The sequence below is a fragment of the Sminthopsis crassicaudata genome, chromosome 2 (assembly GCF_048593235.1).
Source record: "Sminthopsis crassicaudata isolate SCR6 chromosome 2, ASM4859323v1, whole genome shotgun sequence".
In the NCBI taxonomy this organism is placed as follows: Eukaryota; Metazoa; Chordata; class Mammalia; order Dasyuromorphia; family Dasyuridae; genus Sminthopsis; species Sminthopsis crassicaudata.
In genome coordinates this window covers 226,613,877-226,758,055 of record NC_133618.1, presented here as the reverse complement: position 1 = coordinate 226,758,055, position 144,179 = coordinate 226,613,877, and the positions used below count along the sequence as shown (strand labels likewise).

The window sequence follows — 144,179 nt, the reverse complement described above, 5'->3', positions numbered from 1 at the left end:
CATAATGCCATATTGTTCTCCAGAATGATTGGATCAGTTCACAACTAACTTGGGGGCTCTTTTACTCACATTTATGAAAATCTACATAAGACATACTTTATATTTTTAAATTTCCAAAACTTGGGTGAAGACAAAATGAGCCAAGGAATACTTATGAAGGGCATCCTTCAAGATCAAGCTCAGTCTGTTCAAATGCAATGTCTTTGGTACCAGACCACAAGTTGTGCATCCAAAATTAAGAACAGCTCCACAAGGTATAATAGTCTCTGTATAACTAAGCACTGTCATTACTTTCCTTCAATGAACTATGAGCTTTCCCTTAGCTTTCCTAATCCACTTCAAAAAGAGACTAGAATGAATATTTTGAACTGAAGCAGACCAAAAGTGAGAAAAATAATTCTTATATCCATATTTCAATATAATATACTCTGTCCTCAGACCAGGTTCAGTTCACAACTTAAAAGGGAAGCAATAATATTGTAATATGTTTTCCTTGTGCCTAGTCAAGAGCCATTAATCCTTTGAAAGATAAAAATTGTATTTAAGGTACTCCAAGCACTTCCTGTCTACTTATTATCTTAGTCATCCTCTTCCTAAGAGATAGGACTAAGATGTCACTATGACACTCTATAAGTTCATCATCCTATGGTCTTTTTAACCCTAAAGCATCCTCCAATAGTTTCATGGGTAAAAAGAAATACAGTTCAGGGAGATGTCTTGTCAAAGGTTATATGGTAAACCAAATATATATCTCAAAGCAGAATTTGGGAGAATTAATTCTCAAACTAGAGATTTATGTTCTGGAATCTCTCTCCTTGAATTGAACACTGCCCACATTAGCTTCCTTGGCTGAAGAGCATCCATCTTTATTCTTAGAGCCAGTAGATTACCTGAGAAATCTTGGACCTGGTGCAAAATTCCCTGGCACTGCCACATTGGGAGTAGCAGTAGAAGTAGTAGATCCTGTCTGTGTTACCTTGAACAAGTCATTGAACAGCTCTGAGCCTCAGTTTTCTCATCTGTGAAATGAAAAGTTTGTTGTCCCTTCTAGTTTAATAGCTTCGATCCTCTGGTCCTTCGACCTAAACTAGAAAGTTAAGCATCATCTGTATGCTCTTGTCAAAGCATTAACAGCAAAATGTCTTAGTTTCGGCTTCTAGATCAGAATAGTCTTCTTGGACTTGTTAAGAAGTCAAAAGGAATGGAGACTCTCCATTCCTCCTAAACTCACTGTGACTAGTATAACTATTTGGGTTTTTTTTTTTTTAAGCCATCACCCCTCTGGTCGGGAAGATAACAAACATTATATGCACATCCTGATGCTGACCCAGCATGCACAGAGTGGCATCCTTCTGGCTAGAGCCTGGATTCCAACACCTAGAGAGTGCCCAGGTGTGTGAAATCCCCATCCTCTCTCTGAGAGAGACCAGGAGGTAAGGGATCTGCCTGTCATGTGACAGAGGGCTAGGGCAGGTGGTAGAATTCGGTGGGCATGGAATATCACCCATATGTTCTGCATTCACCCACCAGGAGGCTGCAGCCCTGGGCTTTGCCCACGCACAGCCTGACAGCCAAAAGAGACGGAGCACAGAACTTAACCCTTTAGTAGCTACCAGAAGGAATGAGTTTAAGAAAAGTACTGGTCTATAAAGTGTTAACTTTGTCCTCCAATAAAGAGATCAAACCCCATAGATACCACCTGCATTGTGATACCATGTTCATAATGTTCCCTGTCAAAGGACAAGAAGGAACAAGGGGCTGGAGGCTACGGGGGTGGAAGATTGGGGGGGGGGGAGCGGAAGGAGAGAGAGAATAGAGCTAGAAGTCTTTTTAAGAAAATCTGAGGGATGAGAGGGAGAGAGAAAGAAACATTGATGTTTAAAGAAGCAGGTGAGATGGAACTGAGACTGAGTCCTGAAAGCCCCTGACTGGGTTTAATCACCTCTCAAACCAAACTTCTAACGACCCATGGGGGTCCCTGAACCTTTATCTATATATAGACTTTTTTTCTCCTTCCAAATGTGTCAAGTGGACCAAAAAGATATCCAGCGCCACAATCTCAACTCACATCCCAAAATAGGTTCACCTTTCCTTTGACGAACACACCTCAGGCACACCCAGACACATACTCACACAGACACTTTCCTTCTCTCCCCCTCCTCCCCCCCACCCCCGCTCCGCCCCCCCCCCCTCCCAGAGACACACACCCAGTACCTTTCAGTTCTGAATTCCTAATCCTCCTCCTCCTAGGAACTCCCAGTTCCTCTGCCCTATACCCCCTCTCCAGCCTCAACCAGGTAACCAGAGCCACAGGCCAGACCATTCATTCCACTGAGGCAAAGCCAACAACTTTCCTCAAACCGCTGCCCCCTCCCACCCCCACCCTCACTCTCACCCACTGGAATTGAGAGAGGGGAAACTCACGTGAAAGACTTTAGTGGTGAAGTGGTTCTTCTCAGGGGCCTCTCCTAAAGTGGAGTTGCTAAGGTGGGGGATGCTAGCAGGACAGGTAAGGGGCTAAGCAGTTAGTGGCTTTACCCGGTAGCTGCCTGTGCAGAGTGAGAGGAGGGCTGACAGGTTTTCCCCTCTTTCCTCCTCTGAGTTGCTAACCACACCCCTGCTGCTCTGCTACCCACTTCCTTAAAGGGTTGGGTGTGTTGTATGTGTTTGTGTGTGTGTGTGAGTGTGTGCCTGCACCAGCCACTTACCATAAACTCTGAAATAGAAGCTGCTGTAGAATCCCAGAGTTGCTAACGGCGACCTGAAGGGAAATTCTGCCATTGCCACTCGTTCCAAAGGAACTCTGAAGTTTTCCATCTTTCTGCAGAGGGTCCCCTAGTTCTCACCATGCTATCCTCCGTTCCTCTGCACCACACTTCCGACCTCAGGGAAACCCCTTTCCCAAATTAGGTTCAGGCTACAGCCAAGCTTTACATTTCAAATCAGGGGTCTGGGATGCAGGACTCCTGGGTTCTAAGCTCTCCCACTCCCATTCAGTGATCTGTACCATAGTTTCTCCCTACGAGCATAGAATTAGAGCTGGAAAGAACTTCAGAGACCATCTAGTTCCGACTTTCAAATAATGAAACTAAAACAGAATGGTTAAATGAATGTCCAGCACATGTTCATACTGGTAAGAAATATCCAGATTTGCACTTAGGACCTCTGGCTCTCTCCCAATCCAGTGTTCTCTAGAAACTTTTATAGGGCCAGTTTCCCTTGTTCCTTCACTAGGCAGGAAAAATTCTGCCCCTCTTCAAGCCCCCCTCCCCTTTTTTTTCACACCATCATGATAGAGTGGAAAGAATGAAGAATTAGGAGACAGAAATGCTGGGGTCCAGTTCCAGCTCAGACCCTGATGACTAGCCGTGTTATCTTGGCCAGTCTCTGGGACCCAGCTTCCTCATCTGCAACATGAATACATTACACTTAGATGTTGATCTTTGGCACTCCCTTCAGCTCCAACATTTTACTCTATTCTATCAGTTGCTTAGTGAGAGAGAGAGGGTGGGTTTTGGCAGGGACAAGGCAAGGGGACAAGTTGGAAAGTAACTGTTCCTATTTATGACATCTCTCCCCCAAGTGCCTGGAAACCTCAGTTCAGGTTTCTTCTTTATTGAAGAGATCTTCCAGAATTCCAGATCTGCCACCCCACTTAGATGTGAGTGTTCAGTTCTCCCAGGAGATTGAGATATTTAAAGCTTAGGTGGGTGGGAGGGAGGGAAAAGCTTTTTCTAATGGAATGAGGTGCTGATAACATCCTTTAACATGCTTGAAGCGCATGTTCCTTAGCCAGTCCCTCCCCCAAACAAATGCAACTCAAATGGCCCTATCAAGGAGGCAGGATCAGGATGGCAGCCACCCTCCCTGCCACCAAAGTAACTCCCCCTCCCCAATCAATCAATCCACAAGCATTTATTAAGTGTCTACTAGGTGCCAAGTACTATTCTAGGAACTGTGACTAAAAATACAAATAGAATAATTCCATCTTTCAAAGCCTGACCTCCAAAAACCTTAAACCCTGCAGTCCCTATGCCCATGTCTTATTGCCATTACTGCCCACAGAGCAGGAGTGGTTGTGGAGATATTTAGTGCTGATGGTGTGGAGGAGAACCATTCATTCGTTCATTCATTCATTCAAAGAAATATTTACACAGTAAGAATTAAGTGACTTGCCCAGGGTCACATAAGTAGTAAATTGCAGTTAGGATTTAAACACCAGTCTGCTAATTCCAGATCCAATGCTCTTTCCTTTATATCATGTTGCCCATTCTTCACACTTCTGTCAAAATAACCTGTCTGGTGTAAAGATCTAATAATGCACTCACTAGCTAATTTTCACTGGCTCCCCATTAGCTACAGTGTAAATCACAAACTCCTCATCTTGACATACAAGGCTCTCAGCAATCTGGCTCCAAACTGCCTTAGTCCCCTTCACACAAACTACATTTTATCTTTACTAAATGACTACCTGTGCTCCCATATCCATTCTGCCTTCTGCCATCTTAAAGCATTCACTCAGACTGTCTCCCTTGACCAGAATGGATTCCATCTACATTTCCACGTGCTGAAATCCTTTTCTTCCTTCAAGTCTCAGTTCAAATGCCAACCACCTTTTCCCTAAAGTCTTCCTTGATCCTGCTCCTCTACCTAAAATCTATCAATTCCTCTCTTCCTCCTCAATCTTTCAGTCCTAGAATCTCTCATATGCATTTATAACATTCTACCCATGTCCCTATCACTTAATAGCTATAAATTACCTGACATGTCTAGGCCCCAGATTTCTTATCTATAAAATAAGGTAATTGGAGTAAGTGGCCTCTGAGGTCCCTTCCACCCTATGAAGCCCAAGATGCTGAATTCCTTGAGGAATGTGTTAAGTTTCTTTTGTGGCCACAAGGTGGCACCCTGGGTGGCAATATCAGTAGATGCTCAACTATTCTCTTCATTTATCTGAAGCTGAAACTACTGACCAAGTTTTCCAGGCGATCAGTTGTATTTGTTCCCATCCAGTCACACTTTCTCATCATCAGCTCCATCTAATGATCGACATATCCATCCATATGATGAGCAAGACAAATAAATGGGGAAGCCCAGTTAGAACTAGACCTATAGCCATCAGTCATAAATTTAGAACTGAAAGCAGCCTCAGAGTTCATCTAATCCAACTCCATCTTTGTATTCAAGGAAACTGGGTTTTGGCAGGTTAAGTGTCTTGCTCAAGGTTATACAAGCAAATGATAAAGGTATAATATGAATTCAGGTCCCTGTACTACGCTACAGTTGGATACCTACTTCATAAGTAATATAATGCTCACTATAATGTAAATAAATGGTTGAGGCAATTAGAAATGTTTAATTTGGAGGAGACATAGAGGAGGCCAAGATAGTTCTTTAAATATTTGAAGTGTTTTGATTCTATTAGGCTTGCTTTAGATTGCTTTATTTAAGAGTTGGGAGATGAAAGAGATGTGGAACTAACAAACAAGCAAACTTTTATAACTTTTCCCTCACCCATTCCCCTCAAAAATCTGTTAATAATTTCTGAAATATTAATCCCATCCTTCCCTGCTCCTAAATGCTCCAAAGACAGAGAACACAATATACCAACTAACTGACTTCAAAAGAATTTGTTGGGTTCCTCATCTCTATTCTCTCACCTCCTCTGCCCAAAGATGGGCTTAGCCTTTTAGCTTGAATGCATGGTTGAGCCCAGAGTGTTAACAGGGAGAGGGGAAAATGCAATTACTAGCAATAATGTTTGTTAATAATAGTATATATAATCTTATTAATATTTAATAATAGTTTATGTTATGTGCCACATTATTAATATAAATAATGATTAATAACTGACATATTCATAGTTCTTTTGAGTCTTCAAAAAGCATTATATGTATTGTAGCCAGAGGTGTGCTAGTAAATGTTTAACAAGTGCCTCTCTGAACAAAAATGCATATTCAACATACTTTTAATTTTGATCTTTATTATCAATATTTTCTCCATCAGTTTCTTTTTTTATTTTTCCAAACTTTTCATTTAATTTTTCCAAATACATGTAGAGATTTATTTCCAATTTTTTTTCTCCCTCCCTAAAATATGTGTCCCTAATCAAGAAAGCAAGCAATCTAATATAGGTTAAAAATGTAGAATCTTTCTAAACATGTTTCCATATTTGTAATATTGTGTAAGAAAAAATTAGACCAAAAGGGAAAAATACCACAAGAAAGAAAGAAAGAAATCAAACAAACAAAAAAATTTAAAAGGTAAAAATACTGTGCTTTGATCCACATTCAGTCTCCATAGTTCTCATCAGGTTGCAGATGATATTTCCTATCAAATCTATTGGAACTGCTTGGATCACTGATTTGCTGAGAAGAGCTAAATCTATTGTAGCTAATCAATGATCACATAATGTTGCTGTTACTGTGTGCAATGTTCTCTTGGTTCTGTTTATTTCACTCAGCATCAATTCATATAGATCTTTCCAGGTTTTTCTGAAATCAGCTTACTCATCATATTTTATAGAACAATAATATTATATTACATTTATATACCATAACTTATTCAACCATTCCCCAATTGATGGATATCCACTCAACTTCCAATTCCTTGTCACTTACAAAAAGAGCTACATTTTGTATATGTGAGTCCTTTTCCCTTTTTTATGATCTCTTTGGAATATAAACCAAATAGTGAAGCTACTGGACCAGAGAGTATGCATAATATGCCCTTTGGGCATAGCTCCAAATTGCTCTCTAGAATGGTTGGAATATTTTACAATTCTACCAGTAATGCATTAGTGTCCCAGTTTTCCCATATCCCCTCCAATTTTTATCATTATCTTTTCCTGTCATTTTATTCAATGAGATAAGTGTGAAGTGTTAACTTGGAGTTGTCTTAATTTGCATTTCTCCAATCTATAATGATTTAGAGCATTTTTTCATATGACTATAAATGGCTTTAATTTCTTCATCTGAAAATTGTTCATATCCTTTGACCATTTGTCAATTCTCTCCATTACTTTCTTAAGTCTAAACAATCAACAACATAATAAGCCAACTCCTGCTTTGGTTCCATAAACTCTCACATTGAAATTTTAACAATGAGCTCTGGTTAGAGTTGTCTCTAACCTACCTCCATTATACTCACACTAATCACAGTTTTGAAAGTGCTTAGTATATGCTATTGTGGCACTAAGTTTAAAAGTCAGGATATAAAGACAAAGGTGAAACAGTTCCTGCCCTTAAGGAGCTTACATTTTAGCCACAGAAACAATTTGTAATACACACATGCCTGCACAACATATGTAATATCTGGGGCCTACCAGCCATTTAATATTGACTGGCCCATATAATATATTTAGAGTACTATGGTGGATGAAAGGTAAAATAACTGAGAAAACAAAGGTTCTACATTCTGAGCATATCAATTTATTTAGCAATGCATGGCAATGGCCAAAAAAAAAGTAGAACTAGGTCCTTTCCTCAGCTTAGAACTGGACTCCAAATATAGGGGGAGATGGATTTTTATACATTAAAAAATAGTTCTTCAAATAAGGCCAATCAATTAAAAGGAAACAATTGACCAGGATACATTAGGTAATCTGATTTTGAATTAGATGAATTGGATCTAATTGGATGAAAGATTGGGAACTTTCCAAGTTAGGAGAGGGAGCAAATAGATGAAATTCCCTGAATTCAGAAAAAGAGATGTCCCACTCAGCCCAAATGTTTGCAAATAATTAAAAATACTTGCAAACAGCAACAGACTAATCAGTACAAGGCTAGATTTCAGATAAGATATATGGATTACTTGAGATTTACAACTGTGAGAAAACTCCTAGCATTAATCTTTTTAATCTGATTGGGCTTTTAAGTCAGCATAACCCAGGTTCTTGGTTAAGGAGAGACAGTCCAGTTTCCCAGCCACAAAGTACTAGGTTCAAATAATGCAATAAAGTTTTCTCCCAATTTCCAAAACTGAATAAAGTTTTCTCACAGTGTAGAATATGGACTAGGCCCATAATTGATTAGAAAGGGAACTGAGCTAGCTCCTGAATTGAGTAACAAGATGGTGTCAGTGTGGTTCACTCAATTCCCATAATTATCTACTACTAACTATTATATTTCCCTCATTTCTCTCAATATATACAAAATGAATACAAGGTAGCTTGGGGAGAGAAGGCACTAGTGCAGCTAGTTAGGGTTGAAGGTTGGGGTGAAAGGTAGGGTAGAACTGGAAAGATTCTGAGTAGAAGGTTGAATCAGAAGACACATGGTCCTATATTAAGAGCTAAAATCTTTAAAAAAATCCAAAGACAGAGGTGGGAAAATGAAAGGAAAAATAGCATTTAAGCATTTGCTATGTACCTGGTGCCACATTAAGAGCTAGATATACAGATACAAGCAAGATAGTCCCTGTGATAAGATTTGTATCCCTTCAGTTCCTGGTGGTGATGAGGTTAGTGGCAATAAGACAGTTGTTAAAAATCCCCCTTTTGGTTGCCCACAGGTTTAAAGTGAAAGAATTCACTTATTCCTGAATTAATTTCAAAATGAAAGTTTATTATTGTATAGAAACTAGTTAGCTAAAAGACTGGTGGCAAAGACCTATTAGGGAAATGGAATTTTGCACTGAGAAGGGAATGCCTCCTCAGCAGGCAAAGGGTCCTAACAATTTGCTTGGGCCTTTTGCAAGGAATGAGTTTAAGGGAACCTATTATATCGGTATCTTGGTGGGAGCTAGGACAGCCTGAGCTGATCAGACCAGAATTTCTCAATTGAATGAGAATTTAGAATTTCAAAAAGATCAGTGGGAGTTGATTTGCTCTTGAATAGTGTTGCTTCTCTCATCCTGGGAAAATGGGCCCTCTCTCTAGACTCACTAGAACCTAGGAGATCCTGATCTCTCAGATCAAAAAGGGGACACAATTTAATTTTAAAGGGAACATAGTTCAGTGATAATCTTAAAGGGAACACAGCTTCAGTAAAGGGAGCAGTTTCCCTCCTACTTCACTTGCTCTCAAAGGGATATTCTAACTGGGAAAGACAACACTTATAAGGGAGCAATAGTCAAAAAAAAAAAAAAAAAAAAAAAAAACACAAAAAAACACAAAAAAACAGGGCATGGTAGAGGTTCAAAGAAATGGTATGATGAGCCCAGGACTAGAGTAAAGTAAAGCAAAAATTCACCTATCTGAGCTTAGGTCCCAAGAGTACGAATTCAATTCCTCGAGAATGAAAAGAGGTTGAATAAGGGGCTAAAGTACAGGTGCCATAAAAGTAGTGCATTTAAGACATGGGGTACAAAGATGAGGAGGTAGGAAGTAGTATCTTTTGTGCAAAATGGAAAGCAGGCCAGTATAGCTGGCAAGCAGCATGAGTGAAAGGGGAATAATATATAAGAAAACTGGAAAGATAGGAAGGAGGTAGGATTATAAATGCCAAAAATTTTATTCTAGAGTTAATGATGTGGAGTCACTGATGTTTATAGGGTGAGAGAGGGAAAGTATCACATTGACAGACTTACACTATATCTGTTTTAAGGATTATAAAGTTGCACAGCAATTTTATATAAGGCAAGTAGTTCATTCTCATTTTATTGATGAAAAAATAAGATTCAAAGAAATTTTGACAGAGCCTGTATTTAAAGCTAGATCCTTTGTCTCAAATACAGTCCATTCTACTGAATCATGATTCTGATTTTGTAATCTAACCAATTAAGCTATACTGACTTCTTGACCCTGGGCCTGCCTTCTAATTCAATTCAGATTTTAGAATTTTAAAATGCCAGAATTAAAGGGAGCTCTAGGATTATGAGGTCACTCATTCATCTAATATTTATTGAATATATAAAATGGAAATGTACTATGTGAGCTGCTGGAGGGAGTTACAAAGAAAAATCAAAATGTAATCCACAATCTCGAGTAGTTTAGTAGGGGTGATGAATCATGGGTGTAGGTAACTGGATTGGATTAGAATCCACTCCAGAAGTACTTTCAGGGAAACACATAGCTTATCAGTGAAAGAGTTTGTTGCTCTGGGACAAGGCAGGAAATCCTGGGTCTTCCCTCTGTCACTTCATGACCATTGAAGGGAGGTGGAATCAGCTTGCTTTAGGGGGCTTTGACATCTTGGTCAAAGCCATGTCAGAGTCATTGGCCACTAAGTCAATTAGCAAATCAGTGGATCTTAAAAAGTGAGTTCCAAATCTATAAAATAGTGAGCACAGGTTCAGTTCCCAATAGGGCTTCACCATTTGCTTGGCTAGCTAGCTCCTTGATGCTGTTGGTCACTAAGAAAGTGTGACTTTGCCCTCTTTTTTCCTGTCTTCCAACTGAGTCAGTTCTATTGAAGCCTCTCTTAAGACCTCTTCCCCCACCATATTAATAAAGTAACTTCTCCTATATGGAAATTGAAACAGCAATTCAACTAGACAACTTTTATTCTGGAGCTTGGACTGTCTCTTCTGTTTCTTTACATGCCTAATTCTAGATGACTAAATGCTGAATTTGATTGGGGCCTTCTGGGTAGTGACTACCTTAGGTTCTTTACCTGGTGCTAGCTAAACTCCTCTGGGAGGAGACAACTTTCCTAGGGCTTCTTGGTGAGAAAATGAACTCAACATCTGGTCTGATTTACTGGAAGATGTATGCTTTGAGGAAGTAAGCGCAATGCAGTTTAAATGAAATGTGAAATATTTATTTGGCAGTCCCACAAAATGCTTCAGACAAAGAACCAGAAAAGTATAGTGGTAGTTACAGGTTATTACTTATATTCACATTTTTCTAATAATGAATACTTGTTTTAAGTATTTTTGATTTACATTGTACATTGATTATATTTCTACTCCCTCCCACTTTGGGAACCAAAATATATCTGTTGTCCTAAAGACTAGTAATATGAAACTTTCTCCTAGTTGGTGGAGATCAGTGCCCTACATGTGTGTAAGGGGCAGGGCAGAATAGTGAGAGCAGAACTCCAGTCTCTTCAGTCTTCTTCAAGTTCCCTTTTAGTCATTGAGTGTCCTAGGACTTTAGGCACATCAGGTGTCTATCTTTGAAAGGAAAGATGGAAGATGTTAACTCCACTTCAGATTGCTAAAGGAACAGACTCTGGGAAGAAGCCAACATAAGAAAAACTGACAGTCTTTATATTACTATCTCCAGCTTGCTGCATTAGAAATCAGGGAACTTCCCCTTGGGTGAGATCCAAGACTCCTTCTCTTGCTTGACTCTCCCAATAGGAAAGTTCCTTCACTCTGTATTGTTTGCTCTATATTCTTAGATGTAGACTTTCTCTGATTTCTGTTTTACTACAAATTTAGATAAATGTGTTTCTTAGCTAGGTGAATGCTGTGTGTATTCATTGTAGTACTAGTATTTGGTGGGAAAGGAGTCAATCTTTGGATATGAAGCTTGGGATTCTGCTTCTTTCTAATATTGGGGGGACAGAGAACATGCTGATCTTTTATTTCTTATACATAGCCCTTCATCTCCTGCCTCTATATCCTTTCACTGGCTATCCCCCATTCCTGAAATGTATTTTCTCCTCACCTCCATCTCTTAGAATTCCTCATTTCATCAGTGTTCAAGTCAAACACTACTTCTACATGAAGCCTTTCTTGTTCTTCCAAGTTGCTAGAATCTTCCCTATGAAAAGTTTTGTATATAACTGTACATGTACCTAGGCAGATAGATGGTGTAATAGATAGAGCAGTAAGTATGCAGACCTGAGTTCAAATCCAGCCTCATATTTATGGACTTTGATAATCATATCATTCAACCCCATTTGCTATAGTTTCCTCATCTGAAACATGAGCTGGAGAAGGAAATTAAAAACCACTCATTATCTCTGCCAAGAAAATGCCAAATGTTACACCATGAAGAGTCAGACATGATTGAAAGGACTGAATAACAAACAACATCTCAAGGTCATTGTGAGACTTTCAAATAAGATAATATTCAGTAAGTCCTTAGCACAAAGCCTGATACATGATAAGCATTGTATAAATACTTCCTTCATTCCTTTCTCCTCTTTTTTCTTTCCTTCCTTTCTTCTTTCTTCAGTGGGTAGAGGAGAGATGGGCATATATTTAAAATTAATGTTATAGAAAAACAAAATGTATCAATAAAAGAAAGATTTTTTTTTAAGTTAGAGAATGTTCCTGTCCTTCTGCCCAGCTTCTCATTAAACTGGTCTTTCCATTCCTCAGGCACATAGGCATCAAGATCAAATTTCTCCAGGTCCAGTTCTAAATTGGAAGAACTAGTGCTCTTTAAATGTTCTCTGCCACAATCTGTTCCCATTTTCCCAGAATCATCTGTTCAGGCTGCTTGAATGATTAAATTGTATAGGTATCAAGTTCCAGTCTTTTACTTTCAATATCTAGCTAATACCTTGAATAGATTGGAATTGCTTCCAGTCAATGCTTATACTCCAGAGATAACTGCTAGCTCTGTAAACCAAAATCATAATGTCATCTTCTTATTGATAATGTCTGTTGCAAACTTCATGCTTATTCTATCTTAAATATGCATAATTATTGTCACTACAACGCTGGAGTCCAAACCCTCTCAGAGGCTATAAAAATATTTTCCTCCATGTTTCCTTTAAAAATGACCGGCATACTATTATGGTCACTTGAGATCTACTCAAGTATAGAAGTACATTGTATTTTTTTTTTATTTCTACTCTCACTGCTGCATTTAATATCAATGTACTCTTAAGCAATTGATGAAATCAGATTAACTGTTTTGGAAGATCAGGGTAACTTTCATTTGTCTTACTCTCTTTCCCAAACCTGTTATCTGGGATGCTTCCGACACATTAACTCTGCATTCTTCTCTCAAGTCCATCCATTATTCATATGTCCATACAGACCAAAGCAGTAGCAAAAGATGCTTTTTGCTTCTGCTGATAGTGTTTTAAAACAGCATATTGAGTCCTCTGCTGCCCCAATCTTTTATTTTTCAAGTGACATGGTTAGTCCCAGGTGTTATCTCTTAATAAGTTTTGTTTTATTTTTTATTGCTCTTGAATCAGTGTGACCAGTAAATATAATAATAACTATGATATAATAATATGCATATTATAATATATAATAATAATAACTATAATATAATATAATAATAACAATAACTATTCCTATTAACACTTATATAGTTCTTGCCATGTGCCAACAATTATTATTGGAGGTAAGTGCTATTATCACCTCTACTTCAGAGATAAAGAAACTTTGGGAAACAGAAGTTAAATGACTTGCCCAGAATCACACAGCTAATGAGTGTCTGATGTCACATTTGAATTCAAATCTTCCTGACTCCAGACTTTGTGATTTATCTGCTATGCCATCTGGCTGCAAGAAAGCAAGTTCTTTGTTTTGTTCCAATGGCCCACACAGGAAGTATATTTGGTCTTGGTGGAAAGTGAATCTTCCTCAGTTAATTCACCCTGAGTACTCTCAATGCATTCCTTGATTATTTTTGCTCTTCCTAGCAATCACTCACAATAATTATTTTAGGTTGTGTTTGGCCACATTAGTTCCCCAGTACCTAGACTGTCTCCTTCCCAGGCAGCACTTCTAAGAAGGTAAGACAGAAAGAGATAAGGAACCATGACATACATTTTATTACATTCATATATGAGAAATGGGGATAATAATAGCATTTAACCTTATAGGATGACTATGAGAACCAAATGAGATAAAATAACTAAGTGCTTTGCAAATCTTAATGCATGATACAAAATGCAAACTATCATCATTATCATTGTTGCCATTATTATTTCAAAGTGAACTCTTTGACTTTACTCCATTCATTTCACTTGCACTTCATTCCTTCCTGTCTCCTGAGGAAGAGTCAGGGGGCTGTATGCCAGCAAATCGAGCCACCACCACCACCTTGATCATTGCCTCTCAGACACTGATGGAAACAGTGTAAGACCCTAAGCCAAGAGACTTATATCAACAGACTTATCTACAGTCCTGATGGCTATCACTGAATGAGAAATCATTATGAACAAAGAACTCACTTTCTTCATCACTATTGTTCACCAACAGCCATCAACAGGCAGATGAGCATAAGAAGAGAAGCATAATTTCCCCAAGACCTCCAGCCCAGCCCTCAAACCCCTATCACAACTCTTGTGGAGAAGAGGTCATCCATCCCCACCAACTGCCAACCAACTGTCACTCCCAGGGCAAACAAGGACCCTAAGAGAGGAAAGGGAAGCAGCATATGCCAGGCAAGTCAACCCATTACCATCACCTTGACAACCATCTCTCCTCAGACTCTGTTAGATGCATCCAATCAATTGCCCACAGAATTCATGCTAGGAAATAATGTGTGTGAAGATGGAGCCTGATAACAACTCCTAAAGGTGCTACAAACTAAAGTTATTTAAGACTTAGGGGAAAAAAAAAAGTTTTCATCTTCAAAGCCCTTGGAATTGTAAGTGCTTCCATACCATAAACTGACATGATTTTATCAGTGGAAATGTCATTAAAGAAGAGGCACTGCCACTTGCTTCACTCCTGCACCTAAAGGACTATGGGTCTTTTCCCTTTACATTGCACTGCAATCTTGCACATATGTCTCCCTTAGTAGAATATGAGCTCTGTTTGTATACACAGTGCTTAGTACAATACTTTCTTTGAACCTAGTAAGCACTTAATAAATCCTTCATTCATCCTCCTCTAGACCTTAATCCACTGATCATTCTCTCTCCCTTTCCCCTATCTCCTTTCATTCTGGCTATAAACATGCTCAGGTTTTTGCTATCATTCAGAAAGAAATCCTTAAAGTCCAACACTGAATTCACCTTACTGCTAAATTTTCAGAAAAAGTTTGCATTCATAGCTTCTACTTCATCACCCAGCCATTCTTTCATTTCTTACAATGTGACTCCCAACCCACCTATCAAAAATATTCTCTCAAAAGTTACCAGTGATCTCTTACTTGCTACTTTCAATGATTTTTTTTCCTTGATTCTATCATCCTTGGCCTTTCTAAAGCAACTCAAGCTGTTGATTATCATCTCCTTCTTGACACTTTGCTTCTTTAATACTGGTTATTCTTCCTTTAATTGTCTGATCAGTCCTTCTCTGTCTCTTTCATTAACTCATTTTTCATGGCTCACCTTATATCTCCCACCTGCTAAGTGTTTCCCAAGGCTCTGTCTTTGGTCCTCTTCTATATTCTTTTCTTTTCCAATTTCATCCCCTTATATAGCTTCAATTATCATCTTTATTCTGGAAGGGATAGTAGAGAGTATTGAGCTTGAATTCAGGAAGAATGATTTCGAGTCCTGCCTCAGTCCCTTACTAGTACAAGGACTAGTTATGAGCACATCCCATAAATTCTAGTCTCAATTTTGTCAAAAAGAGATAATCAATAAGCATTAATTGTACACCTACTATGTATAAGACATTGGCAACACAAAGAAAAGAATGAAACAACTTGATTTTTAAGTCTTATAATCTTACAATTTAATATGGGAGATAAGTAATATGATAAAATATATATAATTTATACATATAAAGTATATGATATAACATAAATATAAAATAGATCAACTGAATAAATATAAAAAGAATGAAGACAAATACATATGAAATCATTAAAGGAGGGGTTTCTCTAATGTTAACCCTTCATAGGTTGAATGGGGGATGAGTGATGGGGTGTGACTATGCAAGGTTCAATGTATTTTGTGGGTTTAAACTCCTAAAATTATAGCTCCCAAGGCCCTACTGACATGGTTATCTTCAACAATCAAGCAGAAGACACAATTAGCTCAAAAAAAAAGTGTATTTATTGATGTAGTAATGTCCAATTAATAAATGGTCAGAGTATATGAAAAGCATTTTTTCTTTTTTTAATTAAAGCTTTTTGTTTTCAAAACATATACACAGATAATTTTCAACTTCTACCCTTGAAAAACATTGTATTTCAATTTTTTCTCCCTTCCCACTCACCCCTTCTTCTAGACAGCAAGTAATCCATATATGTTAAACATGTACAATTCTTCTATACGTATTTCTACAATTACCATGCTGTACAAGAAAAATCAGATCAAAAAGGAAAAAAATGAGACAGAAAACAGAATGCAAGCAAACTACAACAAAAACATGAAAATGCTATGTTGTGATCCACACTCAGTTCTCACAGTCTTTCTCTGGGTGCAGATTGCTCTCTCCATCACAAGATCATTGGATGTGGTCTGAATCACCTTGCTATTGAAAAAAGCATGTCCATCAGAATTTATCCCCATGCAAAGTTGTGGTTGCTGTGTATAATGTTTTCTTGGTTCTTTTTAAATTTTATTACAGCTTTTTATTTTCAAAACATATGCTTGTTTTCATTGGGACAACATTGGGGCAGCTAGGTGGCGCAGTGGATAGAGCACCAGCCCTGAAGTCAGGAGGACTTGAGTTCAATCTGGTCACTTAACACTTCCTAGCTGTGTGACCCTGGGCAACTCACTTAACCCTAATTGCCTCAATCAAAAAAATTAATTTTCAACCTTGACCTTTGCAAAACCTTGTGCTCCAAATTTCTTCCCTTTTCTCTTCCCCTAGTCCTCTAGATGGCAAATAATCGAATTTATCTTAAACATGTTTAAAAAATAAATAAATAAATATATATATATATGTTAAATCCAATATATATATATATTATACCATTTATATATAATATATACTGTATAATATTGTATAAAATAATATATAATACATATTTATACAATTATCATGCTGTACAAGAAAAATCAGATCAAAAAAGAAAAAAATGAGAAAGAAAACAAAATTCAAGCAAACAACAAAAAAAGTGAAAATTCCATGTTGTGATCCACATTCTGTTCCCACAGAACTCTGGGTATAGATGGCTCTCTTCAACACAAAATCATTGGAACTGGACTCAATCACCTCATTGTTGAAAAGAACCACGTCCATCAGAATTGATCTTCAAATAATCTTGTTGTTAAAGGCATTTTTTTCCCAAAGAAAGAAATCCAGTCTATCAACCATATTTTTAAAAAATGCTACAAATCACTAATAATTAGACAAATTTAAATTAAGGTGACTAAGATGCTCATCATCCCATGTTCATTAAATTGGTAAAGTTGGCAAAAAAAATTAAGAAAACTAGAGGGCCTGCAGGAAAATAGATACATTAAAAAACTGTGAAAAGGTAGAGCTGTGAATTGGTCAACCCCTTCTGGAAAACAATTTATAACTCTGCCCCAAAAATTTGTAAATTACATATCTTTTGATCCCACAATACCACTACTAGGTCTATGTCCCCAAAGAGATAAAAGAAAAAAACAAAAGAAAATATATTTGCATATATGCACATATTGTGCATGCATGCATGCATATGTGTATATACATATATGCGTGTATATACGCATATATATGTAGATAGAGAAATATAGATATATCTCACAGCTCGCTGGGAGCCCATCAATTAGGGGACAGGTACATAAATTATGGTATCTGACAGTAATGAAATACCACTGTGCTGCAAGAAATTATAAAAGGGAAAGTTTTAGAGAATCCTTAAAAGACTTATATGAATTGAAATAAAGTAACTGAACACAAGAACATTTTAAATAACAAGTCAATAAATCAGTCAAAAAATATTAAGTATTTACTTCGTGCTTAGATACACTGCTAAGTAACATTGTAAAGACAAACTGTGAAAGACTCCTATAAACTATGATTAAAAACAATGACCAATCCCCTCATTTCAAGGAGCAATGACCTTATGTTACAAGGGTTTTGTTTTTGTTCTTTTCATTGGAAGAGGAGATGAATGAAAAAGAAAATTGATTTTTTTTTAATGACAAATAAAACTTAAAAAAAAAAAAAAGAAAGAACATAATGGAAAACCATCGACAAAGCATCTCATCTATATACTTGGGATGTTATTTCCTGTATAGTTACACAGAAACACAAAAATTTCACATGTGGAGAGGCAAACACTAAGAGAACAATTTTGGCCAAAGCATCTTATTCCAGTACAACCACATCCTCCCCTCCATCTCCAATATTCTCATCATATCTTCAAGATGCTTCTCATCAGCAGCAGTATCTCTAATAAACAAGTCATTGTGTCCCTAATTGTGGGTTAGGCATGTCTACTATGCTTGGTCAAGATCTCCATCACCTCCAATTTCAGGCTGAGATTAAATCCTCACTTAGGGTACTGCTAGGATCTTTTTACAAAGGAGCCAGAATCTCTATCCTAAGATCAGCAAAAGTTGACACTACGGCTGCCATCTTCCAAGGAGGATCTCAGCTCCAATTCTTAGTTTCTCAAATTGATTTGATTTGACTTCACTGTGCAAATGATCTTCCTCCATATGTTTCTGCTACATACCACTGCCAATGGGAATGGGGTGAAAATGGTTGGAGGTGTGAAGAGAATATAAATCCTTACTGCTGCCCTCCTCCATACCCAATTGCTGTATTCTCCAAAGGGCATAAGGTAAAAAGAGAAGGAAAAGCTTAAGAGCTGTGCTTTTCCTCCATAGCTGGTTCTCTTCTCAACTCTGTCCTCAGAACTGCCTGACTTAGAAATGGGCCACCTTGCTTTTCATCTGGGTATGGCTGATTTTCCCTCTGGGGATCCATACTCCATCTCTCCAAAGCAAGCTTCCAGCCATTTACCTAATGATTCATTTTTCAGACTATGCCCAGATTTTATGCCCCATACAAGCCCTTTTTATGAAAGTAGCTAAAGGCATGAAGGTTGCTTTGGTTGCTAATTTTACTTGGGTGCTTCTCACCAAATTCTACTCCTCCTTGGGGGTCTCTTTCCTTGCCAGAACACCCCACCCTCTCCAATCTCCTTTGTTCTCCAAGGGATTAGAACAAGCCCTACCAAGTCACAGTTTTCCATTCCCACCCCCTACCTTCACAGACCAAAGTTTACTTTGGTTGCCATAGCAACCAGTACCTTCAAACATTCATTCCTGCAACTCAGGTCAATTATCACTGAATAAGCTTCTTTCTACATATTGCCAGCAAAACAGTTTTAGAATTTTAAGAACTGACTCCTAGCACTCTGCTTTGAAATTATGTGGGTTTTCCCTACTCCTTACCACTTCTGAACCTTTTAAATATTTTTCATGTAACACAACAGAAATTTACACAGAATTTCTTTACAAGAATGTGACATGATGACATAGCAGTAGTTTAGGATAATTATTCAATAAAAGACAGTGTAGTGCCATCAGTTAGAGGTAATAGTTAGAGTTAATAGAGATAATAGGTTCATGACTCATGTTTGACATATTACCTGTATTACCATAGCAAACCCTTCACCTCTTGGAATCTTCAGTCTTCTCTTCTGTAAAATGGGTGGGCTGAACTTAGATAATTTACTGTCTCTTCCACATTTAAATCTATGATCCTATAATCTGCAGAATTCTAATAAACATAGGGGCCAACCTGGTGGAGATGGTGTACTCCCTTCGTAGAAAGGCAAACTTCTCCCTCAATATTAGTCCTCCTCCCCACAAAAAGAAAAAAAAAATCTCTAAAGAGAGACAATGAAAACATCTCCTCTCCTGGGGTGACTATCTCATCTCTATGCTACACCCCTTCAGCTCTGCCTACAAAAAATATTTCTAGTCAGTTCTGGGTCAATTTGATAGTAATAATACAGGATTCCCTAGATAAAGGAGGAAAAGGACAGCTTCTAGGAAGATCGGAAATAGGAGCCCAAATTAGGCAATGAGAGTATAGAGGAAATTATTGATATTTTAAAAGAAGACATGAGCTTTGATCAACAGAGCTGTTACATAGAATACCTATGTAAGATCTCCTCTGGAATCCTTCCTTAAATTATTGAAAGTGGATTTTTATGAGAATATAAATGATTTTATTTTGAATAATATTTACTGTTATCACATTTCTTTTTTTCTATATGATGCTGAAATATTGAATGTCTCAGCAGCTCTCTTCCTCCAATTACTTTATGATTACAAAAGATAATTTATAGGACTTTGAATAGTTCTAGTAACTCACTCATTGCTTTTATTCTATCTAATAAAGCACTTTGTAGGAGCTTAATTAGCAAATTGACTGATACTATTTTCATTGGTGTTCTCTAAGTAGCTATACTAAGGCTTTTTAACAGTTTAGATATTCTTTTGTTAAAAATTTAGTTTTTCCTGCCTACCTGTCCTACCTAATCTTACCTAAAATCTGACTTATTTAGTGAGGAGGAAAGACTACACACACACACACACACACACACACACACACACACACAGTACACACGCAGTACACACGCATGCACTCATATGCATATGTATGTGTATATATGTATATAAACCAATATATATCATTTGTGGAATTGTAAGGCACACATTTTCATCACCTCCTGATATAATATGTCACATTCTTGAGTAGATAACAGAACTACAATGGTTTTATCTCCATGTAACCTTTGCTGACTTATTTATGCAGTAGCTAGCAAGCACCTTGGAAATTCCTGTAACAGCACTTATACTCAAAGATTAAGTCTCCAGAATATGGCTGCTATCTCAGGTTTTAGGGGTAACCTCATGGGTCCATCATTTTAACAATAATATTGCTCAGAAGCTTTCATCCATGAGCTTCCCATTAACAATCATTCAGTAGATCTATTAGCTTTTAGCAAAGGAATTCACTAAGAGGTATTGTATATGTGATTGATATATTACTTCTTTGGGTCTTTTAATAGAGGTTTGATGGCTTTTCCTAAGACCCTACCCCATGCCACTTAGACTAGTTTTAACTTAAAAGGCATTAAAGCTGTGCTCAAAACTTGACAGGTTCAGGGAAACAATGTTCAAACCGATCAGATAGCTTTCTGATCACCTTAGCAAAACAACAATAACAACAATTCATAAACAAAAAACCCACAGAGGAGTCTTCAACTCCTTTTATGTAAGGCTTTTGTTGGGTGGAATACCATCATGACCAAAACTGGGATACTGTGCTTAGCTGAATTTTTATTGTATCCTTCCCAATATAGCTAAGTAAATCTTTGTTAACTTGTTAACTTGTCAGCTTTAATCATTCCAATTTCAAATTCAGGATACTAGACAGCCTGAACCAGTCTGGCTTATACAGTATAGATATTTATTAAGGCAACTCAGTTATTCTTAGGTATAGGATACTATACCCAAGGTGCGCTGCTCAACTGGATTCTCGGGATCTATTATTAACTCAATTCTCTTCTATACTGCCAAGTAATAAACTCCTTGAAGTTACTTTCTCCCTTCAGTGACAGTCTCTATGTAACTAGATTATGTATCTGTGCTACACATTGAATGTAGTATTGGCTATTGGGCCAGGAGTTTCCCTTCAAAGTTACATGGCAAATGTAAAGACAGGAGGTAAAAGAAAATGCCTCCTTGCTCCCTGACAGAACTTCTTCCACAGTAAACTCTCAGTTTTTAATCTCTCCCTTCAAAGTTACATGGCAAATGTAAAGACAGGAGGTAAAATAAAATGCCTCCTTACTCCCTGACAGAACTTCTTCCACAGTAAACTCTCAGTTTTTAATCTCTCCCACTCACCAACTTGAAATTCATTAAGAGCTTAGCTATTCAAAGTTCCAAGAAGCATGGCTAATCTGTTTTCTTAGCCAGTTAAGTTTATCTTTTTTTTCACTTAATCATAAAGGTGTTCCCACCTTATAACAGATCATAGGGTGTTAGATCTTGTTAACACATTACAAACTCAGCAGGTATTCCTTAATTCTGTGACTCCAACAACTGAAATAGACAGGTTTAAAGATTAAAAATCTCCCCTTCCTACACTTTTCTTCCAGTTAAATATTTGTTGACCTTAAGAAATTAATCAAAGTATTTTATGACAAAGTATATTTGGAAACAACTACACAAAAAAGTGGTTAACGACCACTCTTCAACAAGGATACAGATCTGCAATAGACTAGAGGTCACATTCACTAAATTCAAGGTAACACAATTTTAACAAGCAAGTAACATTTTATAAAATTCTCATAAGTTACCACTTGTCTTGGTACTTTGCAAATGTATCCCCCAATCCAAAGACAGTAACAAAAAGAAGCATCCTCTCTCATAGAAAAAGTATGGCTCTACAGAAAACATATGGAGCTCTCTCCCTATTGGAATTAAGAAGCTGAAGTTGACTACTAATCTCCTCACCATTCAGGTGAAAAAATAAATTATTTTGTCTTGATTCTTGTATAATCAAATAGACAAACAGATACACAGATACCTGTTGGTCCCAGGGAAGGAAAGGAGAGTGAATACTTGCTCTCTCTCATTAAGAAATAACTTTAAAAAAAAAAAAAGAAAGAACAGATCAATGAATTAGGCATATAACTAAAAAAATAAAAACACCATTAATTAAACACCAAAATAGAAAGTCTAAGAATCAAAGGAGAGATTAACAAATTTGAAGGTAAAAAAAAAAAAAGAATACATGAAAATAAGAATTATTTTTAAAGAAACAAGAAAATAGATAAGACATTAGATAATTTGACTTTAAAAGGGGGAAAACTAAATTACCAGAATCAAAAATGTGCAATCAATGAAGAAATAAAAGCCATTTCACTGAACTGTATGCTAATAAAACTGGCAATCTAAATTAAATGGATGGATATTTACAAAAATATAAATTACCTATATTAAAAGAAGAGGAAATAGAATATCTCAATAACCTAATCTTATTTTTAAAATTGTACAAGCCATACATAAACTTCCAAAGTGGAAAAAAGATGGATTTACAAGTAAATTCTACCAAGCATTTAAGAAGAATTATTTCCAATAATATATAGATTATTTTGTTAATAAGTAAAGAACATATTCTATCAAATTAATCACATAACAAAAATATAATCTGGATACTTAAACTAGGGAGCATGGAGAAAAAAGAGAAAAAGAGAGAGAAAGAGAAAGAGAGAGAGAATACTATAGATCATTTTATGTCATATTGATACAAAAATGTTAATTTAAATATTAGCAAGGAAATTACTGCAGTATGTCTCAAGGATCATACAAAAGGCTGATTAAATGTCTGAAAAACAATCTAATTGACTATATTAATGATTAAACCAACAAAAATTATTTGATTATTTCAATAGAAGTAAAAATCTTTTTGGCAAAACATAAAATCTATTCCTGTTTAAAACACTAGAAATTATAGAAATAAATGGAGATTTTCTTTAAAAAACTGTTTATATCTATCTAAAACCAAAAAAAAATCATTATCTATAAAAGACATAAGCTAAAAGCTTTTCCAGTGATGAGGGGGGGAGTAAGCTGGAGGGAGGAACAAAAATGTTCATTGCCTTCACTATTATTCAATATTGTACTAGCAATGCTAGCTATAACAAGAAAAGAAAAAGGAATTTAAAGAATAAGTATAGGTGGGGGCAGCTAGGTGGTGCAGTGGATAGAGCACCAGCCCTGAAGTCAGGAAGACCTCAGTTCAAATGTGGCCTTAGATACTTAACACTTCCTAGCTGTGTGGCCCTGGGCAAGTCATTTAACTCCAATTGCCTCAGCAAAATAAATAAATAAATAAATAAATGAGTATAGGCAAAGAGGAAATAAAACTTTTTGCTGTTATATAATGACTTACTTATAGAACCATAGAGAGTTTATGAAAAAATTAAAATTAATTTCAGTGAAGTTGCAGGATACAAAATAAGCCCACACAAATCATCAACATTTCTTATATTACTAATAAGATTTAGTTGGAAGGGATAGAAAAAGAAATTCCATTTTAAATGACTAAAGACAGTAAACTAATATAAAAAGGATTTTAAGAGACTATCTGCCAAGACACACAGGAAGTATGTAAATGCAACTACAAAATAGTCCTCATACAAATAAAAACATTTCTAAATAAATAGGAAAATATTAATTGTTCATGGATAGATTAATCCAATATGATAAAAATAATGATTCTACCTAAATTAACTTACTTATTCAGTGTCATACTGAACAAAATAATGATTCACTTTATAGAGCTAAAAAAAATAACAAAATTCATCTGAAGTCACAAAAGTTCCAATAATTCTGGGGAGCAATCTGAAACTATGCCCAAGTTGCTGTAAAACTGTAGATAACTTTTGACCCAGAGTGCCACTACTGGATTGCTGTGGCACCATTTAAAGGCCCCTTACAACCTCTTCGGCTTATTATCTCGAGTATGACTTTGATGAATGGGTTGAACACTTGGGCCACTGTTGAGCCTGGTTCTTATGTCATACTTCTGTTTACTGATGCTGCTTTGTACCTCCTTGGGCATAACACTCTGTCATCTCATGATCAAGTGAACTATAGCTGGTTGCTAAAAGTTTAGCTTGGTGAGATGTGCGGTTCCCACAAAACAAGAGAAAGGGAATTGTAAGGGGCCTTTAAATGGGCGCCACAGCAAATCGGGAGATTGAGGCCCGGAAGTAATTTCTGTGGATATTAGGACTGCCCTTGGGTGGGATCCTGGCCATATTGAGATAGCTTCGTAATGGGTGACTCTCTCTCTGATTGGCTGTGTGTGTGACCTCACAGGTCCTTTATAAGCCCACTGCAGGCAGCAGTCGCTCTCTTTAACCTGTCGCTCTTCACCCTGGCTTCCTAGCCTGGGTGGCCAAGCCAAGATGGGTAGCCAAAAGAGGTAAGGATTTTGGTAGTGAACACGTGGGTCTTCTGACCAGGTGTTCACTCGGGAACCAACACATCAGGGCATCAGTCAGGGCATTATGTGAGTAGGTATAATAAAGGCTTTTAAGATTATATGTGGCTGTTCTTGAGCTACCGGTTATTAAGCTATAGATTCAAGAGATCGTGGCCAGAGACCTTTGAAGGCCTCAGAGGAGGCGAGCTGGGTAGAGTTCACACTGCAAAGGTCAGTGGTCAAAGGTACTCTGTTGGGCCTAGGGCAAACTAGTAATTGTAACTACCAGGAGGGCACGTTACAGGCATTAGATAATTTGGTATTAGGTAATAAAGACAAAAGTTGATCAGTGAAACAGACTAGGTATATACTATAGTTCAAAAGCAAAAGATGAGCATAGAAAAGTTGCTAAACTCAAAGATCTTAATTATTAAGCAAAAACTCACTATTGACAAAAAAAAAAAAAAAAAAACTATGAGAAAACTGGCAAAAGGTATAGATCAATATATCACACAATAAAATAAGACAAGCTCCAAATAGGTATGGGATTTAAACTCAAAGTGTGATAATTAGAGGAGCAAGAAAGAAATCACTCATCATACCTATTCATAGAGGAAGAGTCCATTATCAAACATGAAAAAGAGAAGTTCACAGGATGTAAAATGGATAATTTTTATTACATAAAATTAAAAAGGTTTTACACAAACAAAACCAATTTATCCTAAATTAGAATAAAAGCTGTCAACTGGGGGAGAAATAAGAGGAACCTCTGCAGTAAATTTTTCTGATAATGGTCTTATTTCTAAGATGTCTGGGGAACTGAGTCACATTTATAAGAAAAAGAGCTATTCTTTAATTGATAAATGGCCAAAGGATATAAAGAGGCAATTTTCAGAGGGAAAAAAAAACTAAGACATCAATAGTCATGAAAAAAAAATGCCCTAAATCATTAATCATGTAAATTAAAACAACTTTGATGTACCACATTAAATCCATAAGATTGGCTAAGGTGGCAAAAAAGAAAAATGACATGATGAAGAAAACAAGTATATTAATACAGTGTTGGTAGGGATATGAACTAGTTCAGCCAATCTGGAAAGCAATTTGGAACTATACTTTAGTATAAAAAAGCTTTAAAATCCTGCATACCCTTGGTCTAGCCACACTAAAACTAGGTCTATACCTAAGAAATTAAAGAAAGTGGAAAAAGACCTATGTACACAAAAAATATTTATAGCATCTCTTTTTGTGATGGCAAAGAATTAGAAACTATGAGGAAGCCCATCAATTGGAGAATAGATCAATAAATTATGATATATGGTTGTGATAAAATACTATTGTGCTATAAGAAGCATGGTTTCAGAAAAATCTAACAATACTTGTATAAATTAGTGCAAAGTGAAGTGAACAGAACCATCAAAACAATACAATAATATCAATATCATAATGATAATCAATTTTGAAAGACCATCAATATAATAACCTACCATAGTTTTAAAAGGCTCATGATGAAACATGTCATTCACTGCTGGATAGAAAGTTGATGGACTTTGTGTAGGCTGAAGCATATTTTCTTCTCTCTTCCCCTCTCTTTTAACATGACTAATGCAGGAATTTGTTTTGCATGACTATACATATTTGTTTTTCTTGCCTTCTCAGTGGGAGAGGAAGGGAGATAATTCATAACTGAAAATAAAATAAAATTGAATTCAAGAAAATTTCAAGTACAGTTACATTCTGTGACTACATTAACTGAGGGTGAACTTGGGAGGGGGTGAAGAGAAATCACATCTCATCTTCTTTACAAAAATCTTATACAGGATTTTAAAAACCTTCTTCACAAATACAGGATGTTGGGAACATGGTTAGATAATAGGTTTCTTTTTGTTTTTAGTATGTGGGAGTTTTAATGGACCTCAAGCCCAATAAATCAGCAATGTAATTTAGCAGTCAAAAAATGAATGCAATCTTGAGACATATGAAGAGAGCTATAGCTATCATCTAGAGTATTGTATTCAATTCTGCCTAGAAAGCATCCAGAGGAAGATTACCAGGATGGTAAAGGACTTTGAGTTCATATCATGTGAGGAATCCCTTGAAGGAACAAGGGATGTTTAGTCTGGAAAAGACAGACTCATAGAGAAACAAAATAGAATTCAAATATTTGAACATCTGTTAAGTGGAAGAGAGATTAGTCTTATTTTACTAGAGCCCTAAAAGAGCATAACAAAGAGCAATAGTTGAAAACCAATAAATTTAGATGTGGTGTAAGAAAAAATTTCCTATTAGACCAGTGCATAAGTAGAATTGCTTCCCTCGTAGGCTACTAGATTTCTCCTCATTAGAGGTCATTAAGTTCTATGGTTACAAAGACAAAAATGAAATAGTCCTTGACCTCAGAGAGTTTATTATCCATATAAATGCTATTTCTAGGAAATCTCATTTATAGGGAGTGAAGTGATAGGTTTGAATTTGTTGATTTTGAGTTCATAATGGAACATCTAAACAGAGACTATGACATGAGTTAATGTACCAGACCCCAGACAATGTTTTTATTCATTTGCTCCTAACAAAAACTCACAAGTCCCTTTTTAAGTGATCCCCCTGTAGGTATGAAAAAAATATCAGGGGTAAAATAGTAGATAAAGAATTTCTTTTTCCCATAAAAAAAATTTCCCCCAGACTCTGGCTTTTTCTTTCATTCTCTAGCAAGAGAGCATCTTAGGGCATGAGCCATACACAGTGAAGTCCCATCATTGCTAGTTCACATTGTTTGGGCAGCTTACTTCGGTTTTACAGACATTTGAATAGTCTGCTAACCATACAGATGTTGGCTCAGAATCCTGAGTGCTCCCAGATATAGCTTTTTTTCTCTTCCTTTAATCTACAATCTAGTCTTAAATGGAGAGAACTTTTTTGGCCCCCTTCTGATTGAACTAGGATTTCCATTTTGATTGTCAGATGCACTTCCTCTGATGAACTCATATACAAAGTAAAATGTTTTGGGGTGTTTTTCCCCCGTGATTTCAAGTGTGCAGGGAACTTCCAATATGGAATTTTCCTCCACTGATCGGACAGAGGCAGGGACTATGATGTCATTTGTCAGGATTGAACCTGGACATTCCCTTTCATTATCAAGCTGCCTTTCTAACTGTTTTTAGAGAGGTACAAACAACAAACATTTCATCCAGTCCAAACCCATGCCATGCTTTCTCTATATCTATATCATCTCCACCTCCTCCCCAGTTGGACCTCTTAGCTGCTCCGGTTTCATTGTACTGTATTCGCATTTTCTCTGCAAAAGGAGAGTAGCAGGAGGTGACGGGCACAAAAACGTCCTGAAAAGCAGAAACAAAGTAAAGGGCAGGTTTTGCATTCTCCACCGACAGAGGGAGTCCCCTGCTTCTGATGAATTAAGAATAGATTCAGAATCAAGACAGCTGTTCTTAACTCTGGCATCTCAGACCCAGGCCCGTACTGCTCTGGGGACGGAGATGGAGTGAGGAGAGGGGGTCTCCGGACACTCACTGGATGAGCCCAGGTGGGAAACTGGATTACCGTGATGCAGAGAGATTTTTCCACAAGAGGTGGGGAGAATCTCTGCGTTTCAGCTCGACTAGCCGGGGCTTCTTACAGGTTTTCCACTCGGGATCCCTTTTCACCTGACAAATGTTTACATATCGATATATAAAACAGGCACACAAATCAAACCTTTACTAATAATCATAGTGCCTCCACGTTCAGTTAGGAGAACCCTATGAGGTCTCCACCCACAGTTTAAGAAGCTGGGAGCTGAACAGCTTTGAACGGGTAGGGGTGAGGGTAGAGGGTACTACAGGAATGGAGGCGCCAAGCCCTACCCATCCCCCTTAAGACACCTTTCAGCCCCGCCTAGAAAGCAGTAGCTTTAAGAGAAGCGGGGCTGACGGAAAATGGGCAAACCGTCCCCGCAGTGGTTGGCCAGGGACGGTGTCACTCAGAGCAGTACGTGGGGCGGTGTGGGGTGGGGCAGGCCCACGCCTGAGTCACCCGTTGGGAGGGGCCACGGACACTTTGTAAAGTTTGGGAGCCTAGGGCCGCGCGTCAGAGCCGGGCAGCGGCATGGAGCCGGGAGCGGGCCAGTCCGCCGGGCTATCGCCCTCCTTCAAGGAGGAGCTGCTCTGCGCCATCTGCTACGACCCGTTCCGCGATGCGGTGACTCTGCGCTGCGGCCACAACTTCTGCCGGGGCTGCGTGGGCCGCTGTTGGGAGCTGCAGGACGCGCCCGCCTGCCCCGTGTGCAAGGAGCGGGCGTCCCCGGCGGGGCTGCGCACCAACCACACGCTCAACAACCTGGTGGAGAAGCTGCTGCGCGAGGAGGCCTGCCCCGCCCGCCAGCGGGGCCCCCATTTCTGCCGCCTGCACCACGGCCAGCTCAGCCTTTTCTGCTTGGACGACAAGGAGCTGCTGTGCGGCTCGTGCCAGGGCGACCCGCGGCACCAGGGCCACCGCGTGCAGCCCGTGCAGGGCACGGCCCGCGACTACCGGGTGAGGGAGCAGTCCGCCGGCTACCCGCAGGGACTTCGGCCGCGTGGGTGGAGGACTGGAGTGGGCGCACCCGGGGAGGCCGCTCCGCGCGCTTAAACCCCGCGCCTGGGCTGTCCTAGCCTGGCCTGGGCTGTCCCAGCCTGGCCTGGGCTGGCCTGGGCTGGCCTGGGCTGTCCTGGGCTGTCCTAGCCTGGCCTTGGCCCCCTGCTGCTGCTGCTGCTGCTACTGCTACTCGCAAATCCGGAGTTCCCCTGAGCTAGAGCTTGGCCCGGCCCAGCTTGGCCCCACCCCCTGCCTAACTCTATTCCCGCTCTCCTGACCGCATCCCTTCCTACCCTCCCAGGCCGAAAGCGCACAAGGGACGGACCTGGAAATCTCGTGGTTTTTAGGGACCCTCAGGAAACCTTCCCGCCCGCCCAGTCTTTCGTTAGAAAAGGGACAGGATTCGGTGTCCGAAGGCTCCTCTGCTTAACACTGTCTTTCCAATTTGGGCTAATCTCTTTCTGCTTTGCCCCTTAGTTTCCTAATCTGTACAATGAGAGAGATGGATTAGAAAACTTCTATGTCTCTCCCTTCTAACCCCCAAATCATAGATTTTTCTGTAATTGGAGAAGAAAGAGAAGGAAAGAATTGCTTATAAGATTTTATTTAAATCCCTTGGTTGGGCGAGAGATGTGATGTCAACTTCTGCCATTTTTTGGTACTCACCATCTCTAAACCCAGATAGAACTCACAAATTATGAAAGATGCTGAACAAAGGGCCTGCAGCAAACCACCCTAGGCTACCCAAATCTGTCGTCATTTCAGGAGCGGGCCTGATGATCAGGCAGAAACAGTCCTGTCTCAGGAGGCAGACAACATGCAAACAAACTATGTCTATACAAGATGAATACAAGATATCTAGACGCTAGAACATTTTCAGCAGTAGTGATCTGGGGAAGAATGGTTAGAATGTCCTAGGGGTTATGGAGTCACCCTAGAAAAATCACTTGAGACATTCTAGAAGCAATGGTAGTGATTTGCTTACTGTTGCCAAAATCAGAGGAGAAAACCTTGGTGAGAAGCCAGTCATAGGGAATTAAGTGTTAGGCAGTCAAATGGGATGTGAAGCACAATGAAGGGTCTGGGATCAAGAAGATACAGTGGATCATGTGCAGCCATACTGACTGATTTGTCAACTGGGGCATTACAGATGCAGGGTCATTGTTCTAAAACTGAGTTACATTACCCAAGGCATGGTCTCGGGAAGGAATGTTTTCTTCATTTTCCTTGGAGGAGAACAAGTTGCAGAAAAATTCAGTGTGTGGCACATTGGATCTGGCATGAAAGGACTTAGGTTCAAAATCTTTCTCTGCCATCTGTGAACTAGATGGTGCCTAAGTACTTTCCAGCTCCAAAGCTATACTCTTACATAAAGAATGAATCCCTGGAGCAGCTAGGTGGCGCAGTGGATAGAGCACCAGCTCTGAATTCAGGAGGACCTGAGATCAAATCTGGTCTCAGACACTTAACACTTCCTAGCTGTGTGACCCTGGGCAAGTCACTTAATCCCAGCCTCAGGGGGGGGGGAAAAAAGAATGAATCCCCCAGCATCCATGTAGTCAACTATGGTTTCTTCTATAAATAAGGGAATTAATACTGATATTAAGAAGTATAGGTGTGTCCACTAACCTAGGTATGTAAAATAAATCTTTCCTGCAATAATCCGTGAGTCAGTGGAGTTTTGGAGGTTCTTTATCACTGATCAGTTCTGTAGACAAAGTGGCTCAGTTTTCTTAGAGCTTGGAAGAGAACAATCTGCTGTTCATACATGGATGACTAGAACTTCCTTGTTAAGGTATTCTAAAAGAATGGGAGCCTTTTATGTTTTTCTGAAGCACAGATATTATGGCAAAAGCTTACCAACCAAGGATATTTCTACAATCTTCACTTCCTCAGCAGCTAACAAGTCTTCAAAGATTTCCGATATGACAAATTAGGACTATTTTAGAAACAAAAGAAAGAAACTGCCTATTAAACTCTTTGTGCTTGACAATGAGCTAAGCCAGATTTACTAATAAATGAAAGTAAGACACACCCTACCCTCAGGATAATTACATTCTAATAGGCTAGACTACACACAAATGGGAGTTAGAAGGAGATGATAGGAAGTGGTACTCAAATCATGACTAGAAAGTGAAGGCCAGATAATTATCTTTCAGAGTCCCTGGTAGTCTCATGCTAAGAGTCCAAGGTTCACTTGGGAGGGGGATGAGGCTAATGATGGCTGCATTGAAGGAGATGTGATTCAGCAAAGTCAATAATGTGTAGGTCTAGGTGACTTCTAATGTTTCATGTAGCTCCGAATCTATGAACCCAGTAAATTGACCCACAAATGCATGTCTCTTACACGTAAATCATATATAGAGCTAGAGAACCATGGAAACTATCTAGTCCAGTCCCCTTATTTTACAGATGAGAGAACTAAGGCCCAGAGAAGTTAAGCAGTTTGTCCACAGTCACACAGCTGAGCCTAGATTGAGAACCTAGTTCCTCTGATTCCAAATCCAGAGCTCTTGCTGCCTCTTTACTCCTAGGTCTGTGCAATACTAGCGCTTGGGATTTACCTCATCCATTTCATCTAGTAACATCAAGGACCTGGAAACTAAGTCTCTGCTCATTTTTAACCCTTTCCTTTGAGAGAATCTCAGATATTCAAGTATAGAAGGGGAGCTGGTTGTGGCTCTGACTTGGAGAACCTGGGCTTAACTTCTACTTCTGTGGCTTAGTACCTGTGGGGTTTTGGATAGCAAGGCCTTTCACCTCTCCTGGTCTCAGTTTTCTCAATGTAAAATGAAAGGGGGTAAATTAGATGCATTCTAAGTTAGCTTCCAGCTCTAAATCTGTGCTCTTGCATATTGGCTGAATCCCCCAGCATCCACATAGTCAATATTACTTCAATCCAATGAGCCATATGCTAAATGTTTACTAAGTGCTGGGAATACAAGAAAAAAAAACAAATCAGCTTTTGCCTTCAGGAAGCTTATATTCCATTTTAGATGGGGAGTGGAGATGAAGATATTCAGAAAAGCAGTTTGTGTAGAACCCAGCCAATATAGTAGATTGATAGGAACAGAAGGAGATATTAGAGGGTAACCTCCATGACAGAAAGTTATCTTCAAATACTGTGCTGTATAGAGACCTTTCCTGATCCTCCTTAATAGTACTGCCTTCCCTTAGTTGAATATCTGGTCCTGTATATAGTTTGTCTGTATGGGTTATTTGCATGTTATCTCCCCCATTGTATGTGAGCTCCTTAGAGGCAGGGACTATCTCTTTCCTTTCTTTGTCTCCCCAGTACTTATTACAAGCCCTGGCATGTAATAAACACTGACTAAAAGCTTATTGGAGACATCTAGGCAGTAAAATGAATAGAGAGCTTGAAGTCAAGAAGACTATTCCTGAGCTCAAATTTAGCCTCAGACACTTACTAGTTGTGTGACCCTGGACAAATCACTTAATCCCATTTACTTCAGTTTCCTCATGTGTCTGATGAGATGGGGAAGGAAATGGCAAAATCACTCCAATATCTTTGCCAATAAAACCTGAAATAGCTTTAGGGAGAATCAGACATGACTGAACAATAATGACAGCTTGTGCTTGACCAAAAGGGCAATGGAGAGACACATGGTAGGCAAGAGCATAGTGCTTGGTAGTGATGCTTAATAAATGTTATTGACTGACTACTGATTGCTATGTCTAAAGAGTTCAGGATCTGAATGAGCTAGAAGAGGTCTTTAATATAGCTCTATCATTTTACAGAAGAGGAAGACGACTGGTTAAATGACTAGCCCAAGATCACACAACTAGTAAATGACAGGAGCGGGACTGAAACTCAGGTTCTATGACTATAAATCAATGCATTTCCCACTATTCCATGCTTCCTCTTATTCAAGAGCTTGTGCCCTAGGTATTATTTATCAATAGATGCAAACTACTTCCTGAGAGAATCTCAGGACTAGAAAGGAATTATGTAAGAGGATATGTAGGTGAGAATGAAAACTTTGGAGGGGAATGGCAGTGGCTAAATAAGGAAAGGAGAAGAGTCTCACCCAGAATTCAGTAAAATACAGCAGACAAGGTCAGGAATAGCCAAGATAATTATATATACAAATGTCAGGAACTCAGAAAAATAGTGGACCAGCCTAGAAATGGCAATAAAATGTCTTAAGGAAGGAAGTTTAAATAATAGAGCAGTCTGGGAAAAGCTCATCTAAGAAGACTGAGAAGAAAATTTCATGCATGGAAATGGTAGAAATGAAAAATCTGTGAAGGAAAAGTAAATTCTACAATTATGACTTCCTAGGATAGAAAAAAAAAAAAAGGCTACTCTACCTATTTTAGCAATAGGATCCTAGAATGTTAGTGCTTGAAGGAACCTTAGGATTGAAGGAATAAATCACTATGAAAAGTCCTCAAGATACAAAAATAAAAATGCTGTATAACTTTTCCTCAAGGAGTTCACATTCTATTAGGGGAAGTCAGTAATGTACATAATGTACATATATTCATTAATATTTAAATATATCAATATTCAGTCATGTCTAACTCATCATGTCTCCATATGGGGTTTTCTTGGGAGAGATACTGAAGTGGTTTGCCATTTCCTTCTCAAGCTCATATTACAGATGAGGAAACTGAGGCAGGGAGGGTTAAGTGACTTCCCCAGCTAATTTTGCTAAGTCTTACTAGACTTACAACTACTAAGTGTCTGAAACTGGATTTGAACTCAGTAACATGACTCTTCCTGACTCCAGGCCCAGCACTTTTATTTACTTCACCACCTAGCCACCCCTTAAGAAATAAAGATAATTTTGCAGAGTCTGTGAAGGCCGGGAAAGCTTCATTTAGAAAGTAGTATTTGGATTGAACTTTGAATAGGGCTAAAGATGCTATGAAATGTGGTCCTTCTTTCCCCAGACACTGCCATTACTGGTACGGACCCTTATCACCTCATTCTTGTATTATAGTAATGATCTCCTAGGGCTTAAGTCTGTCTCCACCCAGTCCATCTTCCACTCCTCAGTTAAATTAATCTTCTTAAAGTAAGTTTGACCATGTCACCCTGTACTCAGAAAATTCCAGTAACTCACTATCATCTCTAGGATCAAATGTAAACTCCTCTGTTTGGCATTCAAAAACCTTCAAAACCTAGCCCCACAACCTACCCCTTCCAGTCTTCTCATACCTTACATACTTCCCGCCCCCATGAACTCTTTGATCCAGTAACACTGACCTTTTTATTCCTCCAAAAAGCCACTTTGTTTCTCTGTTCTAGCAATTTTCCCTGGTTGTCTTCCATGCCTGAAATGTTCTTCCTCCTCATCCCTGCCTATTTCCTTCAAGTCCCAGCTAAAATCCCACCTTCTCCAGGAAGCCTTTCCAATCCCTTTTAATTCTAGTGCCTTCCTTCTGTTAATTTTTCCCATTCATCATGTATATAGCTTGTTTCTATATAGTTTGCACCTTGTCTCCTTCATTAGAATGTGACTTCCTTGATAGGTCTTTTGCCTTTCTTTGGAACCCTAATGCTTGGTACATAGTAGGTGCTTAATTATTGCTTATTGATTGACTAAGCTTGGAAAGGTAGGGTGGATGATTAAGGGCATCATAAAAGCCAAACAGGAGAGTTTGTATTTGGTCCAAGAGAAGTGCCATAATCAAACTTGAGCCTTAGAACTATTACTTTGGTAGCTGTGTAGGGTATGGACCAGAGTGAGAAAAAACTAAAGATAGAGAAAGCAGAGATTTTGGAGACTGCACAATCCAGATCATCTTACATGAGAACAAAGGCCCAAACAGCCTGAAGAATTGGCCCAATATCTGACAATTAAGAAGTGGCAGAGCCAGACTGAGCCCAGACCTGGCCAGTGCCATCCCTCCTTTTGTGTAGTGCTGTCTGCCCTTCACCATGAAGGAGATCATCCAATTCAATCTTTGTTTTTCAGCAAAAGAAAAATTGAGACCCCCCCCCCCCAAAAGGCTCACTGATTTGTTCAGGGTTATTCACTAACTGGCAATATGGCTTTGTATGAGTCACTTCCTGCTTGGGGCTAGTTTCTTTAGTCTTAAAACTAGGGGTATTTAGACTTTGAAGTCATATCTCTAAGGACCTTTTTGGCTCTGTGGCTGATGGTATTGTCTGACTCAACTTAGCACAACTCACAACCACGTCTAAAAAAAAAAAAAAAAAGCATGACTTAATGATGATAGGTCAGCTTGATAGAAAAAAGACATATTTGATGCTAAAATCACAATAGCAGAATATGATGTGAAAAATCACTGTGGGCAAATGATATAAAAGAAAATTATGGGAGAATTAATTCTCTGGGCATGAGAAGAATAAAAGAAAATGTTGGCTCTTAGAGGAGGTTGGAAACATCCTTCCAGGGGACATGGAAAAAGGCTGAGACTTTTATTATTTTCTTCTGTTGTTTTTTTTTTTTTTTTAACTTTGATCTTTAAATTTTTAGAGAGCTACCATGTGACTATGAATTAGGAATTAGTATTTAAATCCCAATTGTTAAAGTCTAGATCATTTAAAGAACTGTGCAAAGTCACATAGGAACTCATAGAAGGATAATCTGGAAAAGTGAAAAACAAGGATGGGAGGTAGTGTTGAGCTGTGGTTAGAGCACCACACTTAGAGTTAGGAAGACCTGGCTTCAAATCCTGCCTTAGACACTTATTAGCTGGATGACCTTGGACAAGCAAGTTTACCTCCTACAATGGGAATAACCATAGTACCTACCAGTTACAGTAGTGAATCTTGTTTTTTATGGGAGAAAAAGGCCAATATCTGCAGGAAGGAGTAACCACAGTTGAAGAGATAACATACATGAATGAGTTCTGTTGGAGAACTTGATGATTGAGCTATTGTCATCATTGAAACATTTCATTAAATAAATTGTTTTCAAGAACTTAACGATGATAGGGTCTTGGGGTGTGTATGTGTGTTTATATAAATATATATATATATATATACATATATGTATGTGTGTATATATACATACACACATACATATACAGAGAGTATATATAAAGAGAGAAAGAAAGAAGGAGAGACAGAGAATGAGAGGAAGGGAGGAAAGGAGGGTGGGTTGTTATCCTGTTACTTTTCAGTCATGTTCAATTCTTTGTGATCCCATTTAGAGTTTTCTTAGCAGAGATACCGGAGTGATTTTGCCATTTCCTTCTCCAGATGTGGAAACTGAGGCAGATAGGGTTAAATGACTTGCCCAGGGTCACCCAGCTAGTAGTATCTGAGTCCAGATTTTAACTCATGAAGATGAATCTTCCTGACTCCAGGCCCCACACTCTGTGCACTATGGTACCACCTAACTGCCCCTATAACATAAATATATAGTTTAGGGGGAAATCATTATTGTTTGTCACTTAGGTCAGCTAGCTATATACCATGAAGAGGATCAGGGTTTAGAGACTATAGAAAAAATGATGTCCAAACTAGTCTAGAGAAAGACCTTAGAAATCAGGGCCCTGGTCTCATCAAAAGATTTTTGGAAGCAGAGGACCATGTAGGTCCATTATGGAAAACATTGGACATAGAACTGATATATCCTAGACTACTCTAGGACAGCTTCATGGAGCCAGCTCTTATGGGTTGACTTCAGAAACCAAACTCATTTACAAGGTTGAGAGTCCTAGGTGATCTTAGCTTGGGACCCTCCTATCCTAGTCAAGGTATATAACAAAACAATGTCTTATTTCCATGTACCCCGTGTGATCTACAAAGCACCAGATAGGCATTGAAATAGTAGGATCCCATCTTACCAAATTAATTCTCAATAACACGAATATATCCACATTCTAGCTGATGGTCCATATTAATGCTATTTTGGAAGTGTAAATGAATGACCCACTGCTTATTAATTTTTGTTGTTCAGTCATTTCACTTGTGTTCAACTCTTCATTATTCCATTTGGATTTTCTTGGCAAAGATACCGGAATGGTTTGCCATTTCCTTCTCATGATCATTTTACAAATAAGGAAATGGAGGTAAACAGGGTTAAGTGATAATAAATGTCTGAAGCTAGATTTAGTCAGCTCTTCCTGAATGAAGGCTTGGCACTGTATCCATTGCGCCACCTAGCTGTCCTTCCATACCTAAATGCTATTAAAAGAAAAATCTTATGTGTTACATATGTTCAAGGGAACAGCCCTGACCATTTACAATCCATTTATTTAAGGCTGATGTCCTTTGGTGTTGTATTTTTATGTATTACACTGTAAATAATCTTAACCTTTGAAATACATTTCTCAACTCAGGGAATCATTAGTTTAAGCTCTTGTCTGATGCAAGAATCCTGTCTACTTCATCCTTGGCAGGCCGTCAGCTAGTCTGTACTTCTCTGAAAGGTTCTCATGAGCAACTTTTTCATATACTTTGCTGAAATCCAGGTATACTTTTGCCTTCAGCATTCAATCAATCATTCACTAAGGATTTATGAAAAACCTACTATGTGCCAAGTTCTGGGCATTTATTTTAGTATTTTTAAAATGAGTCCATGGTCATGATGCAGATTTTCCCTTCAGGGGCCCCAATTTATCCATTCTTTTATCTTTTATGATTCTTATCTATGTCCTTCTCAGGGGAGCTGCTCAGTGTGCCAGAAATCTTCCCATAAGCCTTTTAATACTCAGCATTATCAGTGAAGTGCTCAGGGCTGTTCCCATGTTATCTTCTCTCATTACATGACAGATGCCCTTCCTGTCCTGATCATGCATGAAGTATTTACACTTCTTGTACACTAATCATCATTGGTAATACATTATCAACTCCTTAATCCTCCCATGTCCCCTGGGCATTTTGATTCACTGCATCTTTGAGTCTAGTAACTAGTATAACACATTTTTTTAAAAAATTAAAGCTTTTTATTTTCAAAATATATACATGGATAATTTTCAACATTCACCCTTCCAAAACCTTGCATCCTAATTTTTCTCTTCCTTCTTCCCATTCCTTTTCCTAGAAGGCAAATGATCCAATATATATTAAATATGTGCAATTCTTCTATACATATTTCCATAAATATGCTGCACAAGAAAAATCAGATCATAAAGGGAAAAAAATGAGAAAGAAAACAAAATGCAAATAACAAAGAGTGAAAATACTATGTTCTGGTCTACATTCAGTTCCCACTGTCCTCTCTCTGAGTGCAGATGATTTCCTTCATCACAAGGCAAACGAAACTGGCCTGAATCATCTCATGTCTATCACAATTGATCATTCTATAATTTTGCCGTTGCCGATAACACAGTTTTTTTGAGAGTGGATCTCCCTATTTTGCCTAGGCTGGCAGTGCAACAGCCATTCAAGGGGGTAATGCCAATTTGATAAGTACAGAGGCTTAACCTACTTTGTTTTTCTGACCTAAATCAGTTGACTCTTTCTTAAGCAGTCCAGTAACCCTTGCTCCTGGGGGTTTACCATATTGGAGTTGGATTGAGTGTTAACTGATTAGCTTTAGCCTTACTGGAAATCGGAACTCCCAGACTCCAGGAGTCCATCAGTCTTAGTCTTTTCTGATAGCTCACCTTACAATAATATGCTGCCACGATCAGCCTCAGACCCATTTTTTACAAGGCATGTACATATAATATTATATGGGATCCAGAGCTCTGAGAATTGAAAATCACAGAACTTGGACGTGACCACCAAAACTTAACAGAAGTAAGATATTTTTATCTAGTCAATTTTAAAGATATAGCATATTATACTACAAAGTTTAACACCACATGTGTACTATACAAATATGAAATGAGAAAATGAAAAGGCAGATGAAGACAGATAGTAATTTAAGTAGCCAATGAGACCTGAATGTCTGAATTTTCATTAAATAGAAAATATCTAGAATAAAAGACCCAATTTTCTTATTTTAAAAAAAAGTTCTTTTGTTTTATAGCACCCATATTTCCCATTATGTCCTTCTACACTCCCCTTCTAAGGATCATCCTTTATAAAAAAAAAAACATTTTTAAAGAGGAAGAAAAAAGTTCAGAAAGACTAACCAAGTATTTCCTCCACTTCAATCTATCTACTCAGCTGTCAAAGCAATCTTCTGAAAACAGGCTATGACCCTATCACTCACCTCGTGGCTCCCTGTTATCTTCAGGATCAAATATAAAATCCTCCATTGAGGTTTTAAAGCTCTTCATAATCTAGCCTCTTACTATCTTTCTAGATTTCATACACCTTCCTGCCCTCTACATACTCTGTAATCTAGTGACAATAGCCCCTTACTGCTAGAATAAACAGTTTTCTGACTTGGAACATTTTCACTAGTTCTCATCCCTAGAATATTCTCCCTCTTCATTTTTTCTTCCTAGCTCCCCCAGCTTCCTATAAGCCTGAGTTAAAGTTTTAACTTCTGCCAGAAAACTTTCAGTCCCAATACCTTACTTCTGAAACTTGCCCAAATTTATTTTCTATGTCACATATCTTATTTGTATAGAGTTGTTTGACATCAATAGGTTGTAAGTAGCTAGTTGTTGAAATAACTAGCTTTGAAAAACGTGCTCATGACACAGTTTTAATTTGAATGACATTATTAACATTTTCTCTATCACTTTCTTAAGTCCAGATAATCAACAAAATAATAAATCAAGCCCTGATTTGCTGAATTAAGATATATAAATGCCCACTTTGAAAAATTTAACAGGTGACACAGGTCCAAATTTGCTCTAGCACATTCTGATTGTTCTCCTCACTAGATTATATATATATATATATATATATATATATATATATATATATATATATATATATAATCCCAAGTTCTTAGCTCAGTGCCCATTATATAGTAGATGCATGATAAATTCTTTGGCTGGCTGACATTAAAAAAAATTATCTTACAGTTATCACCCCCTGCATCTTCAAAAATGAGGCAACAGTTTTATTTATATCTCTTCTTCAGGGCCACCAATTTTCTAAGTTTTAAGATAAATTAATCTTTCATTCTGTTTTCAAATGCACTTACAGCAAAAGGTATAAATATACTCAATGAAACATTTAGCTCATTATGTGTAGAAGCTTTCACTTGTTCCTTATTGATTAACAGGATCCAGAGATTCCATATCCAAAGAACTCTAGGAATCATCCTTTACAAAAGCTATTATTATTGTCTCTAAGTAACACATTCAACAAATATGTCTGATGGATCAAATGACTATAATACAATACAATAATAATAGTGTATATACAATAATAATTTCAATATAATAATGTGTGTAATGTTGCATAGCTATAATAAAATATTGTTATTATATATAAGTGGCAAACAAATATTTTTTACTTAAAATTACACAGTGAAATGTATTCCCTCTCCACTACTTGGTGCAATGGATTTTCATTTTAATGATCAAAACAGGATAACAATTTTGATGATTTCTTGTTATGGGACCAAAGATGTCAAGCTGAATGGGAAGTCAGAGACAACCTCATTTAACCCCCTCATGTTACAGTGAAGGAAAGGAAAGTGCCTTGTCCAAGGGCACATAGGTAGTAAGAGTTACTGCATATTTGTTGAATCCATGACATAATAGAATTCTGAATGAAGAAGCAAAAGACTTTGATTCTAGATCTAGATCTGTCATGACCTAGTTATGAGACCTTGGACAAGTCACCTTACCTCTTAAAGGTTCAGCTTTCTCATTGGTAAAATTAAGACATTGGGCTAGATGATTTCTGAGACACTTTGCAATTCTCAAATTCTATGATTCAAAAACTTTAAAATGGTTTTCTAGATGTAAATGTTATTATGTGGTAATGTAGTAAGGTGGCAGGATGGGAAAAGAGAACATGCATTTATTAAGTGACTACTATATGCTAGGCATTGTGCTAAGATCTTTCAGTTGATCCTCAGCAATCCTGTGAGGTAGGTGCCATTTTACAGTTGAGGAATATGAGGAAGAAAAAGGTTAAGTGACTTCCTCAGAATCCCTGGTAGAAAGAATACTGGGCTTGGATTCAAAAGATGTGAATTTTAATCCTGATTCTGACTCCTAACCATTCTCTCCAACGTCATTGTATATTATTTCCCCTCCCCTATGGAGAATAGATATTATTCTACCATTAGTCCAAAAGATCTTTTCTTTATTCTTTGAACACATGACATTCAAAATCTCCTAACTCTATATTTATGTATTGGCTGTGTCCCATGCCTGGAATACACTACCTTCTCACTTCTGCCTCATGGAATCACTCTCTGACTTTAAGATATAGGCCAAGTACCACCACCTTCTACTTGAAAGCCTTCCTGATCTCCCCAATTGTTAATGCTCTCCCTCCCTTGTCTATGTTGTGCATATTGGTATTTTTATATATTTATATATCAGCCTTATATATATTGATTTTTATTTTTATATCTATTCTGTGTACATATATATACTATATATCATATATATGCATACATATATTTATATATATATATATATATATATAAAATTGCCTCCCTGCCCCCTCCACTAGAACCTATGAGATAAGGAATAGTTTCCTTCTTTGTATATGTATTCCTAGCCTGGAACATAGTAGGTACTTCATAAATGCTTGTTGATTGATTAGCATTTACCATCTGTATTAGGCTATATTATTCTAGATATGTCACTTAATTCTCTATTCCTCAGTTTCCATCTTGGTCAGATGAGAAAAGTAACATTTATACTGCTTGCTTCACAAAATTGTTGTGAGGAGACCACTTTGTAAACTTTAAGATAATAGATCAAGGTAAGTTATTAGTTTGTTAATTATAAGGGATGATAGAAATATTGCTTCTAGGCTAATTGCTTGTCATGAGGACCCAAGAGAATGAAAGATTGGCAAAGGTGAACAAATTTAACTTTTGTCTTTCTTTTTTCCTGTCTTCCTTATCATTCAGGCAAAGTGCAGGAATATGGAGCACTGTCTTCGGGAGAAGGTCAAAGCTTTCCGAGCCATGCGTCGTTCTTATGAGGCCATTGTCAAGCATAATCAGGTGAGTATCCCATTTGGAAAGCTTCTTAGGACAAAAGACAAAAGGGAGAGCAGGATGGTAGGTACAGGAGGTGGGTATGCACTAAACATGGAACCATACATTTGCCTGGCCTTAACATAGTGTGGTTTTTTGTTTTGTTTTGTTTTTTGTTTTGTTTGTTTTTACAGGGACCTCATATCTTCTCCCTCTGCATCGTTCTGTTTTAAAAGTCCTAAGTCTCAATAGTCTCTGCCAGAGCTAGAAGAACAGAATGAGAGGAAGGAAGGAGAATACTTGTTGAATGAAATGAATGAATGATGGAATTTGGTACATCAGGACTATGACTTTGGGCTATTTCTTTTCAACTATTGATTTAACCATCCTTGTTCAGATGCTCATCTCTTTTCTTCTAGTTTATTGCTATAGTCTTCTAACTGCTCTTCCTGCTTCTTGTCTTCCCTCTATAATTCTCCTTAATTTGGCTACTCAAAGAATCTTCCTAATGCATTATACTCACTTCATTTTGCATCAGTTCATGTAAGTCTTTCCAGGTTTTTTTGAAATGTGTCTGCTGAAAGGACTTTTTTATGGTTTTGTATACTCAAACATTTTAGCATAGTGCCTTGCACAAACTAGTTGTTTTATAAATACTTATTATTACATTACCTTGAATTATTTTCTGGAAGGTTTCCTTAGTTGGTGTTAAAGATTTATATGAGTTGGCCCATTATCTTCAGATTTCTTATCTTATATTTTTCGTGATCTAGCTATAAATCAGTAGGGACTAGATTGAAGCTAAGTTGGCCGAAGCACTGGATGAACAGGTATGGGATGTAGAATGTGTTCTGTCCCTGCAATGAATTTCAGAAGGTTGCTAACACTTTCCCTAACTACCTGACCGAGATTTTCTAATTTCTTCTGTCTAACTTTTATAAAATATTGCAGGGTAGGCCCTTTTTGATATTTGATTACCCAATTCAGAGCTGGACCTGTTTGCTATCTGTGTGCCACACTCTGGGCCACCAGGTTGTGACTAATGAAAAAGCCAGTTTGAACTTTTTTTCAAAATCTTTGTTTCAGTTTTGTTCAAAATATTCTGTTCTGTCTTAAGTTGAGGGATACAGGCGCTTTAAGAACAGTTTCTTTTTTATTTTATTTTTTCTCAATTATATATAAAGATAATTTTTAACATTTGTTTTTTAAATTTTGAGTTCCAAATTCTCTTCCTCTCTCCCCTTCCCCTTCCTTGAGAAGTCAAGTAATTTGCTATAGATTATACATATGTAATTATGTAAATGTGTTACATATTTCCATATTGGCCACGTTGCAAAAGAAAATAGTCCAATCCCCTCATAAAGAAAATTAAAAATAGTATGCTTCAATCTGCATTCAGAATTCCACCAGTTCTTTTTTCTGAAACGAATTAGCATTTTTTAATCATAAGCCCTTTGGAATTATAACAACATTTTCTATTAAAATTTTTTTCTGGCTACCTTGTACCAGAATTTCAAGTCCTTATAAGTAACAATTATTTGTGATTGTGGTTGTTATATCTAGGTGATAGTAGCTATGTGATTCTGGACAAATCACTTAACCTGTTTGCCTCAGTTTCCTTATTTGTAAAATGGGAAGAAAAATAATAGCACCTATATCCCAAGGTGGTTGCAAAGATCAAATGAAATAATATTTGTAAGGCACTTAGCATAGTGTCTATACTTACTAAGTGCTACTTAAATATTTACTATTATGTTGTAGATGATGATGATGATGAAGAGTACATTCTAGACCTTCCTTTGCTTAAAAAAAAAAAAAGCCAGCTCCTTCTTAATTGTTATGCATCAAAATATTACCATTTCTCCACAATCCATTATCAGAAAATCAACAAAGCCTCTTACGGTTGCACTTATGCTCTAATATACTCAAAGCATCTTTATTTAGCACAACGATTTGCTCTATGCAGGGATCGCCATCTTTAAGAAGTTCTAGTCATGCTCATATCACTCTCATTTAACTAATTCTTTGGTCTTCTCCATCTCTTTACCTTGGGTATTCTGCCCTTTCCTTTTTTAGCATATGTTGTCTTCTCCTATTTGAGTCACTTAGCACAGTACTTGGCACAAAATAAACACAACAAATACTCTATCACTCACTCCTCTTTAGCCCATCAGAGGAGCTTCTTTGCTGCCCTGTCAGCCTGTTTTTGTCTTGTAGCAAGAGCTAGTTGTGAGGAGGAGGCAGGGTTTCAGTGCTACTGGACCAGCAGCATTTCAAGAACTCCTTGTTAGTGATCTTGTCAGATCATTCGTGGCAAATATAGCTTATGAGTGATGTTAATGAAATTGCCAAAGATCTTGGACAGAATGTCTTGGTAGGTACAACTATTGTTTTAGTGAGAAGAGCTCCATCCCTTGAGGATACTTCTCACAGGACAAGCTTAATTGACCTCCCTTGTTAAGAACCTCAAACTGAATTCAGGTTTCTTTAGACAGGTTTCAGCTTCATGCAAATGGGCAATTCATTTCTATCTCATCCTTAAAATAATTTTTCTTTTTCATGTAAGATATGAATCCCTACCCCTACTCCAGCTGTCTGGTGAAGTCTAAATAACCCTTCTCAGAAAACTATTTTAAAATAAATAAGATAAAACACATAGGGTTTATAAGTGAAAATAAAAGTGTAAGTTTTCGTTTTTGTTTTTTTCCGATCCATCTCTGAAATCTGTGGATCCCAGGTTAAGAACTCTGGTTGTAAGGAACTGCCTGAAACTATGAGAGATTAAGTAATTTTGTCCATAGTCACACAACTAGAACATATCAGAATTTTAATCTAGATCTTCCTGCTTCCAGACTGGCCTTCTATCAGCTATGCAACATTGTCTTTCAGTTTATGATACTGGGTAGCCAATCAAAATTACTTTGTATTTATTTGGCATAGTCTTTTTAATTTGGTTTTGTTTAATAGTGAGCATCTAGGACAGCCAGGTAATATACTGGATACAGCACTAGGATTGTAATGAGAAATTCATCATCATGAGTTCAAATTTAGCCTCAGACACTTGCTAGCTATATGACTCTGGCAAGTCACTTCACCCTGTTTGTTGCAGTTTCCTTGTCTGTAAAATGAGTGGGAAAAGGAAATGGCAAAGATACTTCATATTCACTTATATGTATATGTGTTATTATACGCAATGAGATGTAAGATTCTAGAAGACAGGAATTTTAGCTTTTGTCTTCATATCTTCCAAGCTTTTGCACAATGCCTGGCCCATAATAGCCTCTTAATACTTGTTAATTGATTAATAATAATAGCTGACTGAGTAATCGAGTAGAACTAGGAAAACTTTGTACATAATAACAACAACATTATGCTGTGATCAACTATGATTCTCTTAGCTCTTCTCAGCAATATAGTGATCTAAAATAATTCCAAAAGACTCGTAATAGAAAATTCTGGCCAGGAGCCTGAATGCAGATTGAAGAATACTATTTTCACTTTTTTGTCTTTTTTTCTTTCTCATGGTTTTTCTCTTTTGTTCCATGTCTTCTTTTACAACATGAATAATGTGGAAATATGTTTTTTATATATATATACATATATATATATAAAACATATAATAAAATAATACATAATATAAACAAGATTACACATGTATAACCTATATAGGATTACTTGCTGTTTTGGACAAGGGAGTGAGAAAGAAGGGAGGGAGAGAGAATTTGGAGCTCAAAATCTTACAAAGATGAATGTTAAGAACTATCTTTATATGTTATTGGGAAAAATAAAATACTATTTAACTAAAAAAAGGAAAAAATAATACTAGCTCACATTTACATAGCCCTTTGAGAATTACAAAGATTTTCATATATTATCTCATTTTATCCACATTATCATTATTTTGCATTAGAAGAAACTGAGTCCTGGCAATTTTAGTTGCTGTGCCAAGGGTCACATAGCTGAAGTAGGGTTTGAACCCTTCAAATCTTGACTTGAAGCCCACTGCCTTCTCTGCTCTACCATGCTACTTAATTAGGTTGGATAGCCATTCTGAAACTGCCTGAGCACAGCCCTGTGATTACAACAGTGACTAACAGTGAGGTGCCATAACAACCAAAGCTGATGAGGTCAGGAGCAGCCTGGAAACACTTGGGCATTTCATCAGCTGTCAAAACCATATCCCCGTTTCCTCCCTGAAAAGATCAGGATCCATTGGGTGCTGAGGCTTAATTGTAATGCTGCCTGACCCTGTCAGCTATGGTGTCTCCCTGAAAGGCTGCAACAAAAGCCAGGTCCCTATATCCTAGCATGCTTTGTCAGGCTTCATCCTCAATGGTGACAGTGCTATTAAGAAATTCTAGAAGTCAGTGCTGTCTCCCTGATTTCCCCTTCTCCGTGATGAGGGTAGACCTTGCCACAGCCAGCCAAGAGACTGTAGAGTCTTTTCACAGTTGTGTACTGCCTGACATTTCTGAAGAATTTACACACACACACACACACACACACACCCAAACTGAGTGGGAAAACACGAAATAATAACTGACATCTGGATAGCAGAATAAAGATACAGGTGCTAAATAAATGCTTGAATAATAAATGTTTAAAACACTTGATATATTTGATCTCATTTGAATCTCAAGATGGAAAAAAAAATACAGGGAAAAGAGGATTAGATATGGAACCTGGATTGAAGTCTCACTTCTGCCACTCCTTATTTATCTCTGTGACTTTGGGCAGCTAGGTGACTCAGTGGATAGAGCAGTATACTTGGAAGTGGAAGATTCATCTTCCTGAGTTCAGATGTGGTCTCAGATACATATTAACTGTTTGACCCTGGGCAAATCACTTAGCCCTGTTTGCCTCAGTTTTTTCATCTGTCAAATGAGCTGAGAAGGAAATGGCAAACCTCTCTAGTATATCTACCAAGAAAAACTAAAGTGGAATCACAAAGAGTTAGACACAACTAAAAACATTTTAACAACAACAACCTTGGTAAGTCATTGGATCACTTTGGGGGCCTCTATTTTTTCATCTATAAAATGAAGGGGTTGGATTAGGTGATCTCTAAGATCTCTTTCAGCTCTATAAATTATGATCCTATTAACCCTGTAAGTAGGAACTCGACATAAAATTATCCATTTTCAGAGGAGAAAACTGAACAAGAGGGTACTTGCCCAACACCATTTTAGGTACTGACCAACAAATACTCTTTCTGAAAGTTATTTCCTGCTCTAGGATTTTAGAATTACTATAGGCTATGATAATAGTGCTCCCAGCACTTAGCACAGTGTCTGACATATAGTAGGTATTTAATAAATGTTTATTGATTGATTGATCGCAAGTCTCTATAAGGTTGCTTGCTCAGAGTCACACAGGTAGCAAAGATCAGAGACTAGTTTTTTCCAATAGTTTTTTTCCCCACTTTTCTAACACATGCAAAGATAGTTTTCAAATTCACCTTTGCAAAATCTGGTGTTCCAATTTTTTCTCCTTCCTTCCTCCCTGCCCCCCCCCCCAAGACAGCAAGCAATCTGATATAGGTTAAACATGTACAATTCTTCTAAATATATTTCCATATTCATGGTGCTGCTCAAGAAAAATCAGATCAAAAGGGGAAAAAAAACACAAGAAAGAAAATAAAAACAAAACAATAGCAAAAAGGTGAAAATACTATCCTTTGATTCAGTCTCCATAGTTCAGAGGCTAGTTTTCCATTTGACCCTCCCTGAATATCTTTGAGAAGAGACTGGATGACCACTTGTCAGGGATGCTGTAGGGTAGGGTCTCATACCCCTTAGAGGTATGTTGTCTAATTCTGAGTTTCTTCAGCAAATACCCATCTCTCTGTCTCTCTTTGTCTCTCTTGTCTTCTCTGTTTCTTTCTCTCTCCCTTTGTCTCTCGCTCCCTATCCCTCTCCATCTCCCTTTCTTTCACCCTCTTTCTCCCCACCTCCTTCTTCCTCTCCCTTTCTCTCTTATCTCTCCCCCTGACCCAGTCTCTGTCTCTTTTGTGTGTGTGTGTGTGTGTGTGTGTGTGTGTGTGTGTGTGTGTGTGGCTGGCTGACTGGCTGGTTTTACAAGTTTCAATGTTGGAAAATTAAGCAGGAGTCTTGCCTCAGAACTCTAAAGTTCTGACATTATTCAACTTGACAGAATGGTTGTATTTGCTTTCTAATTCAATCAATATGTCACTCAATAGGATGCAGACAAAAGCCTCTTTTATCTGGGTCAAAGGGTACCAGTCAAACTTTGATCTTCTTGACTGCTATCCTAGATGTCATCTATTAACAAGGCCAGAGAGCCAAGCAACATCTTGGGGAAATACTCAATAACATTTTATGTTATTAAGTATACCCCTACATAAACTACTCTTATATGAAGTATAAATTTCAGCAGATTTACTTGTTTTGAAATCTTTGACTTCAATGTATATATTGATATAAGGTAGTAAATATAGAGATGAAAGAGACCTCACAGATTAACCAGTATTGCCAATGGTTTTTGTTCTTCAAACCTCTTTTAATAAGAAAAAAATTGAACTCTCAGGGTAATTTAATGCACTGCTCATTATTTATTTTTTTAAAAGGCATTATTTACTGTTTAAGCCACAATTAATGAATTTGTAAGGTGAACTCCTTGATTGTTACCATGAAATGAAGAAATTGAGTCTGAGAAAGGATATGGCATTAGTCACATAGCTAAAAATTGGAATAACTGAAATTTGAACTCAGATCAGTGATACCAACTTCAGCAAACATTTACAGTCTAGCATTTGTTTCAACTAACTTCCTACTTCCTCTTCTCTTAGTCCTTGGTTAAAGTTTGTTGCCTCATTGTGGTGTATTTACCAAGAATGTAGCTACGTAATGTGGTGGGTAGTACACTAGATCTGAAGTCAGGAAGACCTTAGCTAAAAATCAGTCTTAGCCACCAGGAGTAATATAAATGTGCCCTTACTCAGCATGCCTGCCTCACAGGGTTGTTGTGAGGCTCAAATGAGATAATAGATCTAAAACTCTGAAAGACATAAAGTATTGTATAAATATTAGCTGTTGCTCTTACCACTTCCTATAGTTTTGAAAAATTAATCCATTTATTTGCCAAGTCATCCTTCTCAATTTCTAAACACAGAACTTCACCTGAGACTGGAATTCCTCAGCCTTGACAAACCTTCTCTCTGTTCCCACTCCTTTTCTAACTCCAGCCTAACTTTCTCCTTGTCTCCAAATTCCTTACTCTGTACCTTCTTCCAGACTCTTCTCACTTCTCTGAGTTCACATTCTCTCCTGTCTACCTTAGGTGGAAGCTACCTGGCTGCAAGGCAGGATCCGGCAGGAGTTTGAGAAACTCCGAGAATTCTTGAGAGTAGAAGAGCGGGCAGCTCTGAATGCTGTGACTGAAGAGGCTGGGCAGAAACTGAGGCAGGTGGAAGAAAAAATGAAACAGTTGGCAGAAGAGACGGAGGCCTTGACTCATGAGATCGCAAGACTACAGATGGAGATGAAGGAAGATGATATCTCCTTTCTTATGGTAAGGGGCTCAGCCTTGAGGCTGGAAGGTGGAAAGAATTCTATGGGACTGGGTTAGGATGAACATGAAGTCTTTTGTATGAAGAGTGTCTAGGAGACTAGGAGCACTGGATGATCCCAATCCTCGGTGTCCCACTTTCAGTGCCAACCAGCAGATATTCTTGCTGAAAAAGTTCCCTGCTTCAGATTAGGCTTGCTTAATCTATTGACAAAATTGCCCCCACGAGTGTCTACATTTTCCAAAAGTTTTGCAATGAATCCGATATCCTTAGCACAACTTGTGTGTGCTTCTTCCCTCTCCTCCTCCCTTGTCATAGAAAAACTGGCAGCTCCTTTGGGTAATGTTTGATGCCAGGAACCAGAGAGATTTAACTGGAAGCATAAAAAGTTCTGTGAGGCTAGGAACCTTTTATACTCCATTCATATCTGGGTTCTATAGTCTAAACAGAGGTTTGGCTCAGCTGGGCAGAGTTCATAAAAGAATAGCAGAAATTAGCAGAAATTAAAAAAAAATAAAAATAAAAAAAGGTTATAGGAATTGAGTTTATTGGCAAAAAAGAATAGATAGAATATGACAGAGTGAATAAAGAACTGACCTTGGAGTCAGGGATACCTGATTTCAAGGCCTTCCTATGACATATACTAGTTGTGTAAACATTTTTTAAGCATTCAGTCATAGATTTTTATTGCTAAAGGGAGTTTCTCCACTACATTCCCCACAATGATGATGGCATAGGTCCAGATCCTCAAAATTCAAAGGACAGACCAGCTGGTTAGAAACCTATTTAAAAAAATAGGGGGAAGAAGATTAATGTTGAAAATTCATTTAAGGAAGATATAAAAACTCACTGAATATGAGGCAAAACTAGGTTGTTCGGAACATATAGTTTACAACAGAGGTATTAAGGATATGGCTGCTAAAATATAATTGGGGAATATTTCACAAAATAAATAAAAATACAATACAACATAAATAATGTTGTGGTTTTCTAAGTCAATATGTGGCAGATTTATGGTTTGCTTTTTTGAAAAGATTTTTAAAATTAGAATAAATATTAATCCACCTGAGATGATTTAAGTGTAGACTAGAACAGAAGCAGAGATGAAACAGATAATCACAACTCAAATTTCTATAGTACTTTCAAAGTCACAAAACACTTTCTTATATAAGAAAGATATGAAAAAAAAGAAAAATGTGGAAGCACAAATATTATTACTTCCATTCTTATGGGAAAAGAAATAAAGGCCCAAGAAAAGTCAAGCACCTTACTAAATTAAATGGCATTTCTTTGAGTCCATGTGAATGGAAAATTAAGGGAGTACTAGTGACTTCCACACATGACTCAATATAGCAGAGCCTTTTGTTCATTTGTCCAACTGGGTCACTGGCTGCTCAGTAAACCAATAAGTCTTGGCTGACTCCCTACCTGTAACTCCCATTTTCTTTTTCCTTAACTTCATCCTCTTTTCCTTGGCCCTCCTTTAATCCTTCCTTTTTCCTTCTGATCTTTCCCTCTCTTCCACCAAACTCAATCCAACTTCCTCCCTGCCCCATCTTCTGAATGCCCTACCAATCTGCCTATCCTATCTTGCCCTGAGCTACAAAACATTTGGTTTAGGAAGATTGGCATTCCAGAAGATGAGGACTGAGGAAGAAGGTAGTCCCAGGGAGGGAAGTGGGGGCTTTAATGCTTTCTGATAATGGTTGTAAATTTTTCAAATTTTTTATATTACTTATATGTGGACTTTAAAAAAATCACTTTAAGTCAATGTCTATTGTGTCAAACATTTTATAAACCACAACAAATTCAAGGTCCTGAGTTTGTTGGTTTGGGTTTGGGCTTTTATTGATTAGGTTGTTTTATGTGTATGACTTAATTTATAGTGAAAGAAATAATTTCATTTCTAGTCATTTCTAGCCATTTAATGAGACTTGTGAGAAAGGAAGTTCAGAATCTTGTCTAGAAATGCTTTAAAGTGTTAGTAATCACCTCAATTAACATTTTAAAGTTAACATAATTTGAATATGGAATGAAATTAGAATATAGAAATAGAATATTAGAACATAATAGATTTAGAATATTCTGTAGGCATGGAATTTTACTAGCTGACCTTGTCATTCAAGAGGTGGGAAATCTAGCCTGTGAGGCAGTCACCAAGAGAATTTGGCTTATACTTTTAAAAGGGCAATATTGGTCTGAAAGTCTGGAGCAACAGTATTGGAAAAGACCACAAGGTTCATTCCAATGGATTTGTGATGGAGAGAGTTATCTGCACTTGGAGAGAGGACTGTGGGAATTGAGTGTGGATCAAAACATAGTATTTTTACTTTTTTGTTGTTGTTTACTTGCTTTTTGTTTTCTTTCTCTTTTTTTCCTTTTTTATCTGATATTTTCTTATGCAGCATGATAAATATGGAAATATGTTTAACATATATTAGATGTTTAACTGTTTAACATATATTAGATTATTTGCCACCTAAGAGAAGGGAATTGGGGGAAAGGAGGGGAAAAAAAATTGGAGCGCAAGGTTTTGCAAGGATGAATGTTGAAAATTATCTATGCATATATTTTGAAAATAAAAAACTTTAAATAAAGAAAAAGAAAAGGCCATATGTTAGAGAGATACTACTCCCTTATATCTTTATTGTGCACATTTTTCTCCTTTTGAATTGTGTCTTCCCTCTTAATTTCTTCCTTATTTTCTCCTACCTGTGTTATGTTCTAGAATGGAGATGTTTGTCATATTTAATAAATAGGGTTGGTATTCTTCACTTTTCATTTTAAAAGTTGATGAAAGGAATGAACAGTTTGTAATTCAACTAAAATGTTCTATTTGCTATTCCCTGAACATGTTATTCCATCTCTTCCTGTCTCAGTGCTTTTCTTCAGCCCTGTTCTGCAGGCCTGAAATTTACCTCCTTCTCACTCCAGCCTCTTAGAATCCCTAACTTTCTTCAAGGAAAGAAGAAAAAATTAAGCATTTGTTTTTTTCTCTTATTTTTTAATTATTAATTTTATAATTATAACATTTTTTGACAGTACATATGTATAGGTAATTTTTTTACAGCATTATCCCTTGTATTCTCTTCTGTTCCGAATTTTCCCCTCCTTCCCTCAACCCCCTCCCCTAGATGGCAGGCATTCCCATACATATTAAATATCTTATAGTATATCCTAGATACAATATGTATGTGCAGAACTGAATTTTTGTTGTTGTTGTTGCTGTTGCAAAGGAAGAATTGGATTCAGAAGGTAAAAATAACCTGGGAAGAAAAACAAAAAATGCAAACAGTTTACACTCATTTCCCAGTGTTCCTTCTCTGGGTGTAGCTGATTCTGTCCATCATTGATCAATTGGAACTGGATTAGATCTTCTCTTTGTTGAAGATATTCACTTCCATCAGAATACACCCTCATACAGTATCATTGTTGAAGTGTATAATGATCTCCTAGTTCTGCTCATTTCACTCAGTATCAGTTGATGTAACTCTCCAAGCCTCTCTGTATTCCTCCTGCTGGTCATTTCTTACAGAACAATATTATTCCATAACATTCATATACCATAATTTACCCAACCAATTGATGGGTGTCCATTCATTTTCCAGTTTCTAGCCACTATGAAAAGGGCTGCCACAAACATTTTGTCACATACAGGTCCCTTTCCCCTCTTTAGTATTTCCTTGGGATGTAAGCCCAGTAGTAGCACTGCTGGGTCAAAGGGTATGCACAGTTTGGTAACTTTTTGGGCATAATTCCAGATTGCTCTCCAGAGTGGTTGGATTCTTTCACAACTCCACCAACAACGTATCAGTGTCCCAGTTGTCCCACATCCCCTCCAACATTCATCGTTATTTGTTTCTGTCATCTTAGCCAATCTGACAAGTGTGTAGTGGTATCTCAGAGTTGTCTTAATTTGCAAAATTAAGCATTTGTTAACCACGTACTATGTGTCAGGCACTATGCTAAGTGCTTTACAATTATCTCATTTTATTCTCACAGAAACCCTGGGAGGGTAAGTACCATCATTGTCCCCATTTTAGAGTGAAAGAAACTGAGACAGACCAAGATTAAGTGATTTGCCCAAAGTTACACAGTTAGTAAGTGTCTTGAGGATGGATTTGAACTAGGAGAGGGTCTTTCTGATTCCCGTCCCAATACTCTAACCACTGTACCACCCAACTGCTTCAAGGCCCAACTCATGTGCCACATCCTCCATGAAGCCTTTCCTGATTCTTCTTAATGGCTAGTTTCTATTCTATTCCCTTCCCCAAACTATTTTAGATTTTGTTGTTGCTATTGTTCAATTCATGTCTGACTTTTCATGTCCTCATTTGGGTTTTTCTTGGCAAAGATACTGGAATGATTTCCCATTTCTTTTTCTAGCTCATGTTACAGATGAAGAAACTAAGACAAACAGGGTTAGGTGGCTGGCCTAGGATCATAGGGCTAGTAAACATTTGAAACCAGATTTGAACTTTTTTATTTAGTTACTATATATATATTTTATATTCACTAATCTTGGTGCTTTTTGTTTCCTTCTAATATAATATAAATTCTTTGAGGGCAGAGGTGATTTTATTTTGCTTTGGCAGCCACAGTGCTTAGTACTTCGTAGGTATTTATAAATGTTGAATTTTATATTTTTTCCTTTAAAAATAAACAATTTCATACTGGCTCTTTGATTTAATTAGGCTCCTTGATTTTTTTTTCCCTTTTAATTATTGGTTTTTAATTAAAAAAAAAAAGTTCTCTACCTCTGATTTAAAATGACCTGTGATTTTAGTCTTTATGCATGACCTTCTTTGCACATATGACTGTATATATGAGTGAACAAGTCAGTTTAAGCTAAAAACCAAAAGGCTAACAACAAGTAATAGATCTATGACACCCTTACTTTCCAAGACTTGGAAACTGGGTGAAATTTTGGGGGGACCTCAGTAAGATTCATACCCATGTATCAGATACATATTGGCCTTTATTGAGTCTAGATGTTTATATTTTTACTGCGTGTTCTTTTTTTTCTTTCAGAAACACAAGAACCGTAAACGTAGGTAAGTTCCTAGAAGTAGCAGGGGAAGAACTTACTTATTAAGCACCTATTATGTTATGGGATTGATGTTGGCACTCCAAATGATGAGCCTGAAAAGAGCAATTTGCACAAAATTATGAGATTGATGTAGGCATAAAATGTTTGGGTTTGGTCACATGACAAATTCATAATGGCCTTTCTTTTGCCAAAAGTAAGTAAAGTGGGGTTTCCCAAGACTTCCACAGGGGTGGGACTGTAAAGTTGAGCTGATCACCATCAGTGCTTTTCCCTGATTGCCTCTGGGAGTATTATAATCTTATTAGTACTTCTAGCTTTCTTTGCCAATTTTCCCAGGACCTCCTATGTGTCAGACATGCTAAACACTTACAAACATTAATCATTTGTGATCCTCACAACAGCCCTATTCAGGAAACACTCAGGTCTTCAGGCCCTCTACCCTATCTAATGCAACCTTTAGTTGCCCTTCAGCTTCCTCATCTATGAAATGAGAGAATTGGAGAATTGGACACAATGACCTCTAATTTGATGGTGCTTTGGTCTCTGATCCTATAAAGCCCCTTCTCCCTCAGAGCCTGAGGGAGATTATAACTAGATTAAATGGTATTGAATTTAAATGCAGAGAGTTTCTATTTAGTAGCAATAGATTTATTCTATTTTTAATATACTCCAGAGGGCATAACTAGGACCAGTGGGTAAAAGTCATAGGTAGATAATATTGTCGTTCAATATAAGGAAAAGCTTTCAAATAATTTCAGCAGGGGATGGTCTGGCTTACCAGGTATTCTGTGCTGGCCCTTACGTGGACTAGTCCCTTAAGTTTGATAGTATAAAAGAATGAGACACTCAGAGGTCATTCAATGTTTAATAGATTTTTTTTTATCACAGTAGGATGTTGACATAGGATCTGAGCATCTCAGATCAGTTCAGCTGAGTGGAGCTCTCTTGCCTTAGCTGCCCATGGTAATCTCTCAGCAAAGCATTTGAGAGAGAGCCTAGAGCTTCTTGTAGCATAAAAATTTTCACAAAATAAACCCAATATGAGTTAGCAATATGGAAACCAAAAAGATAATGCAGGCTCAAGCTTCATTTAGAGAGGCCTAACATATGGGACAAAGGAGGTGATGATAATTCTCTTATCCTCCGCCCTCGTCAAATTACATGTGGAGTATAAGATTCAATCCTGAGCACCTTTTAGGTTAAACACTGACAAATTAAACAAATTGCTACTAGGGAAAGGCTACCAATAAGTTAAAGGATCTCAAGTCTATGCCATAGGAGGAATGGTTGAAGGAACTGGCAATTTTTAACCTGAAAAAGATGAATACTTAGGGAGACATGATAATTGTCTTCAGATATTGGAAGGGCAATTGCATTGAAGAGGAAATAGACATGTTTTGTCCCCAAGAACCAAGCAGAGCTGGAAGCTAGGGCTGAAGTGGCAAAGAGACAAAAGAGATGCTTTACGGGCTTAATATAAGGAAGAATCTGCCTGAGGACACTGAGGGAGTTTCCTCTCTCTGTTAGTGAGTAGTTTCAGTCAATTTGACTCAGTGACCTGTTTGGGATTTTCTTAGCAAAAATACTGGTTTGCCATTTCCTTCTCCAGCTCATTTTACAGATGGGGAAACTGAGGCAAACAGGGCTAAGTAACAGTAACACAGCTAGGAGGTATCTGAGGCTAGATAAGAGCTGAGGAAGATGCGTCTTCCTTACTCCAGGACACTGCCATCTAGCTGTCCCCTTCCCCACTGAAAGTCTTAGAAAAAATCTGGACTAATATACATTATAGGGAGATTTTTTTTTTTGTTTAGATTTAAAGTGTAAGTAGATAGACCCTGAAGGTCCCTTCTAGTTCTATGATTCTGATGCTTTAAAGGTGTCAGAGAAGCCCAAATAACAAGAGAAATAGAAGGAATCTCATTTCTTTCTTTTTACCCTCACTAGTGCCCTTGTCTCATTTACCCCTTATTTCCTTACCTAGGCATTCTTGCACAACTGAACCAGAGCCCATCCAACCAGGAATGCTTATTGATGTCAGCAAGTACCTGGATTCCTTGCAATACCGTGCCTGGAAAAAGATGCTGAGCAGTATTGAAGCTGGTGAGTGGGGAGGGTCTTTGGGCTCTCAAGCAGGGAGGGAAGGGGCAGGGGCAGGGGAAAAGGGAGAGGAAGTACATGATGAAAAACACATTGAAATAGAAGTCTACCTCTCAGATCTGCCTCTGCTCTTAACTAGTGGCTTTACATTGGGCAGGCTACTTCCCTAACTTTGAGCTTCAGTTTCTTCAACTATAAAATGAGAAAATTAGACTAGATGTCCTGAGGCTTCTTCCAAACTTCAACTTATATAGATTGCTAGTGAATACCATGACACACAAATGTGTACCCTGACCCCACTCTGCTTTGTTAGGTTGACAAACACTTTGATTCTGAGGTACATGTTTAGATTTCCTGGAGGGAAAGAGATAGAGAATGGAAATCCTCTAAAACAGGTTATTATGAAAATCCAGAAAACAGAACCTATGAAGGCAAGGGAAATGAAATGGGCATTATGCAGCAGAAAGCTGAGAGGATTCTCAATCATTACCTGCTGAATATTGTTGGCATGAGCTGAGCATGAATGAAATCTGTTGGTTTGAACCTCACACGATTTTGCTCTATCTGCTTGTGTGAGCTGCGGTTTCCATGAGGGCTCCCAGTCCACTCCTAATTCTAATCTTATTCCTCCCCCCAGTTCGGACTCAGCCACTGCTGCTGTGGCTCAGCTTTATTACATAGCTGCTGGTGAGCCCTGGGGACTCTGCCAGGTCTTCTCCTACCCAAAATATTGAAGCAGCTTCTTTGACAATGACCAACTAAAAGGTGCTAAGAGGAAAAAGGGGTGTGTGAGAGAAGCAGTGAACAATATAGGTTTCTAGAATAAAGAAGGGTCAAGGCAGGGGAAAACAGTTCTCCCCATCTCCCCTTCCTCATATCAGATCCTAAAAGAAGCCTGTAGCAGCAAATTTATCCTGATAAGATGTAAATGCCTTACATTACATTCTTGCTAGGGTTTATCTTAATGAATTTTGTCTGACATTTTAATCCATTGAGATGTTCTTGGTTGCTTGGTTGGCAGACCTATTTTTTGTTTTTCCTCTTTGTGTCTCAAGCTCCTAGTGTGGTACCTTGAATATAATGAGTACTTTTTGTATTAAATTAATATTAAGGATACTGATATTATTAATATTCATAATAATAATAATATTAGCAAGTGCTTTATGGATTAAAAGCTGGTTAAATGCTCTCTCTGGAAGCAGGAGATCCCCATTTTGCCTAGCCCCCTATTTGTCATCCACATGACCCCTACTTTTAAATCCACCTATACTTCTTCCTGTACCTTACTCTTCAGCTGGCTCCATTCTGACAAAGTATTGAAAGGTAGTGAACACTACCCTTTAAATCAAAACAACCCTCCCCCCTTCTTGTGGCTTTAACTTCCCCCCTTTGCTATTATTGAGCTGAAGTCTCTCCACTTAAGTTCTAGCAGCTAGATTCCAATGTATCTATCATCCCTACTCTCTCACAAATCTTCAGTCTAATTTCCAATCTTTGGCTGCTTCCTTAGTGCCTGGATCTATTCTCTCCTCAGGAAACCTTCATTGATTCATCCATCCCTGCTAGCTCTCCCCCTATATGTTATCTTTTCCCCTTTTCTGGCTCGCTTCCATGAATAGACCACCTAAAACAGGTACTACTACTTCCTGTCCCCTCACACTTTTCCTAAATACTGTTTGGCTCCAGACCTTTGTGTTCAATTGAAATTATCCTCTCTAAAGTTACCAGTGATCTCTTAATCACCAAATTGAATGGCTTTTTCTTTGTCCTCGTCCTTCTTGTCCTCTCTGCAGCCTTTGATTCTGCTGATCTCTTTCTTCTGCTTGCTACTCCCCTCTCTGTAGGTTTTCGGACACTGCTCTTTCCTGGTTCTCCTACCTGTCTGACCACTTCTTATTCTCCTTTGCTGGATCTTCATCCAGATCATGCCCCCTAACCGTGAGTGTTCCCCAAGGCTCTGACCTTTTTCCTTTTGCCTCTATACTGTTTCACTTGATGATTTCATCCTGTGGGTTCAATTATTTCTCTGAAGAATACTTTCAGACTTATTTGTCCAGCTCTAAGCACTCTGCTGAACTCCAGATTCATATATCTGTTTATTGAACATATTGAAGTAAATATTCCTTCGATTCCACGTGTCCCAAATTGAACTAATCATCTTTGTCTATTCCCGCTCTTTCTCCCACCTCTGTTCTAAACATCCCTATTACTATCAAGAGTACTACTGTCCTCCAAATCGCTCAGCCTCACAATTTAGTGTCATCCTTGAATCTTCTCTCTCTCTCTCATCCCCTCATAATTCAATCTTTTCTTTGTTGTTCTGTCATTTGCAGTCATGTCCAACTCTTTGTGATCCCATTTGGGGATTTTTTGGCATTTCCTTTCCCAGCTTATTTCACAGATGCGGCAAGCAGGGTAAAGTGACTCACCCAGAGTCCCAAAGTTAGTAAGTGTCTGAGGCAGGATTTGAACACAGGAAGAGGAGCCTTCCTGATTCCAGGCCCGGCACTCTAACCATAATGCCATCTAGCTGCCCCAAGTCAATTGTTAAGCCCTATAAATTCTTTCTTTGCCATATTTCTTGTATATGTCCATTTCTCTGCTCCAATACTCTTGCCACCCTGATATAGACTCCTCATCATCTCATACCTGGACTATTGTAACAAACTGCTGGTCTCTCTGCTCTACTTCTTCCCACTCCGGTACATTCTCCACGCAGCCACCAGAGTGATTTTCCTAAAGCATAGGTTCAATCATGTCCTTTCCCTCCTCAATAAACTCCAGTAGCTCCTTATTGCACCCAGGATGGAATGTAAAATCCTCTCTTTGACTCTGAAAACCCTTCATAAGTTGACCTCTTCCTACCTTTCAAGTCTTTGGACCTTATTTTTCTCCATCTTCTCTGTGGTCCAAGGACACTGGCCTTCTCATTCTTCTTACAAGAAACTCAGTCTCTCAACTGAATGCAACTGAATGTGGCTTTTCCACATGGCAGGAATGCCCTCCTGCCTCATCTCTGCCTAGATCCCCTGACTCCTCAAGTTCCAGCAAAAATCCCACCTTTATTAAGAAGCCTTTTCCTGCAATGCTAAATTCTCTCTGAAATGACCTCTACTTTACCCATATTTATCTGTGCAGACATAGCTGTTTGCATGTTGCCTCCTGTGAGCTACTTGAGGGCTGGAACTTTTTTACTTCTTTGTCCCCAGAGCTTCATGCAGTGCCTGGCACATAATGAGGACTTAATAAATGCTTGTTGTTGGCTTGCTCGATGCTGGGTGCGTGAAGACAAAGAATGAACCAATCCCTATTCTGGAGGAGCTTTTGTTCTAATGGGGGAGATAACAAGTACACATATACCCGCCTGATTCATCCTTTCCCCATTACTGGGAGGATTACCCACTAACTTTCCCCACAGTTGATTCAGTGACCCCCCTAACATCCCTCTACATTCAACTCACCTCTCCTAGAACACTGCTCTCCCCCCCAATCATCCAACCTCTGTCATCCCTAGTTTCCTGCATCCTTAGCCTTGAACCCTCTGTTTTTCCTCTCTTTCACCATGCTCTGCTTATCCCACATATCCAAGCTCAGAGTCTGCCTGGTGGGAAGTTTAACAAAGAGGTGCAGCTGGCACATATGGCAGCTAAGGCTTAACTTAAAGCCCACTCTAGCCTGGGATCTGTGAGTGAGCAAGAATGCCCGCCCATGCAAATGTAAGACTATCCACCAGATGGCAGCAACAGCAGCCTTTCATGGGAAAAAATTCTGAGATGCTCCATTCAGATCACCATTTTCAGGTAATAGACCCCTTAGTCAATCCGGTAAAGACTATGGATCTCTTCTTAGAATCGTGTTTTTAAATGCATCAAATAAAAAAATACACGGGATTACAAAGGAAACCAATTTTGTTGAAATTCACTCTTTTGAATACTTAAAAAAAAAGGCAGGATTACATGTATTTAATTGATTGTTATCTGGGGGAGATGGGAAAGGAGGGGAAAAAATTTGGAACATAAGGTTTTGCTGGGGTGAGTGTTGAAAACTATCTTTGCATGTATTTTGAAAAATAAAAAGCTTTTATTGTTTTAAAAAATAATAAAATCAAAGGATTCCTCTCCCTCCAAAAAATACATTAATCTGAATGATCAAGATTTTAGGGATCTTTGTGGAATAAGAGAATGTTAGAGCTAGAGATCATCTCATCCAATAGCTGAAGTACCAGGTGGGCTGACCTCCACAAAGTGGTTCTAATAGGCAGGCAGGAAATCAGCATTTATCAAACAATTACTATGTGCCAGGCACTGCACTGAATGCTGGGAATGAAAATACAAGTGAAAGAAAAGTAGTCCCTGCCCTCACAGAACTTATATTCTAGCAGAGGAAGATAACACAAAAGGGAAAGGGCACTTGCTCCAGGGAAATACTCCTGGCTAGAAGGCATAGTCCCCTACAGTATTTGTTGGCTTTCAGAGCAATATCTTTTTACCTATCCATCCATCTATCTGTCTGTCTCTCTATTTATCCATCTGTCTGTCTATCCATCTATATATATCTTTTCCTCCCAGTTCTTCTTATTCTCTGAATTTCAATACTGTGTGCTGTGTATAAAGACAGATGCACACACACACACACACACACACACACACACATTCTATCTATATATGCACCCAGACACATATATATTCATATATATACATATATCTCACTCTAAAGACCAACTCTATCTGTGTGTGTAATTTTGATATATAGTTGTTGCTAGAAGATGTGACCAATAATAAAGGATGACCTCCAGCTTCTGCTGCGGTCTTCTACAATCTCTAGCAGTGCCCACTAGAGTCAGCTTCTCATAGTACTTAGGGAGGAAGCAGGATGCCAGTTCTGCCAGTAGTAGGCAGACAATAAGTGAGGCAATAGTAACTGCTAACACTTAGCCCTTGACCCAGAAATCTTGACATGTCCTCTATATTTGGTGTACCTCAGGGAGTGTAGTTTCCTTCAATTCAGCTGAATTTAGTCACCTATTATATTCCAAGCACTGTGCAAGGCACTGGGGATAGAAAGAGAAATATTAAATCCTCTCTGTCCACAAGACACTCAATATTCTCTTTGGGAATAGCAACATAGATGGGGAACTTTGTATCCTACAAGTAAATACCATGTTTAGAAGGATTGCATATATTTAACCTATATCAGATTGCTTGCTCTCTTGGGTAAAGGGGAGATGACAGAGGGAGGGAAAAAAATTTTGGAACATAAAATCTTGCAAAAGTGAATGTTGAAAACTATCTTTACATGTATTTGGAAAAATAAAATACTATTGAGCAAAAAAAAATTAATATCAAAAAAATACATGTAAATACAAAGAAAGTAATGAAGAAAAAAATCTAAAGGCCTTGGAAGGAGGTAACCATTAGAATGAGCTAAAGGGTCCAAAAAGAGGAGGTAAAGGAGGAAAGCATTTCTGGGCATGCAATAGAGCCTATGCAAATACATAGTGGATGAAATGGAATATGTATGGGGAACAGCACACAAGTTCCAGTTTGGGGTGAAACTTGGAGTATACATTGAAAAGTAATATGAAATTAGTGTAGAAAGCTACATTGGAGCCAACTTGTTTGGGGCTTCAGTTTCTATAACAACCAGATCCCTACCTCAGGGGAAGGCATCTGCTGAAGGAAAGAACATGAGAAGGGCTTGTGGTGATTGTTCAGTCATTTCCAGCTCTTTGTGAGCCTGTGGAACCTCTGCCTGTGGAATTTTCTTGGCAAAAATACTGGAGTGGCTTGCCATTCCCTTCTCCAGGGTCATGTGGTATCTGAGACTATATTTGAATTCAGGTATTCCTAATTCTAGGCCAGCACTCTATCCACTAAGCCACCTAGCTGCCTCCCAAGAAAAATTTAGGTAACAGAATATAACCCAGTCAAGAAGCAACCCTCATTAAACCTAAGCTCCTTTGTATCATCCATGTCACTAATCTTTAGCTTCCTGTAAACTTTACCTACCAAGGTGCTTAGTCTCAATGCAGGGGGTATGGAATCTCTCTTCCCAAGGCCTGGCTATTATATGCCCTATTGCTCTAGCCCAAGAAGTACCCCTCCATTAGCCAGATTGTCTATACCACTGGGGACAGGTGGGCTATGGGATGCCTTTAGTAACAGCCTTGAAGTTGGAGCCTATTTTCAGACCTTTGAGGCTGCTTTCACAGGGCAGATTTGAGGTGGGACATACACCAGGAATCATAGATATAATCATAGAAAAGTACATTCTAATTCTAGGCTGTTTAGTCCAGCCTTGTTTTATAGCTAAAGAAACTGAGGCCCAGAGAAGTAAAATGGCTTTCCCAAAGTGATATAAGTATCAACAACTACTAGCTTCAAGTGCTAATCCAAATTCAGGTTCATTGTATTATGCTACCTGAGCATCCCAAAGTCATTTTTGATAACTTCTGGCAAACTTAGGCCATGTTACAGTTCCAAAGGATCAGGTTCCCTACCCATGAGTTTTCAGAGTTTCTAAGAGAGCAAAAAGATGGATAAAAGTAAATGGTATCCCTTATAAGGGGCAGCTAGGTGGCTCATTGGATGACTCATTATCCTGCTGTCAAGAGGACCTGAGCTAAAATCTAATCTTCAGAAACATACTGTCTGTATTAACCTGAGCTAGTCATTTAATTTTGTTGTCTCAGTTTCCTTATCTGTAAAATGAGCTGAAGAAGGAAATGGCAAACCACTCCAGCCTCTGCCAAGATAACAACCCAAATGGGGTCATAGAGAGTCAGAGAGAACTGATTAATTAAACCAAAGCTTCTTAAACTATGGTTTGCGGCTTCATATAACTGAATGTGGATTTCATAAAATTATGAAGTATTATTAGTAAATGTTTGATTTGTATACCTATATACCTAGGATCCCATAAAATTTCTCAGGTGAAAAGGGGTCACAAATGGAAAAAGTGTAAGAAGCCCTGAACTAAACAACAACAAATGCTTTCTAACCTTCCTCCCTCAGGTTTGACATATCAGGACCTCCTAGCAATAGAATGAAATCTTTCTCTGAGTTCCCAAACTGACCTATTAGCTTCAAGGCCTTGACCCTCTTTCCACTGGCTGTATCCCCCCAGAAATGGCCATTGATACCTCAGGGGCATCTTAGAGTTCAGTGAACCCTCCAGAGCCTGGACCTTGTATCAAACCACATTGAATGATGTGACAGTGTTCCTCAGTAATCAGGACCATAACTTGTAAAGGCAACATTTTAACTCTCCTTCAGTGACTACAAGAATCGTGAGGCAGGTCCAGCTCCTCTGGAGCTAACTTCTATTGTATCATAGACCCCGTGGCAGTCCAATAAAACCTATGGATCCCTTTCCAAAATAATGAATTTAAATGCATTAAATAAAATACACAGGAAAGCCAATTATGCTGAAAGTTATTCAAATATATTTTCAAAAAATATTTTAAAAACCAAGTTTGTAGATCCTGGGTTAAAAACTGTTGCAGAGCCTCTTAGGATAGGAACAATACTAGTTGTTGTAATGGTTGACTCTGTAATCCAAAGGGGGCTGACCAGGTATTTTCCACTTCCAAGAAATCCAGGAGAGCCTGCATGGTAATAGTTGTATGGCTTGCTTCAGACTAAGGCAGCTCCAGTTCAAACCCCGTCTCACATTAGCTGTGTGATTGCTTAAGTTCTTGCTGTCCAGGCAACTGTCTCCGACTGTAAGTTATAGAGAGGGTGCCAGTCTCCACTGGTAAAGAGGATTTCCTCATCAGGAGTGCCCTATGCCTGTGAAATGTGGGGAACACCATCAGAAGGGACCGAGGGGACAGAGATGAGCTGGGTGGAGAGGAATTTGTGCTGAAACCTCTCTTCTTCTCTCCTAGTGCCCTTCAGCTTTGACCCCAACACAGCCGCCGGCTGGCTCTCCGTCTCTGATGACCTCACCAGGGTCACCAACCACGGCTATCGGGTGCAAGTGGAGAACCCCGAGCGCTTCTCGTCCTCGCCCTGCTTGCTGGGCTCCCGCGCCTTCTCCCACGGCTCCCACACCTGGGAGGTGGATCTGGGCGGGCTGCTTAACTGGCGGGTGGGTGTAGCTCGGACTCGTCCTGAGTCTGGTGGGGACGGGCACTCGCACAGCTGTTACCATGATGCCCGCTCGGGCTTCTGGTACATCTGCCGCACCCGGGGAGTGGATGGGGACCACTGCGTGGCATCCGACCCTTCTGCTTCACCCCTGGGTCTGGCGTTGCCTCAGCGCCTGCGTGTAGAACTAGAATGTGAGGAAGGCGAGCTCTCTTTTTATGATGCTGAACGCCAATCCCACCTCTACACTTTCCATGGTCGCTTTGGGGAGGTGCGGCCCTATTTCTATATAGGAGGTACCCGGGCAGACTCTCCCCCTGAGCCCCTGCGCCTCTGTCCACTCCATATTCAGGTCAAGGAAGAGTTCTAATGCCAGGGACTTTGGAGTTAACTGGTGTCCCTCCTTCCCAGTCTTCCCATTGCCCTTTCCCTGGTATTCCTGTTCCTTCTCTATATTTATCCATACCTGCCACTGTCTTCTCCCCATTGTGGTAAAGGGGAATGAACACTGGTTTTAAGTCACAGGGCCTGTGTTCAAATCCCAGCTCCACTACTTAATATTTGTGTGACCTTGGGAAAGTGAATATCCCTCTCCTGGTCTTTTGTTCCTTCATTTTTATTTTATTTTATTTTTCAGAGACTAAGTCTCTCACTCAGGCTGCAAGTGTGATAGCCACATCAGGACCCACACCAAGGCTGATGGGTACAAAAACTTTAATGCTCCATTTTTCCAACCTGGATCGGTTTCCCCCTCTTTAAACAGCCTGGTTTCTCCCCCTCGTTCTCAGGGGCTTCCCATAGTGATGTTAGACAGCATAGTCATTTAGCAAAGCTCCATTGCTTAAGTGACTGACTTCTGGAGAGGATATAAAGCAGAGAGCAGCTAAGCTACAAGAAGCCCAAGTGCCTGATTTATGCTCAGCTGCTGCTGACTCAGCAGGCATGTTTTACCTGGCTCACCTTAAATGGCCTTCCATGCTTCTTCTCTGGTCCTTTTTTTTTTCTTAAATTAAAGTTTATTTCCACAAAGATTTGCCTCCTCTCCCTTTCCTCCTTTTCCCTTCCCCTAAGAAAAGTAAAATGCTTGTTAAAAACATGCACAGTCAAGCAAAGCAGATTCCCACAGTGGCCATGTGCCAAAAATAGGTCTGTTTTCACTCTTGAATCCATCACCTCTGTCAGGAGGTGAGTAGCACTTTTCATCATGAGTTCTCTCGCATTCTGGTTGGCTGTTGTGTTGACCTAATTGGACTGTTCCTTCTCATCCTCCCTTCCCCAGTACCTAAAGAAAGTTGCCACAGCCCAGTTCCCAGCCTCTCTCTGCACTTTCTCCTTGCTCATAACCTTAGCTTATCAATGAGCAGGGCCCAATACACAGCATAACACATTGCCCAAAACCGTGCCATAAAGAGAATTGTGGAAACATCACCCGTGTCTATATCAGAATGACATCCTGACTGTAGGGTATTATTCACCATAGGCTTAGAAGCAGACAAATCATAGAAATAACCAGCAGAATATCTTATGAGATAAAACCTACACAAATCTCTAATCTAAATTCTCTAAAATGGGTATAGGTGTTTTGTACACATTGATTAAAGCACCCCAAGGTACCATAAAGTGTAAATGCTGCATGTAAAGATAAAATTACTATATCATAGTTTGGACCTATGATACAATGAAAATAAATATTGGACATTTAATTACCCATGCTGCTTGTCACTTTGGAATTTGGGATAGCTATCTAAGGTAGATTCATCTTCCTGACTTGAGATGGGACCTCATACTTCCTAGCAATGTGACTCTGAGCAAGTTACTTAGACATGATTGCCTCAGTTTGCTCATCTGTAAAATGAACCGGAGAAGGAAATGCTAAACCCTTACAATATCTTTGTCAGATATGACTTAATAGCAAAATCTAGGGAAACCTGATCTAATGCTTTGTTTTTCCTTTCAGTAATTTCCCAGATGTATAGTTGTGAATCATGGAATAACTAGTCTTAGAAAAATTGAAGTTGATGTGCAGTCATAGAATAATGGGGAGGCACATGGTAGTTATAAGCAAGCTGCAACATATTTTTTAATTTTTGTTAAATAATAGCAAAAATATATGCAAAAATAGTTTTCAACATTCATCCTTGCAAAACCTTGTGTTCCAAATTTTTCTCCCTCCCTTTCCTCTACCCCTTCTCCTAGACAGCAGACAATCCAATATATATTAAACATGTGCAATTTTTCTATATATATTTCCACAATTATCATGGAGCACAAGAAAAATCAGATCAAAAGGGAAAATGAGAAAAGACAAAAAGTAGGCAAACAACAAAAATGGTGAAAATACTGTGTTGTGATCCTCATTCAATCCTGACAGTCCTTTTCTGGATGCAGATGACTCTCTCCAAGACAAGTCTATTGGAACTGGCCAGAATCACCTCATTGTTTAAAAAAAAAAAAAAAAGCCACATCCATTAGAATTGATCGTTGCATAATCATCTTGTTGTGTATAATGTTTTCTTGGTTCTTCTCATTTCACTTATTCAGCCATTCCCCAACTGATAGGCATCCACTCAATTTTCAGTACCTTACTACTACAGAAAAGAGCTGTTATAAACATTTTGCTGCAACACATTTTAAACAAAGAATTATGTGAGAAAAAAAATAAATCCAGAAATCTAGGTACAAGTGGTAGCTAGATCTCTAGTACAGAGCCCACAACCTTTCCTAAGTGCTGCAAGAACCACTTTAAATATGTAATTGTTAAATATTTAATAAAATAAATACAAAAATAATAAGAACATAGATAATACTACATTATAAAACTATGTCAATATGTTATCCACAGAAATCCTTCTATATGAATTAATAGCTCCTGATTTTATGTGAGTTTGACATCACTGCTCTTATACTATCAGTATAGGGCTATATTTCAAATATTTTATGAATGAAATAGGGTTTGGAGGCCTGTCCTGAGATCTAACCATCATGTAGCTCATAGTTCTATGGGGAAATGGCTTCTAAATTTTACAGTCATTTCAGGAAGATTCTTTGGGAGTAAAAAGAAAAAAAATTAGTATTTCATTTTTCCATGTAAAGCCATTCCTAACATTCACTTTTTAAAATTTTGAGTTCCAAATTCTCTTTCTTTCTCCATGCCCATTGAGAAAGAAATCTGTGTAATAGAGATTAGACATGTAGTCATGTAAAATATTTCCATAATAGTCATGTTACGACAGAAAACAGACTAAAACAAAAACCCAAACTCAAAAATAAAGTAAAAGTATATTTCAACCTATATTCAGATATTATCAGTTCTTTCTTTGGGTGTGAATAGTATTTTTCATCATAAGTCCTTCAGAGTTGTTTTGGATTATTGTATTGCTGGCAATAGCCAAGTCATTAATAGCTAATTATCTTACAAATTTGATGTTATTTTGTACACAGTATATTTCACTCTGCATAAGCTCATGAAAGTCTTTCCAGGTTTTTCTGAGAGCATCCTGCTCATCACTTCTTATAGCACAATAGTATTTCACCATAATCACATACCATAATTTGTTCAGCTACTCCCCAGTTAAAGAGCAATGCTCTCAATTTCTAATTTTCCCACAGAAAATAATTGCTACAAATATGTTTGTATACAATACATCTTTTTTTTGCTTTTAGTTTTTTTCTCTCTTTTGGGATACAAACCTAATAGTGGTATTGTTAGGTAATCGGATATGCATGCCTTTTATAGCCCTATATAGATAGGGTTCCAAATTGCTCTACATAATAACTGAATCAGTTTACAACTCCACTAGTAATGCATTAATGTCTCGTTTTCACCACATCCTTTCTACTATTTATCATTTTTTTTTCTGTTAGCTGTTCTATTATGTATGAGTTAGTACGTCAGAATTGTTTTAATTTGCATTTTTCTGAACTGAGTTAAAACATTTTTCATATGGCTATTGATTACTTTGATTACTTCATCTTCTGATCGTTTTTATCAATTGCAGAATAACTTAGAACAAACTATTTAAAGTAAGAGGCTGCCTGTATAAAGTTATAAACCAAGATGTTTTGAACAAATTAACAAATAATTTTTATTATACCTAACATTTTTATAACATAGTGCCAGGCACTATGCTAAATGCTATAAAATATCTCATTTGATCCTCACAACAACCTTGGGAGGTAGATACTACTATTATCCCCGTTTTACAAGTGAAGAAACCAAGGCAAACAGAAGTTAAGTCATTTGGCCAGCTAGTCACACAGCTAGTAAGCATCTGATGTTAGATTCAAATTCAGGTCTTCCCAACTCCAGACTTGGCACTCTATCCCCTACATCAACTAGTTGCTCATAGTATTTTTGAACACATTCAGAACCATAATTGTCCAATATTTTATATATATTTATATATATGTAATCTGAGGACTACAATAGACCTACTGTAGGGCTTGCTTTAATGATCTATTTAGTTGATCTTCAGTCCTCCAAGACTATTCTGATGGAGAATATGCTCTGAAAGTTCTGTCAGAGAGAGGCAATGTAGCATTGTTGGAGTCAGGAAAACATGGTTTTCCTGCATTGCTTATTAGCTTGGTGATTGTGGGTGAAGCTCTTGTCCCTCAAGCCTTGGTTTTCTTATTAGTAAGATGGGGATAGTACTAGCACTGAGTTTATTGTGTGATTGGGATGATCAAATGAGAAAATACACGTAAAGTATTTGGCATATCTTAAAATTTAACAACAAATGTGAGCTATTATTATTCTTAGTCAGAAAGGATTCCAGTAGACCTCCACAGTTGGATGAGATGTCACTATCTGAGGACTAGCCTTGCTACATTCAAAAACCCTCATCATCCAGTTATTGCAGGGAAGAAGTTTTTGGTGCATGTAAATTATCAACAGTTCTCATTGTAGCAGAAGGGCTATAACCTGACCTGGTGGAGAGAGGATGAACACCAATGAATTCATAAGTGCATTAGTCTGGATTTATCAAGCACATGTTGGCAAAAAAAAAAAAATGCACTGCATCAGGAGGCAGGAACTGGGTTTAGAACTGCTTTTTATCACTAAATAATAACTGCTCTCTGTTCTATCGTTCTTCATAATTTACAAAACACTTTCTGAGCTGTTAATTATTCAGCAATTCTTCTGGAGGGCTTATTATGTGCAAAATACTGAGGACACAAAGAAGAAGCATCAACGGTCCCTGCTCTCAGGGAGATTACATTCTAATAGAGACAACATGTATATAAGTATATAAACAGATACAAACAAATACAACCTCAAGTAAATAGAAAGTGACCTTGCAATGGAAGGTGAGAAGGGCTGAGAAGTCTAAGGAAGAAATCCTGAAGAAGGTGGCATTTGGAAGCAGATGTGACAAGGGTGAGGCTGTTCAGGCAAAGAAAATGGATAAGACATAAAGTGTCATGTGTATCAACCAGTCAATTAATATTTTTACTGATGAAGGGGACTCTGAAACTCCCTCTGAAATTCCTTCAAGGAGAAAGTCTCCTTGAATTCTGGCCTCTGTAAAAGACCCTGCCCAAGGGAAGCAGGACAAACAGCTTCATTCTGTTATGTAGGTGGGGCTAGTAGATTCCAGAGCTGGAGATTCCAAACTATTGAATTGGAGATTAGTATAGATATACTCATTCCAAGATTCCCTATTCTGAATCCAGCTCAGACTGCACCCAGCCCCCATTAAGAGCAACCCCCAGCTTGTAGGCAAAGCTTCAATTATAAAATGAGCCACCTTGGGGCTCAGTCCTTGCAGAGGACTTAACATGCCATGCCATGCTCCCCTTTACATAGCAGTAACCCTATGCCTGCTGAAATGATATTCTCTTTCAGTGTTATCCCCTCTTTATCTCTTCCTCCCCTATTTCCCTAACAAGACTTTATACCTCTCTGTTGGGATTTCTTTGCTAGAAACTTTACTTCTCTGTCAGGACCTTGCCACCAAGGAATTCAGTCTTTCTATTCATGCATAGCAAAGTCTGACTTCTCAATGCCAATAATAAACTTCTTATCAGTCTACCTTTTCTGATTCATAAATTCCTTTTGAAGGACCTCTGTTCCACTAGAAGGGGTTACCACAACTCCCTGCCCTATACCAAATCCTAGGGGAATCTAGGGGAGCCAAACCTTTTCATTTGGTTCCCTGAACCCTGAACCTGACACTAACCTTATTATTTAACTCCCTGACCACCAGGAACCCTAACCTCATCAATACCACCTACTGTGTGTCAGGCACTGTACTAAGCAATGGGAATACAAAGAGAAGCAAAAGATAATCTATGAACTTAAGGAATTTATAATCTAAAAGGAGAGAAACAATGCAAATAATTATGTGCAAATAAGATCTATACAGGAGAAATTGAAGATAATGTGTAAAGACTGAAAATGTGGGAAGGAATCAAGTTACAAAGAACTTTAAATGCTAAATAGAATGTATATTTCATAGATTTATGTTTGATCCTAAAAGTAATAGGGAGCTACTATAATTTATTGAGCAGTGGGGTAGCATGGTGAGACATACTATGCTTTAGGAAAATTTGACATCTGTGCAGAGGTAGAGCAGAGAGAAATGAAGCAGGGAGACCACCCAGGAGTCTATTTCAACCATGCAAGCAGGAGGTGATGAATTCCTAAACTTATAACAAGACAGAAAAAACCATATCCAAGAGAAGAAAGTGACACAATTTTGGTCTATTGGATAGGTAACAGAAATGAAATTCAAAAAGGTCGTCCACACTCAAACCCACGTCCTGGCTAGAAGTCTTTTTCTCTTCCATTGTGCTACACCACATTCTCAACCTTTTGTAAGACCTTAAACAAATCACTTACCTCTCTGTTTCTTTATTTGCAAAACCAGAGGTTTGGATGAGTTGGAAATAGCCTGGCGCAGTAGAAAGAATACTGACTGTGAAGTCACAGAGACCTTAATTCAAATTCTTCTTCTAGCTTGAAGAGTACAATAAGCCAGGCATCTTGTACAAAAGGATAAATTATATGAGGAATAAAGACAAAGAAAGGACTAAGAGGGCGAATGGTAGAAAGCTGCCTAGGATGCAATGTGAACCAAGAACATTGTTTGATGTGACCTTTTACAAATGTGCATGGTTATGTTATGGAACAAATAACCTAATGAGATCATAGAATCATCTGAGTATGTGAGTAAATGTGCATATTTTAGTTTCATAAAATTCTGCTCGCTGATATTATATATTTTGTGATAAATCAGATTGCCTTTATAACAGCAAAGACTCCAGTGGACAATAGTCCTGGGCAAAGCCCCGACAAATTTCAAACCTTGCCTGGAGTGCACATTTGTGCTTGTCCTATTGATTGGCAGAACTCAGATGCAATCCAGACAATAAATCAATCAAAAATCAAAAAGAATTTATTAACCACCTTTTTTGTGCCAGGAACTGTGCAAAAGCTGAGGATATAAAGAAAGACCAAAAAAATAAATAAATAAAAATAAAACCTTGCTGACAAGGAGGTCACAGTCTCACATCCATAAAATAAATCTGAAATCTGAAACATATAACATATAATATAAAATAAATCTGAAATATATAACAAAATATAACATTGACACATAGCAGGGCACTGGTGATTTGTCAGAATTGTTGAGACTGAAGATGAGATCAAATAGGTAGTTTCTTTGTCCAATGGAAATAGTAGCTTAGACTGTAGCAGGCGAGATTTCAGTAGGTTAAAGGTTGGAAGGTCAACAGGTTAACAAAAGCATTGGATCATTTTCTTCCCTAAATGTCATCCAAAAGAAATGAATTCCTAGGGACTCAAGGGAGGGACTTGTTAGCTTGGAGAGGAGGATTAGAGGGAGGCTTCAGGCATAATTAGGCTGGCTCCTTTCCCTTTACTGTAGGATCTCCGTATCTGGAGCTGCTGCTGGGGGGGAATGCATTTAGATTAAAAGCTGATGTCATCTGACACACAGAAGGTCTCCTGATCTGCCTGCTGTTTATTCTGGTTTGTTTGTGGGTGGGTCTTTTCTGCCAGGGAAGAATTTACTGCAGGGATGAAGATGAGAGGGCTTGGTTTCTATGGTTACTGGGATGGTGAGGATTTGCATAATCCTCTCCATCCAAAAAGCAGTTTAGGAACAATATGAAGTGGAAAAGGATAGAGCAGGAGCTATTGGAAAGGCCAAGAACACAGGAAACAGTTATGGGAGTGGTTGGATTCTTAACCCTCATTCCTATAGCTCCACACATCTGATGAATCCCCTTTGACTCTTCATTCTGGGACCTTGCCTAACCCGCTGCCTTAGTCAATCGTTGCCAAATGTGGCCAATTCTGTTGTTTCCATGATCTCTCTCCCTTAGCCTTCTTCTCTCTATTCCTGAGGCTTACACCTGTGTTCTTTTTCCTTTTTTTAATCTATTATTTATTTATGTTTAACAATATTTTTATTTTGATTTTCTAATTTTCTCCCTCCTTCCAATTCCTCACCTCCCCACTGAGAAGGCAATATGATATCAGTTATACATGTGAAAGCATGCAAAATATGTTTTAACATTAATCATGTTGCAAAAAAAAAAAAAGAAAAAGAAAGTGAGAAAATTATACTTATAATTATCCTTATTATCTCTCTGGAGGTAGTTAGGATTTTTCATCCCATCACCCAAGTTTTGACCCTCATTACCTCTCACCTAAATTATTGCAGTCACTTCCAAATTGGTTTCTTGGCTTCAAATCTCTACTGACTCCAATCTAGCCTCTACACCTGCCAAAATATTCTTCCTAAAGCCAAGATTGGGCTGTGATACATCCCTGGTGCTCCTTCCTCTCAAACATTTCTTCACTGACATCCTTTATGTTGTCTTGTTTAAATTATCTGGTTCCCTGTTCCCTCTATTTAACTCAATTCAATTTAGCTATCATGTATTAAGGATCCAGTGATTAAGGCTAACATAAAAGCAAACAAAAATGATCAATTATTTTTTAAAGTATTACCCCCATCCAAAGTATTTGCTAGGTACGAAAGCAAAACAAATCCTGGCATCAAGGAATATATTCTACTGGATTTATTTAATAAAAGAAACAACAACAAAAAAATAAATTGTTCAGTCTAGTATTTACAACCCTCTGCAATATTGTTTCAATCTACCTTTCCAGCCTCAACATACACCACTTTTCATGAACTGGACATTCCTCTGCTCCTCATCCCAGTCTCTCAGAATCCCAATTTTATTTCAAGGCCCAGTTCAGATGATACTTCCTCCAAGAAATTGTCCCAGATATCCTCCTAAATTGTTTTTCTCTTTCCCTTTTTAAATGACCTTGGATTTATGTAGCCATATCTTGTGATCCACCCAATTTCAGGCACCTTCACTTCACCTTCCTGGAGTCTCTCTTCAATAAACATCTGCTGCTATACATTCTGAGGTTGGTTTGCCCCACAAAATATATTTGGGGGGAAAAATGTCCTTGTATATAGATGTAGGCCTTGCATTTATTTATCTTGGTACATGTATGTACATACGTATCAAAGGGGTATACATACACATACACACATACACACACACACACAGACATGTACACATACACACACACATACACAGACACCATAGAATGTAAGCATCTGTATGGTAAGGACTGATTTCTTTTTTATTATTGAAACTCCAGTCAGTGTCATGATCAGTCATGATTTCACAAGAGTGATAAAACATTCTTCCTATCCTCAACATAACTAATACATTGATTTGCTTTGCTTGATTATATTACTTGTTGTAGAGGGTAAGGTTTATTGCTAGAAAAGGTAGGGGGAGTTGATATGTATTGCAATGGAGGAGAAGAAAAGAAAGAAAAAAGGATTAGTGAAAATTTTTAAAATACACAGAAGGGGATTCAGAAGGGGACATAGGTAAGTGGGGCAGTTTTATTACCATTGTGTTAAATACGTTTCAAAAAATTTTTATGATAGTTCATAATTTCATACAGAATCTTGTCTGTGCATTGAAACATTTATGTTTGTCATTTATTGAGTTAATAGTAAGAAAAATTATTGTTTTAGGTTCTATTCTGGCAACTTTGTAGTTTCCTGTCTTCTTTTCCTTAAAAAAAGTTTTACTGATAGCTTTTTTGAGTTCATGTATTACTACTCACTAAGCTATCTTTCCATTTCTTCCACTCAAAGTAGAAAACCTTAATTTCAACAAAGATATCTAAGAGAGCAAAACAAAGCAACACACTAGTCATATTTGAAAATACAAAACTCATCCTCCATTTCTGATCAAATATCTCTCTCTGAAATGGTGGAAACTACATTTTATCATGAGTCATTTCAAGTTACCACTGATCACAGTTCTGAGCTCTATCAAAGTTGTTTTTCTTCATATTGTCACAATCTCATAAATTGCTATCCTGGTTCATTTATCCCTTTCATTTAACTTTGCATCATCCCTTATATTTCATGTATCATTTCATTTCCCCATCACTCCCTGAATCCATCATATTCATAATTTCTTAAAGCGCAATAATCTTCCATTACATTTATATACCACAATTTTTTTGGCTATTCCTAAATTGATGGACACCTACTTTGTTTCTAACACTTTCTACTATTAAAATGCTACTATAAATATTCTTGTACCTATGGTCTATTGTCTTTATCCTTGACCTCCCTTGTGAGTATATGCATGTGTGTATGTGTGTGTGTGTGTATCTGTGTGTAAAAAATCATTGTATTATTAGGAAGCTAGGTGGCACAGTGCATAGAGTGCTGAGACCCTGGGCAAGTCACTTGACCTTGCTTGCCTCAGTTTTCTCATCTGTAAAATGAGGTAGAGAAGGAAATGACAAGCCACTCCAATATCTTTGCCAAGAAATCCCCAAATAAGGTCATGAAGAATCAGACACAAATGAAACAACTGAACAACAACATTACTAGAGGGGTCAAAAATAGGGGTTATGAAAGGAACCAGTGGTCCAAAAAAACTAAAAAGACCAAGAAGAGAGGAATATCATAAGACTCCATGGCATGATAGAACTTTTGCATCGCGCGCACACACACACACACACACACACACACGTCATTGTATTATTAAGTCAAAGGTACAGCTTAGTGATTTGGGATATCATTCCTTTTTTTTTTTCCCCTGAGGCAATTGGGGTTAAGTGACTTGCCCAGGGTCACACAGCCAGGACATGTTAAGTGTCTGAGATCAGATTTGAACTCAGGTCCTCCTGACTTTTCATTTCCAGGGTTGATGAGCTTACTGCTTTAGAGACAATTTTTAGGTTATCCAGTCCTTCTCTAGGGTCTCCAGAACTGTTTCCTGGTTCTAATTCAAAATTAGTCTCCTTATACTCCTCTATGGTTACTGACTCAAAAGTTCTATCCTGCCATGGATTCCTCTGAAGTTCTTCTTTTCTTGGTCTTTTATGTTTTATTGGGCCACTGGCTTCTCTAGCAAGTCCCTATTTTTGACCCTTATGGTGGTGATCCCAATTTTCAATCCTTCCCTAGCAGATGGGCGTCTAGGCTACAAGTTCACTCCTTTTCTAAATGCCTCAGGAAAATCTACAATCTTTATAAAGTAACTTTTGATAAAGCACATTACTAAATCCCCCTCCAGTTTTCTTACATCTTTCTTACAATCTAAATCTGTGATTCTGAAACCTTTTATATTTTATGGAACCAATTGTCCTTCCTGCCAACTAGAATGTCTTTATGGAAACTTTATTCTCTCATTTGTTAGTATGTGGCTCAGTAGTTCATCTAACAGTTCCCCTTAAGTTATTCTAAACTAAACATATAAACACACACATGCATACATACATATGTGCATCTAACACCCCAATTATTATAAATATAAATAAATATATATATTTGCGTAACATCCTAAGGGCTGACTTATCCAACCAAAGTTGCCATACATTTGAAGCCTGTGTATTAACTCTTAATTCTAATTGCCCCATATCCTCTTATAAAAGGGAACATTATGGACAGAATTGTTTTTCTTTTTAAAAAGAAAATAAGAACAATTTTATTAATACTTTTTGGATCACAATTACTTCTCAATGAAGTAATCACTATAATATCTGCACATATATCTGTACAACCCTATAACAAATATGTAGATTCAAACAATACCACAAAACACATCAATCCTGCATGAAAATATATTCCTCAAAACTTACATAAACTGATGTTAAGTGAAATGAGCAGAACCAGGAGATCATTATACGTGGCAACAAGAAGACTATAATGATGATCAATTCTGATGGATTTGGCTCTCTTCAACACTGAGATGATTTAAACTAGTTCCAATTGATCAGTAATGAACAGAACCAGCTACATCCAACAAAAGAACACTGGGAAATGAGTGTGGAGCACAACAAAGCATTTTCACTCTTCCCGTTATTGTTTGCTTGCATTTTTTTTTTTGCCTTCTTTCTAAATCCAATTTTTCTTGTGCAGCAAGATAACTGTATAAATATGTATACATATATTGTATTTAACATATACTTTAACATATTTAACATATATGGGATTACCTGCCATCTAAGGGAGGGGAGGGGTGGAAGGAAGGAGGGGAAAATTGGGAACAGAAGTTTTTGCAAGGGTCAGTTTTGAAAAATTACCCATGCATGTCAATAAAAAGCTATAATAAAAAATAATTAATTGCATAATCCTCTACCCCCCCCAAAAATAGAAAATATTTTCCTCATTCTTCACCTCTAATCTAACACCTCAGTATGGATGGTTTCACCATTAGTTTCTGAAGATAGAATTTGTTACTGCATTGAACAGAGTGCTTAAGATCTTCAATGTTATTTTCCTTTATGTCATCAAGCTCATCACATAAATTGCTCTCTTGATTCCTTACTTCACTTTGCATTAGTTATTCCTTCCACATCATAGGAATTAGATCATTCTAAATCTGTGATTTAAAAATCTGTATAAAAAATTTTGGCCTTCCCTTCAAATCATAGAAGTCTGAATTAATATGGTATTAAAAGATAAAATATGTTGACATTATATAATACCATACATATATTTTATGCATTTTTGAGTTGCTAAACATTTTTCTGTGTCATTTGTAGGGTTTTGTACATTGTCTGCAGCTTCCACAAAACTATCCCAAAATCACTATGTAATTTCTTATGCTGACTGACCATAATGTAGAAGTGACAACTGTAGTTTGTACAAATCTTCCGAAGTTTATCTGAAATTTTTTTTGTCACAATTAATTACATGCCACTTTGTTGCCAGCTCTTCAATACTTTAAAAATTGCTGTTATAAATATTTTTACATATGGGCACACCTGGTTTTATTGTGCTTTGCTTTATTGAACTTCACAAACTATTCCCTGTAGAGGGCCACAGACAGTGGGGGAATTCTCAGTGAGGCATAAGACCCTTCAGCCCTGAGGGAACCTGCTGACAATGTCTATTTCAGCTCTCATCTTCCCTGAGAAGTCAGGGGGGATGTGATAACCTGTGTTCTACCTGAAGCAGAGATACTTGCAGTAAAGAGGCATTGACATAATAATAGCAAGCTGCTTATAGTTAGTACATGTTCAGTGTGGTGATGTAATTGCACTAAGGTATTCAAGGTGAGAGAACTTGGTATTTGACCATCCACATGAGTCCCTGTTCTCTAAGACCAGGACTCAAGCTGTTATCGAGATCCTCCAGAGAACTACTCTGGACACAACATTTGGCGCCCCAACGTGGGGCCCTAGAAAGTACACTACAATTCCCAAAGGGCCATCAAACTGTGCACACCCTTTGATCCAGTAGTGACTCTACTGGGTCTGTATCCCAAAGAGATCATAAAAAAGGGAAAAGATCCCACATGTGCAAAAGTGTTGGTGGCAGCCTTTTTGTAGTGGCCAGAAACTGGAAACTGAGTGGATGCCCATCAGTTGGAGAATGGAAATTTTGGTATATGGATGTAAGAAATGATCATAGGATAGTTTCAGAAAAGCTTGGAGAGATTTACATAACTGGTGCTAAATGAAGAGGGTGGGACCAAGAGAACATTGTACACAGCAACAAGATTACATGATGATCAACTGTGATGGACCGGTTCTTTTCAACAATGAGGTGATTCCGGCAATTCCAACAGACGTGAGGGAGAGGGCATTGCATCCAGAGAGAGGATGGTGAATACTGAATGTGGACCACAGCATAGTCTTCTCACCCTTATTGTTGTTGTTTGCTTCCTTGTTTTTTTCTTTCTCATTTTTTTCCTTTCTGATATGATTTCTCTTGTGCAGCATGATATATACAGAAGAACTGCACATGTTTAACTTATATTGATTGCTTGCTGTCTAGGAGAGGGGGAAAGTGGGGAGGAAAGGAGAAAAATGTAGAACACAAGGTTTTTCAAGGCTAAATGTTGAAACTATTTTTGCCCGTATTTTGAAAAATAAAAAATGATTGAACATCACAGATTTTGCATTTTTTTACAAATTAGAGATCTGTGACAAGCCTATGTCAAACAAGTCTCTAGGCACCATTTTCTCAACAGCATGTGCTCCATTATGTCTCCTATCGCACTTTTATAACTCTCAAAATATTCCAAACATTTCCATCTCCACTATTATTATATTTGTCGTGATGATCTATAATCAGGGATCTTTGCTGTTACTACTATAATTGTTCTGGAGTCCTATAAAACACACCCATATACAACTGTTGATTTAATTGATATGCGTTGCCTGTGTCTGACTGTCCCAGAAAACTGGGACAAACAGGAGCCAGCAGCTAACAAGGGTCTGAGGCCAGATTTGAACTCCGGAAGATGAGTCAGCCTGACTCTAGATCTAACACTGTGTCACTCTGGCGCCCCCTAGCGGCCCCTGGGAACATAGCGCTTAAATGAATTGGGGACTACAGGAACTATGCAGGGCCCTGAGGAAGAATCCTGAGGCTGGGGAATGAGGTTCTCCTCAAAAGCCTCGGTGCTAAGGGACGTTATTTAAAAACAAACCAAAAACCCCTACTTTATTGACATCACTTGTATACCCGAAGGCAAACAGGCGTCAAGATGAAAGTTGATCCAGGACCCTCAGAGCCACGTGACTCGAGCCGCCGTTTAGCCCCACCAAACTACAAGCATTCTCTGGGCGTCCACAGGCTCCGTCTTCCCAGCCTCTCGTCCCCGGCGGAACGGAATGAAAACTGGCCCCACAGAAAGAACGCCGGCTCAGGAGTGGCCGCCTCCCGTGCGTCCCCCAGGAGTTACCGCGGCCACTCCCGCAACCCGGGAGGCTCTGGCTCCTCCGTGAAGGGGCGGGTCCGGCCTGCTCTAGGCCTGTGGTCAGGGGCCTGTTCCTTCCTCGTTTTGTCTTTTATCCCCAGCAGTTAGCAGGACGGCGGGCACCTGGGGAACACTTAATAAAGGACCCACTGAGGCTGGAATTACTAGGCCCCAGTTCAAAACCGGCTTCAGACACGTAAATGGGTTACGGTGGGCAGGTCGCTGACCCCTGTGGGCGCCATTTTGTTTTCTGTTAGCTCTTCCTCTGTACACAGGCGCGGGCGCACTAGTAAGGAGGAGCCGCTAGGTGGCGCAGTGGGTAGAGCACCAGCCCTGAAGTCAGGAGGACCCAAGTTCAAATCTGGTCTCAGACACTTCACACTTCCAAACAAAAAACAAGCATCTATTAAGCAGTTTGGGAGTAGGATTGCTTCATTCATTGTATCTGTGTTACCCTGACCTTCTAATCTTTCGGATTACTCATCTGTCTCACCTGTGACTGCAAGAAACTGCAGCAAACCCCATTAAATCATACCCCAGTACAACTGTCTCAGCAGAGAAGGGAGAAGGTAATCAACCGGCTTCAAACCTGTCCGTGAGGAGGGGGTGTCTACCCCAAACACACGACACTCCCCTCCCGCCCCAGAAGGAGGAGAGCCGCTCATTCCAGCGTCTGTGACTAACGCAGAGCCCAGAGCTCGGACGACGTCAGAGATGCCAGGGGCGCGCTACGTCCCAGACCACCGCCAGGCACCTTGTTTCGGACTTCTGGGACTGTGGAAGAAAGGATGAGGCTGGCAGCCTCGCTTAAATCCCATTCACCTGCGAGTGAAGACATCGCCCATGATTCACTGATCCTCTTCAAAAACAAATGACCGCGACCTAGCACAGCGCCGGTCACCCGGTGGCTGACCGATGCATGGAGGGCCGACTCTCAGTGCCGGATGGGGACCCAGCGTTCTTTACAGGGATAAAGAATGTATCCAGTTCACCATCTGAGCTGAGACTTAAAGGAAGCGAGGGGGTAGAGAAAAGGAAGGATAATCAGACAAGAAACCGCAAGACCAGAATTACTGTATCACAGTGTGCAAGGCAGCAAGGAATAAGAAGACTGAAAAGGTTGATAAGAGGCCAAGTTATGAGAGACCCTTTTGAGGTTAAGTGACTTGCCAAGGGACTGGATTTGAACTCCGGTCCTCCTGACTTCAGGGCCGGTTCTCGATCACTGAGCCATCTAGCTGCCCCAAAGCAGAGGAATTTTTTTGGGTTCTGAAGGCCATAAGGAGCCCCCAGCATTAAGATGGGTAACAGTCAGCCACTCACCTTCAGAGGAACAATCTGACAATTGAATAAAAGGACTGGAGTGGGAAGAGATTTGAGTGAAAAAGACAGCAGTTAGATATTAAAATGCCATCTGGGTCCTGAATCTGTAATTTTACAAATAAAGCGACTGGGGCCCCAAAATAAGAATTCAGACCCAAATTTACGCAGACAATAGGGAGCAACTCTAGGTTTCAGACATAGGTCCTCTGGTTCTAAATGCAGCCCTCATTCCACTCCGTCACCATGTGAATGAGATCACTGTTACAGTGAAGCACCAAAATGTAAATTTCCCTTCATTAGCCTCAGCCCACCTTCCAGACTGTTGATATTTTTTTAGTCCCAATTCTGTCATCCACCTTATTAGCTATTCTTCCCAGCTCTGTGTCATCGGCAAATTGGATGAGTCTGTCATCTGTGTGCCTTCATCCAATGCTCTCCTTCTTGTCTTACTTCACTCACTTTCTGGTTTCTCTCACTGTTTCTTGACTTATACCCTGCTGTCACTTACCTGGGTATACTTGTCTTTCACCTAAATATACTTGTCTTTTCACCTGGATATACCTTGTCTTTCCTGCCCATCCATCTCCTGGCATCCTCCTGTTAGGAGTCCTCATTTATGTGGAAGGAGTCCCATATGCATGTATATCTGAGAGGGGGCTGATGATTACAGCATCTTCAATCAGCTAATTTAATTTTCCAAATCACTCAAATTAAGAAAGGAAGTCCTAGAAATTATATAGTTTTAAATTATAAATTTCAATTATATAATTTTAAGTTTTTTAATTTTATTTTGTATAAGAAACATGACAGAGCTTTACACACATGAACTCACTGGTCTTCAAAATTAGGTAATATTTGTAAAATGCTTAGCACAGGGTCTGACTAATAATTTAATAAATGCTTATCCCTTCTCCCTTCCTTATCTTACCTTCTCGAAGGGGAAAAAAAGGCCAAAGTAGAATTTTGTAGAAGGGAAAAACAAATTTCATATATATATATATATATATATATATATATATATATATATATATATATATACAGAGAGAGAGAAAGACAGAGAGAGAGAGAGACAGAGACAGAGACAGAGACAGAGAGAGACAGAGATAGAGTAGACGGAAGGCAATCTTAGAGGGGAAGTTTTAGCAGATGGAGGGCATGGGGGAAGGGAGCAAAGGGACCCTAATAAGGCTTCTTGCAAAAGGTGAGTTTTAAGCTCAGTCTTGCTGGAAGCCAGGGAAACAAGAGAACGAAGTTAGAGGTCAGAGCTTTGCAGGCATGGAGAACTGACTATGAAAGAGCTGGAAACAAAAATGGAATGTTATGTTGAAGGTATGGAAAATAGGCCAGTGTAAGAAGACAAAAGAGGTAGGAATGGGCTAGATTATGAAGAATTTTAAGTGCCAAATCTTCTATTTGATCTTCAGCATACTACTATGAATTCAAAGGACAGATATTATTCTCATCATTTTACTGAGGCACACAGAAGTGAAGTGACTTGCTTGAGATCATTCAGCTAGTCAGGATCAGAAGAAGACTTATTGCCTCCAGGCTCCAAACTTTCCCCATACTTTTCAGTCTACATTACCCTATGTCATACAAAGAAGGGAACTGCTGGAAGAGAAAAGGATCAGACTGGACCAAAAAGCCTATGGGAATCTACAGGGTTCAGGCATAACAATGGGGTCCAAAAATATTAAAGCAAATAGATAAAAATCTGGCACTAGAGCAATGAAGTTTCTTTCTCTGTAAAATGAAGGAACTAGATTAAATGAGAGCTAAGATTCCTTCCTGGAGAAGGAAATGGCAAACCCCTTTAGTATCTTTTCCAAGAAAACTGTAAATGGGGTCACAAAGAGTCAGACATGACTGAAATAATTGAACAAAGGATTTCTCCCAACTCTATTTACCTGTTTGAAGCATTGTGACCTCGAATAAAATACTGTGCTTATAATCCAAAAATGAGGCTTCCACTCCCCTGAACAGATCTGAGAAGATTTGAGAATCATACAAACTCTCTAGACTCCAGTTTCCTTTCCCTGTGAAAAATGGGGACAATATAACTCCCCAGACCATTGTAGGATTCCAGAAACATAATGTATCTAAAGTGCTCTGAAAACGTTAAAGTCTATATACCTAGTTAGCATATCATTGTCATCACTATTTGTTATTATTTTTATTTTTATTCTGTCTAAACCCTATCTACAGAGCTGAAGCATGGCCCATGGGCAGTCAACTCAACTAAGTGCACAGCTATTTTTACTAAATTTAGAGAGAATTAATTTACAAGTATTTACTGAAAAGTATTCTCTCAGGAGTTTACCATCAAATTAAGGAGAGAAAAAAGCAAACAAACAAATGACAATCCAGGACAACAATGTAAAAATTGGCACCAGTCAGTATATAATCCAGTGAATGGCACTTGTGGGGCTATTACAACTCAAGGAAAAACTGGAGCCTCTCAAATGGAGATGATCCAACAGAGGGAAACCTGTGAGCTTTACTTAGCTCTTTAGTTTTTAGAAGGAAAATATCCTTGAGCTGTTTAGTATCCTCTGTTTTCCTTCTTCTCCTTCTCCTCCTTATCTTCCTCCTCCTCTTCTCTTTCTCTCCCTTTTATTTCTATCCCACCTCTCTTTGTTTCTCCTCTTCCTTCTCCTTCTTTCTCTATCCCTATCTCCTTCCTTTCCTTCCTCTTCCTCCTCTTCTTTCTTTTCCTTCTTTACTACTCTTCATCCTTTCTCTTTCCCTCCTTCTTCCTCTCTTTCTATCCCTTTTCATTTTTCTATCTCTATCTCTCTTTCCTTCTCCTTTCTCTCCCCCATCTTTTTCCTTCTCTTCTGTCTTACCTTCACCTTTCCTGCAGATTACCTAAAAAAAGATCCTAATAATATGGTCTCAATTCAATATGTACCACACTCTTCACAATTCTCATTATAAATCAACATATTCTCTTTCTTATTTTCACATTTCTACAGTTCTCACCTCCAAGCAAATGTTTCTTCTTAAATGGAAACATAACTATTTTAAAAAAATTTAATAGTATTTTATCTTTCCATATATATACAAAGATAGTTTTCAACATTTACCTTTGCAAAACCTTGTGTTACAAATTTTTTTCCTCTCTTCTTCTTCCCTCCCTTCCCCTCCCCAAGATTGTAAACAATCCAATATAGGTTAAACATGTGCAATTCTTCAAAGCATATTTCCATATTCATTATGCCATGCAAGAAAAATCAGATCAAAAAGGGAAAAATAAAAAACAAAAAAGGAAAACAAACAACAAAAAGAGTGAAAATACTAGCTTTGACCTACATTCAGCCTTCATAGTTCTCTCTCTGGGTTTGAATGGCACTTTCCATCACAAATCTCTTAGAATTATCTTGAATCATCTCATTGTTGAAAAAGAGCCAGGTGCATCACAGTTGATCATCATAATCTTATTGTTACTGTGTATAATGTTCTCTTGGGTAGTTAATTCTTGATTGTAAACCCAGGTCCTTTGCCTTCCAGAACATGGTCTTTTATTGTAAAAGCTGCCAGATCTTGGGTAATCGTGATATTTGAATTGTTTTTGTCTGGCAGCTTGCAATATTTTTTCTTTGAGATTATAGTTATTTGAAATAAAGTTCCTTGGGGTTTTCCTTAAGAGATATCTTTGCAGAGGTGGATTCTTTTAATGAGTATTTCTTCCTCTGTTTATAGAATATTGGGGCAGTTTTCCTGAATGGCCTCTTGTAGAATGCTATCCAGGCTCTTCTTTTGATCATAGCTTTCAGGTAGGCCAGTAATTTTTAAGTTGTCTCTTTTGTATCTGTTTTCTAGGTCGGCTTGTTTTGCCAATGAGGTATTTCACATTTTCTTCCATTTTTTCATTCTTTTTAGTTTGTTTGATTGATTCTTACTGTCTTACAAAGTCATTAGCTTCCATTTGCCCTGTTGTAGTTTTTAATGTGTTATTTTCTTCAGTTATCTTTTGCATCTCTTTTTCCATTTGGTTTATTCTACTTTTTTGTTTTCTTCAGACAAGATTTTTCCCTTCCTTTTCCAAACTGTTGACTCTCTCATGCATATCTTATATTTCTTTTCTCAGTTTTTCTTCTATCTCTCTCTTTTGAAGTCTTTTATGAGCATTTCCAAGAAGCCCCTTTGGGCTTAAGATCAATTTATCTCACTTTTGGGGATTTCTTCTGTGGACATTCTGTCCTTGTCTGAGTTTGTGTTTTAGTCGGCCCTCTCACCATGGTCAATGGTTTTTTCTATGGTCAAGGGTTTTTTTGTTTGTTTGTTTCTTGCTCATTTTCTTTCCTTTTCTTTTGGTATTTCCTCCTTTTCCCTTTTAAGGTGGAGCTCTACTCCTGGGGTAAAGGTGGCCCTGCCCAAAGCTTCCTGTGAAGTTTTGAGACTTGGCTTTGAGCACAGAGGCCCCTTGTGTTTGGAGGGGGTAGCTTTGCCTGTTCTTTTCATAAAAGAGCCTGGTTTCTCAGTTTGCCTTCTGAGCTGGGACTGGAAGCTGCCCCCTTTCCCCCCGCCCCAATTCGTTCCTATACTGGAATGAGGTGGGATAGAGGGGAAAAGAAGGGAAGGCAGAGAAGATAAGGGAAGGAAAGAAAGGAAGAAGGGAATAAGCATTTATATATCACTTACTATATGCTAGGCCCTGCACTAAGTACTTTTAGAATGAAACATTAGAAACTAAGAGGAAGATGGCAATTTATTGTGGAAGTCAGGGAAGGGTAATTCTGTTGTAAGGAAAAAGGGGAAAGAGTAAGAATAAATTAGCTTCAGAAGAAGCAGATAAAAATAAATATATAGACTAAGGAAAAACTTAATTGTCGAACCTGTAAGTCATTTATTTGTATCTTTGACCTTTTTTGTTGCTTGTTATGAATACCTTCTGTGGTACCCAAGATAAAAGATCAGAGATTTCTCACATCCTAATTGATGATTTATATTAAGGAGGAGTCCATAAATTTATAATCACAAAATATTTCCAAATAAATAATTACAAATGACATTTTAAATAACAGTTAAAAGTTTGTAAATCACTTTATATGCACTATCTCTCTTAAATCTCACAATTCTGTGAGGTAGGTATTCTAGGCATTATTACCCTTATTTTACAGATGAGGAAATTGAGGCTCACATGACTTGTCCAAGATCACACAACTAGTATCAGAGGTGTGATTTCAACATAGATCTTTTTGGCACCAAATCTAGAGTTCTATCCACTAAGACAAGTAAAGACAAAAACCTGGTATCCAGTCAACTACCAAATCCACTCACCTCTTTCTTTCTCTTTAAAATGTTTAATTGTCCAGTCGAAATTAGATATCATAATTACAATCTTGCAGTCTTTTGGTTCTCAGCTCTCATAATATTCTATCTATGACACTTTTATACAATTGTTTTAAGCTTCTAACTAGTTTAATGAATCTCTGACATATTAAAATATCACCTAGGAATTATTGCTTAGACTATATAAAGATCTTTTCTTCTTAAATATATTTGACCTAAAGCTGGAGACCACATTTTAGGAAGTTCACTGACAATTAGTAATATGTCCAAAGGCAGACAAACAAGGATGGTGAAGAGCTCTGAGTTCAAGTCATATGACTCAATTATGAGAAATGGAGGTGTTAAGCCTGGATAAGGGTGAACTTATGGGAAAATACTAGCTGTCTTCAAACTTTTAAAATTACATACAAGAGTAATTTAACCTGTTCTATTTGCCCCAAGAGAATAAAAGCAATGAATGGAAGAGAGGTCTGTGTTTCTGTAAGAGAGACAGATTTAGGAAGGAAAGAGAAAAAGAGATAGAAAGGAGGAAGGCAGGAAAAGGAAGGGAGAGAAGGAAGAATAGAAAGAAAGAAGAAAAAAAGAAAAGAGGACAGAAGGAAAGAAAGGAGGGAGGAAGGGGGGAAAGAAGAAGGAATGAAGAAAGAAAGGGAGGAAGAGGGAAAAAAGAAAGGAGAGAGGAAGGAAGGAGAGAAAAAGGAAAGGAGGAAAAAGAAAAGGAAGGCATGAGGAAGAAAGAAAAAAGAAAGAGAAAGAAAGAAAGAAAGAAAGAAAGAAAGAAAGAAAGAAAGAAAGAAAGAAAGAAAGAAAGAAAGAAAGAAAGAAAGAAAGAAAGAAAGAAAGAAAGAAAGAAAGAAAGAAAGGAAGGAAGGAAGGAAGGAAGGAAGGAAGGAAGGAAGGAAGGAAGGAAGGAAGGAAGGAAGGAAGGAAGGAAGGAAGGAAGGAAGGAAGGAAGGAAGGAAAGGAAAGAAGGAAGGGAAGGAAAGAAGGAAGGGAAGGAAGGAAGGAAGGAAAGGAAGGGAAGGAAGGAAGGAAGGAAAAAAGGAAGGAAGAAAGAAAGGAGGAAAGAAGGAAAGGAGGAAGGAAAAAGGGAGAAAAAAAGAAAAGAAGGAAAAGAAGAGAGAAGGAAGGAATGAGGGAGTAAGGAAAAGAGGGAGAGAGGAAGAAAGAAGTTTGCTACTACTTAGAACTATCCCAAAGTGGAATGGGCTTCTTTGGCAGGAAATGGGCTCTCCTTCATTGGATATTTAAAGTCTGGATAACCACTTTTTGTATAAGTTGCAGTAAAGATTCTTTTTCAGGAAAGGTTTGAACTAAAAGATTCCAGAAATATTTCCCATTTCTGAAATTCCGTGATCCTTAGAATTCTACAATGTTATAATTTTTGAAAGGAACTCAGAGATCACCTAACCCATACACCTTATTTTATAGAAGAGGAAACAGAAGCTTGAAGAATCTGGTCAAAACCACAGCAGCTCGCCTTGGGCAAAGCCTGAGTCGTTGTGGGCCTCAGTTGGACACGATGTCCCTGATTACTTTTTTCACACGGTAAAATCATTCATTCGGGTATTGTAGAGATGGGGCTCACAAGGGAAAGAGGGCATTTGGAAAGAGAGACAGTGACTTTACCTCTTTGGGGACTCATTTTCTTTAACTATCACATGAGAAGGTTGGAAATGATATCTTTTGAGGAATTTTCTAGCCCTAAATCTATGTTTTATGGTCTCTTCTTTACAGAAAATTAGCGAACTATTGGCACAGAATTAGGTTTAGGTTATTAGACAAGCCAATGTATTTGCACTTCTTTGTTAAGAGGGATGATGGGGGTGGGAGGAGAAACAGTAAAACATCAATAAAATATTTAAATGTATATTTATATGACAAATAAATATATTTAATAAGTATTATATAAGTACATCTATGTATACATCCATACACATATGTACAGGAGAAGGGATGGCTATGTCTATTAATCCCATGGTCCACAAAGAGTTAATCAACTCCTGATTTTGACTCACACACCACCCCCAGTGAGGAGGGAAGAACTGACATATAATTGGAAGTTGATGACATCATGCCTATAGGCAGAGCCAATGACAGCTCACCAGCCTGGGAATCTTCCTAAGGGGGATGCATTCTGTCTGGCCCAGCTGTGAAGTGCTCTCATTCCTGAGAGCTGCTCATCCTATAGCCTGGATGAGGGGGGAACAGAATTCCCTCTTCCAGTATTTCAGAGTCAGTATGCTTACCACAAAATGGGAGTGGAGGGAATGAGGACTGCTATATAAAAAGTTAAATGAGACCCACTGTTGGATCCTGGCCCTTAGGTGATCTGGTACACAGTACACCTTCCCTGCCAGTGCCTAAGTAGCAGAAAAACCCTTAAAATAGCTATAGATACCAGGTTAAGGGTGACACTGCTGGCCACCCCGCCTCCCATTCTGTTTAAGGTGTTTCAGATGCAAGGGGTTTTTGAAGGATACCAGGAGTTGTAAAAATAAAGCAGTCCATTGCAGCCATGAGTAGTAGACAAAGATCTGGCCTTTAAATCAGGAAAACCTGGATTCACTTTCTATCTTAGATCCACATGGCTGTATGAGCCTAGACAAGTCCCTTTTCAGTACAACATTCTCAGATTGTTAAGTTACAGCACCATTGTAGCTTGGTACAAGTAGAAAGAGTCTCCTTATCAAATATTCCCTTTACTGCTGAAAGCCCAGGTCAGTACAATTTCTAAGCGTGGCTGAAGCAGCTTTAGACATGCCAGGGACTGTCCTCTCCCCTGCAGCCCTTAGTTCACTCTCCTTTTAAAGACTTAACTCTGTTTCTAGTCAGGTAAAGCCTAATGACTGACGAGACCAATCCAGACAGCTGCCTTCCAGCTACTATCTGTACCAGGGCTCAGCCAGACCCCCTGTCTCTCTGTGCACAGCAAGTTCTTCTTGTTAGCATTTCCTGAGAACAAACTTCAAAGATAAAACCAAGTCGTGCCTTATGCATTTTGCATTGGCTGACTGAGAATGACAGGAGAGACTTTTTTAGAGCTAGAAGCACCTAAAGAATATCTGAGCTGACCCAGAGACTTCACATGTGTGGAATTGAGGATCTGAGGGGCAAAATTACTTGCCCAAGATTCACCTCTATTAGCAGAACCCAGATTTCCTAATTTCCAATCCATTGTTCTTTGCCCAATCCATATTTGAAAAATTTTAGTATATGTAATATTTATAATTATATTATATATTGTTATATCATCGCATGTTATATATTAAAAATATTGTTATATATACATGTATAGCCACACCCCTCTAAAACAGAGTAACAAGACTGCAGTATTTGTAATCATAAGTCTTAGAATTTGAGCTGAAAGAGACCATCTAGTCCCATCTATATCTGAAAAAGAAATAGAATTAAAGAAACATGACTTCTCACTGACGACATCCTTTATCACCCTTGCCAGTCCTGACTTCACTCATTCCTCTAGAATGAGTGGCTGAAATAGGAGAATTAGAATGCTCTTTGCTCTCTGTTGTCATTTCCAGATTCTCCCCCTCCCTCCATCACTCAGCTACATCTCTTTCTCTGAGGTTTATGTTATTTCTATTTACCACCCAGCCAAAATCTTGGCAGCTGGTGTTTTCAGACCCCTAAGTCATTCTTGCTTTCTTCCTCAAGGAGTTTGATAACCTGACTTACAATGTTTTCTCTTCCTCAACTCCTGTCCTCATACTTGGGGACTTCAATATACATATTGACTCTCCTTCAGATACTCTACTTACTTCTTCAATTTCCTCACCTCCCACCAGAGTGTTTTCCATCCTACCTCAGTTACATACAAAGATGACCATACCCAGAATTTATGCTATTACCCACACAAAATGTCAAGGATTCTGAAATCCCTTTATCCAGTCATAGACAATTGGTTCTTCACTTTTTTCTCCATCTTCCCTTACATAGGCCTATTCTTTACCTCTACCTTGCCCTCCAGTCCCTTGATCCCTCATTCCTCTCTCAGACTATCTCCCATGCACTAACCACTCTCTCCTCTTTTCCCCATCTTGACCACTCAGTGAACCAATTCAACTCCACACTGTCTTCCTCTCTTTATCATTATCACCCTAAGTCAGCCAAGTTCAGTGTTGGATCATTCCTACCATCCACTGCGTTCACTCCTACACATGCAGGAGAAAATCATTCAACCCTTCTGACTGGGTCTCCTACAAATTTATGTTATACAACCCCAACTGGGTCCTTGCTTCTGCCAGGTAATATTACTATGCCTCCTTTATCACCTTACCCTCCCACTCCCCATAACGACTCTTCCAAACCCTTCTCATTCTTCCTCAAACCTCCTGTAATTCCCCCTTTATTCCACTTTCTCAGCTGAGAAACTCCCCTCATATCTTATGGAAATGATTGAGACCTCTTGCCATGAATGCCCTCTTCTCCTCTTTTATTTATCTCCTATCACTCTGTTACATTATGTCACTCTTCTCTTGTTTCACATGATGAAGTGGTCTCACTTCTTAACAAGATTATCTCTCTCTAATCTCTAATCTCCAGTTCAAGTGATCCCATTCCATCCCATCACCTCCAATAGGTTATCCCTCTTTCTGTTATCCTCACTCTCACTTATTTTCAATTGATCTCTTCCTCTGGAGTGGCCTCTTTCCTATCACCTATCAACATGCTCATGTCTCCCCTGCTCTAAAAAAAAAAAATCTCTCTTGACCCTTCCATCCCCAATACCTAGCATCCTATATCTCTTCTTTCCTTTGTATCTAGACTTGAAAAGGCTCTCTACAATAGGTATTTCCATCTACTCTCCTCTGACTCTTCTTAACCCCTCATAATCTGGCTTCCAAGCTCCTTATTCCACTGAAATTATTTCTCTTGATTGCCAAACCCAATACCTTTTTTCAATCCTCTTTCTCCTTGACCTTTCTGTAGCCTTTTAACCCTGTGGATTACTCTCTCTTCCTTAATACTTTTCTCTTTAGGTTTTCAAGCCACTGCATTCTCTTGATTTTCCTCCTTATTTAACTGACTTCTCCTTCTCAGGCTCCTTTGCTGGATCCTCCTCCAGTTCACACCCTCTAACTCTAGGTGTCCCTCAGGGTTTGATTCTGGGCCCTCTTTTCTTCCTCCTCTATATCATTTGGATCTCATTAGCTCCTATGAATTTAATTCCATCTCTATTATAATGATTCTCAAATGTACCTTTCCTACCCCCATCTCTTGGCTGACCTCCAATCTCCCATCTCCAGATATCTTTCACATATCTCAAACTAGATATTAAGTTTTCATCTTAAACTCAATCTGTCCAAAACAGAACTCATTATCTTTCTCTCTAAACCCACTTCTCTTCTCCCTTCTACAACAGAGGGCAACAGCATCTTCCTACTCCCTCAGGCTTGCAACCTAGGAGTCATCCTGGGTTTCTCATTTTCTCTCACCTCCCTCGCCATCCTCTATGTTGCCAAGACTTGTCAATTTTACCTTTGCAAAATTTTTCAAAAATGCCCTGTTTTCTCCTTTAAACACTGACCCCCTCCAGTACTGGCTCTGCCTTGCCTATTGCCAATAGTCTAGTGGTGGATCTGCTTGCCTAGTAGTCTCTTCTCACTCTGGTTCATCCTCCATTCAGCCACTAAAATGAGTTTCCTAAAATGCAGGTCTGTCATATCACTCCCCTACTCACTAAATCAATTGGCTCCCTATGGCCTCCAAGAGCAAACACAAAGTTCACTCTTTGGATTCAAATCCCTGACCTCTTACCTTTCCAATTTTCTTACACCTTACTCCTGAACAAGTACTTTTTGATCCAAAGACACAAGTCCTAACTGTTCCATAAACAATATATTCTATCCCTCAGCTCTGGCTCTGGGCATTTTCTCTGGCTACCCCCATGCCTGGAACACTCTCCCTCCTCTATTCCAACTATTGATCTTTTGGCTTCCTTTAAGTCCCTACTAAAATTCCACCTCCTTCAGGAAGCCTGTCCCCAACCTTTCTTAATTCAAGTGTCTTCCCTTTGGTAATTATTTCCTATTTATCCTGTCTATAATTTGCTTTCCATGTTTGTTTGCATGTTGTCTTCCCCATTAGATTGCCAGCTCTTTGTCTTTTTTCTTCTTTTTTGTAACTCCATGACTTAATACCTGGTACTTAATTGGTGGGTTGATTAATATTATGTATTATTAGCTGCTATGTCCTTAAAACACCATTCAACCCTTCCTTAAAGACCCCTATTGAGGATAACAGACAGGAAAGAGAACCCATAGCCTCCAAAGGCTATCTATTCTATGCTTTAGCAATTTATAATTTTTGTGAAATTTTAAATTATATTAAACTAAAATATACTACTCTATACCTTCCGTCTGATGCTTCTGATTTTACTCTCCAGAGCCAAGCAGAACAAATCTAATTCTTTTTCTGTCTAACAAATCTTCAAATACTTGAAGGAGCTATCATATTCCACCATACTAAATGTCACCAGGTCCTCCAACCAATTTTCTTAGGGCATGATCATGAGTCCTTCATATCCTGCCTATCCAATCCCAGATGCTCTTCAAATCACTGACAAATGATCTTTTTGGCAATTGATCATTCTAAAGATAAGTCCAAAGCCTCACACTTGATTTCAGATCCCTGCCCCACTATATGCTACCTATATAACGATCTAATTCTCTAAATCTCAATTTTTTTTTATCGGTAAAATGGTAGTATTGGTTTAAATCAGGGTAGCTTAACCTTCTTTGTGTCATGAAAATAGTAATCTGGTGAAGCCCTCTCAAAATGCTTTTCAATAATAGAAGGAAATACTTACAAATCTCAGTTAGAGATTAGTGGGAAAGATAATTGTCCTCACCAAAACTCACTGATCAAGGAATCCATGGGTTCCAATTTTAGAAACCCTGATCTATCTCAAAGTTTCTTAAACTGTAATTTGCAAATCCATGTGGGGTTGTGTAACTGAAAGTTAAGGTCGCAAAATTATGATATATTCTCAGTAAATTTTGCTTTGTACACCTATGCACTGTGCACCCGTAATGTCTCTGGAGGCTAAATCCACTGTCTTACTCTGAGAATGCTGAACTCTTCCATCAGCTGCCACTCATTACTGTGTACTTCCCAAACCCAACACAGCACAGAAGTTCTTGAAAAAGCTTTAGGAATAGATGTTAGTAGAAAGAAGGCTTCTCTGATCTGCTGCTTTGGTATCCTGGTCTTGCTCCTGACTAAAGAAACAGAGACATCAAGGAGGAGACATTTTTAAAAAGAGATAGTCTCCTACTGGAGTCCAGCTTCCTCACCAACATCATGGTATAGGAAGAATATCAGAGTTCAGTTAGTTCCCCAACATAACAATGGACTGCTCTCCCAAAATGTTTCTTTTGCCCCCTTAAGTTTTTACTTATACTAATTCTCATTGTCCATTCCCGGTGGCACCCCCCCCCCCATAGAACTCTTCTTTGTAACAAATATTACTTAAGTCAATACACTTATTGGTTCCACTCCTGTAGTCCACTTCTCTGCTAAGAGGTAACAGATGTGTTTTGTCATCTGTCCTGTAAAGTCATCATTGGTCAGTACATTGGTAACAGTTTGGAAGTCTTTCAATGTTGTTTCTCTTTATATTAGTTTAGTTAGAGAGTAAATAATCTCCTGATTCGGTTTATTGCATTCTACATGACTTCAACTCAAGTCTTTTCATGTTTCTCTGAATTCTTCATGTTGATCATTTCCGTTGTTGTAATTGTTCAGTCATTTTTCAGTCATGTCTTTCTCTTTTTTACTCCATTTGGGGTTTTCTTGACAGATACTGGAGTGGTTTTCCATTTCTTTCTCTAGCTCATTTTACAGATGAGGAAACTGATGCAAAAAGAGTTAAGTAACTTTTCCAGGTTCATGCAGATAATAAGTGCCTGAAGCAGATGTGAATTTAGGAAGAGGAGTCTTTCTGACTCCCAGCCTGGTGCTCTATACACTGTACCACCTCATTTCTGCCCCCTCATTTCCCATAACTCAATAGTATTCCATTGTATTTATATGCTATAATTTGCTCAGCCATTCCCCAACTGATGAACTCATTCTTTCCTTTCTATTCTTTGTCCAAAGTGTGTTTCTAAATAATTAGGAACTCTGAAGACATCTTCCTAGAGATGCAGTGGTAGCTGGGTTCTCAAGACAGCCTCCTAAAGCTAATTTAACCTTTAAGGTACCAGAAACACAGCACTATTTTAGCCATACCTAAATATATATAATATTTGTAGCACAGTTTTCAGGTCAAGTGGTGCAATATCAAGAACATTGGCATTGGAGTTAAATACCATGTATATGAGCTCCACTAATTATAAGCTGTATGACCATAAGCAAATTGCTTAAACTCTCTGATCCTCATATTCCATAAAATGGGGCTAAAAATAATTGCACTACTTACCTGACTCACATGGTCATTAAGGAGAAAGTTCTTTGTAAAGCTAAAAATGCTACATAGATACAGAGCTTATATGACCTTAGTTTATCCTACTGTCTGCCTTTCCTGACTCTGGCCTTCAAGGACTTTCAAGATATGTTATACAATTACTAGAAAATGAATGATCTCTGTTTCTAATTTCAGGCCCCAGAAAACTGAGGATTACTGTTCTCTTCCCTCCCCAACAGTGGTGGTCACTCTAAAGTGATGGAGTAGGATTGGGTACAAAATACTTCTGGTTGCAATAATTCCTATCCCCATCCACTAGTCTTCAACACTCAGTTCTGAGTGATTACCAAGCTGACTGCTCTAAGTTTGGAACCACAGATAGCTACTTGGCATTCTAGTTAATCAATAACTTACGTATGTCCTCTTTTCACATATGCAAAAGCAGTATAGGATTCCTGCTTCCACACATTAGGGAGCCATATGTCCCACAAGCAGACAAAGGAACTAATTTAAGCCCCCTCCCTCTTTTCCACTTCACCCCTACACACAGACTGCAAGATGGGATCCACTCCTCTGCCAAATCCTTTGCTTTATGGATTGCTTTAGCCGTGGTATTCTGATCAACACTCCTCAAATACACACTGTTATCTTCTACCCACTACCCACCCTGGCACATCCTACTTGCCAAAGCCTCTCATTTGGACCTCTCATAACTCCCTAAAGATTCAAAAGTCTCAACTCCTGTTGATTGAGAGAAATTTCTATTTTCCCGGTATGTTTTGAATATCTTTTGATCCCATTCTCTGATCTTAAAGTTATTCTAGACTTTTCTTACTTTCCTGTTAGCTGAGGACAGTGATAAAAGATCACAGATGTCATGGGATCATAGATGAGAAGCTGAAAGGTAACTCAGATGGTTAATTGAGGCCTAGAGAGATTGAGTGACTTTCCAGGATCTCATAGATCCTGGTGAGGCTCAGGAAAGATCTTGTTGATTCCCCCATCCAAACCCCTTGTCCGTAGCGTCATGCTATCTTGGAGGGCTCACGGATCTGTGCCCCTTCCTTCTCATTGTAAGATGGAGTAATAGCAGGATATGGATAAATCTAAAATTAGCAAGGCATGACTCCAGGAACCAATGGAAGCAGTTTTGCTTCACTGTATGTTGCTGCACATATTGGCAGAATTTGCAGCAGCCCCAAAGATATGTTTCAAACATAGTGTTATATACAACATAATAGAGCACTTTTTGCCATAAGATGGTATAGATATGGAATCCCCAACTAGCTGATTGCAAATATCAGTCCAGCCAGGAGGCTCACTTTATTGATTATCCCCCAATAGCAGCTGTCACATCTCCCTAAAAGGATGGATTAAAGGCATTGACTAACCTTGCCCCCCGCCAGTCTGTCAGTAACCCCTTTCAAATTTTAACAAACTCACCAGCACTCCCTTTCCACATAATGCATTGCCACACCCCTTCACCATAGTCCATTGGTGCATACCATATTCCCTTCCCTACTCTCTCACTGTCTCTGTCTCTCTGTGTCTCTCTGTCTCTCTCTCTCTCTCTCTCTCTCTCTCTCTCTCTCTCTCTCTCTCTCTGAAACATCTCTCTCTCTTGTTTCTGTCTCTCTGTCTCTGTTTCTGTCTCTCTCTTTCTCTCTCTCTCTCAGAAACATTTCTCTCTTGTTTCTGTCTCTGTCTTTGTCTCTCTGTCTCTGTCTCTGAGAGAGAGAGAGAAAGAGAGAGGAGAGAGACAGACAGAGATAGAGACAGAGAGACAGAGAAACAGAGAGAGAGAGACAGAGAGAGAGAGAGACAGAGAGACAGAGAGAGAGAGAGAGACAGAGAGAGAGAGAGAGAGAGAGAGAGAGAGAGAGAGAGACAGAGACAGAGAGACAGAGAAACAGAGAGAGAGAGACAGAGAGAGACAGAGAGACAGAGAGAGAGAGACAGAGAGAGAGAGAGAGAGAGAGAGAGAGAGAGAGAGAGAGAGAGAGAGAGAGAGAGAGAGAGAGAGAGAGAGAGAACAGCAACAGACTCTCACTTTCTTAGAGGTCAGTATGATCTCACTCAGTCTGGTGTAAACAGCAGCCTCTATTATCACAACCAATTCTAGAAGATGTTTCTATGATCCACTTGTGAGCCTCATGGGTCCATCTAAAATAAGTTGAACTTTGATGTTGGAACTCAGAGGGGACTTAAAAATCTGATCATATTCCACTCATCACTTTACAAATAAAGAAAATGAAGCTCAGAGAGATAAAGGCATTTTCCCAAGGCCACATGGCTTGTTCAGTGTAGAATTGGGACAAGAATTGGGTGCTCCTGTCTCCCATTCCAGTGTTCCTATGCTATGATTTATTCCAACTGACATGAGGAAAAAAGCCTGTATTTGATCACAATACTGAGCCTTTCTTTCCTTGTGACTCCAAAGCAAGGATTTATGCCCTTCCTTCAGTTATCCCTATATATATGGAAGCAAGACATCAAAAAATCCCAGTATCTATATTTAGAATTCATCTGCTCTCCCATTCTCTCTATATTTTATATTCTCCCACCCCCAGATTAAAAAAAAAAAAACTTTTATATATCATTCATCATTCTCCCTCCGTGGCTGCTAAAGACTATAAAATCCCTCCCCTTCTTTCCATCACCACTCCCACTTTCCATCTTCTTCCCCACCCTCATCTCTGCTGCCCCAGCACCCTGTTCAACCTAGAAAATAGGTTCTTTGTGTGACATCATCCTCTAGGTCCCTGGCTCTCCAAGAGTTACTTAGGCAATCCCTGCTCCTCCAGAAGATACTGTCCAATTGCCAAGCAACCTACAGCTGTCCAATCACAGCACTCAGAGATGATGTCATGTTGAGAGCCGAACAGTGGTGCTGATGTTGAGAGAAGCCCAGAGCACCACTAATTGAGGGAGTGAGGAAGCAAGCAGCTCACCACTAACTGGGTTGGGGTAAGTAGAAAACAAATACCAATGCTTAGGGCATCTCTTAAAAAAAAAAAATTTAAAGTCATAGGAAAGGTTGGGGGAGGGAGGAACTAGGCAGCTAAATAGCACAGTGAATCTATTATGTTGCTGCTAGTTTACTCATTCTATTAAACTTTGTTGGATTCTTAGAGCAGTGAGAAGTGTCAGTAATAAAATAATGAGTTTCTGTAGAAGGAAAAGCTTAAGTTTTAAGCTTTGTCCCCGTTCTGGAGGCAGGGGTGGAGTCACTTGGGACCAGGAATTGGGGATTCTTTAATTTCTTGTGTCCATGAGGGATTTTTGTGCAGAAGGCATTATTAAGGAAAGAAAAAGATTTCTTTGAAAACCCACTCTGTCATTCATTCTGCCCCCCTTCTAGCTTTTCTGATCCTCTTATTGAATCAAGTGAAAAGCTACTTCTTTCACCTATCCAGCCTCACCCATCACCTCTTTTTGTTCCTCTGCTCTCTTTTTCTCTTCCTTTTTCCCTTCTTATTTTTCTTCTCCTGTCATCTTTTCTCTACCTTTGTCCTACATTACTTTTTCACCTGACTTTCACTGCACTAGGGAATATCAGTTTCCTTCCTAGTGGAGGCTTTTTTTTTCTATCCATTCCCCCTGCCCCACCCCAGCCTGAGGGCAACTTGCCCTCAAGAGTAGAACAACTCCTGTAGGTTCCCCACTTGTAGGGAACAGGAGGGACCACGCCCCCACAGCTTCACTCATGCAGGAGCAAGCACCCCCCCACACTCACCTATAGGTGCATCATAGAGGGGTTACCAAAAAATCAGGGATGTCCAGTTATGAGATATAAGAGACACGTGGCCAGGCTTTCTTTGTTCTACTCCCCCTGTACAGACTTGTGAAGTGTACAAAAATGGAGCATCTCTGAATCCTTTGCAGAGTCTGAAATGCTTCTGAAAGATGTCCCTGAGTGCTCTCTTGGGAGTATCCTGGGAAAGAATGTCCCCAAGATCCCTTTCTTAGGTGTTTCCACTTGGAAGACCTCCTTCTTCCAGCTGGGTTCCAACAGCAGGATTGATTGAGAAGCCCCTATCTTTCCCTCTCAAAGATTCTATCCTCTTTTATTTCTTTGGACAGCCTTAATAGAGCTACCAGAGAATCCAAGGCAAAATGAACTGTTGGGTGGGAATGATTGGAGCCAAATTGTTTGAGCTCTTAGGTCAGGTGGGGCTGCTGTATAGGTTAAGGTGGCAAGAAAATAAGGGAACTCTGACTCACTCAGAGATGGAGTTGGCTAAACTCTGGAGATATTGTAGCCATCTCTGGGGAAAGAAAGCTATCTCCACACCAGATAGAATGCTTTGAGGAATGAAATCATCCTAGTTAAAAAAAAAAAAAAAGGGGAGGAAGCATGATGCCATTGCTTTTCTTAGGTTAGAGTTAGAGTTCCAGGTACCGCCCTCTCCCCCCCACACATACTAGAATGTAAGATCTTTGAGGGCAGAGTCTATTTCACTCTTGTCTTTATATTATTAGTGCTTTGTATACTGCCTTGTATATAGTGGGTACTTAATAACATTTTGTTTATTTATTGAAGGGGGAAAAAGCAAGCCTAGATTCAGAACCTGCCTGCACTCCCACTTCCAAATAACCAAAGAGGGGCTGGCTCATATCCAGCTCATCCTTAAGTATTGATCTCTACCTCTTTCTGAAACCTACACTGAACCAATCAAGTCCTAAAGCTCTCTCATCATCTCAGAGTCACACCTCTGCAGCTCAATATCTCTGCCATGTGGGGTCCCTTCCTGACCACCTGATGACTGGTTCAATCACTGGGAAATTGTATGAATGCTGCCCAGCCTCAACAATGAATATTTATATAGAGGGAGCTATTATCCTCCTAAGTCTAGTTTTCTAACTAGAACTGTAACGAAGCCAGGGCAACTGGGGCTTTGTCCTAGATTACAGAAATTTAGAAGATGCTAACAGAACTTGAAATCCTTCAGTAATATTGAAATAACTGATCTTAACACATAATTGGCTTAATTCTTTTAAATATGAAGTTAATAGGTGGAACTTCTTTCTAAGCTTCTGAGAAAGCATAAGTGAAGCTTTCTCAGGTCTCATTTTTTCCCTCACCACTTGAACAATCCAAGGTCACTATTTTCTTTGCCTTTTTCTGGGTCCATTTTATGCCACTTAGCCCCAACACAAAAATTCCCTTCCCAATTTAGCAATTAAAGGTGCCCAACAATGGACTAAGAGACCTAGTGAGTTAATGAGCTTCTCATCACTGGAAGTATTCAAGCAGAGACTAGATGACACTTGTCAGTGATTATTGCATTGAGTGGAAGGTTGAACTAAATGATCTTTAAAGAGTCCAACTTTATGAACTTATGAGTAACTCAGACTTCATTTCAAATGAAGTTCAAGATATATCTCTCTTGTGGTGTAGGGAAGGGTTACCTGGAGAAGTTCCTAAGACTAAAGAAAAGAGTTAGTGTTGGGGGCAGCTAGTTGGCGCAGTGGATAGAGCACCAGCCCTGAATTCAGGAGGACCTAAGTTCAAATTTGGTCTCAGACACTTAACACTTCCTAGCTGTGTGACCCTGGGCAAGTCACTTAACCCCAACCTCAGGGGGAAAAAAAGTCCATGTTGTACTGTTTGCACAAGATTCTTAAAAGAATGGGAAAAGTGATAAGAGGGTCATTTTAGAGCTGTGCTCTAGTAAGAGCTGGTGAGTTGCTTCTTTTTTTAATCTAAAAATTATTTTAGTACCAATAAAATGATTTAAGTATAGAATGAGTTGACCCCCTTTGGGAATCAAAACAGGAAATGTTCATCCTGCCAGACAAAGAATGGCATGTTGAGGAAAATTGGCTCTGTGCACCATTACAAATTTTAAGAAAGGTGACAAGGTTTGATAAAAAGGAATTTAGATAAGGAATAGTGAAATAGCTGTGTCAGAGGACTTGGGTTTAAATCTTCTGTTTTACTAGCTAAATGATCACTTCGTTTCTATGAGCCTCATTTTCCTTCAAGCTGAGGGGGATTAGGAATATTTTCTAGCTCTAAAATTCATTGTTTGTAGAAATAAAACAGGAGAGACAACTATGAAGAGAACAAAGGAAACTCTACATGACTCCAACCATCCGGATGGAGAATAGAAGAAACAATATTTGGTGTACACTGTGCTAAACATTCAGATATTATCATCATCATCCAGATAATGATCAAATATTTCCATAAACCCCAAGTCTTTTCTTTTAGCAGGCCTGCTAAAAGAAAAGCATTTTCAAGCTGCTCTTAGGTGAAAAATGTTTTTGAAATTTTGAAACCATTGTGTCTGGGGGCAGAGGTATCAAGAGGCACAGAGAAATATCAGTGTTTGTTTTTTGTTGGTGGTGGTGATGGTGGTGGTGATGGCGGTGGTGATGGTGGTGGTGATGGCGATGGCGATGGCGATGATTTTCAAAATTTGGGAGAATTAAGAGAGGGAATTGAGATATATTTAATGTTATTTTAAGTGGCTTTTATAGCACTCACATTAGCTTTGGAACAGGAATATATATGACTCATAACTTGGTTTGCTTGACTTTGTCTTTTTAACCCCAGTACCTTGTACATAGTAGGTGTTTAGTAGAAACTTGAAGAATTGCATTGAATTGGATATACTCATAATAATTGTACCTCACTTCTATACTTTACAGTTTTTACAAATTTTTATTAGCCATTTGATCTTCATAACAAGCCTGTGGTGTTGCCTGAAAGGCAAGTTATTCCCAATAAAATGTAAGCTCCTTCAGGGCAGGGACTTTTTCAAGGGAGTTTTTTGTTGATTTTTAACCTCTAGTACCTATTTAACACAGTGACTGCCACACAGTAGGTAGTTAATAAGTGTTTATTGGCTGATTAATTAGTTGATTAGGTTATAGAGCTAGGATTTGGAGGAAGCAGGAAAACAAATCTAGGTCTTCCAACTTAAATCTTGTACTGTCTCTTTTGTATATTGGAAATTCGTGAAAACCTGATAGGAAAGGAGAGTAGTATATAAAAGCCTACTATTTTTATATACTCCTTTTGAGAATAAAAGTATTTTCTTTCTTTTTGCCCTAAATTTTTTTTTCTTTTCTACCTCATATCTTCATATGTCTTCTCCAACTACAGAAGTCTACCCTAAATTATACTCCATTCTGCTATATATAAAACATACTGTACCTCCCCCCCTAATTAAAAAAATCACACCTTCATGTTCTATTTCTTCATTATCCTGTATACTAAGAAGGCTCTGGACCAGAAGCCATGACAGATGGGCATGGTACAATAAATAGAGCAGTCTAATAGTGAGACAATTTCAAAATGAGAGTCTTAGTTGGCATATCCAGAGTGGGTGTGGGGATGCCTTTTAACTTTTGGTTCCATATATCAATAAATCTGAGATCTCATTGGTTTGAGTACTCTCTAGCTGGGTGGCAAAGGGAGTAAAGTACTGGACCTTAAATCAAGAATTCTTGAGTTCAAATCCAGCTTCAGACATTTCCTCCTATGGGACCCCAGACAAGTCACTTAACCTCTATTTGCCTCAGTTTCCTTAACTGGAACATAGGAATAAAGAAGCCTATTTGTCTCAAGTTCCTTCACTGTAATGTAAGGATAATGTTAGTACTTATCTCCTGATATTCTTATAAAGATCAAATGCGATCAGTAAAACACTACGAAAAGTGTTTGGTTTTTAGGTACCCAACAAATACTGGTTTTTAGGTACATGATAAATACTGGTTATTGTTTCTTGGCTCTCCCAACTGAAGATAAAGATTGCAAGTTTTCCATTTCTTTTCATCCTGTATGATTTTTTTAAATTCTATCTTTCCATAAATTCTCCATAGAGGATCTCTTCAGTGCAATGGAAATTTTTCTCTAGATCACTGACCTAGACTTGTGGGATCACAAGTATCAGTGCAGCACTCAGATACTCAATCTATCAGGCTTTGCCCCAGGTGCCATCCATTCCATGAACCTTCTTTTCTGGTTACATATGTTCTTGACAAGATATATTGCTCCATTGTTTGTGGGCAACCATTATGAGTGGTCTACTGCAGCCTTCCTTGTTGCCTATCTTGCATCTTCTCTCCTAGAGAAGTTTTCACATTTCACCATTATATCTTAAAATAAAAGACCTTATGAGTTGGATGGGACTGTAGAGGCCATCTTATCCAATCTATTCTCAAAAGGAATCCCTACTATAAACTATAAAACTATAAACTCCTTGTTTCACATTTAAAGGTCTTCACCATCTGTCTTCAAACTATCTTTAAACTGATTATACATTACTCCTCCTCAATTCACTCTACTTTCTAGCCAATCTGCTTTGCTTGCTTTTTCATATATATGACATTCCATTTTCTGGACCTGTGTCTCCAGGCAGTCTCCAATGCCTGGGAATGCTCTTCTTTCAGATGACTACTTCTTGGAACCTGTAGCTTGCTTCACAATTCAATTCAAGCAGCACTTTCTTCAAAAGGCATTTCATTTTGCTACTTGGTAATCCTTTCTATATATATATAATTCTAATCCTCAGTCATTTTGTATACATCTTATATTTCCTTTGCTATTAACATGTGGTATCCACCTAATAAAAATATAAAACTTCCAGAGGGTGAAAGCTGAGATTTTTAAAAAATATTTTGCTACCCCAAAACAAATGTTTATTGATCGACTGAGTGACCCTTCATTGGTTATGTATGTGGATTTCCATTTTTCTTCTTCAGAGATAATGATATTCCATGATTCTCAGCCACTCCCCTTAACAAAAAAAAAAAAAATGGTATTAAAGAGATGGACTTGGGATCTTTGAAAGGCCATTTAGAATGCCAAATGTAATCTTGCCCACTCTCTTCCAACTGGTTCAGTGTCAAATCTAGCTTATGATTCATTGTACTACCTAAGATAGATATTATATGAATCTAAAAGATGGAAATAGAGATAGTTTCCAGGTTGGCAAACCAAACCTAAAGGACCTGGCAAATTATGAAATTCAAGTAGGTAAGCCAAAATTAACATTCCTTAGGAATACAGGTCAAGTAAATGTGCAGAGGTTGATATCTAGATTTCAAACAATGAAAGTGGAATTGAGAGGGAAAGGAACCTGTATAGATTAAAGAAAAATTTCAGAAGTCCAGAATAGCAAACAAATCCACACAACAGAGAAATGAATGAGAATGTGGGTTGAGTTCAGGACAGAAGCATCTGGTCTTTTGTCTGAATTTAGTCAACTACCTTTCCTAGTGAGAGTGGATAAAGACCAACAATCATGTGCAACTTTCCAAAATAAAGCAGGGCTCCCTGTGTACTTGGGGCTGGGGAGTAGAGCAGAAGACAGATCTAAATCATCTGAGTTGCACTAGTCCTACCATCTATTCCCTCCTAAAGTGATAATGGGCTAGTTCTAACCCATTCCTGAAATCAGCTTTCAATTCTTCTACCATCCAAGGCCACCTAATAGAAGCGCCTTCAAATATGAGTTTTTCTAGAGGCAATGCTTTCATCCAAAGGAATGATTTAATAGTAGGTATTTTCAGCACCATGGATAGTCCAATGGTAGAGCCATTTTGAGGTCCCAGAGTTTTAGAACCCTTCCATTGAAACCACACAGATAGACATCTGATTCATTTTAATAATGATAAGAATAATACATTCATGTGCCCTTTAATGTTCATGAAATACACTTCTGACAACAAGTTAAAGGACAAAATGTGTGTATTATTATCCAGAAGAATGAAAATCTAAGTAAGCTCTTTGAGGAATGGGACTATTATTTATTTAGTGAAATTCAACTCATCTTTATGATATTATTTGAGATTTTCTTGGCAAAGAAATTCTAATATGGGGGCAGCTGGGTGGCACAATGGATAGAGCACCAGCCCAGAATTCAGGAGGACCCGAGTTCAAATCTGCTCTCAGACACTTAACACTTCCTAGCTGTGTGACCCTGGGCAAGTCACTTAGCCCCAGCCTCAGGGAAAAAAAAAAGAAAAAAAGAAATTCTAATATGATATTGGATTGTTTTGTCATTTCTTTTTCTAATTCATTTTACAAAAGAGTAAATTGAGTCAAACAGGATTAAGTGACTTTCCCAGGTCATACAGGTAAATGTTTGAAGTCAGATTTGAACTCAGGAAATGAGTATTCCTGACACCAGGCCCTGCATTCTATCCACTGTGTCACCTAGCTGCCCAAGGCTATGATAATAAGCATATGAATTATCATATGTCATTCCCAATATTATTTTATTTTTCTGGACTGCCTCTTAATATACTCATGATTCCTTTTTGGTCTTAGTGAACATAAAGCATCAAGGTTCTCAGACCTAGGTCTTAAGATCATAGATTTAGATTTAGAGATGAAAGAGACCTCAGAGGTCATTTATTCCCAATCCTTCATTTTGTAGGATGTGGAAATCAAGGCCCAGAGAAATGAAGTAATTTATTCTGTGTCAAACAAGTAGCAAGAAGTAGATACATTACTTACTTTATTTTATTTTAGTATTGATAATAGTAACAATGGAATTTATGTAGAAATTTGTTAAAACACTGTACAATACTCTTTTTCTTTTGAGGGAGAGCAAGGCAATTGGAATTAAGTGACTTGCACAGAATCACACAACTAGTATATGTTAAATATCTAACATCAGATTTGAACTCAGATTCTCCTGAGTACAGGGCCAAAGCTCTATTACTGCACCATCTAGCTGCCCCATAAATATCTCATTTTATCCTCACAACAACTCTGTGAAGTAGAGGATATAATTATCCCCACTTTATAAATGAGTAAAGTGATGCAGGCCAAAGTTAAGTGATTTGCCCACAATCAAACAAGTAAATATCCGAGACTATATTTGAACTTGTCTTCCTGACTCCAAGTCCAGTGCTCTGTCCACAATGCCACATAGAAACCTTTTGATCTTCTTGGCCCCTGTAAACCATTTGGATCTCTCCAATCTATAATATCCAGCCCCAATTCCTTCATCTCTTTTGTTTGTCTCTGGCCCATTAAGAGAATATCCTGCTCTTGCCTCTCCCTCCCTTTTTCTCTTATTAAACCTAAACCATCTTGGGTATAAGCAAGGATATTGATTTACATATGAATGAGAATATAAAGCCAGAAATAATATTCTAAGTTAAAATAATTAGAAGTATGTTTAAAAGCATTATGTTAGCCTAACTGGGTAGTTTCCAGCTTGTCATTCTGTGCAGCCTAAAGTTCCCTTAACAGAACTCACACCCAGCAGGATATACTTGCTGGCTGTAAACCCACACAGCTGTATCTGTTCATGGCCATCAAAAAAAGAGTCATGACTCATACTCCAGAACACCCTCACATTCCCACATCCCAACCCCACCTTTGTTAAGTCAAGACTCGTCCACTCAACCTCTGGACCAGGCTTATTCACCTACCTGGTTGTGCTGGACCAAAATTTATTCACTATTGTACTATCCTAATCTCAGCTTCAGCCAGCCAAGGAACTTTCTGAAAACTGGTGGGCATTTGATATGCCACCCACATTCCTACATAATCATTAACTAAATAAGATATCTGCCTTTTTATCTAGAGGAAGAAGGCGATATTGCTGGAGCTGTAATTAGTAATTTTTCTAACAAGGGAAAAGGGAGGAGGGGGGATGAGCTCCAGGAAACCAGGAGATTACTATGCTGTTAAAGGACAGGATGCTTAGGGAGCAGACTGGGAGCTGGGAATGCAACAGCCTGAGAGATAAAACTTTCCTAGGGCATCTCAGGCTTTTTATGTTGCTGAAGAGGGTGGAAGCACAATTACCATTGTCACCAAGGCCAAGTGTTGAGGGAAGAGAATATGCCCTAAATTTTCCATCCTGAGACAAAGCTCCAGTGACCCTATCCTAGCTATGGTTCTGAGGGTCCCCTATCATAGATTGCAGAATAATTCAACAAGTCACCCAGTTCATCCCCAGTCTGCATAAGAGCATTCCTTTGTATTAAAGGTCACTGGAGGGCTATCTCTAAGGAAATGATCTAATGGCTTCCCTTCTTATTCTCATACTTACCAAGAACCAAATCTAAAGAGTTTATACAGAGACCAGCCCCAGGTCATCAGTGATAAGTGATCTATGTGAATCATTCTCATTCTAAGAACATCACTTCAATTCAATTCAATAACCATGCGTTAAATGTTTTCACTCTATGGAGCACCACACCAGGCATTAGAAGTACGATATGAGTATAGATAAGATTCTAGATTGTCAGGATTATATAGTAATACACACATAACTATTTTAGTGGTGTCAGAAAGAGAACTTGGAAGTCATCTAGTCCAATCCTCTCATTTTAAAGAAGAAGAAATTGTTCTTCCACGGAGGTTAAATTCAAAGCCATATAGATCTTGAAGGAGGTGGGAAGCTTCCAAAGGCCCAAAGGGAATCCTAACCACCTTCTTCACCCCAAACCAACCTGGGAGCATCTCAGGAAACTGCAAAGCAGTTAGGCCAGGTTCCGTGTCAGAATTTCTTTATGTTTTCCAGGAGTCAAACCTGAGCTGTAAATTAGAATAGCTAGGAAGGACATCCTCTTAAAACAAGTATTGATAGTATTAGAGAGACATTCTCTATTAAAGAAATTGGAAATTACTTTCTCTGTGTGTAGACCATAACCACCTCTCTCAGAAATCATTAGCTCATCCAATGACTATCTATAGTATCTGTTTACTTCCTTCTCATCAAATACATTGTAGAAAAACCTTGCATTTTTCCATACCACAGAGCCCTTAAGACCAACCTCAGTGACCACAGCAAAGAAACCTCTTCCCCTTCCCATTCCTTTTTCAAACAGGAAGACATCGAAGACCTTGACTTCTTCAGCTACCCCCTAATAGACAGCTCTCTTTCTTTACACAAGACAGTGATAGATCCTGGAAGCAGAGCTGGTAGTAGCCAGCCAAATTAGGGATTACTATTTCTTTCCCTAGGGGTACTATGCTCTTATGAAAGAATTTTGGCTCCCCAGACCCTCCTCTTCTCCCAAACTCTGGGTTCCTTTGTCCAGGATATAGCCCATGCTCTGACATTCCTGATTACCTCTGTAACCTTGGGCAAGTTATTGAGGGAAAGAAGGCAAATTGCATTTATCAAGCACTTACTTAGGGCCAGACACAGTGCCCTAGAGATACAAACACAAGGAAAAAGAAAGGTCCTGTCTTAAAGGAGCTTACATTCTAATGATGGAAGCCATCATTAAAGGGAGCTGAAAAGAGAGAGAGGGGAATATATGTATTTCAACATCAGGGGATGGTTTCATGGCCCAGAAGCCAGAAAGAGAGCAAGAAATGGAGTGACAAGCAGCCTCAGTCTCTCCTTACACTGGAGGCTGCAAAAGGAACTCACCAATAAGAAAAAGGCAAAGGCCTAATAGAGAGAAGTTCCATGTTGAGAAGGCGGAGAGTGATTAGGTGTTTTTGAGCAAGGAATCCCCAGGTTCTAAGTAAAGTTTTAGGATGAAGGAGCATGATTTTAAAATCTAGAAGTCCAAAACAGAAGCAGGAAGGGAATTGAGCTCTCCAGATCTCAGTTTTCTCATCTATAAAATGAGAAGCTTGGACTAGGTCTGAGGATCCTTCTAGTTCTAAAGTCCAGGATTTTATACTTTTTGTGTCATAGCTTCTTGGACAAACTGGTAAAGACTATGGGTACCTTGTTAGATTAATTGGGTTTTTTTGTTTTAATCACAGTTGAAAGAGATTCTAAATTATAGTAATAGATTAGTGAAAATAAAGACGCATTTTCCCATCTAAATCCCATCTAAATAAATCCCATCTAAAAAGTCATGTACAATCAGCCATTGAAATAAAACTAGTTTGAGTGATCTTCAAGAAGGTGAGGTGCCACTTTTTGCAGATTAGTGACTAAAGCTGGATTTGAACTCAGGGCTTCCTGAATCTAGACCTAGTGCTCCATCCATTATACCACCAAGCTGTCTTGTAGCTTTTCCAACTTTAGCTTCAATTTCCTCTCTTCACATTTCAGTTGACACACTAGTGGGAAGTCTTTCCTGATTCTCCCCTAAACTTTTCAGCTACTGGTGCTTCCTTCCCCCTCATATTATCTATTATCTATATTATCTATTATATTATATATTATAATATATTATCATATATTTGCTATCTGTGCACTGTTTTATCACTCAAAGTAGAAGCTCCTTGAGGGCAAGCACTATTTCAGTTTTGTCTTTGCAACCCCAGTGCCTGCTGGCCCTTACTAAATGCTTCATAAATATGAAATTACTTGATTTTGTCGTCAGATTTTGCACACCTTAAGAGCTAGGAGCTGAACCTATAATTTCACTGGAATAAGGAACCTCCAAGTGAGCAAGCTCTCTCTACCAATGAATTTCAGCACCTTTTCTGCTTTTTATAGGCTTAGGAAGTGACCCAAAGCACTGAGAACTTGCAGAGGATCACCCAGCTAGTATGTCAAAAGCAGGATATCTTCCTAGATTCAAGGCTGACACTCCAGTCACAGCCTTTAAGAAGTATAGAAATGTGAATCATTTTTTATTATTCCACTACCGCCCTCTCTTCTCTCTCTTGCTGAATCCACAGATCTGGAGCTCAGGACTACTTACTACCTTAAAATTCATAAATTCTTTGAAATGAAGAGATTCCAGAAATCAAATATTTGCATTGTTTCTGAGTAGAAATTCTTTGTTTTCCCCAAAAGGCTTCATTTTTAGTGATAGGCAATTCATCATATCCAACTCATTCCACTCTTGGAGAATTCTAATCATAAGGAGATTATGTTCCCTACCCTTTTATATCAAGCTTAAATCTATTTCTCTGTAACAGTTCTGCCCTCTGGAGTTGAATTTGTACTTCTTTAGCATAAAAAAGCAAGAAGCTAACGCTAAAATCTTGTTACCATATCATGTCTACCTTATAGAGCTCTCATTGTTGGTTCCATGTGTTGACCAGCCCTCAGTCCTGAGTTCCTCACCTAACGCTTTCTCTATCTAACTTGTAATCTTTGAGTTCTTTAGTCTTTGGCTTGTCTACCTTAGTTCTTGGTAAGTTGCTTGATCTGACCCTTGCTAATTGCCAGTTTCTTACTGCTGAATGATGATTCTATCTGCTGTCTTTCTATGGCCCACAGCCATAAACCTTTCTATGGTCCATAAACCAAACCACTAGACCATTCAAAACACTTCTTTGGAACAGCCATGGCCAATACAAAATGTTGCTGAACCAGACAATCTGTAGGTCCCTAAAGTCATTCTATCAATCAATCAACAAACATTTATTAAGTGCCTACTACATACCAATCACTGAGATGAGGATGAAAGATTAAAAAGATTTTATCCTCCTAGAGTTTACCTCTTAAAAGCTTGAGAACCTAGTTCACTGTAGGTGTTTCACATAAATGTTGATTCAGTTAGATAGGTCTAGATCAATGGGGTCAAACTCAAATAGAAATGAGGGACACTAAGCCATACATAAAGATTCCTTCAGACTTAGAAAACCACATAGTGCCATTATCCCTTGACCATGAAAATCTATCAAGACATCCAAATATAATACGGTTTTCTCTCCTCCCTGGGTCTACTCTTCATAAACTAGCTTGAAGTACCTTTGTTCTCTTTCCAGTTTCTTCTGCTTCTACCTAGCCCACTCCCCAATCCCCCATGCTGAGCTAAACTTCCCTAATCACCAGTGAAGACCTCCATCATCTAATCCTGATTTAAGTAAAGTTTTGGCCCTAATTCACTAAGCAAGAAGTCTAGCCTGATCTCTAGTTCCTTCTATGCAATGAGCTCAACTCACACATTCATTCATTTAGTTCATTCAACAGACATTTATTAATCATAAAATCTTTATATTATAATAAATATTTATTTATTAAGCATAAAGTCTAGTGCTCTTTTAAACGAGCCAGACTGCTTCCAGGATAGCAACTGAGACCTGGGTTCAAAGTATCCCAGATGTCTGCCCTTTCAAGAGCTTAGGATGATACATCCTATGCTAGGTAACAGAGATAGGGTCTGGAGGTGTTTGCATTGTACTAGGGGGAAATATGTAAATAAAAATTAAACATGAAATATATATGAATAAAATAAAAAATAATTTTTGGAAAGAAGGTACTAGCAACTAGGGAAATTGGGAAGCACTTCCTATAGAAGATGGCAACTGTGTTGAAACATTCCTTTTCTCCTTTGCCTTTTACCAGGTATCTGGTTCCCTCTTTTTTAAGTTGGGAACTAGAGTTCTTAGATATTTCAGAGAAGGTGTTTTCTTTTAAAATCTGATCAAATTAGATAATAATGTCTATAAAGCTCTTTGCAGATCATAAAACAGTATATTGTCTATTATTTTTGTTGTTTTCAACTCTCAATTTTTCTATCAGCCTATATAACTTCACTAATATGGCTTATCTAAAACCCAGTGGGGCTTAAAATAATTTTTTTTTTAAATTTTCAACACATAGTCTTCTTCCCTTTTTAAAGAGAACTGCTTGTATTCAGAGTGGCCTGTATTTGGACCGATATAGCCACAGCAATTAGGCTAATTCATTAACCTAATATATTAACCTATATAAATACTGTTATAGTATAGATGCTAGAAAGAGAACATCATGACCAAAGTGTATCACACATCAGCATGTGCATTTGGGGGTTCTTCAAAGTCATGTATCCCCATGTCCAGCTCCAGTATTCATTGATAGGGCCAACTTCATATATAAGCAAAGGAGATAGTTGCTCACTTGAGTGCTGTAGTATAGTATAGAAAGATTCTTCAACTGGGAGTTAGGACCTCTGAGTTTTAGATCCATCTCTGCCACCTATTAGTTCTGCCATCTTAGGCAAGTCCTAGAATCCCAGAATCGTGGAATTTTAGAGTTAGAAGGGACCTTAGAAACCAGCTGGTCCAACCAATGCCAGAAAAATAAAACAAGAGAAACATCTACATAACTAGCAAATGCTCATTTAGCCTCTGCTTGAAGACTTCTAAGGAGGGTAAGCTTCCTACCTCTTGACACAACCCATTCCACTCCTAGACAATTTTAAGTCTCAGTAGTTTTGTTCTGATATCAAGCCTAAATTTGCTCTTTTCTCCTTCCATTCATTGCTCATCATTCTTCCCTTTGGGGCCAAAAAGAACAAATCTAATCCCACTTTTATGTGACAGCCCCTATCTAAAGTACATGAAATCATTTAACCTTTTGGGGCCTCAGTTTCCTCATTTGTAAAATGAATGGTATTGGACTTTAATTTGAGCTTTCAAAGTCTTTCCAATTCTAAAATTCTATGATTCTGATTTGAAAAGACTGCTAGTTAAATGCCTCCCTCCTTATAAAAATCTGGGCCTGACTCAGATTTGTCATTTGGTAATTTGGTGAGGAATCATAACAAAACAAGATGCTCAAAATCTAACATATAATAAAAATTTTTTAAGTTTACTTATCCAGAGCAGAGTGAGATATTCCAAGCAGGAAAGGGATCTTCATCCAGGACAAAACATTAGTTGAGTTAAGAACAACTTTCTGTTCTTGTTCACATTGCTGTTTTCCAAGAAGCTCTGGATGTCCTGGCTGTTTTGCACCCAAGTGACCGGATATGATGCTCTGAGCCTTATTCCTCTTAGCCAATCAAATTTCAAGGACAGTTTTTAGCATATTTTAAGGAAAAACTAATTCAACATTCTTCTTTCTAGTCTCAAATTCATAAACAAACTCGAGTCCCTAAACCTTTATTAAATAACTGGTATCAATTTGAGGGCAATGACTGATTGCTTTGTTTTGTCTTTGTCTAGGAGTAGAACAAGTATTGTTGTTGTTGATTGTCCTTTGTTTTCAAAGGGAACCATGACACTGGGAGATGATGCCATATGTGCAATTGAATGAGATTGAAGTGAAGGAAAACTGTGCAAGGTCACCTGCCTCAGTTTCTTCTCCAATCACTGCAAACCCTGTTCATGCCTGAATATGAACATTCACTAGGGATGGTCAGGGAGGGAAGGAAATCTTGGGGCACGTGACTGATGTATGTAAAAGTGAGAATCTTCAGAGGTTTAACCATGTCACTCACCTACTCACTATATTCCCATAGTTTCCTATTACCTTTAGAATCAAATATAAGCTCTGCTGCTTGACACTTAGAGATCTTTACAATATGGCTCTTTGCTACATTCCCAGTCTTCTTACATGGTTCTCCTTTTCCACACTATAATTCTGCTGTTCCTCGTACACTTCATCTCCTTTCTATGTATATATGCATTGCCTTTCCCCTTTGCCTAGAATGTTCCCTCACCTCACCTCCACCTTCTGGAATGCCTAGTTCCTTCAAGGCTAACACAGACACCAATTCTAACATGTGTCCTTTCCTTGTCTATCTTCCTGTCTGTTAATACCTTCTCCTGAAAGGTTGCCTAATCTTTGATGCATATTATTTTTGCATGTAACTGTTTACATATATGTTGTAGCCCCTATTAGAATGTAAGCTCTAAAGATTCAGGCCAATTCCAATGATCTTATGATGATGAGAGCCATCTACATTCAGAGAGAGGACTGTGGGGACTGAGTGTGGGTCACAATGTAGCATTATCATTCTTTTGTTGTTGTTTGCTTTAATTTTTTTTCTTTTTCATTTTTTTTCCTTTTTGATCTGATTTTTCTTGTGCAGCATGATAATTGTATAAATATGTATGCCTATATTGGATTTACATCTATTTTTTCCATGTTTAAAAATAAAAAGAAATAAATTTGAGCTCTGGAAAATAAAAAGAATGTAAGCTCTTTAAGAACAAGGACTATTTCACTTTCTATCACTGACACCTAACACACTACTTAGTACTTGGATGCCTGATAGATGCTCGTTGATGGATTGACTGAAGGTCAATTCCCCCATTGGAAACCAGTGTTCCTTATGAATGATTTTGAATGAAGCTATTGGCTTTATTGTGGATGGATAACTTGCCAATGAGCGAAACTCTCCTCTTTTCTCCAGGTGGCTATTGTGGCTTCTGTTTGTGGCAGACTCTTCATTGACAGACAACAGTCTCAAGCACCCTGGACAAAATGACTCTTGCAGGTAGGTGCCAGAAGTTGCTTGTACCATAAGCATTTATAGGAAATGCAAGAGAAATGCTAGACTGGAGTGATTTAGAAAGATAATAAGGTTAGGGTTTGGTTGGGTGAGATGTGGTCCATCTACTTCATGATTCTATGTGGGGAGGATAGCCTATGAAGGACTCCATAAGGAGAGAACAGGGATGAATGACAGCAAAATTCAATTTTGACTTTTACCATCAAAGGAAAAGCAATTCTGCCAAATGATTTCGAAATTAATTTCTATTTTCTCTAGATATTTTACAATTGCTCATTTGTGAGCTTTTTTTCCCCCTCCCAATAGAACATATGCTTCTTGGGAGAAGAGACTGTTTCATTTTTCCTTGTATCCCTATCACATATTTATTAAGCACATTGGTGCTTACTAAATGTGTAATGAACTGAATTGAAGTAAGTTGTGCTAAGGGCAATGAGCACTTAGCTTGCCAAAGTTCTTCATTTAACAAATAAATGCACAAAGCACTGATAGGAATAGAAGAATGAATAAGATCTGTTGGGGAGAGTAAAAGATATGTACATAAATAACTACTATGATGCCAGATAGATATGATGTGTGCCATGGGGAAGGAACATGGTACAGACTAAGCATGTAATTTTATTGGTGTGAGAAAATTCCTGGTATGGAAACCCCCTTCACCAGTGCAGATCAGTAACCTTCCTGTATTCTAAGAGGGTTGCCTGAAGCCCCAGGACAAGAAACTGGGTTACAAGCAGGCCTCCTGAATCCACTGAAGCATGTTGCTTTTTGACAAATGTCAGAATAAAGATTTGAGGGTTCAGAAAAAAGAAGGATCTTTGTCTTTCAAGTGTTCTCCTAACATTTGTCAGAACTATTATTTATCAAGTTCAGCAAATGGGTAGGGTTAGAATTATTCCCCTTTTATGACTCTACACTTTTGGGGACTTACAAAACCACCTAGGAACCATACTGATTATCTGGATTGTGAAAAATAAGCCTCTTTTCCTAAAGACTTGATGGAAAACAAAAGGACAAAGTAGGACTCCCTAGGAGAGTTAGAAAGGCTGAGAAATACCCAGGATAAAGAGACAAAGTGAGCAGAGCAGAGATCCGTACATTTGGGATCTAAATATTCTTTCTCAGTTATGGTCCCTGCTTCAGACTATGAAGCTTGGGTTTCAAAAAAATTGCCAGGGAATAAACAAGGGATGCCAGGAGGAGAGCCAGGAGGTGAGAAAGAGGGAGAAAATTGCCTTCTCTCTTCCATACCCAAGAGCTCATGTGTCAGATGGATCCCTAAAAGTGAAGTAAGCAGAGTACAAGAAAGTGAAGCTTAAAGGGCCTTAGCCTAGGCCCCAGGCTCTCCTCTGCCACTTATTAATTGTGGAATAGTATAAAGTGCTAGCGTGGGAGCTTGATACAAATTCCAGCCCCTGCTGGAATAAGGAAATAAAAGGAAATGCAAGAGAAATGCTAGGCTGAAGTGATTTACAAAGATGTAAGGTTAGGGTGGGGTGGGGTGAGATGTGGTCCACCTAGTCCATGATTCTATCTGGGGAGGATGGGTGATAGCCTGTGAAGGACTCCAAGGAGAGAACAGGGATGTCACTGGTCACAACTTCTCTGAGATGTTTCCTCACATGTAAGATGAGGAAATTGTACTAGATGACCTATGGGATCTCTTTGGTGTAAATAAATCTATGATCCCAAACCCCCATTTTATAAAGGGGGCTTGCTCAGAGGGAAGAAGGATTCATCTACCTCAATGATTTCCAAGGTCCCTTACCCATCATTTATGGCCCTCCCTCTCTGAGCCTCAGTTTCTTTGTCTGTAAAATGGCAGTGTTGGAACATAGATTAAAGGGCTGAAAGACACTCCAGAAACCAACTAGTCCAACCTATTCATTTTACAAATGAGAAGTCTGCCCAGGTTTTCTGAGGTAGCAACTGAACAGTAGGCTGGTATTCGAGCCCAAAGTCAGTCCTCTCCTGTATCACAATGGCTTAAGGTCCCTTCGGAGATCCTGGAGACCTTTAACAGGCAAGCCTAAAGGGTGTGTGTTTGGGGATGAAGGAAATGACCCTCAATACACCCCGAGAGCCAAATAAGAGCCTGATGGGGGAATCAAAATGAAGGTTTGCAAGGCAGTAGGAGAGGAGCTACAGGGTGGGTCAGTACCCTCTCAATTTGAAACCACATGGAGACCCTGAACTTAGCCTGGCAAAGTTTTCTATCTCAGTGAATTCCTGACCAATGTTTCCACAGCATATAAAGAGAAGATGAAAGAGCTCCCCCTAGTGTCCCTCTTCTGTTCCTGTTTCCTGGCTGATCCCCTGAATAAATCATCTTATAAATATGATGGTAAGTGACAAGATCCTGATTCTGAAAGCTGATAGATAAGATTCCTAGAGTTCTTTGTATCCTAATTATCCATCCCCATTTCATAGCACACTTCCATGCCATCGCCATCTTTTCCCAGATTATAGTCAAATCTTAGTAGCACACATAAATATACATGTACACCATATACACATATATACACATACATACACACATGCACATATATAGCTACATGCACATATATACATATGTGTGTATGTGTGTATATATATTTAAAAAAATTTTTTTTAAATACACACACACAGAGCTTCCTCTTAGGTTACAGAATCCAGGTTCAAATCCTGTTTCTGATACTTCTATGCTGGGTGACTTTGAAGGAATTACTTAATTCCTTTGCATCTCAATTCTCTTATCTTCAAATTGAGAGGATTGAGTGAGATGGTATCTGAGGCCTCTTCTAGTGCTAGTTAAGTTTGAGTCTAAATAGCATGATGAAGGCATATATATATATATATATATATATATATATATATATATATATATATATATATATATATCCCTATAGTATTAAGGAATATTTAGGTAGCCATAATAAAACTGCCTTTTAAGCTCTCAAAGAGAGTGAATCGTAACGAATTCATAAGAGATTGAAATTTCCTTGACAATGAGTTTCCTGGTAGATGGAGGAAAGAGTGGATTAAGCTTAAAGAGAAAGAGAATGGATAAAGCATCCCTCCTTAACTGAGGTAAGATTTTTCTAGCCGAAGTTGACCTGAGAGTTAGAGGATGAGAAGAAAGAGAAGGAGGAGGAGAAGGAAGAAGAAGAGGAGGAAGAGAAAGGAGGAGGAGCAAAATGTGGAGGAAAAGGAGGAGGAAGAAGAGACTACAGGAGAAAAAGCTGGGAGTACTGACCCCAGGAAGTGTGTATAGTTTGGTTGACAAACAATAAGTAGATGGATGGTGGGTGGAGAAAAGTGCAGTATGTGTTGACTATGTCACTGTGGAAGATCAGGGTTTCTCTGATGGCTCATAAGGAGGCTTAAAAAAGGAGCCAATGGGACTGAAACTGATGATGCTAATTGTCATGATTTGTGATACTTGAGTTCCATGTACATTTGATGACTAGGTGGCTCCTCTTTGACAAGTTAAAACTTTCCTCTTATTTAAAGCCCTCAACAAATATTTTAATAATAATAATAGCTTATTATTTTTCAAAATACATATAAAGATAGTTTTCAGCATTCACCTTTGCAAAATCTTGTGTTTCAAATTTTTCTTCTTCTTCCCTCCTATCCCCTCCCCTAGATGGCAAGTAATCCAATGTAGGTTAGACATGCTCAATTCTTCTAAATATATTTCCACATTTATCATGTTGCACAAGAAAAATCACAATCAAAGGGGAAAAAATGAGAAAGAAAAAAACAAGCAAGGAAACAACAACAACAAAAAGGTGAAAATATTATGCTGTGATGTACACTCAGTCCCCATAGTTCTCTCTCTCTGGATGTAGATGGCTCTCTCCATCATGTCTGTTGGAATTGGTCTGAATCATCTCATATTCAACAAACATTTAGTAAACGTTTGATATGTGCTAGATGCTAGGGACAAAACAAAATATCCCTAAGGATAAGGGGCATGCATCCTGTTGATCACAATCTCTTCCAGTTCCATAAGGTCCATTAGACTGAGGGGTTAGGTTACAAGCTTTGTACTTTGACTTCTCAAGACTGGCCAAAATTAAAGAGAAATGTCTTAGGCCTTTATGACTATCCTCACTTCTACTCCCCCACAGACCGCAAATATCCTTGTTCCCGTTTTATATGTGATTAGCATTTGAATGTGTGTATGTATTATATTGTTTCATGTGTAGTTTCTCCCATTAGAAAGCAAGTTATTGAAAATACATAAATATGTATGTATGCATGTATATACACATATACATGTTGTCTCTCCTATCAGAAAGCTTTTTTGAAGGCAGAAACAGTTTTGTTTTCACCTTTGTATACCCAAAGTCTAACACAGTGCTTGATATATAGCAAGTACTTAATAAATGCTTGCTATGGGTTGATTAATTGATTGATCACATATATGTTTTTAGAGGTATTTTATGAGTAATACCCACATGAGCAAAGGAAGAGTAGGTCTCCAAAATGGTAATATTGCTGAGAAATTACTCTTGGAAATCACTACAGTAAGCATCTAATGAATCTTAAGAGCTGGAGACCAAAAGGAAACTTTCAGAGACTAAAAATCACCACATGCCCCAGTATTTCCCTGATGTACAGGTGTGCATGTGCACACATACACACACACACACACACACACACACACACACAAACACATTCTCCCAATAGTTTGTTCAGGGTCTTAGCATCTGACTACCACCTCCTCTGCTCCCTACAGCAGACACCGTGGCTCTGAACTGGTGTGTTATTTCTGACATGGAAGTTATAGAACTGAATAAATGCACCTCAGGTCAGTCCTTTGAGGTCATCCTGAAGCCACCCTCCTTTGATGGGGTACCAGAGTTCAATGCTTCACTGCCCCGGAGGCGAGACCCATCCTTGGAGGAGATTCAAAAGAAGTTAGAAGCTGCAGAAGAGAGACGAAAGGTGAGTTTCATTTCTTGCATTCTTCCTCCAAGAAAAAGAAAGTTAGGAGAAGGGTGGCATTTGTGTGGCCAGGGTAGGAGCAAGAAAGAAGAGCTAGGTCATAGGCTGATAGATGAAAATAGAAAAATATCCTAGAGGAGAGAAAAAAAAGGAAAGTGAGTCAATTATAAAGACTGGCAAGGGGAAAGAATAGGGATGTGAAGTGATGACACAGAGCTGGCTTTCAACTAGAATAGATGTATGAATATTTTTCAGTCATCTTTCCATCCTGTCCAACTTTTCATGATCCCATTTAGAATTTTCTTGGTAAAGATACTGAAGTGCTTTGCCATTTCCTTGTCCACTCATTTTACAGATGAGGAAACAGAGGCAAACAATATTGCATGACTTGTCCAGAGTCACATAGTTAATAAGTGTCTGAAGCCAGATTTAAACTCAGGAAGATAAGTCTTCTTGACTCCAGGTCTGGTGCTCTTCTACTACAGAAAGAATAGTTTGATGTCTCTATGAATATTTGCTGAGTACCTATTATATGAAAGACACAGGGCTAAAAAGTGATACAGAGAAATATAAGCCATAGTCCCCATTCTGACAGAGCTTAGAATTCAATCCAAGAAGAAACTATATATTATCTTTAATAGATATGCTCTCTAATACAGTCTCCCAAAAGTCTAGTGTATTTTGAGCTATTAAAGCTAAAAATGCTTAGAACATCTCAAGTTTTAGAGCCATTAAAATAAAAAAATTGTTAAAATAGCTTAAAATGCTTAACATTTTAAGTTATTAAAGCTTAAAATGCACTAAGACTTTTGGGTCACTTTATATGAGGTATATACATATATATATTATATATATACACATGTACATGCATATATTGTATATATGTATACATATAATGTACATGTGTATATGTATATGCATTGTGTGTGTTCATATTTAGATAAATAAAATTGTCCTAAATACAGTGCTTTTAAGTTTGCAAAACACCTTACATATATGATTTCATTTGAGCTTCAAAACTGTGAATAAATTACTATAGATATTATTTTTTCCATTTTTCAAACAAGGAAATTAAAATGCAGAGGTATTAATTGACTTACCCATGATCAAACAGCTAGTGTTGAAGCTATATTTTTCTAATAAGTCCAGCATTCTAGTTACAACCTCATTTTTTCTGCTTCATATAGTCTGAGTGCCAAATAAATCATCAAGCTCAACTGCTTTTGTTGTCATCATCCTTATCATTTTTGTTATTGTTCTGGACCTATGATTTCATCAATGTGGAAACTCCCTCCACTGGTTCAGAACAGCCTCACACCTGTACTTTATAGTCTCAGAGTTGCTTGGGGCATTGAGGGGATAAGTGGCTTGGTCAGGCTCACTTGGTAATGTCAGATGTAGGGCCTGAACCCATAAGTTCCTGACTCCAAAGCTGAGGTTTAGTCACTCATACCCCCTGACAATAGGACCTTGAAGGAAACAGGGACAAGGTGGGGTGGGGGAATTCAACATATTAGAGAAGTTGAAATGGTAAGTGGAAACGGAAAAATAAAAATCACCCAAGAACTTAAGGGACATGGAAGCTGGATAAATTAAGGAAAATGAGCTAGAAGAGGTGGGATGTGAAGTTCAGGAGAGGTGGGAGATAGGTACAAAGAAATAAGCCTGATTGCTCTGAATTTCAGCCAAAAGGAGAGGTGTGAGATTAAGTGTGCTCATGATTAAGGTGAGGACAATCAGGTTGAGCATCAGTATACTGATTTTCATGGGCCACCTCCCCTTCTTGTGCCTACCTAGTACCAAGAAGCTGAGCTCCTGAAACATTTAGCTGAGAAGCGAGAGCATGAGCGGGAGGTGATCCAAAAAGCCATTGAGGAAAATAACAACTTCATTAAAATGGCAAAGGAAAAGCTGACACAAAAAATGGAATCCAATAAGGAGAACCGGGAAGCCCATCTCGCTGCCATGTTGGAACGTCTGCAAGAGAAGGTAAGTGGGTCCCAAAGCAGATTGTAATGCCTCTGATACCAGCTTCTTTCCTGCATGGTGAGTAAGCATCTTACTGAGGGAGGGAGGAACCTATTTTAGTTAGTGGGCTTTTTTAGGAAGTAGAATTCTCTAAGCATTCCATTGAAAGTGTATTCATATACATACAAACATATATAATGTATCTTGTGTGTTCTAGCATAAATATATATAGTAAACATCATATTTATATAATATATAATTACATGACATATGATTATATGATATGTAATATTTATGATGATATATTATACATATAATATAAATGTTAAATTTATATATACATATGTAAAATATTCACATACATATTTGTATCTAATGGTAACCATATCTAGGGTAGGGGGCAGAGGGAGGAAAGAAGAAGAAAAGATAAATTTACATAATAATTTTATTATATTTAACAGGTATAGCAAGTTGTACATAAGAGACTTGCAGTTTCATGTGAGATCAGTTTTTAAAAAAAAATTCTGTTAGAAAATATGTTTTATTTCATAACTTAAAATAAATTTTCAAAAGAAAGTATATTCCTAAATAGATTAGAGCATATTGGGCAAGAAATATCCATTTCTCCTCTCCCACTTAAATCTTCATGGTTGGAGTGGGATGGAAAGGTCATATTCTCAAGGAATAGTTATGCAATAGATATTATCAGGTCTTCAATCCTTTCTCTAGCCATAAATAACCAGATAGGATCAGTGAAAAGATACTGGCTTGAGCTCTTGGCTTAAGTCCAAAGAATGATAATCTTAGGTGCCCATTTTTCTCAGAGATGAATGGAGTAGACTGAGGTAAACATAGATCCTTACAGTTTACTGCCTTCAGTCAATAAAAGAAGAGTTACCAAAAGCTGAGAAACCCAAGAGGTAGGAGGTAGGTTTCACATGGCAATGAGGTCCAATAGAAAGAGTACTCCATTAAGAAGGCCTTGATTACCTGTTTTGCCTAGCACAAAACCTTTTATCGCCTGGATTCTTGGTTTCCTCCTGTGACAGATGATTCCCAGGGTCCCTTCTAGCTTGAAGACCCTATATAGCAGTCTATTCTGCTAAGAACATAATGGTCTCATTTCCCTGGTGTCAAGGCTAGGGTAGCTGACTCTGAGCCTCCTGCAACTCCCAGGAGACAGCTCCAGCTATGTGTTTTGTTTCTAGGAGCCGCCCACTGCCCCGGTGACTCCCGGGACCCCGATCAGTGGCTTTCGTCCCATGGTGAGCAGCGTGGCCCCCATTCTCCCCCACCTTCCCCAAAAATTACATAGCTACCCTTGGCTACAAAAGTCAAAAATTGTTTTCCTTTCTGAAGGAAGTAAAAATGCCAGTGTTACTTAGGCTCCCTAAGAAAATCTGACATTATAGGATGGTAATACAGGACTCCAAACCTCATCTTATGAAGGTAGTGAGAATTCCAGCCAAGGGTTATGTGGAATTGTTCCAGGCTTTCAGCAGTATGATCTGAAACATGCCACCTAGAGAAAGAAATCAGTGGGGAAAAAAGAAATAGGCTTTCGGAAAGGAAATAGGAAAAAATGGCTGGTGCTAGACTGTCTTATTTCTGAAGAAAATAAGCCCAAAACTTGCCCTGATACTGTTCATGAAGAGTTCTGGAAATGGAGTTTATAAATGACTGGAAGTACATAGGACAAGTGGGGAAAGGTCAGATTTAAATTCAAGGGAACTGGTTTCAAATTCCCACTTTGCCATTTTTTATGTAACGTTGGGCAAATCGCTTAATAAATCACTGTGAAGCTCTTTTTCTGCATTCATTTGGAGAGATAATTTCAGGTTGGAATGGATGATTTCTCCCTAGATCTCAATCTATGCCTCTAGGATCCTGTTATTCCAAGAATGTTCAGGGACTCCAGGTGATGATGGGAGTTATTTAGGTATGGCTGTAGATTCAGGGCCAAATACCTAGAGATCTATATAAAATGGCTCTGGGGTAAAAGATTAGATAGGAAGATTAGATTAGGGAGCCTTTAGGGGTCTAAAATCAGCTAAGGAGGAGAGGCATCTGTGTTGATTTCATACCCCCCATTTCCTAAGTTTCTCTCTCCCTATATTAAGCATAACACTTTACACTAAGAAATGGTAAATGAATGAATGAATATATTGAATCTGCTAACCTACATTGAGCCCTATAGGCTCACACCAGGAATACTTTTATTGTTTTAGAGCTTCAGGGATTTCTAAAATCTCTCTAGAAAGATATTTATTTAGGCTTAGATTTAGGTTTAGCATTGAACTAATTCAGAGTGTCTATATTAAGTCTGATGTGATACTTGTTTTACAGAAAAAGTGATTTCATATTGTACATAGTGTTAGACACAATTAATAATCTTATTGATTTTGCTGAAATGCTTTTTTCTCTTTATTATGATTGTAATGCAATACTTGTGGGATCGATGCCAAAATCTCTCAGGCAAGGCATCTTGGGAGATGAAACTTTCCTTCCCAAAACTGCTGCAAGAGAAGAAAGGGAGTGGGGTTGAAATCTTCACAGACTATTACTATCTATGCTTTCTGAGTCAGTTTGGAAGTGGAACTCTATCCTCCAGCTCCTCTTAGCTCTTCCGTCGCTTCGTCCCTTGCCCTTGCCTTCTAGGTCTGGGTGGGATGACAGTTAAGCCACAGTATCTTACTCTCTAGATGAACTATATTTACAATTACAACTAGATACTTCTTCTAGAGATAAAATGATCACATGAATATAAGCTTAAAAATAATTTTAAAATATATATAATAAATGGTTCACAAAACACCCCCCAACCAGAATGTAGGATTCTAGTTTACTCTGTTAAATATAAACTCTATAGAGCTATACCCCACCCTACACACACACACACACACATACATACCCCATATGCACACACTGAACTTTAAAGGCTTTTAAAATCATACTGTGCCAGACAACGGAGAATGAATTCCTTTTATGTAAATGAATCAAGCTTAACAAAGAACCCCACTCCACAGTAAGAAATCTGCAGAAAGGCAATAAAAGATACTGAGATTGAATCTCAGTTGAGAAGGACAATGAGTAGGGGAAATAGGAAGGAGAAAGAAAATACCTCTCAGGTATTCCCTCAGGTTTTTGGATACCCTTCTGGTTACCACTGTGTCCTCTACTCAAGGTGGGTGATGACACTGGATTTCCCAAAGGGAACCCAGTCAGTCTCAACCATAATGTTGCCTTTCTTTGTATCTCAGCACTTAGTACAGTGACTGGTACTTAGGAAGCATTTAATAAAGATTTGTTGAAAAGACTGATTCGATTTAAACCAGCCAGACACCACTGCCATCTTAGCTCTTGCCCAACCCCTTCAAATTCTGCATGGTTCTGAGATCTCATGTTGTCATATATCATGTTTTGTACAGTATTTTATCCATCTTCTCATGGCCTACGATGGGATGGTGGGGAGAAATGAAGGAAAGAGAAGAAAACTATCTCACAAGGTGCTCATCTGAAAGACTGTCCAGCCTGGTAGGAGTTGTCAGAAAATTATCTCCACTGGTATAGCCCTGGAGAATCTAGAGTCATCTCCACATTATGATGAGATAATGGAGGAAGATTTTTAGTGTAGAAACATACATGATAGCAGACAATAAATCCTGATTAAGTGCCTACTTTATGCCAGTGGTGTTAAGTTCTAGGGCTATAAAGATAAAAATACAATGTCTGCTCTCGAGGGAAAAAACATTCAAAACAACTATAGACAAACAAGTTACAGACAGAATAAGTTTCACATAATCAGTAGAGGGAAAGGCACACAAAGTATGCCCTTATTCCCCATCTATTCCAATAAGTTCACCATCATTATACCCAAACACTCTCCCAAAAATATAATTACACATTCACATGCCTAACTACATGTACTTTATACACACACACACACACACACACACACACACACACACACACACATAGAGGTAGAGATGTTTCAAAGAACAAATGAATAAAAGGATAAAAGATGGTGGGATAGTCATGGCAAATAGAAGAGTGATCAAAAGTAGACAGGAGGCAGCATTATGTAATGAAAAGAGTATTGACTCTAGAATCAGAGGTTTGGGGTTCAAATTCTCTTGATGACCAGAGATCTATCTCTTAATATTTCTAGAAGGTACTAGAGGTTACCTTACTTTCCTCATCTGTAAAGTAAGGATGTCAAACTAGATGCTCTTCTGAGATTCTTTCCAGTTCAAAGTTCATTATTTTGTGATCTATGTTGGAGGTTCATCTGATGATTATTACCTTAATGCCAAATCACCAAACCTCCCTGGGCTCTGTTTTTTTTTCATCTACAAAGTGACAGGTTTGGGCTAAGTGAACTCAAAGACCATTCTAGTTTGATATTGATGATCCTTTTAAGGTAAAAGCCACATGAGAAGGAGAAGGGAAATAAGTAGGTACATAATAAAGGAAAATATGATTATGGGAGAGCAAATAGTGATTTTTACACTCTGATGATGATGATGACAATCAGAATTTATATAGTGCTTTAAAGTTTGCAAAATTATAATTCATAATTTATTATAATTAAATTATTAATTATAACTAATATATTAATGAAATTATAATTTATGTATATATAAAATCTCTGGGGGAAATGTGGTGATGCAACAGATAGAGTGTCAAGTCTCATCTTCTTGAGTTCACATTTGGCCCTATGTACTTACTAGCTGTGTGACCCTGGACAGGTCATTTAATCCTGTTCACCTCTTCATCTGTAAAATGAGCTGGAGAAGAAAATGGCAAAATATTCCTATCTTTGCTCAGAAAACTCCAAAACGGGTCATGAGGAATCAGACAGGACTGAAATGACTGAACAAAAATAGGAACAATATGTAAAATTTTATTTGATCTTTATAACAAGCCCATGACATAAATGATATTTTTACAGATAAGGAGACTGTTATGTATGTACATCCAGATATGGGTAGCAGTCAGGGCACAGGGAGCCTGCCTGCTCTATGAGCTCAAAGGCCTCCACTCAGAAAGCAATTCAAATGAGTTCTGCCACTCTTACTATTCCAGGTCTCCCATCCTCTTACTCTTACTCTTAAAAGTGGAGCCACCTAACCCACCCTATTCCCATCTCTCCTTTCTAGGATAAACATGCTGAAGAGGTTCGGAAAAACAAGGAGCTGAAGGAAGAGGCCTCCAGGTAAAGACCCTGAGGCAAGAAGAAATTTGGACCAGCAGCTCCAGCAGCAGTGGTGGCGGCTATCCCAGAACTGGGGTTTTTGGGGGGAGGGGGAGGGTAGTGGCCAAGGGAAGTTTCCTCTGCTTTCTTTGTTTGTACATGTAAAGAGTTGACCAGTGAAGCCATTCCTATTTGTTTCTGGGGAACAATGATGGGGTGGGAGAGGGGAGAGAAAGAGACTTGGAAAAAAGAAGGTCAGAGAGGGACCCATGGGGCCCTCATAGCTATTACACCCAGAGAAGCTCAGAATTGCATCCTCCACACTTTTTTCCCCCATTTCTTTGGCTGGGTATCAAGCATTGGACCAACAAGTCTTCAGGGTGGGTGGGTATGGGCAAAAAAAAAAGATGTTGGAAACAGGGGGAATAGAAATTAGTGGTGAAGTGGAAAGTACCTGGGTGGAAAGGAGTATCGAAGTGGTTTAAGCTAAGATCCTCAAACCTTTAAACTGGCCGGAGGGAGGCATGCTCAGCAGGTGTATTGTTTCCATCCTATAACAGGTGGGATGACCCACTGTTAGTGTGGGCGTCGTGCCCCACATATGTGTGTGTTTTTACATTCATCTTTTGATCTTCATTACAAATGGAATATTTACTCCATGTCTCTTGTTCTTTTTTCCTGTCCCCAAAAGGCCCAACTGGTAAAATATTGATGTTTGATGCTCCAGAATGGTTCATGATACTCCTTATCTTTGTCCTCAGCAGTGCTTTGGCCATGCAAGGAGGTGGAGGGTGGGGAGAGCAGGATAGAATCTTGCCAGTATCATCATCCCATTTTTAGTAACCATAAGAGTTTACATTATGATCGCATTATACTATGCATCAATGAAGTGCTTTCACATCCATCGCCTCGCTGTCTCCTTACAACTCCGTGAAGTCAGTGGGCCAAATATTTTCCCCCTTTATATATGAGGAGAATGAGGTTCAGAGAGATTGTGGCACGTCCAAGGTCATACAGCTTAGAAGGAGCAGAGCTGGCAGTTGAATCGAGATCTTTGGACATTAAGTCCAGTCCTTCCCTTACTACGTCTGCTACCACTCCATAGAACTGCAAGATCAGCACATTTCTGGCCCCCTCCTTGGCAGTGTCTCACTAAATATCTGTGATTGCTAAGGTGTCATGCTAGATAGATCACAGGGAAGATGCTGTCTTGCCCTCAGTGGAGGAACTAGTATTTTAACATGGTTCCCAAGGCTCTCTGAAATCTGAGGCTAAGGCTAAGGAGACTCTTTTTAAGAAGAAAACCCATTTTAATTTGGGATGAGGCTAGAAGGAAGTGAGCATTAATAGGGCCTGGAAGAGAATTCAGTTTGTTGGGCCCAGAGTGGAAAACCTGTAGCCAAAGGAGCTTTTTAAATCTCTTTTCCTAATTTAGAGGGGCCAGGGGTTTTATCTTTTAGGTCAGTGGTCCTCTGGCTCAGAAAGAAGCCTTAGGGACTCTACACAGGAAGTCCATCTTTTGAGAACAGCAGAAGTCCCAGGCAGGAACTGGGGGAAAGGGAAGGATGAATGTGGTATCAGGGATTCCCTCCCACTTGGGCAGATACTGTGTATTTTTGTATACAGCTTTGCAAATAAACCACCTTGGTACTATGTTCTTTCTCATCTCCCGTGCCCTGACTCAGCTTCCTTTTGTAAGGGGGTGGGGAGCAGACACATTTATTAATCTCAACTATGTGCCTCAGAGGAAAGACACAAGTATGAACAAAGACTTCCATGTAATAGAACCTGGTAATTAGAATACCTTGTGTAAGTTTTGTGTAAGATCTTGAAACACACTGGGTTCAGTCTTGGGGCCTCTCTACAAAAAATCTTGATAACTTGTGCCCCTATACTCACAGTTTCCCCCAGGGGAACAAAACAATCAAGTTCACATTTTTTCCTAAGGGCTCTCAACTCTTCTCTACAAGCATTCAGGCTAACAAAATTATTAAAATGATTCAAGACAATAAGGGACCTGAGAGGGCTCATATCTGAGTCTTTAACAAAGCAGTTGGGAAAATCCTCCCAGAGAGCTCCATTTCCCTTCTCAGAAGTTTGGTTCATGGTCTCATAACATGGTCTCACACTGAGCACCAATGAGTAAAATTGCTAATCTGAGTGCATCCTGAGATTGGGCCAGTCTCCCATCTGGTGCTTCTCCCTGATAGATCTGATAGGTCAATGAGATTCCCTTACTGGGGTCCACAGCTCTCAATGTGGTAGCCATCAACAGGTGAACTCCCTTGTTTCCCTCCACACCTAGTCTCACTCCTGAACTCACTGCATGGCTCTGGCTGTCTGTATTGGCACCTGTTCCTCTTCTGTGTGACATCTCTAGTCACTCACCTCCTACAAGGCCTGCCAACCCAGAAGTTCCTTCTAGTCCTTCCTGTGCATTTGCCCTCAGGCTTCCCATCTGTCTTATGTGTGGGTGGCTGGAACTGGGGGGGAAGAGAGTGCTGGCCCAACTCCTATCAGCACATGGCTGCTACATCTGCTGTGTAGAAGTGAGAGTTGGCATAGCATCAGTTTATGTTAAGACTACAGAAAAAATGGCAGTCACAGAGTCTCCTAACCTTGGAATTGGAAGGTATCTAAAAAGTCATCTTAGTCTAAGCCACACATGAACAAGACTCCCCTCTATAGTGTACTGCCAATTAGGCATTCAATTAGGTAGTCAGTTGCTCAGCCTTTGCTTGAAGAACTTCAATGACAAGGAGTTCAGCATTTTCTGTTCTACTTTTAGGGGAGTGGGGGAGCCAGTAACAATTATGAAAGTTTTTTCTCACAATTCACATTGCAACTTCACCAGATACTTCTAATCTTACTCTCTGGGGCCAAGCAGAACTGCTCATCTCCCTTTAAATACCTGAAGATAGTTATTGTGTCTCTGCTAAATATCCCCAGTTCCCTCAATCAAAATAATAATAACAGCTAGCATTTAGATAGTGCTTTAAGGTTTGCAGAACACAGTACATTGTCACATCATTGGATCCCCATAAGGAGATCTATGAGATAGGTACTATTATTATCCCCTCTTATCAACAAAGAAATTGAAGCTGAGAAGTTAACAGGGCAACATAACTGATAAGAATATGAGAGAGAATTTGAACTCAAGTCTTCCTGAATACAATTTATGCTCTTACCCATTGTGCCATCTAGCTGCCCAAATCAATTGACTCTTATGTGGTCCTTCACTATGCTAGTTACCTTTCTCTGGGTGCTCTCCAGCTAACAAATGTCCTCTTTAAATAGCACATAACTGAACACAATACTCCAGATATGAGATTACCTAGGGCTATTATCTCCTTATTCCTGAATGTTGTAGCTCAGAGGTTCATGCTGACTCAGACCTTGTAAACTTTCTTGACATTTATCTCACAGTGTTGACTGACGTTGAGCTTTTGGTCTGCTAAAACCACCAGATTGGGTGTGGGGTTTTTTTTGGTTTTTTTCCTGAGACAATTGGGGTTAAGTGACTTGCTTAGGGTCACACAGCCAGGAAGTGTTAAGTGTCTGAGGCCAGATTTGAACTCAGGTCCTCCTGACTTCAAGGCTGGTACTCTATCCACTTTGCCACCTAGCTGTCCCAACAGTTTGTATTTAAAAAAAAAAAAAAACCACACACACACACACAAACCAATCTGGTAGAGAACCACCATGTGATAAGTATTAAAAATGGAGAAAGGAACAGGGAGAGGGAGAGAAAAGAAAGTAATGATGACTCTGAGAGAGAGGGCAAATTGAAACTAAATGCATTCTCTTCAATATAGAATTGATAGGATTTATTTTTAAATTTTTTTAAACTAACAATTTATTTTCAAAATATATGCAAAATACATGTTCAATTCTTCTAAACATATTTCCACATTTATCATGCTACACTTGAAAAATCAAATCAAAATGGAAAAAAAAAATGAGAAACGGGGGGAAAGGGAGACAAGCAAACAACAACAGAAAAGATGAAAATACTATGTTGTGATCCATATTCAGTCTCCATAGTACTCTTTCTGGATGGAGATGGCTGTCCTCAGCATGTCTATTGGAATTGGCCTGAATCACCTCATTGTTGAAAAAAGTCAAGTTCATCAGAGTTGATCATCACAATCTTTTTTCTGTGTACAATATTCTCTTGGTTCTACTCGCTTCACTTAGAATCAGTTCATGTTAAGTTTCTCCAGCCTCTCTGAAATCATCCTGCTGCTCATTTCTTATATGACAACATTCCATTATATTCATATACCATAACTTATTCATCCAAACCCCAACTGATGGTAACCCATAGGATTTAGAGTCAAATGAGACCTTAGAAGGAAGCCAAAAGAGACAACCCTTGACCTCCTCTTTCCCCTCCCCCATCCCAATCTACCCAGATCTTGGAGAGTCCCAGCCTGAACTAGCATTAAGAGAACCAACCTTCCCAGGCAAAGACCACTCAGACCCCACACTCCAATCTTCCAACCAATGACATCTTTCTATTAGACAATAACTCCATCCTCCAATCCTATACCATTCTTACTGTTAGAAGTACTTCCTCCTTTCCAGTGGTGGTGAGTCAGTACTCTCCAGGATCCCTGCTCCACAGGAAAGATGTACTATCAATACCATCTCCCCTACAGATGAGCCTCCATATGTGTCATCTCCTTCAGTTAGAGTGTGAGCTTTGTGAGAGTAGAACTTATTTTTTTCTTTGTATCCCCAGAGCCTAGCACATCATTTGAAGCATAATAAATGCTTAAGAATACTTTTTCATTCATTCCTGATCCTGTCCTAGCAGAATTTAGACATTGCTATTAATGAGGTAAGATTTGAATTGGCCTAAGATCAATCAATCAATAAGCCTTTATTAGGCTCTTATTGAGCTGAGCATTAAGGATATGAAGAAAGGGGATGGGGGAGAAATCCCTGACTTCAAAGAACTTTAGATATTAAAGAGGGAAAACAGCATTTAAATAAATAGATGTATACAAAATATAGAGTAACATGGACATAGCTTTAGGGAGAAAGGCTCAAAGAGCTATAGGAAACTGGGAAAGTAACCTGCATAAGATACTCTTTGTGTAGGGTCTTAAAAAATTCAAGAGTGGCAAAAGGAAGAGTTAAGTATACATATCAGGTCTCAAGGATAATGTGTGCAAAGACATAGAGATTGAAGATGACATATATGTGATGAACAACAAGTAGACTAGTATTAGTTTACTAGTATCACTGGACTAGAGAGTGTTGGGAAGGGAATCAAGTCTGAGAAGAATGAAAAGGTAAAAGGGGGGGGCGGTCAAGGGGAGTAAAAGTGAAGAGCTTTAAATACCAAAGAAAGGACCTTATTAGATTCAAGAGGTAATAAGGAACCCCTGATATTTATTGAGTAGGAAGGTGAATGACAAGTTCTGCTATGCTTTAGATCTATCATGTTGGCTGCTGAATGGAAGATGGATAGCAGTAGGAAGAGGCAAGTCAGGGAAACCAACAGGAAGACCATTGCAATAGCATACATGAGAAGTGCTTAGGGTTTAAAATCTAGGTGATAGCTGTTTGAATGGAGACAAAAGACAATATTTAAGTGAAACCATGAAGACAAAAATGGCAAAATTTGACAGCTGATTAGATATGTGGGTTATTAAGAATGAGGTACAAGGAGGACCCCAAGTTTGCATATCTGCAAGATTGAGTAGATAGAGTCACCCTTACTACTAATATGAAAGTTGGGAAGGGATGATGGTCATAGATAATGAGTTCTGTTTAGGATATAGTGAATTTGATACATATAAGAAATCAATGTGAAATGCCCAAAAGGCAGTTGGAGATGAGGAAATGGAAGTCAGGAGACTAGAGATCTCAAATTATTTTCATAGAGATAAATAATTAAACTTCATGGAAGTTGAGATCTCCAGAGGAGATAAAATAGAAAGTAAAGAGAAGAGCACAAGGGCCAAGAGTTTGAGGGACATTCACAGGTGGAGGAGTAACAAAAGATGATGAAACAACAACAAAACTGGTAGAAAAGCCAAGAGGGAACAGTAACTTGAAAAGTCACAAAGAATAGAATATTCAGGAGGAGTAAGTGATTAATAGTCAAGAAGATCAAGAATGTTAAAGATCAGGACTGAAAAAAACATCATTAGATTTTGCAATTAAGAGATGATTGGTAGCTTTGGAGGGAGAAATTTCCACTGAATAAAGAAATGGAAAAAATGGAAAGAATTTGGGTAGCTGGAGAGAGAAGAACTAGCTGAAGATATAAATTTAGGAGCTGCCATGTAAATGTGCTGAGTAGATGAGCTCAAAAAGAAATGAGTATATTTAAGGGAACTGTATAGATCTTAGAAGCCCCTGATTGATTTTAGGAATTTCTTAATTAATCTAAATATATCATTAGGATGATCACCATTGTTTGGAGACAATTAAAGGGTGCCTGCCAATAGAAGTGTAGATATGTCCACTTTCCACTTGCTCCTGCCTGAAGGAACTCTTAAGAAATGGCTAACTGAGGGTCAGCTGCCTCACCTAAAGCACAATAAAAACAATCTGGTCACACTTTCATGATGTGTCAGTCACTAGAACTCCCATCATTGGCTCTTCCCAAACCTTGGGGAAAGCAGCCATGCTTTCTTCATAGTCCCCGATCCAGGGGAGCAGCTGCTATGGAGATCTTACCCAGCAAGTACCTCTGCTGGTGCTGTATCTCCTACCTTCTCAGCAACCACAGCTACTGAGGATCAGGAAAGAAAAACTTCTCACCACCCAAATCCCTGGCGTAGTCAAATGGTTCAGCCTCAGAAATGGATACAAATGGATGCAAATGAAAATTCCTTTAAAGAATATGGACCCAGAGATACTGTAACTTTGCCACAAAGGACAATGCAATCTTTCCATCTGACTTGCATCTGAAATCTCCTATCAGTGCTGTCTCTTCCTATTATAATATGAACACTTTATGAGCAAAATATGAATTCTGTCTGCTTTTCAAAATATTTTTTAAAGTAACTATATCCCATAGTCCTTTGTAAATGTCTTTTCATCCATTCATTCACTGCATCATATGTTAACCTAGTCACTAAGTATCTAGTCACTGGCTAGATAATTCAAGCACTTCTGCTTGTAATTTATCACCCCCTCAGGATACTTAGTCTCTTTATTATAAGATCCTAGGACCACAAATAAAGATCCAGGAAAGACCTTAGGAGATACATAGTCTAGCTCCCTGACTTTTATGGATAAGGATTCTGAGGAAGTGAAGTCATTCTCTCAAAAAAGCTATTCAGACGTATTGACCAGGAACACAAATTTCAGCCTAATGGACACTGATGCTCACCAGGATGGCCACTATAGAGTCCTTTGCATTCACTGACTCCAAATAAAATTGTCCATCTCCCCCTGACTGAGCAGTTGCCCCATGTGGCTCCTCTCTCCCAAGACCTCCAGCAGGAATGTGGCAGGTCATAAAAAGCTCTAGGTTTGATTTCTCTCTTCTAACAGGAAAGTTCTAACATACAAGTCAAGAAAGACAGTCTTTCCTAATACTATCCTAAACTTAAGTTCAGTCTCAGATTCACGGAGGCCAAACTCCATATTGAATCTCCTCCAGAGACAGCTGTCTGACTGCCCACTGTGGAGTAAACAAGATTTAATCCTTTGGCTCTTCTGCATCCCCAGTCCCTGTTCATTGAACATTCCTAGTCACTCAGTATTCCCACCGGTTCCCTTCTGGGCAAGAAATGATTGAGATGCTTTATTTTTAGTAGACCCCCAACCTCTTTCTACTGCTGTTTTTATGGACTGGCAGAACTCCTAGTCTCCCAATTCCCTGATATGGTGTGGCTTTCCATCTGACAGCTGGCTTGAGTTTTCCAGAGACACAGAGTATATTGTAACCTTCTGAATCTTAACTGGAGTTCAAGACATTAAACCAGAACCTCATGATACAGTTTGAATCTTTCATTGCTATTCTATGCCTCTCCTAGGAAGTCAGCTTCTTTCAACCTTTCCCTCCATTCCGTGGCATATTGGTTGTCTGATCTTCTGACATTTCAAAGCACAAGTCAATGAGCAGCCAAAGTTTCCAGCCAAGTATCACAGAGACATAATAATAATCATTGCTCTTAGTCATTTTTCAATTGTGTCTGATTCTTCATGACCCCTTTTATTTGGGGGAGTGATTTGCCATTTCCTCTTCAAGCTCATTTTACAGATGAAGAAATTGAGTAAGTTTAAGTGACTTTCCCAGGATCATACAACTAATCAGTGTCTGAGGACAGATTTAAACTTAAGTCCTATTAGACTACAGGCCTAGCACTCTATCCATTGGATTAGATAATTGCCATAATAGTAATAATAATAATAATAATAGCTAGCATTTATGTAGATTTAAGGTTTTATAAAGCACTTTCACATTTCCACCAGCTTAACATATATCATCTTATTTTATCCTCAGAACTAGTCTAAGAGGAAAGTGCTATTAATATCCCCATTCTACAGAAAAGGAAACTAAGGCAGAGAATGGTTAAGAGATATGTGCAGGTCCCATAGCCAATAAGTATCTGAGAATGGATTTGAACTCAAATCTTTCAGATTCTAAGCCCAGGACTCTGTCCACTGATCTACCTCACTGCCTCTGAGATGTAGGATAATTAGAGTAAATCCTATAGTATTATTTTTGGTGACATTATAGTCATAGCACAAGCTACTTTCACTGAGATTTCTGCTGTAGGCTCAATATTCAAGGATCATTACTCTTGTGAGTCAGTATGAGTTTACTGTATGGGTGCTCCATTTTTGGTAGGTACTTAAATTGAGTAAGTAAAAGATTCTACAAAATATCTTCAGTTCTCATTTAACTAAGAAGCCTGTCCCAGTTCCCTATTAATGTGAGTATCAAGTTTTCCTAAGGTCTTGACCACTCTGTAAGCATATGAAAATGTCAGCAGAGAGTCTATTAGTCTGTGTTTCTAGAAAGACAGAACAACATGGATCAAAAAAAAAAAAAATCACAGATTTAGAGCTGGAGAGTGACCTTAGGGACTGTGGGAATATTGCCAAGAAAAAGAGGCTGTTGTAACAATTTTGTTGCAGATTCCACTAATAATAGGATTTTGGGGCTGATTCTTCAATTCAATTCAACAAGTACTTATTAAAAATTTGCTAAATGTCAATCACTATGCTAAGGACTGGGGATAAAAAAGCTCAAAATGGAACAGTCTCTGCTCTCAAGGGACTTACAATCTAAATTTTTATATATTATAAGTAGTTTGCAGTCTCAATGCCCAGTAGATTCATGGTCAAGGGAAATGAACAATTTTCAAAAGAAGTGCAAAATATTAATAATATCATCAAGAATACTTCAAATCACTAATAATAAGAGAAATACAAACAACTCCAAAGCTTCCCTTGTCACATTGACAAGTATGATAAAAGAGGGGAATGGTCAAAGCTAAAGGGGCATGCAAAGTTAGAAAGATGGACACATCAAGGCATTGTTGGTGGAGCTCTGAATCAGTCTAACCATTTTGGAATGCAATTTGGAATGATGTAAATAAAATAATTTCTCTGTTTCAGGTCCTCCTACATTCCAGGGCCAGTGCTCTATTCACTGAACCATCTAACTGCCCCAACTTGAAACATTTTCATTGGCTGCTCCTATGCATGGAATGCTCTCCCTTCTCATCTCTATCTCTTAATTTCTCTGGTTTCCCTCCTCTAAAATAAAGTCCTACCTCCTAGCAGAGACCTTTCCCAGGTCTTCTTAATCTTAACCTTCCCTTTGAGACTGCTCCCAATTTATCCTGTCTCTTGTTTATACATAGTTGTTTACATGTAGTTTCCCTCATTAAAATGTGAGCTTCTTAAGTAACTAGTTTGTTGTTTGGTTGTTTGTTTTTATCTTTTTTTTGCATCCCCAGAGCTTAACATAGTGCCTGGCAAATAGAGTTAATAAATTCTAGCTGACAAACTAATGAGCAAAGAACTTTTGGTCTGGACCTGGGATTTCATCATTGTAAGAAAACTTCTCTGTCAATTCAGGTCAGCATTCTTCTCCAATTTATAGAGTGCTCTCTGGTGCATTGAAAAATTAAGTGACTAACTGAAGTCTCACAAACCAGCAAAGTGTCAGAGGCAAGAATTAAACCCAGGTCTTCCTTACTCCATGGTCAGCTCTCCATTCAGTAGACAATATGACCAAATAGCACACAAGTGTTTAGTTGCTGTTATTGTTCAATTGTTTTAGTCATGTCCAACACTCTGTGACACTATTTAAGGTTTTCTTGGCAAAGATATTAGAATGGTTAGCCATTTCCTTGCTCATTTTACACATAAGGAACTGAGGCAAAAAGGGTGAAGTGACTTACCCAATAGTATCTGAGGCCTGACTTAAACTCAGGTCTTCCTGATTTCAGTCCCAGTGCTCTATCCTCTGTGCCACCTACTTGGCCAAGTGTTCAGTAAGTGTTTTCAAATTAGATTAAATGAAAAAGAAATGCCTCACAGGTAGCACTATAATTTCAAAAAGCATGTTTGCAAGATTGAATCTGGTTATATGAAACTTTACAATAAATTATCACATAATTTCCTTTCTTGTCTTATGTTGTTACAACATTGTGAAGTGGATCAGCTGCCCATATTTTTCATGACTTGGTACACCTGTGTTTTACAAAATAGCTTCTTTCCTAGACATATGGTACCCCTAGAAGAAATGAGTAATAAGCTTTATTTTAAAATGCAACAGATTATTGTCCTGAAGAAAGTCAATTCCAGCTTAATGAAACTAGTGAAAAGCACATTGCTAGTCAAAGATAATGGTGCAGATTTTGAAAAACAAAAGTCAAAATGGAGAACTGAGATATTGAACAAGAGACAATAGAGAGAGATGGGTACTTTACAAATGTCATAACAAAGGAATACTTACATCTGAAAATCCCATCATTTACCTGAAATCTCACATAGAGGAGAAAAATTACCTATGATCCTTCAAGAAAGTAAACAAATACTTTAAATTTATTGTTGCACTTTGATACCTACAAAAAATAATTGTCATTTAATATCAACTTTTACAAAACATTTTTCAACTTTAAAAAAAATTTTTCATATTAAATACATAATCTGGTAGGCCTTGAACCAAGTAACTGGTAACTGATAAAAGATTCAATGGATTCAAATTTGTCTTTTTGTTATAAAGAAAGCCACCCAGTCTTGGACTATCTGTAGACCTTACTTTTAAAAAAGATGTAATATTGCATTTAACTTATACTTTAACATATTTAACAAGTATTGGTCAACCTGCTATCTGGGGGGAAGGAGGGGAAAAGTTGGAACAAAAGGTTTTGCAATTGTGAATGCTGAAAAATTAGCCATGCATGTATCTTGTAAATAAAAAGCTATAATAATTTTTTTAAAAAGAGAGATATATAAAAAAAAAATTTACTTTGGGATATGCAACTATTACACAAACGTTTAATAGCAGCGTACTAGGTTTAGGTAACCATTCTGAAGAGTTATATAGTTGGCATTTAAAATATTTTTCTCTCTCTCTTTTTTTTTTTAAACTTTTTGCTTTTATTATTTACAGCATGGTCCTTTCTTCCTCTAATGAGCTCTTACTTGTAATGAAGTTTGAAACATTTCTTCATCTATGTAAGAGAATAACAACAAAAACAAGCACTTTAAGTTTTACAAAGTGCTGAACATGTTATCTCATTTGGTCCTCATAGCAACTTTGTGAGATAGGTACTATTATTTTCCCCATTTTATAGATAAGGAAACTGAGTGAGATAGTGGTTAAGTGACTTACCTAGAGGCACACAACTAGTAACTTAAAATTTAAACTCCGAGCCTTCCTTGACTTTAAGTCTAGCACTACTAAACATTGTGTCAACTACCTTCAAACTAGATATATGTTTCATCATCTCTTCTCTGTGACCACAATGAATCATTGCAATTAATTAGAAATGATTGCCCTTTGTAGTTATCTTCATTTGTATTAATATAGATATCGTACTTAATGGTCTCTTGTCTGACTTGCTTCATTCTGCATCAGTTCATGTAAGATTTTCAACATTTCTCTGAATTTCTTATTTGTAATTCTTTAAAGCATAATAATAATTCATCATACTCTTGTTCAAAATGTATTTAGCCTCTACCTCATTAGTGAGCATGTACTTTGTTTCCTATTTGTTTCATAAATATTTTGATAATCTTGCTTTTTTTTTTTTTTTTTTGCTGAAGTGCATACTTTTCATTTCTCTGCTAAATTGATATATTGACAGTTAGGAGGGTGTGGTAGGTAGAGTGCTGTACCTACAGTCAGGATAATCTCATTTCAAATCCAGCCTTAGATATTAGCTGTGACACTTGGCAAGTCACAACCTCTCTGCCTCAGTCTTCTGTTAAAAAAAAAAAATAAGTATGATAATAGGACCTATCTCTCAATGTTGTTGTGAGGATAAAATGAGATAATTTTTATTAAGTGCTTTCAAATCCTAAGATATTAAATAAATGCTATCATCATCATCATTATTATTAACATAGGTATTTTTTATCAGATACCTAACATATAAAATAGCATATCACAGCAAAGTTATCACAAATCCAAATTAAGACATCACTCCATTATGTCACTGATCCTCTTCCAAAATAAAGGAAGATCAACAAAAACAACAGCAACACAAAGAAGTGGGATTTTTATTGCTGATATTTGAAAGCTTTCATTTAATTGTCTTGCCCATAGTTCTTTTCAACATCAAGGTGATTCAAGCCAGTTCCAATGATCTTGTGATGAAGAGAATCATCTGCACCCAGAGAGAGGACTGTGGGAAATGAGTGTGGATCACAACATAATATTTTCACTTTTTTTCATTGTTGTTTTTTTGAGTTTTGTTTTTTCTCATTTTTTTCTTTTTGATTTGATTTTTCTCGTGCACCACAATAATTGTGGAAATATGTATAGAAAAATTACACGTTTAGCATATTGGATTACTTGCCATCTAGAGGCAGGGGTGGGAAGGAAGGAAAAAACTTGGAACACAAAGTTTTGCAAGCATGAATGTTGAAAATTATCTATGTATATGTTTTTAAATAAAAAGCTTTAATTTTTAAAAAAAAACTACTCAAAAAATTGTCCTGTTTATTGTTATCTTCAAAACATTTCTCATATAGGCTACCTTCTTTCTTGGATACAGTCACCATCATGATGCAGAATCTCATGTCTGGATTGTTAATATAGCTTTCTAGTTGTTCTCCCTCCTTTAAGTTTCCTCACTCTACTCCACTTTTCACTGAGTTTCCAAAGTGAGCTTCCCAAAGCACAGTTCTGACCATGTCATTCTTTACTCAAAAATTCCAATGGCTCCTTATTACCTCCAAGATCAAATATAAAAATTGGTTCTTGGCACCATGCCCGGCATATAGTAATTACTTAATAAATACTTATTCAATGAATGAAAATCCATTTTAAAGCCCATTATAACTTCAACTTTCCTATCTTCCCAGTCTTTTTACTTGTTCCCCTCTGTGTATTCTGTAATTTTATGACCTACCTCTCCTTGCTGTTCCTCCCAAGAGATACTCTATCTTCACATCTGTTGAGTGTTCATTGTTTGTACCCCATATCTAGAATGTTCTCAATCCATACTTCTACATCATGGATTCCTAAGAAGACGGTTCTTGATTCTTCTCTACCTCCATCATTTCTCCCCAACTCCTACTGCTAGTGCCTTACACCTAAGATAACCAATCCTATGTTTTCATTGTATGTATGTTTCTATTTGCACTTTTGTTTCTCTCTTCAAAATGTGAGCTTCTTGAGAACGGTGACTCTATTTTTACTTATCTTTATATCCCTAGCACATAGTACAGTGTCTGGTACATATTAAGCACTTAATAAATTCTTATTGACTGATTTGTTAACTTTGCAAAATGTGATAATGATTGAAGAAGAAGTAGAATAAGAAATAGGTGGGAATTCACTGTAATGACAGTGTAGTTATGGCTTTGTGGTATGTTTTCCTTTGTTTCAGTGGATGTTTTTCACTTTTATTATAAGTATTTCCTTAGTATTTGGGGGAGATTAAATTGGGAGTCAGGGGAGTGAATGCACATAGAGGTAATGTCCCAGAGCAGGTTATCAATCTTCCTGAGGTCTCAGACACAAAGAACACCAAAGATACTCAACTATAATGAATCTATTCACAAGGTTAGAAAAAACTGGGACTTTGGTGACAACTTCTATGCTACTTTGTCTCCTTTAGAAGAATCTTCTTGTCAGAGACTATGGGAATCTGACTGTCCATGTCATAGGAACTTGCATCCAAGGAATTCCTTATTGAATGAATGACAACTTTCCTGACTCCCAAGCCTGAAGTATCTTGTTACTTGAAATATTCTAGACATTCTTTCTTTTTTTCAAAAGTTTATGATTTTTGTCCTCATATATGCCCTTACCATTGACACAATTGTATGTCCTCTAAAGCCTAGCAAATAATCTTTAAGAGATGCAATCCCTGAATATTATTCATCATACCACCAAATTGGTCATAAGCCTTTGTGAACTTCACAAAATGATCCTTGCACAACATACACACACACATATAAACATACAATTTGTCTTTAGACCTGTTATTGAATAAGTTGTACCTTGTATAACACACACATATACACTTTCATCAACTACCCCATGCTTCCTCCCCATGAAGGCTAGTCTCTACTATCTTTAAGCAACACTCTTCCTAAGCCTTAGTGAATTATCTAAGACACACAGAGGTTAAATGACTTACCTGGAGTCACCAAGTTATATCAATCAGCTAGATGACACAATGGATAGAACACTGTGCCTAGAATTAAGAAGACATGAGTTTCAAATTCAGCCACAGTTATTAGATAGTTACTAGATCTCTGTCTACCTCTCTGAGGTCTTCCTGACTAGAGTCTAGTATTCTATTAATATACCACATTGTTTCTTAGCTTAGGCAGCTAGGTGGTAAAGTGATTAGAACACTGAGACAGGTGTCAGAAGGAACTGAATTCAAATCCATTCTCAGATACTTATCAGCTGAGTAATCCTGTGCAAATCACCTCTCTTCCGTCTGCCTCAATTTCCTCTACTGTAAAATGCGGATAATAACAGTACCTATCTCCCAGGGTTGTTATAAGGATTAAATGAGATGATATTTGTGAAGTATTTAGCACAGTGCCTCGGACACAGTGCTTAATAAATGCTTATTCCTTCCCTTAGCAGTCCTAAGGCTCTTAGAAGAAAGACCAAAGAAATCACCAGCTCTCCTTTATCAGATGATCCCACTACAGAGAAAACAGGGAAGAAACTCGGCAGCCTTGACACAACCTCTTCTCCTAGTATGTCAATGCTTTGATCTCACAAATAGATTGGCAGATTGCAACAATTACAATAACAGCTGACATTTATATAACACTCTAAGGTTGGAATGGTGCTTTGCATACATTATCTCATTTGAGCCAGATGAAAACCCTGTTACAGAACTCAACTTGTACCAAAAGAACTATCCAGTGCTGGCAGCAATGTGGGGCAATAATGAAAAGGACTCTGAATTTGGAGTTCAAATTTGGACTTAGGTTCAAATCTTAGATCTTCTGCCTATTATCAATGTGATCTTGTAGTCACTCTCAAGCTGTTTCTTCATCTGCAAAAATGAGTGAGTTAAACCAGATGGCCTCTAAAGTTCTTTGTAACTCTAAACTTATGATCATATCTTCAGCAGTTTGCCCCATTTCTCCATCTCACAGTCATGGTGTCAAAGAATTTTTAATTTGAAAGAGATCTTAGCAAGCTTCTAGTCTAGTCTACAACAATGCCCAATCTCCATATGGTCATTAAGTGCTTGCTTAAAAACTTCCAGCCAAAAAAACCCCCATCACCTTCTAAGGTATTCCATTCTGTTTCTGGACATGTCTATATTTCAAAAGGCAAATGAACTCTGTGAATCATCTAATCAGTTTAAGGTACAATAGGAATAAACATTTATTAAGTACATATTCCCTGCCAGACACTATGCTAAATGATTTACAAATAAATATTGTATCAGTTGAGACTCTCAACAAGTTTTGGAGCTAGGAGCTATTATTTTCCCTTTCTATTCCTTTCCCAATTTTGCCAATGAAAAAAGAAAGGTAGACAGAGATCAAGTGACCATCTAGTGTCTGAGGCTGAATTTGAACTCATGTCTTAACTTTAGGCCTAATGCTGTACCCACTGTGTCACCTAGCTGCTTGATTTTCATCCAATCAGCTTAGCTCTCAGAAGTGTTTCCTAAAACTGGGACATTATTACGTTGTTGGTAGATATGTGAACTGATCCAACCATTCTGGAGAGCAATATGGAACTACACTAACAGCTATTAAACTGTGCATACCCTTAGATCCACCAATGTCTCTACTGGACCTATATCCCAAAAAGATTATAAAAGAAGGAAAAGGACCTTTGTGTGCAAAAATGTTTGTAGTAGTCTGTTTTGTAGTGGTAAGGAACTAGAAACTGAGTGGATGCCCCTCAGTTGGAGAATGGTTGAATAAGTTATGGTATATGAATGTTATGGAATATTATTCTATAAGAAATGATCAGTAGGATGATTTCAGAAATTTGTAGAGAGATTTACATGAACTGATGCTAAATAAAGTGAGTAGAATCAGGAGAACATTGTACACAGCAGTAGCAAGATTATACAATGATCAATTCTGACAGACATGACTTTTCAACAATGAGTTAGTTCAAGCCAGTTCCAAGTCTTATGATGAAAAGAGCCATCTGCACCCAGAGAAAGGACTATGGAGATTGAGTGTAGACCACAACAAAGTCTTTTCACTTGTTTACTGTTCTTTGCTTGCATTTTGTTTTCTTTCTCATTTTTTTCCTTTTTGTTCTGATTTTTCTTGTGAAACATAATTGTGGAAATAGGTATAAAAGAATTGCACATGTTTAACATATATTGAGTTACTTGCTGTCTAGAAGAAGGGATGGGAAGAAGGGAGGAAGAAAAATTTGGAGCAGAAGGTTTTGCAAGGGTGAATGTTGAAAATTATCTTTGCATATGTTTTGCAAATAAAAAACTTTAATAAAAAATAAATAAATAGAAATGTTTCCTAGAGTTCTGGCCTGTTGACTTTCTTGTAATATAGCCTTCAGTATTATCTTTCATGCATTGTTACTCTCTCTTCCTCACTACCCACAGCAAATGAATTGTCAAATTATCAAATTGTGAAATCTATCTCCACAATGTTCCTCACATATGTCTTCTCTTTTTCATTCTCCTATCCCTATTAAACTTAGACCTTCCTTATCTCTCACCTGGATTACTGAAATATCCACCACAAGTCTCACTTTTTTTTTAGCGTATTCCCTCTATAATTCCTTCTATACAATATGAGTTTCCAAATGCACAACATATTCTTCCCCTGCTAAACCAACTAACCAACTAACCAAGAAACCCCAACCCCTTTAGGTATTCCCCATCTCCACTGAATTAAACATAAATATATTAGTCTAGTACTCAAGGTCTTTATTATATGGCACCAACCTTCCTTTCTAACCTTAATTCACATTACTCCCCTTTATATACTCTGTGACCCAATCAAACTGGATTGTTCAGTATGAACACATCCCACACATTCTTTCCTCCTCACCTATTCATGCCATTGCCTACACCTGGTATTCTGTCCACCCACAGAATCTAGAGCTGGAAGAAATCAGCTTCTCCACCCAGTACTCAAACA

The 144,179-nt window shown here is 38.3% G+C and overlaps 3 protein-coding genes across 3 annotated transcripts in view; 2 read left to right on the top strand and 1 right to left on the bottom strand.

The window, feature by feature from the left end:
• The window catches only part of PTK2B (protein tyrosine kinase 2 beta), a 168,551-nt gene extending 165,952 nt beyond the window's left edge, over positions 1 to 2,599 (bottom strand). Inside the window, 1 exon segment of the mRNA XM_074288376.1 lies at positions 2,425 to 2,599. The gene's annotated coding sequence lies outside the window, so the exon portion shown is untranslated.
• A 26,082-nt stretch (positions 2,600 to 28,681) lies between these two features.
• On the top strand, positions 28,682 to 66,664 carry TRIM35 (tripartite motif containing 35). Its single transcript, XM_074288375.1, has 6 exons — positions 28,682 to 29,187; positions 42,120 to 42,215; positions 49,488 to 49,718; positions 54,748 to 54,770; positions 56,751 to 56,869; positions 64,755 to 66,664. Exons 1-6 carry the CDS (start codon positions 28,762 to 28,764, stop codon positions 65,324 to 65,326), a joined length of 1,467 nt encoding a protein of 488 aa, XP_074144476.1. The 5' UTR covers positions 28,682 to 28,761; the 3' UTR covers positions 65,327 to 66,664.
• A 31,430-nt stretch (positions 66,665 to 98,094) lies between these two features.
• On the top strand, positions 98,095 to 128,072 carry STMN4 (stathmin 4). Its single transcript, XM_074288374.1, has 6 exons — positions 98,095 to 98,212; positions 114,212 to 114,295; positions 116,559 to 116,654; positions 119,037 to 119,245; positions 121,043 to 121,234; positions 126,373 to 128,072. Exons 2-6 carry the CDS (start codon positions 114,283 to 114,285, stop codon positions 126,430 to 126,432), a joined length of 570 nt encoding a protein of 189 aa, XP_074144475.1. The 5' UTR covers positions 98,095 to 98,212; positions 114,212 to 114,282; the 3' UTR covers positions 126,433 to 128,072.
• The last annotated feature ends 16,107 nt before the right edge of the window (positions 128,073 to 144,179 follow it).

Coding starts and splice junctions, on each gene's coding strand:
- STMN4 (XM_074288374.1), top strand. Junction 116,655..119,036: donor ATCATCTTATAAATATGATG/GTAAGTGACAAG, acceptor TGCTCCCTACAG/CAGACACCGTGGCTCTGAAC. Junction 121,235..126,372: donor TGGAACGTCTGCAAGAGAAG/GTAAGTGGGTCC, acceptor TCTCCTTTCTAG/GATAAACATGCTGAAGAGGT.
- TRIM35 (XM_074288375.1), top strand. CDS start 28,762: ATGGAGCCGGGAGCGGGCCAGTCCGCCGGGCTATCGCCCTCCTTCAAG. Junction 49,719..54,747: donor ATGATATCTCCTTTCTTATG/GTAAGGGGCTCA, acceptor TTTTTCTTTCAG/AAACACAAGAACCGTAAACG. Junction 54,771..56,750: donor CACAAGAACCGTAAACGTAG/GTAAGTTCCTAG, acceptor TTCCTTACCTAG/GCATTCTTGCACAACTGAAC.